The sequence below is a fragment of the Ascaphus truei genome, chromosome 5 (assembly GCF_040206685.1).
Source record: "Ascaphus truei isolate aAscTru1 chromosome 5, aAscTru1.hap1, whole genome shotgun sequence".
NCBI lineage: Eukaryota > Metazoa > Chordata > Amphibia > Anura > Ascaphidae > Ascaphus > Ascaphus truei.
In genome coordinates this window covers 156,375,610-156,511,622 of record NC_134487.1, presented here as the reverse complement: position 1 = coordinate 156,511,622, position 136,013 = coordinate 156,375,610, and the positions used below count along the sequence as shown (strand labels likewise).

At 42.8% G+C, this 136,013-nt stretch overlaps 1 protein-coding gene across 3 annotated transcripts; it reads left to right on the top strand.

The window, feature by feature from the left end:
* The first annotated feature begins 25,231 nt into the window (after nt 1-25,231).
* On the top strand, nt 25,232-102,985 carry P4HA2 (prolyl 4-hydroxylase subunit alpha 2). 3 transcript variants are annotated; one of them, XM_075601114.1, is made up of 17 exons: nt 25,232-25,419; nt 28,896-28,993; nt 47,437-47,547; nt 50,552-50,648; nt 52,435-52,586; nt 64,906-65,043; nt 66,048-66,287; nt 71,802-72,001; nt 74,729-74,905; nt 78,854-78,924; nt 79,338-79,437; nt 82,072-82,125; nt 86,429-86,488; nt 86,555-86,620; nt 97,711-97,779; nt 99,842-99,938; nt 101,809-102,985. In XM_075601114.1, the coding sequence occupies exons 3-17, from the start codon at nt 47,466-47,468 to the stop codon at nt 101,877-101,879; spliced, it is 1,674 nt and encodes a 557-aa protein (XP_075457229.1). In that variant the 5' UTR covers nt 25,232-25,419; nt 28,896-28,993; nt 47,437-47,465; the 3' UTR covers nt 101,880-102,985. The 3 variants fall into 3 exon arrangements, with proteins under 3 accessions (XP_075457229.1, XP_075457227.1, XP_075457228.1); XM_075601112.1 differs by lacking the exon at nt 86,429-86,488 and having other exon boundaries at nt 25,233-25,419; XM_075601113.1 differs by lacking the exon at nt 86,555-86,620 and having other exon boundaries at nt 25,233-25,419.
* Nucleotides 102,986-136,013: the final 33,028 nt, after the last annotated feature.

Below are 136,013 nucleotides of genomic sequence, written 5' to 3'. Positions count from 1 at the left end.
GCAAGCCGTCTGCTTGCCGATCCCCAATGGTCACCCTCTGCAGATGTTTCTGCTGGGCATCACTGGGCTGCATCCCGACTGATGCAATCTGATGCTCCTCTGTCCCCGCTGCTGGTTCCTGGGGGTCAAGTGCAGATCTCTCTGTGGACATCCCCCTGTGGGTTGATTCCACGGCTGGACTTGACTCTTCTGTGTGTGCCAGTCGCACACGGGCGACCGGCCTCGCAGCTGGTGAGCGTTGCCCCAGATGGGGTTCAGTGTACCTGGCACGGTCCGGACAGTCAGGTCTGATGTGACCGACTTTGTTACAAAGATAGCACATTCTCTCATGCCTGAATTCTGCAGGCTTAGAACTGATGTGTGCTGCTGCAGGCTGCTGTACCCACTGAGGAGTTTGCTTGGGCCCCCTGGGTGGCATAGCCAGTCTTTTAGGAGCACCTTTCTCATCCATCAGGGCACAACTGCATAAATACTCATCAGCCACCCTGGCAGCTTCCACATGGGTCTTAGGTTGACGGTCCAAGACCCATGCCCTCACGTCCGAGGGGCACTGCTGCAGTAACTGTTCCTGAAACATTAAGTCCAGTAACATATGGTACTTTGTAGCACCACAACCCTCCACCCACTGAGTACCCTGGTGTGCCATGCGGGCACCATAGTTCACAAAGGACTCCCGAGGATGGCGTTCCTCTGTCCTGAACTTTCCTCTGTACGCTTCTGGGGTGAGGGCATACCACAACAGCAGTAAAGCTTTCACATGCTCAAAATCATCCCAGTTATCTTGTGGGTTGGACTGCAGGGTTTCCTTGGCTTTGTCCGACAACAGAGGATGCAGTCACGGCACCAAGTCACTTTGTGGTACTCGGAAAATAAACAATCCTGTTCCCGGACCGTTGTATTGTGCTTAGCTGTGCTGCCTCACTTGCCCACAGCAGCCATCTTGGAGAGAGAAGATAGGGGGCACTCTGGGTGGCCCTGCGTCCTCCCCAACAGCAGGTCGCAGTTCACACAGGCTGGGAAGGCTGTCGCTGTATCTCTCTTACCCCGCATGAGCTCCGGTCCAACGGCCGAGGTGCAGGGGTGAAAAACGGGCCGATGGCGCTGCAGTGGAGCAAGGTGGCTGCCCCCCCATGCTGCTTCACAGGCCAGTGACCGCCAACCCTCCACAGTACTTGGTCTGGGCCTTCGTCAGGCAAATCTTTACTGCTCCAGGCTGTCCCGTGGTCTCCCTTCCAAACCTACAGATCGCCAAGGTAGACTCAGTGTTCAAAGTTTAACACTTGCTGTAGCTTCAGCAAGGAAGTGACACGGACGGAGACCGAGTAACACAGAGAGACGTTGGTGATTCCTGAGCGGAACAGAGGAGAAATCTCGCGATATTGGAGTGACACGGAGGGGTGCGACTGAGCGCTGAGAGTGGAGGAGATCAGAAGGTATACCGAATGAGAGTTCGCCAACGTGGGAGTGTGCAGGTGCACATTGGGAGCGGAGGCTCAGATTGAACAACGGGTATGCTGACCACGCTGCCCAGGAGTCCTATGAATAGGATCTTAACATCGGATACAACCTCCCTGTAACAGGGGACTTGTCCTTGTTCACAAATGTGCCTCTAATCCAGCAGTGTGGTGGTTAACTGCTGGTAGGCAATTAACTAAGACCACCTGGCTGATTACAGGTCTTAGAAAAAGCCTGCCTCTGAGACAGGAAGGGAGATTCTTCCTGAGCTCACACGTGAGTTGAGCTGACCTAGGAAGCAGAAAGAGCAGAGATATCCTGAGTCTCACTTGTGGGACTGACCATAGGAACGGGTGTCTTGAGCAGCTGAGAGACTCCTTAGCACACCTGTGAGCTGAACAAGGAGACAGACGTCTTGAGCCTGCATGCTGCCAGCAAGACACAGGGGAAAGTACATCTAAACCTGGATCCTGACATTGCCTTATCGCCAAAGGTGTGGACACCAGAAGAACAAAGAAGCCTTCCCCTACAAGAAACAGATTCGTTTCTAAGACTTTTTGTATATCTGCACATATCAAGATATATGTTTGGGGCTGGGAGACATGCTAATCTTAAGGGAGTTGTTGACTGCAAAGGTTTAACTAGAAATACTCCCAAGTGGAGCAGAAGCTTTGTTTGACCCCTTATTTTCATATGTTTGGATGATTTTCTTGTGTTAAAAAAATGGGCGCAATAAAAGCCTTATTTTATTTCACCTTAAAACAGTCTCCATTATATACCTCTGCACATGTCCTCCTACATGTGGTGCCAGAAGTGGGATGAGAGGTGGCCCTTGAAGTTAAAAGGGGCCCCGGAGATTGCCTGAGAATTTTTTTGGTGCTTTTTGCCTGCATCCAGTTTTACAAACAGCCTGAGCAACAAAGCAAAGAATCACATGCAGCAGAGACCAGAATTAAAAGGATACACATCCAGGCAGGAAATCTACACTGCACTGAAGAAAGCCACAAAACCACAGATGGACTTTTTTCCCCAATCCCAAGAGGAGAGAGAGAAAGACTGCTGAAGCAGGTAAACCTTGCTTGCCTATCACAATAATGTGTAATATGGTTGTTGAAAAGGGGTTTTGCCTTCCAGCCGTAGTCAGGGTTCAAGAAGTGAGTTAGCTCTCCAAAGATAGGAGCCAGGCTTTATTTATTGTTTTCTAAATAAATAAATAAAATTTTGTGCTGAAGCAGTGAATACAGATGGTGACCCACGAGCGGTACTGATTCTGCAAGTAAAGGCTGCCACACCGCATAGGACTACCAGCTGTGAATTGAGTATATGCAGAAAAGTGTGAAAATTGATGCAAGACTGTGCTGTAGCAGGGGAATTTTCAGCAAACAAGTGCTGAGTGTAAAATTGCCCTACCGGTAAAAGAAAAAAAGGGATTGCTGAACTGTGTAAAAGGTAACTGTAACAGGGGAGTAATCCCTGTTCAAGTAATGTGCCTTTAATCTAGCAGTGTGGTGGTTAACTGCTGGTAGTCAATTAATAAACACCACCTGCCTGATTTAGATTGCTTACAAAAGCCTGTCTGTTGAGACAGGAAGTGTCTCCTTAGCTCATACCTGAGCTGAACTTGGGAGAGAGAGCAGAGATTGTCTTTGACTCTCACAACAGTCTTGAGCCCTGCCAGAAGAAACAGCAGAGCTGCTTACAAGACACAGGGAAAACTTCTAAACCTGAATGCTGACACACCCTGAGGGAAGGGAGCTGAACCAGAGAAGATTTTCCCTCCAAAGAACAGATAAGACTTTCATTCTTAAGAGACTTCTTATATCTGCTTATTTCATGCTATATGTTTTGGGGTTGGGAGACATGCTTATCTAAGGGAGTTGTGAATTAATTGCATAGTATTTCACTAGAAATACTCCCAAGTGAATAGAAGCTTTGTTCTCCCCCCTGTGTTTGGAAGGTTTCCTGATGAAAAGGAAAAGGCACAATAAAGCCTTGTTATAATTTCACCTTACAAAAGTCTCCAATTGTGTACCTCTGTGAACGTCCGACTACAGTAACCCAAAGCCAATTGCTGAGTGTTGAGTCACCCTGCCGGGAGTGAAAGAAATATTCCACTACAAAGAATATAATTTTTTCTGCAAGTAAAGTCTGTCTATGTATCTTGGGAGTAAAACAGACACCCAAAGTGTGAAGAGTGAATGCCATAATACCCAAAGATGAGACTTGAAATTACTGAACTCAAGCAGAAAACCACATTATTATGCTGAAGCGGAGGAAATGCACCTAGCAAGTAAATGGTGTAAAGCAAATATAAGTTTTTACTTAGCAACTGCACATCGAGTATACCTAATGAGAGAATACGTGCACAGTACTGCTGATGTTTTAAAACTTACTAAAGGAAAGAAAAAGTCCACGGAGATGCCTGTGAGAGCTACAACCTCTACAAGCAAAATATGCCCACCGGTAGTACTATCACAAGCTGGGGTTCTAGAAAATGCACTGGCAAAAGCTGCAATAGCGCCTCCAGAAGTCAGGAAGCAAAATACACCTGATAGCCCCAAAATGGAGGACAAGATGCAGCGTTCCTGTAATGAACCCTACCCCACGGAAGAGTGGCTCTTCCAATCCGATGCGGAGGAAGACATCTTTTACGGGGAATCCAAACCGAGTAAAACCCACAAAACACCCCAAGAATGGTGGAGGTGCCTGAACTCGGTACGAACCGAAAAAAAACGCTCCCTATGATGACAAATATGATCGGCAGGAGAGAGCGGGAGCAGTGGATCACCAAATATTTCTGTCAGCTAATACAGTTGCAAGAAAAGCATGGTGGATCCAGTGAAGCTGCTAAAATTTCAAATGAAGATGGAGACCCCAGTATCCCTGAGGGGACGGAGTCATCCAAAACAAAAAGGCGAAAAAAGAAAAGCGGTTCTTCACGTACCGTGGAAGGAACAGACACGTCCGCAGATCCCGCGGAGAAAAAGGGGGACCGAGATGCCCTGCAGCCTAGAGAAAATGGAGGATTTGTCATGCGGATGACCGAAAATCCAGAGGGCCCAAGGCAGAAATCGGGTAACCCAAAGAAGTGTCTGTCCGGTGCCAACAGTAAGGAACCCTCAATCAACCATCCCAGGGAAGCGGAGCCGGAACCAGTGAGTGACGATCCCTTGACCAGCCCTGAAGATGCCCTGAAAATTGCAAGGTGTGACTGTGATCTGCTCCGGGAACAATTGAAACTGAAGAAAGATGGTTATGCAGAGCTACTGAAAAATAACGTGGAGCTACAGAAGAATGTGCTCACGATGTACTCCTTGGCCAGGACAGAATTAGACGATCTCAAGACTGAGCTAGATACTGCAAACGCTACTATTACCGCCATGGATGCAAAGCTTAGCCAATCTGATAAAATGATGGCTAAGCTGAAGCGGAAGTATGAGGAGGCACTGAAGGAGATTACAGTCTTTCAGCAAGATGTTCACAATCTTCGCGCAGCACTGGATGCCTCACAGCATGAGATCAACAGCGGCCACACAAAGCTGGAAGTCTCCAGAAAGGAACTACACAGTCTCGCTGAGGAGCTGGACAATTCTAAAGAAACTATTGTCAATCTTAATACAGATCTCAAAGTCTCTCAGAAGGAGCTTCAGACCCTCAACCTAGAGAAGGAAATCTCACACCAGGAGACTGTCATTCTCAAAGCAGATGTGCGTAAATGGAAGGAGGACTACATGGAGGCCCTGAAAATTACAGAGACTGCAAAAAGAGAAAATTTAAGACTGAAAGAAGAGAATTCTCATTTGACAGACCACGTCAAGGAAAAAAATGAAAAGCTGCACGAGCTTAAAGAAATAAATAAACATTTGGAAGAGGAAAAGTTTGAAGCAGAGCACCGACTGCAGAACCAACTGCAAGGTCTGCGTACGCACCTCCAGAATGTTGAGTAGAAGCAGCAAACTCTGCAGGAAGACAATCTGCAGGCTGAAAAAGAAATAAAAGTGCTGCAGGAACGTCTGATTACCAAGTATGTCCCCGCAAAGCAGCATGAGAAACTGAAGGCTACCCTGAGCATCACCAAAGCATCGCTAGAGGCAAAGCTTAGAGTCCAGGTGACTCGGCACAAGAGGGAGCACAAGAAACTGAGACAAGTAACTGTGGCCCGAGCAATGAAATTCACAGTGCTTCACAATACTATGAAAATGTGGAAGCAAGCTCAGAGAAAGCAAAGTGCGCATATAAATTCCCTGGGAGAGACTTGCAAGACGCACTCAAAAAACAGGGATCTCTCGCGGATGAGATTACAGTACTACAGTGGCGGCCGATCTGAGTCTAAGTCAGCTAGATCCGCGGCTCTCAGATTATCCCGGTTAGGTGCGTTTTTTTGTCGTTTTCGTCCGGAGTGAACTGCGTTATTTTCGCGCTCGTGATATTAGCATTTTATTATCGCTGTCTGCAATACTGCAATGCCGTGTAAAAACTCAGGGGGGCGTTTGCGAGCTGTTGTCTTGGAAGTCTAATACCTTCGCGGTTCAACCTACGTCAGTACACAGTCTGTGTGTGCGCGCTCAGTAATTGTAAATTTGCATATTTAAAGTACATGCATTTGCAGTGCTGTGCTGCTGTACAGTATGTCTCATTTGAAAATTGTTGAAACGCATAGGCGTGTACAGTACTGTAACAGTGTCACATTTCTACATATACAGCGCTCTCCCCTCGCTCAGGGTAATTAACTGCACTGCAGGGTATTTCAACTTCTTATCTTCTGTGCAATGCAATACATCTCTCCCACATCATTCCTTTGAATGTGTGTCTGGTTTCAATCACATTCGTGCTTGACAGCAGGAATTTACTGCGCATGCGCCTGTAACATCACCCACCACTGCTTGCTTGCCTGAGTGACCAAAAAAAAATTTTAATTTTTTTTTATTGTAATTTTTTTTTCTCCACAAGCCTGCAAAAACCATCTTACTGTATTACGATATTCAATCTGTGCTGTAGCTTTTGACTGCGACCCTGTGCATTTGACTGCACATGGTTGATTACGTACTGTATTTGGGGGTGTATTATTATGATGAACTGCCTTTTGAAATTAAAGTATGTCTTTAGCTTTGAACTTCATGCAGCTGCACCTGTAGCCCCCTCCCCCACGTACGCTAGCTCAAGGATTTGAAATTCCACGGAGTCGTTAATTTTCTGAATCTTGCCATTGTGTTCTTAATCCGTCCATAGCCGAGCTACAAAGCCTCAGTGCGCCTGCGTGTAATCCTTTTTGAGATGGGAGCTTGTTACTGCGCATGAGTCACCCAACCCCCCCTCTCCACAGAGTCGTTAATTTACTGAATCTTGCCATTGTGTTGTTAATCCGTCCATAGCCGAGCTACAAAGCCAAAGTGCGCCTGCGTGTAATCCTTTTTGAGATGGGAGCTGCTTACTGCGCATGAGTCACCCAACCCCCCCCTCTCCACAGTCATTAATTTACTGAATCTTGCCATTGTGTTCTGAATCCGTCCATAGCCGAACTACAAAGCCTCACTGCGCTTGCGTGTAATTCTCTTTGAGATGGGAATTTTGAGGCTTTGTTTACGGCAACGCTTTGGAAAATCCCTTCTCGAATTTGATTTGCACAGAGCATCACCTCTCTATGCGCCTGTGTGTAATCCTCTTTCGGATGGGAGCTAGTTTATTCCTGCTCATGCGCCTGTAACTTTACCCACAACTGCTTGCTTGAGTGCCCCCCCAAAAAAATTTAATTATAATTTCTATATGTTATTTTATCCACAAGCCTGCAAAAACAATCTTGATATTACGATATTTATTTATTTATTTATAAAATATTTTACCAGGAAGTAATACATTGAGAGTTACCTCTCGTTTTCAAGTATGTCCTGGGCACAGAGTAAAACAAAATAATACATGGTTACAAATACAGTTACATAAATGAACAAGGTATACATTATATACAAGACATTGCATGCACAGTTAAAGAAAATATATATTATGAGCGTATGAAACAGTTACAGACCAGATTAATGTTTGAGACAGCCTTAGATTTGAAAGAACTTAAGCTGGTGGTGGATATGAGAGTCTCTGGTAGGTTGTTTCAGTTTTGGGGTGCACGGAAGGAGAAGGAGGAACGTCCGGATACTTTGTTGAGTCTTGGGACCATGAATAGTCTTTTGGAGTCTGATCTCAGGTGATAGGTACTGCATGTGGTAGGGGTGAGGAGCTTGTTCAGGTAGCTGGGTAGCTTGCCCAGAAAGTATTTGAGGGTGAGACAGGAAAGGTGAACTTTGCGCCTAGACTCTAGTGATGACCAATCTAGTTCTTTGAGCATTTCGCAGTGATGTGTGTTGTAGTTGCATTGGAGAACAAAACGACAAATTGAATTGTAGAGGGTGTCAAGTTTGCTAAGGTGGGTTTGAGGAGCCGAGCCATATACTATGTCTCCATAGTCAATAATTGGCATTAGCATCTGCTGTGCAATACGCTTTCTGACCAGGAGACTTAGGGAGGATTTGTTCCTGTAACGTACCCCTAGTTTGGCATAGGTCTTGGTTGTCAGGGTATCAATGTGCATCCCGAATGTTAAGTGGGAGTCAAACCATAAGCCCAGGTATTTAAAACTAGTGACAGGTGTTAGGGTGCTGTTAGCGTTGGTTCTAATCAGTAGCTCAGTCACTGGAAGCTTTACAAATTTAGTCTTGGTCCCAAATACCATTGTTACCGTCTTGTCAGTGTTTAAAAACAGTTTGTTTTGGGAAATCCAGTTTTCGAGTCTCAAAAAGTCAGACTGAAGTATGTGTTGAAGGTCAGAGAGGCTATGGCTGTGTGCATACAGGATTGTGTCATCTGCATACATGTGTATTGAGGCTTCCTTACAAGCTGTGGGAAGATCATTAATGAACACTGAGAAGAGTAGGGGCCCCAGAACAGAGCCTTGCGGTACACCACAGGTGATATCCAGGGGGTTGGAGTTAGAGCCTGAGATGGACACATGTTGGGATCTTCCTGATAGGTAGGACTGAAACCAGTTTAAAGCATGTTTCCCTATTCCAGAGCTCTGGAGTTTGTTAAGCAGGATAACATGATCAACTGTGTCAAAAGCCTTTGCAAAATCTAGGAATACTGCACCAGTGAGTTGTCCCCGTTCCATTCCACACTGGATTTCATTGCAAACTTTTAGCAGGGTAGTTACGGTGGAGTGTTTGGGACGAAACCCAGACTGGAATTGGCTAGGGAAATTTGTCTTGGTGTAGAAATCGCTTAATTGGGAGTGGACACATTTTTCCATAACTTTGGATAGAATTGGGAGAAGTGAGATTGGCCTGTAGTTTGAGACAGTGTTTTTGTCCCCACTTTTGAAGATTGGGACAACTCTGGCAGTTTTCCAGGTCTTAGGGATATGGCCTGCAGACAGGATAGAGTTGACTATGGACGCAATTGGTTTGGCAATGGCTGGGGCACCAAGTCGTAGGAACCTAGATTGTAGTAAGTCGGGTCCACATTGGCTGCTTAGTTTTAGTTTGAGGAGCGCTTAAATCTTAAATGAATCATAAATATTAAATCTGTGCGTTTGCCTGCACATGGTTGATTTGTGTGCTTTTTATGTACTGTATTTGGGGTGTGTAGGGATCAAATTACAGTATTATGATGAACTGCATTTTGAAAATACTGTACTCTACAGTACAGTATGTTATTTCTTTGAACTGCTGCACGACTAATCCTTCATCCCTCCCCCACGCACACACAAACTCTTATCGACACACACCTCCTCAGAGTCATTCATTTTCTGAAGTTAGTTAGCCATTGTGTTTTTAATCCGTCCTTAGCCGAGCGTCAATCGCCTCATTGCGCCTGCGTGTACTCTAATCCTTTTAGAGATGGGAGCTTGCTGCTTACTGCGCATGAGTCACCCAACCCCCTCTCTCCACTGAGTCGTTAATTTTCTGAATATTGCCATTGTGTTCTTAATCCGTCCATAGCCGAGCTACAAAGCCTCAGTGCGCCTGCGTGTAATCACCCCACCCCCCCAACCCTTTGAGGCGTTGTTACGGTAACGCTTTGGAAAATCCCTTCTCGATTTTGAAATGTAAATCCAATTTGCACAGCACTGTGCGAATTGAGAGTTAAAAAAACCATTAACTGATTCATGTTGTTTTGTCATTCATTCTTATTCATTGGTGTACTGTAGGGGTGGGGGTTTTGTGGTTGTTGTCAATGATTATGATTAGCAGGAATGTGAATAAATATTTATTTTATTTTATCAGGAACCAAAAAATACAAATATAAAAATAATCATGAATAATACATAATGCAGTCTTTATTAAGTTCTTTTGGCAGATTGAAATTGGATAAACATTTAGAAAACATTTGTAAAACATGGGGAAACATGAATAATGCACATTTATAAGAATATTATTTAATAATATATACTGTAATGTATAATATATATATATATATATATATATATATATATATAGTAATATTATTTTTTCCGTCTTTATCTTGTTCCTAATTCTGTGTACAGTACAGTAGTTCATCGAGGAGAGGTTTTGTGTACATCATTACTGCTGTTTATATACTGTACATTTGACTGTACAAACAGATTAGACTGGACACAACACCCCACCTCCCCCAGGCCACTCTTTTTTCCTGAAATGACAAGAAAACAAAAAAAAAGTGCAGTTATGTGCGTACTGTATTATGGCATTGTGTGATGTGTAGTACTTCTGTACATGGCTGGTGCTGCTTTCTCTGGAAAGAAAAAGATTGAGCAGTTAGTAGGCAGTTACTCTAGTACTGTCAAACTAGTCTATACTGGAACTACTGTATGCTCTGACTACTGTTAAATACTATGTACTGTAACCTGATGGCTGGTGCTGCTCTCTCTGTAAAGAAAAAAGTGTAACTACTGTATACTCTGACTATTGGGAACGAAAAACTCTGTGTCATACTTACCTGTATCATACTGTACTTACAATAATACAGCACAGTACTACTTTCCTGATGCTTGCCCATTACGCGCGATGACAATGGGCAACACAGTGGCAATATCGTCTATATATTTATTGCAGCGTTCCACGGTGAGTACATCGTTCCAAAAACTCATTATGCCTTTCAACAACTCGTCCTTTTTGGAGGGTTTCGCCACTTTCGCCACTTTCCGGATATGGTCCTTCAGCTGATGCCAGACCATTTCGATCGGATTGAAGTCTGGCGATCTGTCATTGGAAAAAAAGGACAATTAGTTTAAGAGATACAGTACACAGTAAAAACTGTGGGAAACAAATGAGACACGGTTACCGCACTTACTCCGCTGGCGTCTTCACTCAGTTGATACCGCGCTCAAGGATATGTGCTGTTGACGCAGTGTGCTTCGGATCGTTGTCCTGGTAGAAGCAGTGACCATTCGGGAACTCGCGTGTGATGTATTGCACTATCTCAGGGACAATGTTGTCTTGGAAGAAAGCTTTATTCATGATTCCTATAGCAAGAAAAGAAAAGTGCTCAAAAAACTGCACAATAGTACAGTACAGTGCATACAGTAAGGCTACACTAGTAAAATACAGTGCATAAGGCTACATTATATCTCATATATTTTACCTTCAAAGATGACAATGCATCCTGGTCCACGCCCAGAGATGGCACCCCACACATGCAGCATCACGGGGTGTTTTGGCCGCGGCTTCAAAGATATGCCTTTTTGTGGAATGCAAAGCTTGCAAATCTCTCCAACGACACAGTAGACTCATCAGTGAAGATACAATCCTGCAAGTAGAGAGATGTTGATGTAAAGCACAGCCACGAATTCCAAATCAGCATGGGACCGGAACAAATGATACAGGTGAACACTCCAATCTTGCAACAGGTCAGGTTTATTGCATGGTGGTGCAGCAAAAATAGGACTACACGAACGCACCTACGCGTTTCATGCACAAGGCACTTTAATCCAGCAGTGTGGTGGGTAACTGCTGGTAGGCAATTAACTAACACCACCTGGCTGATTACAGATCTTAGAAAAAGCCTGCCTCTGAGACAGGAAGGGAGATTCTTCCTGAGCTCGCACGTGAGTTGAGCTGACCTAGGAAGCAGAAAGAGCAGAGATATCCTGAGTCTCACAAATTGTGGGACTGACCATAGGAACAGGTGTCTTGAGCTGCAGAGAGACTCCTTAGCACACCTGTGAGCTGAACAAGGAGACAGACGTCTTGAGTCTGCACGCTGCCAGCAAGACACAGGAGAAAGTACTTCTAAACCTGGATCCTGACATTGCCTTATCGCCCAAATGTGTAGACACCAGAAGAACAAAGAAGCCTTCCCCTACAAGAAACAGATAAGACTTTCCTTTCTAAGACTTTTTGTATATCTGCACATATCAAGATATATGTTTGGGGCTGGGAGACATGCTAATCTAAAGGGAGTTGTTGACTGCATAGGTTTAACTAGAAATACTCCCAAGTGGAGCAGAAGCTTTGTTTGACCCATTATTTTCATACGTTTGGATGATTTTCTTGTGTTAAAGAAACAGTCGCAATCAAAGCCTTATTTTATTTCACCTTAAAACAGTCTCCATTGTATACCTCTGCACTTGTCCTCCTACACTCCCCCATCACCGTGCGTAACTACCCTCAGAGAAAGACTAAATTGGTGAGATAAAACCAGCTCCATTTTATGGGATTTTTTCACATCTTTACGAACTATGCTATATGAGGCTCGCTGATAGTATGTGAGGCTCTGAGTGAGACACCTAAATGGGTTAGGTTTGTCAATACACTGTTAAGAGACTTTTGAACACTGTCCAAATTCAATGTGTGCGATATAAGACTGTTATTCAAGGTTCTATTTGGTGTGTTATACCTTGCTTGCTCCGTTTGTTACTCTCGCTATAAGTGAGTTTTTACTATACCTATTAATAGGTGTTTTCTTATAATAAATAATACTTTACTATCCATCCTTGTTTATCAATCTAATTGGAAGACCTAGTAAGACTGGGAAGTTTTGAAGTTCCAGCACTTTAAGGATCCAGATTAACCAGTGGGAGATTCAGGAGCAGGAGATTGGGCCTATAAAGACCCCGAAGAGTAACATTCTACAAAGTGTTCCTAATCCTAAATATTGGATAAATGCTCTAATATCCTCATCTATGTGTAAGTGCAATCTATAGCACCTTATTTTCAATTGCACAGACATAGTACTCTGTGTGTTCCCCCTCCCCCTTTTTCTATTTTCTTGTGCACCTAGGTACACACACACATACACACACACACGCACGCACACGCACACACACACACACTGTAGTTCAAGCAATACCCTACATGAGTGTTTTTTTTAATAAATCAGTTCTGTACTATGAGAAAATACTTGTGGCATTTAAAAAAAAAATGTTAAGACTTTTTAACGTATTATAATGTAACAACCATTTTTGTTTCTACAGCAACTATTTATCTTTTCTCTTCTGTTCACGGCACAGATGTTGAAAAATACAATTTATAGCATGTGTGAGCCTCTGGGTTCATGAATTCAAGTGAATTTTCTTCAAAATATTATTGGAATCAGATGGGGGTGAGAGAGAAGTACATGCTGCCGTGCACATGTCTTTACTTACTTCCCTCTGGAAGAATTCAGTACTAAATATCTATATGATTTATTCTACCCTTGTTCTTGTACTGTAACAGGCGCGTATATAGAGTACTACTTGACCAAACAATCTTAGTAGCTCTAGAAAAGGGACTGGTTTTCAAGGTCGGGAGGGACATGGAACTGGGATTTCAGAGTATTCCCCAATGTATATGTAAATAAGTAAACACTAATAGTGCAACGCTGTAAAAATCAATCAATGTAGAGTGGGAAAATATAATCGTACCACTCACATTCTGGTAGGTTAAATCAAGCAATTTAATTTGGTTAGGAACCATTCAGATTCTTCTGTGCAAGTATCTGTTCTTCCACGATAGTTGCACTATATTCTGTCTTTTGTTTTAACTTATATACTGATTAGATGTTATATAAAATCCTCCATTAAAACCAATAGTAGAAGGTTTGAATGTAGTATCTGCAGTTTCGAATATATCAAACTCTATGTAGACCATGAATACTGAGTGTGTGAATCTATTACGCCTAAATTCAAGTACTGTAAACTCTAATACTGTAGTATTTTACATAGTTCATTCAAGCCCCCTTCAAAATGCTATCCTGCTAACTCAAAGGGTAATTTTATAGTAACATTTTTTCATATGGTTAATAAGGATTTTACCGACTTGATAATAAAGAATAATCAAATAAAATGTAATCTTACAAAACAGGAAAATTAGGCACTTAAATCTTTACAAACAAATAGGGAAATTATAATAAGGGAAGCTGACAAGGCTGGGGGAGTCGTGAAACTGGAGTATCATTTTTTATTTTAATCTAATCCCAGGATACCAATCCTATACCATTTATCCAAAATACATAAAACACTTTTGGACCCACCAGAACGTCCTATCATATCTGGTATTGGTTTCCTTACAAACAACACCTACCAATATGTTGATTACTTTTTGCAGAAATATGTTAATTTACTGCCTTCCTATATAAGGGATTCTGCATCCTTTTTGAATATCTTTAAGGATTTCAAATGGGAACCAGAATATAGATGAGTAACATGCGACATTCAGTCGCTATATACAGCATACCCCACACCAATGGGACAGAATCAATTGAACAGTTTCTTATACAAGACTCTACTCTTCACTCCTTGAATTCCAAATTTATTATAGATTGTATTAAATTTATATTATCACATAACTATTTTCTTTTTTTAGGACCTGTTTTATTTACAGATTTGTGGTACAGCGATGGGCACACGCTTTGCCCCAGCTACGCCAATTTGTACATGGGGGCATGGGAACATCGCTGTATCTGCACAATAATCAATTTTCAGATCAAATTATTATTTGGAAGTGCTTCATTGATGATGTGCTCTTGGTGTGGAGGGGCGACGAGGAATCCCTTCAATCATTTCTCAAATACATTAAAAATAATGATAGAAATGTAGTCTTTACATCTAGTCTTTTACATCATACTGTAGAAATTGATTTTCTCAATATTAATCTTGAGGCCTTAAGGAATGGTTCAGTCATTTCCACTACACACTTTAAGAAAGTTGATGCCATTAGTTTTCTATTGGCCACAAGTAATCACAATAAACAATGGATCAAGAATATACCTCTGGGACAGTTTATTAGACTACACCCAAACTGTAGCAGAGATATAGAAAAACAAGCTAGTGAACTTTGTAAAAAATTTCTAGCAAGAGGCTATCAAGGAGATTTAATCAATACGGCCTGTCATCGTGCCGGAACTATGGATAGTGATCAATTATTGAAACCAAAAGTTCAGTCTATTACTAAAGAACAAGATGCAAATACTGTATAATAACTGTTCCATTTGTTACTACATATAATTGTAAAAGTTCCGCTATTCAACAAATTATCCAGAGACATTGGAAAATCCATGGTAATGGTCCCATTGTGGGTCCTAGACTTTCAGATAGGCCGTGTGTATTATTTAGAAAATCTATGAATTTAAAGAACTTGCTCCAAGTGATATAGGGAAAAAGATTCGCAAAAATGTAAATCCAACATGGTACCCCCTAAACCTTTGGGCAATTTGTGGGAAATGTCTAGCATGCAAATATATTCATAAAAATTGTAAAACTTTTTTTTGGGTTCAAATTCAAGTAAACCATATGAAATTAAAGAATGTATAACATGCCCCCCCTCAGCCAGCAAAGGTAACCCTACAACTGCTCCCCGGCATGCGGGAACCATAGCCTGCTGCAAAGCGCATTCCAGGGTTACCCACCCCTCCCCCACTAGCACCTCTGGAAAGATCAATAGCCCCTCCCCCTACACTAACCCACCAAACGTGCTCATCCATACCAAAGGGGCTCCCAAGAGACTCACAACTAGTGATGTACAGAGTACCCGGAAATTACCCAGTACCCAGCGCTTTTTCAGCTACCGTAACTTACTCACACCTGGCAGCAGGGGGATGGGTCAGGCACTGTGTCGGAATCGGCGCCAGATAATTTTAGGGCAGCTGAAAAAGACTTCAATGCTTACCTGCAGTGGAGGGTGAGGACCACGGCGTCATCGTTGGAGCAGCAGCAGACGTCCTGGTGGCGGTGACAGCAGCAGAAGTCCTTCAGACGGCGGGAGCAGCAGAACACAGCATACAGCTGATGCTGGTAGGAGCCGAGGAACAATGTAACCGGAGCAGGAGCGTTCCAATTGGACAGCCAGCTCCTCCCCGGCTGTCCAATAGGAACACTCCTGCTCCGGTCACAAGGTTCGCCGGTTCCCACCAGCATCAGCTGTGTGCTGTGTTCTGCTGCTCCTGCCAGCTGAACAAGGACTTCTGCTGCTGTCACCGCCACCAGGATGTCTGCTGCTGCTCCAAAGATGTTGCCGCGGTCCTCCTCACCCTTTGCGCTGTCTTACTCACCCTCCTCCGCCGGCTGCAGGTAAGCCAATGCTACCCGGTATCCGGACTGAAATTGGCCCATATACACGGTACCCGGCAATCCTCAGGACTCAGTATAACACTACTCACCACCTCTCTCAACCATGGGGGGTTATCTAAAAGGGGAAGGGGAGATAACAAGAAGGCAGCAGATGGCCCAATGTCCAGGGCCCACCTCTTACCCCCCTCAAGATCTTGCCACTGAACTGCTCCTCTTCCCACCATGACCAGCCAATGCTGCAGGTTCGCACTGCTCCTGCTCCCCAAAAACTGGTCCAGGGGAGAGATCAAACGGCACCTCACTTTCACGGCCGCTGACTCCGTACCACTCAGAAATCCAAGAAGCTGCCGCTGCAGCCAAGCATCACCCCTAGAACTGGCTTCTGACTGCAGATCATGATTGAGCTCCTGGACTCAAGGAATCGACATCTTCAACCTCAGTGAGGGGAGTAGCATAATTTCGCACCCCCAGGAAGAGCCTTCATCACCTCCCCCTCGAGCCTTCATCACCTCCCCAGGCGCATCAGAGGAGAAAGAGGGGAAGGCGAGCCTAGGTCCGTCGCTTAAGACCTTGATTATACCTAAAATCGCCTGGCGGCTGAAAAACAAAGCGCACAAATCCAATGTAACCAAACATACCTATCACGATGGGTGCGCAGCGCCGAACTGCAGGGCGGCAGACTGAAGAGGAGACAGAGAAATGTGTGCATGGTGGGCAACGGCCGCGTCACATGAGCGGTTCAGCCAATGAGGGCGAACCGCTCATGGCCACGCCTCCACCACGCCTCCTTGTCTCCTCCAGCTGCCTCATGCCTGCAGTACAACTTGCCGCTTAGCCGGATCGCAGTGGTGACATCACCGCATCGCGCCGCCGCCGCCCAGCAGCTCCTGTGTAATCGTAGTAGGCTCAGAGCTACTGCGTCAAATGTAAGAGAGAGTTTCATACACGTGACAAAAATTGTTACTCAGAGACATCTAGGAAACCTTTGACCTGCTGTTTTTTTGCTGCTGTTTTTTCATTCAAATACAGGTGTAACGGTGTTTCTGGCCCGGCCTGACCCACCCAATCTCACATTGGCCCCTGTGGTCTAACCGGACCCCATTACAGTGTGAATATGCCTGATGGTGCACCTGCTGGCTACAGGACTCCTGAGTCTCCCGCATGATGGTGTGTGGGGAGAACCCGTCAGACAGGCAGCTGAGGTAGTGTGCTGAGTCTCACCTAGTTCCAGTGCAGCGCCTCCACCTCACCAGGGTCCCTGCGTCCGCAAAGGGATGATCCTGGCGAGGAACTCCTCCGTGGTGCTCCTCTCTGTACACTCATTCCAGATAGATACACGAGAGGGTTTCTGGCTGAACTCATCTTTATTGACAAGGCAGGGCAACTGCCCTCCACAAGGAGTATCTTCAGCCGCTCATCTCGCCAGTGCTCCCTTTAGTTAGGTATGTCACCCAGATCAGGGATTCACTTATTCCCGCAGGAATCACTGTCCTGTGCCAGGTCCCTGGACACAGCCTCCCATGGAGTTACTATAACATAACTGACACTCTAATAGAACTTTAACTCCTTCCTCAGCTCTGACAAGAGCTGGAACTCCTTTCTCTGCAGAACAACTAACTAGACAGCAACTCCACAGCAACTAACTTTGCAACACAGTGCTGTGCCTTATGTAAGCTTCTGAGGCTGACACATCTCTGACATCACTAACCATGGAGTCAGAGCATGTGACCAGTCCCAGCCATACACAGAGCACCCCACCAGGGTGTGAGGGGAAACCTCCATAATTACTGCTGGCATGCCCACACTTACCAGGCCTTACTGCCAACAGGAGAGATGACTGTAGGCATTTTACATGACCGCTACATTCTCCCCCTGGTGAATCCCATCGTCCTCGCTGGACCTAAATTTGTATACCTCTTTCCAGGAAGCACTGTAACGGAAAACATAATTAACATCGCACAAATTTCCTCATAATACAGTACACATGAATACAGTCATCCGCCAAGCCCGCCCCGACCAGCAGCCACGAACCCGCGTAATGTCTCAGTACCCCCTTAGTAATAGTGATCTGGGTCAGGTTTCCTCACTTCCCGGTTACCCATATCCAGGACCGTAACATAATAATGCCTAGGTGATCCTCTCTCTGGCACATAGGTCACCCTATGTTTGTGAACATTTCTCCCTATGCTCCACACTCGCATCAGGGTGTCTATCCTTTCTTCCGCCTTCTTACCTACAATGTCGCTCCCCCTATTGGCTAAATACAGCTCGATAGTTTCTTGGAGCCACGTTTCCCTATTGTCCTCAATTTCATCCATCAGGGGCTCCGGAACATAGGGATACTCCAACCCATGGGATTTTTTATATCTGGCTATTATAGCCCTCTCTGCCCTACTGACCCTGGTCAGATCAGCATTACCTGCCCTCCCAGGTAACACCCATGATAGGGGCTCATCAGAATCTACTGGATCTGACAGTGTGTCGGGACCCATGGGCGCTATGTCTCTACGCTCCAGCTGGAACCACCTCTTCTGTAGTTCCCTGTCCCTCTGCTCGGGTGTAAACTCCCCCTCTCTCCACCAGAAATCTACCACGTCCTCCCGCCGGATGAGGAACCGAGTACGGTCCATCCACGCGGAGTACCCCTCAAATAGTGGAGCCCACCACCGGGTCTCCTTAAAGGGATTAGGCCCTGGTTCCCGGTCGTCATCAAATGAAAATACCCCTGACGACCTTGTAGATCGCGAGTTGAACCACCTCGAGGACCCCGGAGCCTTTACTGCCGGTTGGGGTGCTGTATCCGCCACCCTCAATTCTCCCCCTCCCCGTGAATCACCTTCCGTAGCTCCACTGAGCTGCCTCTCTCCAGTCCGTTTTTCCTCCCCCCCCAAAGGTATGTCCACAAGTTCCAAGCTGGGCGGTGAACCCGGTGACCGTGTGATAGGGGTAGGGGCATTAGCTAGGGCATGGGGTTGGGTATAGGGGCATGGGGCGGGACCCCACGGGGTTACGACCCGCTCCTGGCTGTCCGTAGACTGGTCCAAGGATGATGTCTCACCCTCCTCAGTCCTGACACCGTCTCTCCATTTTCTGGGCAATACGAGCGGTCGGGGGCCTTCCCCCAATCGCCGAAGCGTCGCTGCTTCCCCTTCCTGGGTTCCGCCGTCGCCACCGGAAGTGACGTCCTCCCCGGAACCGGAAGCGTCGCCATCTCGCGTTGGACCCCCATGCGGGATCTCTTCTCCCACGACATCCGGTTGCTCCGCCGTCGCCACCGGAAGTGATGCCGTCCCTCCACGTGCGCGTTGGGCCTGGCGCGGCCCTTCCAGCGCTTCGCCGTCTGTTGTGACCAGGTAAGAGATAGGGCTTTTTGGCTTACCCATCCGCAGGGGTGTAGGCGTCTCTCTCCCATCTCCGGCAGGTCCGGGGATGGCGGGACTCCGTCGGTCGGATCGCCGATCTGCGGGGGACGTCCGGTCACTCACCCCACGGGGCGTCGTTCTCCCCGTCTGTCTTTTCCGCTCCGTTCTTGCTACCGCCAGCTCACGAAGGTCCTCATCAGAGTAGTCCCCTCGCCCCGACCTAGGGGTCGCGGGGCGGGGTGAAAGTCTCTTTGCCCCTGTCGCGGGGTTTAATCCAGCCGCCTCAATGGCCAGTGACCCAGCCGACTTGACCGGCTCCAGTCCCCTGTCTCCGGGACTCGCGCGGTTCATCCACAGCGCGCCCGGGGACTCAGCAGAGCGCCGTGTCACATCCACCGGGGGGTCAGCAGGCTGTATTGGGACGAATGTGGGCATAGGCCACAGATACAAAGTCCCGCAATGAGGGCAACGTGCCATCGTATTCACTGTACCTCCGGGCAGCCCGCATTGTAGGCAGAGCCCGACTACCGTCTCTGTATTGGCCACCCTCACCACCAGCACCCCGCCGGGCACTGAGTAGGGCTGGGTGGAGACCATAGTGCCCACAGTGGAGGAGCAGGCCATTCTTGGTACAGGAGTCACTTCCTGTACAGGTCTCTCCTTCTCTGTGGTTCCTCGCAACTGACTGGTGGAAGTTGCTGGATCCGCCACTCCCGGCTTCGGCTCCTCCCTTCTCTGACAGAGTTGGAACCCGCCCCCAGGGGTTGCAATAATGGGCGGGTCCCACAGGGGAATATCATGCCCCTTAATTAAGGCCGCACCTCTCTCAGTCCTGGTGGGCGCGGTCTGCGTTTTTGCGCCAATTTCCTCCCCAGAGCTGGAGTCCTTTCCCGCGGCTAGTTCCCGCCTTCTCCTTGCAGCAGCTTTTTGCACAAGGTACCTTTGCTTGCAAATCACCTCCACGGCCGGAACTACTTTTTGTAGTGGCGCCGTCTGGATGTCAGTCCCTGGGCCCAGTGGGTGCATCCCCACAGGCCATAATTGAAAGTCACTCCCCCTGGTAGAAATCAGGGGAGGGTCCCATAAACTCAACGGTTGACTCAGCACAGGGGCTGAATTAGTCACTGTCCATTCCGGCGCAGCCATAGCTTTCGCGCCATGCCCCCCTTCAGGGCGGGGCTCTGCTGTTCGCGCCATTCCCGGCCAGCTCTGTGCAAGTCCTGCAGCAGCCATTTTTTCTGTAACTGTCCCATGCGGTTTCCCTAGCAAGCGGGAACCGCCATTTTGGTTGGCTTTTAAGCCCAAAAAGTCAGTCTGTTTGCTCTCCTCACGGGGTTCTCCCCCAATTATGACAATTTCCTCACACTCTTCAAGGGTGGCCCCTCGCTGTCCCATACAGGATAAAAACGGGGCAGCCATAGCCTTCGCTCCGCTCCAGAGCAGCCTGGTCAATGACAACTCGGCGACAGTCTGCTCTTCAGTGGGTTGCACGCCACGGGTGCCCTCCCCATCAGCCTCTGTCCGCCATTTTACGTTCTCCGCGCCACGCGGATCCTCCACTCTCTCATAACAGTTGTCGTACATGAGGCTCCACTCTGCGGGGCAGCCACCACACCGGTACAATAAAGATTAGCTCAGATGCACCACCACATGTGTACCTTATCTAGGTGTGACCCAGTGTTGCACTACCTCAGGCTAGGCTCACTCTCTCAGTGTCTGCTGTGACTCCTTCCTCCCAGTCTGTGCTCCCTACGGTGAGTGTCTGGAATGGCTAGGTACTCTGGCTGGCTCTGCCATGCAGTACTTGGGGCGTCTACCTGTCTTGGTCAGCCTAGCGCAGACCCTCTCCAGGACTCCTGACCAAGTTAACAGGCTGTCCCTTCTGGCATCCTACCAACTAGCACTGCCTCAAGGTGACTCGGTCAGCTATAGCCCGCTCCAGACCCCTCACTCCCTTCAGGCCCCTAGGTTGTCCCTGCGAACTGACAATATCCCGTCAGCCCCCTGACCACCCCTAGGTCCGTCCCTACGCAGCACAAAGTGGCAGCAGACACTCTCCCTGTTTCCAAGTGACCTAGCTAAAAGCCTGTCCTGTTGACGGATCTGATCTCAGCAGCTCGCCTCCAAATGTAACGGTGTTTCTGGCCCGGCCTGACCCACCCAATCTCACATTGGCCCCTGTGGTCTAACCGGACCCCATTACAGTGTGAATATGCCTGATGGTGCACCTGCTGGCTACAGGACTCCTGAGTCTCCCGCATGATGGTGTGTGGGGAGAACCCGTCAGACAGGCAGCTGAGGTAGTGTGCTGAGTCTCACCTAGTTCCAGTGCAGCGCCTCCACCTCACCAGGGTCCCTGCGTCCGCAAAGGGATGATCCTGGCGAGGAACTCCTCCGTGGTGCTCCTCTCTGTACACTCATTCCAGATAGATACACGAGAGGGTTTCTGGCTGAACTCATCTTTATTGACACGGCAGGGCAACTGCCCTCCACAAGGAGTATCTTCAGCCGCTCATCTCGCCAGTGCTCCCTTTAGTTAGGTATGTCACCCAGATCAGGGATTCACTTATTCCCGCAGGAATCACTGTCCTGTGCCAGGTCCCTGGACACAGCCTCCCATGGAGTTACTATAACATAACTGACACTCTAATAGAACTTTAACTCCTTCCTCAGCTCTGACAAGAGCTGGAACTCCTTTCTCTGCAGAACAACTAACTAGACAGCAACTCCACAGCAACTAACTTTGCAACACAGTGCTGTGCCTTATGTAAGCTTCTGAGGCTGACACATCTCTGACATCACTAACCATGGAGTCAGAGCATGTGACCAGTCCCAGCCATACACAGAGCACCCCACCAGGGTGTGAGGGGAAACCTCCATAATTACTGCTGGCATGCCCACACTTACCAGGCCTTACTGCCAACAGGAGAGATGACTGTAGGCATTTTACATGACCGCTACATTGGATAAAAAAAAAGTAATTTACAGGGAAGCAGAATTTGATGCATCTCATTATATCCGTGTCATGTAACTCCTCCTTAAATCCTTTCTATTGATACCCCACAATTTGCAAGCTGACTCACATGGTTGCCAAAAACTCTCCAAGGTACAAGATATAGCAAAGAACCTCACTTTGTAACCATATTGTTTCTGGTTTGCACTTTAAGAGGTCTATAAGTATTTGACAAATATTTTTCTGGAACAAACGTCTTCTGGCGCATACTACAATTAAGTATACTGTATGTGTACACAGAAAAGACAAAGTAGAAGTGAGTTGTAAATATATATCTTTAAATATATATATAGCCTCTACACTACATGTGCTACGTGTTTCTGATAAAGAATTTTCCATTGCAATGTGATGTAAATCGTTTCAGCTGCAAAGTCTGGAACACACTCACTAAGTTAAGTATGGAAGACGTTTATCTCCGTGGCAAGTGATTATTACTGCAAGGCATGTTCCTGTAACATACTTTAAAAAGGGAAGCCGCAGCAAACTGTAAGAAGAGATGTAAGTTGGCTCAAGTTCATAGCATTGCATGTTTCTGCAGGAATGATCATGACCTCATGCTAGGAAACTGGTCTTCCTTAGACTGTAAAGTAAACCTAAGCACTGCATTTCACTAGCTGTTCTAGACTTTACTTTTGCGTTACACTGCATTTATACTGTGTGTTTAAGCATGATACAATCAAGTACAGTATCACTATATTTTTTCATTTTCAAACCCAGAGTTTTACATTCATGTAATTTAAGGTTCTTTAAAAGAATTCCCCTTTCTTAAGGCAATAATATTTAGAAAAATGTGTACTTTTCAGGAATACGCTCTCCTGCATTTAAACACAGTGCTTTTTTTCAAACTCTTCCATCATGCTTGTATGGGAAAAAAATGAATATACATACTGTACATGCTCAAAGAAACGTATTGTTTTCTGTAAATTGCGGTCGCTGATTGTGGCCAAAATGCCATTAATGTGATAAGAGATAGTACGTACTCGTATTTGTACTACCCCTGCAAGTCTCTTGACATATTGTACCACTTAGCTCTCTGTTGCAAGTATTAATTTATGCCATTGACTCTTTACATTTGATGATATTGTTCCTGCACTGCATAAATTTCCTTGCATATTTTAACCCCAGAAGGCCCGCTAGTAGGGTTGCTTCTCCAAAAATACTGTACACAATGGTGAAAGATGGGGAGGTATGTCATTTATAAATGATCAGACCCGTATGTAATTTTTCCCTAAATTTCACTAAAAGTACGCACCAATTTGCACCATTTCATATTCTATTTCGTTAAAAAAATTCTGGGGCAGGGTTTGGAACTTGAGCGCTCTCCCAGCATTTTTTACGACATACAGTAGAATATGAAATGGTGCAATTTGGTGCAAAATACACCGCCCAATAAATATGAAAATACATCCACCCCAATACATATAAAAATACACCCACCCCCCAATAAATATAAAAAATACACCCCCACAATACATATAATAATACACCCCCTACCAATACATATAAAAATACACTCCCCCCTCCCAATAAATATATAATACACCCCCCCTCTCAATACATATAAAAATACCCCCCATCCCCCCACATATAAAGTACAGACTTACCTTGGGGATGGTCTCAGGCCAGTGCTGTGCTCCACTGTGCCCCCTCGTGTGTCCACCCCCATCCACCGGCTCCTGGTCCTGTAGTTACCGCTGGGCCACGGCTCTCTCCAGCCTCCTCACTCTGTCCCACGCCGATCTGCTGGCGCGCACCGGTCCTCCCTCATGTCAGCGCGTGCCGGAAGCTGGGCCCAGCTTACTTCTGATGTGCGCTGACGTCAGAGAGGCCCAGCACACGCCAGCATCAGAAGCTCGGTGTGGGACAGTGAGGGAGGCCCCGCAGCTGGGGAAGAGCCGGGACCCGGCGGCAACTACTTCTTCTGGCCGCCGGGCCCGGGACACCTGGCCTTGCTCGTGCTGCCCCCCACACTTTCCGAGAGGTAATCCCGGACACATACAGGGGCAAAATACCGGTCTAACGGTTCAAAACCGGACACCTGGCAACACAACCCACTAGTTCAATGGACGAAATGCTTAAATGTGATTGATACTGTACCAGATGTCAAATGCTAAAACTATTAAACATTGGGCAATGTCTATTCTGGCTCAATTTTAGAAATATTTGTACAATATTTATTATCGAAAAGAGTAAAGGAGAAGGGCCTTTTTGAAAGAATCATTGTTTCTCTAGAAATAAAATAGAAGTGGGTTTGATAAGAGTGGTACCACAGGTTTGTAAATAAAACTATTGGAACCCATGGGGCACACTCTTCAGCCCTCAGGACCATCACACTTTGACCACTCAATGAGATGCAGACTCCCCTGTCAGTAAATGGGTTCATAGCTATTATGATTGGCTCTGTGTAAATAATACAGCCATGTACATAAATACACGTCTGCCTGATTTCTCTGTTTAAGGGAATGAGGATCTGGAGGGATCACTATATATACTGTATTATGCCATTTCTAAAGGCATATGTTTCTGATTGGCTCTATATATAAATAAATATGTATGTACATACACATCTGTCTGATGTTTTTTTTTTAACAAGGGGATGCAGATCAATTTCTTTATTCACATGTCCAGGATTTTCTCTGATCTGTCTCCGACTAGTGCAGGAGGGGGGCGTGTCAGTGTGGACTTAATTATAGGATGGCAGAACATAGTAACAAGACCCTGGGGTGGACACATCTGCACCTCCTACCAAAGCAACCCGCCCCCCCCCCCCCCTACTACATCTGCACCCATTCTGCAGAACAAAAAGCAAATGTGACACGTCTTAAAAGTTCATCAACAGCGTGAGCCTGTACACGACCCGCAGGAGGGGCAGGCTGGGCCGGATAGGACGTCAGTGGGGGGGTTGTGCTGTCTGGGTGGGAGGGATGTACAGCCCAGGCTGCAGTGCCTTACAGAGCGCCTACTATGTCATGTAACCATTCCTGTGCACAGATAGGGTCTCCACACAGCACAAGTTGATACCGGGAAGAGCAAGCACTGTACAACCACAACATCCTCATCCATACACAGCAGTCAGGGGCGAGGTAAGTACAATACTTGGCAACATTTGAAAGCTCCTTTCATGGCGTTCTGGGATGTAAATTTGGAAAACTTCCGTTGACTGGCATTGGGGTGAGGGGTTTATTTTCAGGGACACAGCAGAATAATCATTATACGTTTTTCAGCTGCAGTACAGTCAGTGTCCCTCATACATTGGGAGAGTTGGATATAGTCTGTTAAGTGGCACTGAGCTCACCCTTGAGCTTGCAGTGTGGAACAGGACACAGTAATAAAGAACAAATCCAAATCGGATTGCCAAAGAACAAGTTTCTGGCAATGCAGGTCCCTTTTCAATGTAAAATCAAGTTACTGTAACACAAATGCATGTTTGTAACAGCATAAGAGAAGCTTATCATATACATTTACTGCATATGTGAACATACAGCTTGGGCAGAGGAATCTGAAAAGAGTATAAAGTGAGAACATGTTTTTACAGTAAGCTGGGTTTAGTATATTACACTGACTACATTACTGTATACATAATAACGTATTTAGAGATGGGATCCCAAGGAAGAACTGGAAATATTTTTTTTATATGACATCTATCTGTAGGTAAGTTCATCATTTGGACCAGATACAATGTTTGATATGTCTGAGCAAATTAATTTTTTCATGGAAGATTATTTTTAAATGTAAACAGCATCCTGAATTCACTAGTACATAGCCATGTTCTGACATATTAAACAAGTACAGCTCAACCCCACTATAACGCGATCCGTTACAACGCAAATCCGCTTATAACACGATGCAAGCGTGGCTTCTAATTTTCGTATTTATGAATACTTTACAACACGATTATTGATATCTTAAATACAATTGTACATTATTTCTAACACTGTGATTCATTGGACCCCAAGCACAGCGTTATAAGGGGATTGAGCTGTACTGTACATAGTAAAATAAGGGGAGTGTGTATGTGTTTTTAAACTTTTGCAAGGGGTCCCAGAGTTCACATTCAAACCTGCTGTTGATGGATATGTTTGGCCTTTCTGTTGAAGGAACCTTGGATACTCATGAGTTTGCCTTTTGTGCACCTTTTTAGCAGTTGGAGGCATTGTATTTTATTCCAGTTAGTTTAGTGCAATGACAAGCAGACTTCATTAACACGCACGGTTAACAAGCTGATTGCCAGCACTGCTCTCTGTCTGTATCCCTCTTAAGTATTTGAAATCTTTATCATTTTGAATAACTCCTATCTACCCTCTGTCCTGTCCCACACTTTAGGTTTAAAATAATTCTGCATGTGGCTCTTTACTGGAGGGAGGGGAGAGAGAGAGTAGCTAATGATGGAGAGGAGAAACAAATTGCACTACAAAATCTGCTTGTTTCTCCCTCTGCAGATGAGGTACAATAAACCGCTTTTATACCAGCTCTCTCTAGCAAGCAGTGGCTGGTTACTGGCGGTGAAGAATTTAAGTTTTAGAGGGAAAGGAATCAAAGCTGATACTGTAGGCTTTTAATACTTCTCTCCTCCAGCAGACATTAAATTAATAGTTCTTAGGCTGCGGCTCCGCTGGCGCTGACCACGCTCATGCTTGAGAGCGGTGACGTCACCAGCTCTCCAAGCATGAGCACCGGGTGTCCTGGCTATTCCAAAAGCGCGTGCGGAGGGCGATGCGGACAAATTGAGCACGCTTCAAAGTCATTTTTTTTGTTTACTCTAGCGCCAAGCTTGAGTGAGATGCGTGCACCGCGTGAGCGGGGACTTGCAGATATACATTTATGTAATTAAAAGCGGCAAGCACTGCGTGCTCAGCGCGGTCAACGCAGCCTTAAAGAGACCGCTCCTCTGCATCCACCTCTCCCTCCTCCAGATTACATAATAAACAAACAGGCCAGACATAAGCCACAGCCATAGGCCCCTAAAGGATTCAATGTGATGCACCTCCTCTACTAGTGAGCCTGTTCAGGCAAACAGTTTAACCCCTACAGTCCCAACTACATCTTGGGCTAAGGTGCTGGACTGTAGGATCCAGACTCAACAATTCCTTCTCTGAGTAGCAAGCGCATTTAGGCTTATGTCAAGTAGTGGCAGGCAGCAACATTGATTGAAAATGCATATTTTCCTCTCTGTACTCTGGCCTCTGCCACTATCCTACTATAGAGGAGCATCACTGTGAATGGGGAGGGACCTATTGAAGTGCTGGGCACATGTGTAAAACGATGCAATGTCCCCCTTGTACACACATCTATAGGCCCTGGGGGACATCAAGATTCCCAATATCACATTCACCAGAGCTAGCTACTGCTGCCAGGGGGACACAGAGTCATTGGAGGGGTCATGTGAGATCCACTATACAGAGCGATCTATGGCACAGAGGGCATGCGTTGTTTCCTATGTTGAGAGACACAGAGAGAGACACACACAAACACTCTGTTTTGTTAAAGTCCCAAGTGCTATATATACCTCCCCAAACACACCTTTAGACAACACGTGGACAGACACGTGCACAAAAACTACCGCAACTAAATGTTCTAGGCTGTCCTGTGCTGCCCCCTCTCTCTAGAATTCCCTACCATGCATCACATTCTCCCTCAGCTTACAGACATTTAAAAACTCACTGCAAGTCATACAGTAATGGCCAAAATAACTATTATCCAGATATGCCCATTATTAAATCAAACATTAGCCAGCCAGCATAAATAAAGTAAATAAACCTTTCTACTTACCCCTGCCATCATGAAGGGCGTCCTCGTCAACATACTGCAGGTCGATGTCCTCCTATGCCAGCAAGAATACATAAAAAAATACAATCTAATGGCCGCTAACCCCTTAATCACCTTAGCGCATAATAACACACCCTGGAGGCCTAACCACCCACCCAGGCCCACTATACCCACTCTGTACCCATTGATTGGCATAGTGGTATATCATACCCATATAATATGGACATGATAAGCCACTATACCAGGTCAATGGTGACCCTAATACAAAAGCATGAAGGCCAAAAATACACAATAATAAAATATATACACAAGCACCTAAACACCACAATTCAATAAATAAAAACACTAGCCAACAAATTAAATAAATAAAAGCACTAGCCAACAATTAAATAAATAAATAAAAGCACTAACCAACAAAACAATTTTAACCAGTAGCCAAAAAATCAATTAAGTAATAAAACCACTAGCCAACACATCAATTAAAACCAGGAGCCAACAAAATAAATAATTAATTAAAAACGCTAAACAATCGGAAAAATAAATAAAAACAAGCCAGCAAAATTACAAACAATTTAATCCAAACAATAAACAGAAATAGAAAAAATAACTAAATAGAAAACAAGCATTTGCCAAAAAATGCATTGACTATCTCTGTATTTATCTGTACCCTAAACGAACACAGATTAATACATTATCAGTCAATGGTCAATGAAAAACATTAAAAGAAAGAAATACAGTAAAAAAAATCTGCAAAAATAAAATAACATACATTCAATATTTTTCTTACCTTTAGAAGCACTGGCCCTCCGAATCCCGGTGATTCAGGAAGCTCTCGTGCCGCGACGTCATCAAAGTAAATTCAAAGCCATCCACCTTGAAGATCCAGAACAGGTAATAAAATTATTCTCTTTTATCTTCTATCACCTTCTTCTTTCTTCTGTAATTATTTCTATATTTTCTTTAATCTTCTATCTTCATCTGTCAATCCATAGCCCCTTGGTAAATCCTCAACACAATGCTGTCTCATCTACTCCTTGAGGTAAAATGAGACTTCAAGGCCTTATATATGGCCTGTGATGTCACATTTTCAGGTCAGATGGTACAGCTCCAATCCGATTGGATGCTGTATCATGTGCCCGCCTCTTTTTTTTTTTTGGCGAAGGATGTGATGTCATCTTCATGGGAGGTACGTCACATCCTTCAAACCACTTGGCTATATCACATGGTATTACAACCAATGGTGTTGAAGACAATTCCATTGGTTGCCGTAACATCTGATAGGTTACATTAGTTCAAAAATATGTGACATCATCCCTTAAAGTGACGTCACATCCTTTTGAACTAATGTAACCCATCACATGGTACGACAACCAATGGGATTGTCTTCACCAAAAAAAAGGCGGGCACATGATACAGCCTCCAATCAGATCTGACCTGAAAATTACATCACAGGCCCTATATAAGCCTGGACGCCTCATTTAACAGGAATATGGCTCTTTCCGCACCTACATGCGGCTCTCGCAGGTTGCTGCTCACCAGCTGCTACCTCTCTCACTGTGTACTGCGGGTGGACCCAGTCGGCGCTGGTTAGGCCTCTATTTGCCGCCCGGCATCTCTCCAGCTGCTGGGCTGCCTCTTGCACTGTCCCATGCCGGGTCACTCTGGTGACGACACGGACCAGAAGTGTGCGCGATGACGTCATAAAGCAGCCCGGTGTGGGACAATGAGGAGGCATGGCAGCAGCAGGGATGATGCCGGGCAGCAAATAGAGACCTAAGCAGCCCCTGCCCGGGCCCCCACACAGCACACAGTGATCGAGAGAGAGGCAGCTGTAGAGCGCCCCCCCTCCCCCCCCTCCCACTCACAGCTACCTGCAAAACATTACATTGAGGGAAAGAAGCAGGGGAGAGCCAGGCCCAAAGTAAGTAAGTGTGTGTATATGTGTATGTGTACATACATACATACAGTACATACATACTTTGTACAAACTCTTGAACATAAAAATAATAAAAATAAATAAATAAAGGGACATATTGTGAGATGCATTTTATTCCCCCACATACTTTATTCAGAATTAGGGAAAAATAAGTTTGTCGTATGTTAATGCTTATAATATATATTGGTGTATATAGTATATGTATGTGTTTGTGGGTGTGTAATATTCATGCATGTGTTGCGGCTCTCTGAACATTGGCTCCTCTTCCTTGAAAGGTTACAAACCCCTGTACTAGACTGTAAACTCTCACGAGCAGGGCCCTCATTACCTCTTGTGTCTTTTTGTGCATGTTTGTCCTTATTTGGTATGTAACTCTGATTATGATATATATATATATATATATACTCTGCACCTCCATTGTACTACGCTGCCGAATATGTTGGTACAGTTAAACCCCGTTATAACGCGGGTCTCAGGGTCCACCCCAAGACCACCGCGTTACTAACGGGGTCGCGGAAAAAAAAAATGGCCGCCGCGCTTTAGCGCATATTCATCCCGTGGGACAGGAGATGGGAGCGGGCATGTCCCTCCGCTCCCCGCTTCCCCCTGTCACCGCAGGACAGCCCGCGGGGCAGGAGATGGGAGCGGGGATGTCCCTCCTGTCCCCGCTTCCCCCTGTCACCGCGGGACAGGCCGCGGGGCAGGAGATGGGAGCGGGGATGTCCCTCCTGTCCCCGCTTCCCCCTGTCACCGCGTGACAGCCCGCGGGGCAGGAGATGGGAGCGGGGATGTCCCTCAGGTCGCCGCTTACCTCAGATCCCGCTGCCTGCATGGAGGTGGTAGCGGGGGGTTTCTTCTTCCCACCGCTGTCCCCGGTGCTCCCGCTGCCTGCGCGGGAGGAGGGGGGGGAGCGGGTGGTGGTGCTGGTCGCGGCCTTTCCTCTGCTCCGACCCCACCCCCCGTCTGTGTAGAGTGAGAGAGTGTGTGTGTGTGTATGTATATATGGGAGAGAACGTGTGTGTGTGTATATGGGTGTGTGTATGTGGGTGTGAGTGTGTGTAAGTGTGTGTAAGTGTGTGTGAGTGTCTGTGAGTGTCTGTAAGTGTGCGTGAGTGTGCGTAAGTGTGCGTAAGTGTGTGTGGGTGTGTGTGGGTGTGTGTGAGTGTGTGTGAGTGTGTGTGAGTGTCTGTGAGTGTCTGTGAGTGTAAGTGTGTGTGAGTGAGTGTGTGTGAGTGTGTGTGAGTGTCTGTAAGTGTGTGTGAGTGTGTGTGAGTCCAATGAGCAGTGTGTGTGCAGTGTGCAGTGTGTGTGCAGTGTGTCCAATGAGCAGTGTGTGTGCAGTGTGCAGTGTGCAGTGTGAGCAATGAGCAGTGTGTGTGCAGTGTGAGCAATGAGCAGTGTGTGTGCAGTGTGCAGTGTGTGTGCAGTGTGTCAGTGTGTGCAGTGTGAGCAATGAGCAGTGTGTGTGCAGTGTGCAGTGTGTGTGCAGTGTGTCAGTGTGTGCAGTGTGAGCAATGAGCAGTGTGTGTGCAGTGTGTCAGTGTGTGCAGTGTGAGCAATGAGCAGTGTGTGTGCAGTGTTTGTGCAGTGTGCAGTGTGTGTGCAGTGTGTGTGCAGTGTGTCAGTGTGTGCAGTGTGAGCAATGAGCAGTGTGTGTGCAGTGTGTGTGCAGTGTGCAGTGTGTGTGCAGTGTGTCAGTGTGAGCAATGAGCAGTGTGTGTGCAGTGTGCAGTGTGTGTGCAGTGTGTCAGTGTGAGCAATGAGCAGTGTGTGTGCAGTGTGTGTGCAGTGTGGCAGTGTGAGCAATGAGCAGTGTGTGTGCAGTGAGTGTGTGCAGTGTGTGCAGTGTGTGCAGTGTGTGCAGTGTGCAAAAAAAAAAATGTAAAAAAAAAAAAAAATGTAATTTTTTAAAAAATTTTTTTTTTTTTAAAAACGGGAGCCACGGGAAAACCGCGTTATAACCGAATCGCGGTATAACGAGGCGCGTTATAACGGGGTTTAGCTGTATTTACAAATAAACGATAATAATAACAACACATAATGTTAGTATCACTGAGCATATCCGACTCCTTTTTTTAGTGTTACAAATCATGATTTTCTAAATCGCTAGCTTCTGAGGTTGTCATGGTAACCTTTAGCCGTAATGAAGAAGAAAAAAAAAACTTGATTAGCGCGGACAGTCGTTTTAAAATATCCCATGCAGAATGATCTAGCTGCCACACTAAAGAGCATTAAATGCACAATGTTTGATACGATTCTGGGAATAATATCTCCAATGGCTAAATTATTTTCCTTACTGTACGTGTCGGATATTCACTAAAGGTCTATTAATGAAAAAAAATGGCGTTATTGGTATTATCGTCCTATTCACTAAAGCCATATTGCAAGCGTGAAAGCAGCTTTTTACCACGGGATGTCGGCGTTATTTTTAACAGCAGCGTACACAAAAATAGATGCAAATGAGGAACTAACTGCTAATTACTTACAGTATTCATGCGCTATTCACTGAACTCCGATACCTGCTCCTATCATCAAAAATAATGCACATTTTTATCTCCTACCTCCTATGCTGGGGTTAGGCCTATCTTGCCTATGTATATAATCGCCACTATAGATATAGTCAAGATAAGGCTAGCAAACGTACATTTAATATTAATATTGTTCCTTTACAAATCCAAGCGGCCTGCTAAAGCAGGGGTTCTCCACTCCAGTCCTCAAGATCCCCCAACAGGTCAGGTTTTCAGGATATCCCTGCTGAAGCAGGCTCTGCGACTGACCCACTGATTGAGTGACCTGTGCTGAAGCTGGGATATCCTTAAAAGCTGACCTGTTGGGGGGGGGGGGGGGGCATTGAGAACTAGAGTTCAGCCCCTGTACTAAAGGCTTAATATTTGCACATATAGATGGTCTGCTTTTTGTGTTGTATTTGTAGGGTGCTCATGTTGTACTATATGTGAACGTCTTTTTCAATGCAGTGGTAGCCTCAGGGTTATATGCTTTTCTTGGTAAAGAGAGTAGTCCAGGCACACGGTCTTATCACAAAGTAGAACATTTAATCCAGCATAAATCCAACGTTTCGGCTGCACACCGGCAGCCTTTGTCAAGGTGAGAGCGGTGAGTCAAAGGCTGCCGGTGTGCAGCCGAAACGTTGGATTTATGCTGGATTAAATGTTCTACTTTGTGATAAGACCGTGTGCCTGGACTACTCTCTTTACCCTGATACCATTTGGTGACATTTTAGTGCTTCATTGATTGTGTGCCAGATCACCTCTTTCTATTATATGATTTTTTTTGCCATAGGGTTTTGTAAGAAAAGTGTTATATCTTCTCCAACCCACACCCATCCCCCACCAACTGGCGCTGATTCGTGCAGATTTGTATGAGTCAATGCTTTTTTTTTTTTTTTACATTTAATGCTACCGTGGAGGAAACACAGTTTTCACGTATGCAAATGATTCTGAATATCGCAACAAGAATACATCATTCTTAGTGAATACGTTAAGTTTCCCCCCGGCAAATTTTAATGCAGCACTATCGCCCTGTAGGGAATCTAGTCCATAGTGAGTTATGCTATTTACTGCTTTTCATTTACACTGGTAAACCTCAGCCTTCCAGTTCACTTATGCTCCTTTGAAAGCATAACAGTTTGCATTTTCTCATTTCCCTGCCTGTAATTGGTAGCAGAGAATGATTGAGAAATCTGGCAGGGCAGTGGGTGATGCAGGCAGTGCGTGTCACGCAGATGGTAACTCTGCAGATCAACTCTCGTACGTTATCAGTCATCCAGTTTCATTCCTAAGGCCCCGTCCATAGTGCAGCAGACGGAGGGAGGGACGTCGCTCGCCCCGAAAACAAATTGTAGTCCTACTATGTGCATGTGTGTAGTGCACGAGCGCAACGGGCGACCGTTGTTTTGCGCGACAAACTTGTTTGAATTTCCGGCGCAACGGCCGGGTCACGTGATCGGTTCGCCCGATGAGGTCATAGTCACGCCCTCGCCACGCCCCTCATCGCGCAAACATGCAGGTCACGGATCTTGGCAAGTTCAGGCGCGCGACCGAAAGCGTGACGTGTACTATATGTACTATATCTGAGGCCTTAGTGTCATTTTAACCCTGTTGTGATACTTCTTGATACAACTGTATGATTTGTGTCGTATGCATGCATTTATTACACCCTACTGTAACTGAATAGTGCTTAATGCAAATGCATACACAATGTGTACAGTTACGCAGATAATGGGGCCACTTTGACATCCGCAGTCTGTGTATAGAAGCTGGATTCTTTAAGACTTGTTATTAACCATTTTGCAGCTGAAGCGGAGCAATGAGTACTGGTTACTTGGTTACTCCAGCTTTTTAGGAGGTATTACTGTGGGTTATTGAGTGAAGAAACTGCCTTGACCCCTTCCTAATGTTGCTTGCACTTTCGGTTAAACAGCCTAAGTTTTGTTAACAAAAGTGAGGTTAAAAGTTCCTTTGAAGGTGAACATCAATAAGGAATATAGAAAATGGATGGAACTGAATCATACCACCTACTCAGTATGGTGTGCAGGTCTCTTTCCAATACTGGAGAAGAGTTCAGTTCAAATCAAATGGTTATAATCCCCAGCACGGGGGAAGGTGTTTTCCCAGCATATTTTCAAACTCCGAAAAATCTTACATACAGAAAAAAGTTCCAGCACTCTAACAAAAATATTTAAAACCATATGCTTATATATATGTTGGGGTTATTTTGGGGGTTCAATAGGTTCAATAGGTGTCCAGTATACTCTAACAAAAATATACAGAAACCAATCTTAGAAAAAGTATTAAATAAAAAAATCATAATGACAAAAAATAGCACGAGCTTGGTGTCTGGGGAAAAAAGAATCCGCAGAAAAAACACACACACACACACCCATAAAACAGAACAGGATAAGAGGAGAAACATGGGCAGCAGCCTACAGTACCCTAATATGAATGAGGACTGGTGCCACGGGTCACCACCGACTCTTCACTTGGTCCATATTAGGGTACTGTAGGCTGCTGCCCACGTTTCTCCTGTCATCCTGTTCTGTTTTATGGGTAAGTGTGTGTGTGTGTGTGTGTGTTTTTTTTCTGCGGATTCTTTTTTCCCCCCCAGACACCAACCTCGTGCTATTTCTTGTTTTTGTGTTTTTCATCTAGTATGTTTTTGATACTTTTTTTTAAGATGTGTTATCTGTATATTTTTTGTTAGAGTCCTGGAACTTTTTTTGTATACTTGTCTTATTCAGCCGTTATAATGGCCACAATGGTAATGGCCATGGTTATAATGGTTCCTTTATTGCTTTTGAATTATTTCTCAGTGCAGTTTCCTTTCTTTTTCTACATTACATACAGAGATACTGTATATCTTTTTTTTTTTTTTTTTTTTTTTTTTTTTTAAATGATCCGGTCCCAACAGTTTTTATGATGGTCCTCAGATCTCTTTAGCACAGGTTACTCTTACTTTTTCAAAAGCTGGCGTCACATCCCCTCAGGGTCTTGCCCCCTGAGCTTGTCCTCACCAAAAATGTGATGAAAATCATGATTTTTTTCATCTCTAGATACTGAAGTTAGCATGGTAACTTTTTCCGCGCACTGGCCTCTGGGGAAAGCTCCATTTTAACCTCCCAGAGACTTCATATTTCAAACGGAACAGACCATCAGATTTAAAATATAAAAACAGTGTTGGAAAAGGCAAGAAGAGATCCTTTGAAAAATAATAATAATAATTGTCAGTGGGAATTACTGCTCTTAGGCCAGGTCCCCAGTGCACGCTGTCAGGGAAGACAAAAATGTTGTTTTCCTGTGCTGCGACGCGATCACGTGGTCGGCGCGCACAAATGGAAGGGCAGATTTGCCCCTTCATGGACGCCCCGCCCCCGCGCTCCCATAGAGCTCAACCACAGATCGCCACTTTAGGGCTCGTTCAGGGAGGCAGCTGAGGGCTCGGAGGGGGGGCGTGCGGGAGGCAGTGCTGGGAGTTTGCTGGCGACATGTGATTTTCCCCCAGCTGCCTTTTCAGCGTTGGGGAGGGGGCGGGGCTACAGGCTGCAGGGTTAAAGTATCCAAGCTGCAGCCATGAAATCATTCTGAAGAATGATTTCATTGGCTGCCTTGGTCCCTGTGACGCGGCTTCAGCTCCAAGAAATGAAATTTTCGTTTACTGAGCTGTCGTCAGCGGCAACGCCTGGCTTCGGAGGCAGGGCAGTAGCTACCTTGAAAACAAGTATTCAAATTGAATACTTTGTTTCTCACTGCAGCAAGCACGTCAGCACGCCCTCCCTCCGAAGCCAGCACCCTGAACGAGGCCTTAAACTGTGCACACACCGCCAAGTCGGCAGGCGCGCGTGCTGCAGGTAGGACTGGGGCCGTAGCCTAAAGAGATCGCCATAGAAACTTGAACAAAGCAAGACAAAAACTAGATAGTAAATTGTACTCTCAAAAATAATTGACAAGTTTCATAATTGTATTGTTGTTATCAGCGGTAGTGTGATAACTGGTTGTTCTGCTGGTTTCCAATATACCACACTCCGCATTGTTACTGCAATTTGTTGCAACAGCCTCTAAAAGCAAAATGGTGAAACTTGCAGCCTGGATGAAGCAGTGTTATGCTGAATTTGTACATTTCTTCAGTCTGGCCCTGCTTTTTCTTTTTGATTTCTGTGTATCTGCAGCATCACACTTGTGACATTTTAAAGTTCTCTTGTTTGTATATGGGACCTGTTTAAATCTGTACTGCCAACTATGTGAAGAACAGTAAACGAATGGATGTGTGAACTGAAATTCATTAGGAAAGCTTTGTAGTGCGCATATTCTGGTCAGCCAATTAAAATGCATTACAGCTATGCATCTCTCTCAGTTGTGCCCTCAACCACATAAACTATTATTCACATTTATAAATATGGCCATGCCTATATCCTTGCTGGACCGTTAAATTAATCCGCTCCTAACAACTATATAAACAGGATTCTTTCGGGTTGTGTTTAAGTGCCTGCTACGTGTCTGTTCCTTATCCTCGCGGCCACATCTGCTTGCTTAAACCCACTGATAAGCCTTTAATTATTTGGGGATGTGCTGTTTGAGCTGAACCTTTCTACTGTGAGCAGATGCAGTAGTTGCTGAAAGGGTAAAAGAAGGTTGAAATAAAAACAGAACTGATGGGACAGGAATATTTTAATATTCTTTTCAATGAATTGGAATACAATTTGTGAGGGGGAAAGAAAATTAAATGTACACCAATTAGAGCTCTTTACACAGGAATTTCAGACTTCTATTTTTTAGAATTTGACCAAGATTGTGTGTAGTTGTTAACATAAGCTTTTACATAACATTTAAATTAACTGGCTTTTCTTAATCTCAATCTTTTTGCCGCGAAAGATGACCAATTATAGGTTTTAAACTGGTTTTAGAGCTAATCTTTCTGGACATCTAAACGATTAGAAATGAAACGGTTACTTTTTTCAGTTTGATTTTGTCAGTTACTATTTCATTGGCATGTACAGTAATAAGGAGAGAAGCAGCGACTCAGTGGCTCTGTAAACCATGACAATGAGTTTGAATCAGGGGAACCTGTTTAAATTCCTGCTGACAGGTCATTCTGACCTTGGGCGAGTCACTTTATCTCCCTGTGCCTCAGGCACCAAAAACATACACTGTAAGCTCATCTGGGCAGGGACTGTGTCTGTAAAAAATCCTATGTGCTGCATACCGTGCACTATACTGTAATTGTGAGTCCCATTGGGAGAAAGTGCTCTATGAAATAAAGTTATTAATGTTTCTCATTTTTATAGTAAGTTTCATAGAAGTCTGATGCATGAGTTATTTACTAACATATTTGCTGCTGAAAGAACCCGCAGCGCATGGTTAGCAGAAGAAAATAATTACATTATCAGAAAAGTAAACTATATAGAAAAATATATTTTTAAGAAGCAATGACTGAGTTCCCCTCGTTACATTGTGCGTGCTTATTATATACTTACGTAGTTTACCTTGTTCACATTTAGAGAAGCTTAGAAATCCAGAGCATTGCATTGGAATCCTCCCAGGTTCAAACAAGGAAACTTCCTAGATTTGTTATAACACTGTGGTTATACCATCAGGGGGCCTGGTTACACTCATTTCTCAGTGCATGAAGTAATCATGTGCACAGTACATGCTAACACATCTAAGGGCCGTTCTATACTGTGTGCGCCCGTGCGCGCGCACACACGTACGAACGCGCGTGCACGTGCCACATGCTTTTCATGTGTATGCTGTGAGTAAAGGTAGTGTGTGTGTGTGTGTGTGTGTGAGAGTGTGTGTGTGTGTGTGTGTGTGTGTGTGTGTGTGTGTGTGTGTGTGTATATATGTGTATGTGTAGAGATTGTGAGTTTTATGTATTAAATAATATTTTTAAAATAAAAAAGTTGTAATAAAAATAATTTTTATTTATTTAACTTTGACACATCCACACACATACATACATTAAAGCGCCGGTAGCGGCGCGAAAGCATTAATTTTCTCATCTTCTCCCTCGTCGGTCCGCTCCAAGCTCCCTGCCGTGCGCGCGGGTGGCCCTATTATAAAATGTCTGGCTATTCTCAGCCAACTGAAACTGCCGCGCGGGGTAGCGTGCACCCACACTATAGAACCAGGCTAAGTGACATATCTGCGCTTTTATGTAACAATACCTAGTTCTTTACACCATCATTTTTTAACCAGGATGATTATTTGGCACATACAGCCTTTGATGTTATCTTTGTATTTATACAACGAATGTTTGGGTTTCGGGCTCTGCAAATACTTACGTATTGGCTGATTTGGAATTTCGCCCCAATGCCCTCTATATAAGCATTTCCTGCTAAAGAGACCAGCAAAATAGTACAGCAAGGAAGGGGGCTTTCCTTGTGGGGGTTTTGTTACTGTCCAAACAAAAGCTCAGTGAAAGGATTGTCACAGCTTTGCAGTTTGTGGGAAGCTGTCATGGGATGTAAGGAGGCTGTAGGGCATCTAGCACTGCTAATGGTTTTTGGAGTTGTAACAGCTGTGCAAAAGATTATGGTAAATCAGTGAAATGCCATTGCCAGGTGGCTTCCTTTTTCTTGACAAGTAAAAAGCACTCCAAATATGTTACTGTAAGCATCCACATCATCAGATCTTTCTGCATTTGGAATGTCCTGCAACGCATTATAAAGCAGTCTTGAAAAGTCATGTATGAGGATCAGGGTTGGCCGGAGACTACGGGTTTCGGTCACGTATCTCCAGGCTACGGGTTTATGTATGAAATCTCAGACGGAGCATCGGCTCTTACCGTCGCAGGCTGCGGCATCACCTCCTGCATGGTCCCCTCAACAAGGCTCTGCAGCATCAAATGGCATTGCGTTGCCTTGACAACGGGACGTTACAGTGCATGCGGCGCCGTGACGTCCTGTTGTCATGGCAATGCGGCTCCATTTGACGTCGTGGAGCCATGTTTATGGGACCTTGCAGGGGGAGATGCTGCCGCCATTGCCGCTGGTGCATGTACAGTATGAGTTAAATATATTAATCAAATGCATTAAAAAAATTAGATTGAATTGGAAAAAGTCTCCTGGTTAGTCTTCAACGGAAGGTGGCAGATGAGGATACCTATATTATTCTCATGTTGGTAAAGTAAAACGGATATAAGCTGAAAAGAATGTTTTACAAAGCAATCAATGAGTGTTATTAATCTATTTTCAAATGTATTCGATGTAGTATGCAAGCTAATAGTGATGTCAAATCATGTCACTTTGGGAGAAAATAATGTAAAAAATTTCAAGTACTGTAAAAGACAGTAGTACTAAAATACTTGGTGGCTAGATATATTTTGTTTCCCAATCATCCTTATTACTATTTTAGCTTGTTTTCCTTTGTGAAATGACATGTTTATGTCTCACACAAGCCCACAACCCTGTCTTTCCCTATTATCACTCAGCATGCAATGTTTTCACTGTAACATAACATTATGGAAAGAACTCAAAGTAAGCAGGTCATTGGTTTCTAAGGCCTGGGACATAGTAAATGGAAGCTCGCTGAGGCGTGCTCCTGATCTGCCTCGCCTGCTGAAAATGGTGCTTTTTTCTGTCCTTGCAGGCGAGGCAGTGAGCGCGCTCTGGGGGCGGGGTGGAGGCAGAGCAGAGGCGGAGCGGAGGTGTCAGGAGGCGGGGCTAGTCCCCCGCTCCCATTGGATGGGAGCCGTCACGTGACCACTCCTCCGCTTCCCCGAGCGGCAAATTTGAAACTTGCCTGTCTCTGCAAAGTTTCTGAGCCTCCGCACGCATCAGCACGCATGCGGAGGGGGAAACTGTAGCCACGCTGATGACAGATGCAGGGGCTTTGTGCATCTGCTCAGCGTGGCTCAGCCCGCCTCAGCCCGCCTCAGCGAACTTGAACTTACTATGCCCCAGGCCTAAATCTGGACTTTTTCAAACTTTGCACAAACGTTTGTAAGTTTTTTTTTTGTTTGTGGATTAAAATGTAAAAAAAGTGAAAAATGATTCCAAGGATGGGCTTTTCTTTGGTTTTGCCTCGAATTGCACTCAAAGTTTGGAATTTGAACCAGTAAAACTGCTCGTCCTTAAAAGAAAGTTACATGATTAAGTGCTTTCACTTTTTTTGCAGCACCAGTATAGGTTGCTTAGTATGATGAAATCTGTGTTGTAGTGACTATTTCAGAGCAATTTGTGTTTCTGTCATTTTGCACTGAAGAGTTACAATCACTGCCCACTCAAAACGTTACACGCCCACATGGTTTTACATGTGAAACACTGCTCCCTTTTTCTTGACTGGCCCCTCTTCCTGGCAGAGAGAGGAGGGACAGCACTTTTTGCTGAAACATTCCTCTGTGTTCTAGATGAACTGTGAAGGATTTAACGTCCAGAGGAGTTAAATAAACTTCCCATCAGTAGAGATAAATAAACCATGCAGATAAACCACCAGTAAAAGGACGCCATTCCTTCTACATGTAACCGTGAGCACCAAGTCTACTTCGTATAGATACACACACATACTTTTTTTGAAGTACTGATGATAGCATCAGTACTTCAAAAAAGTATGTGTGTATCGATAAGAAGTAGACTTGGGGCTCACGGTTGCATGTAGAAGGAATGGCGTCCTTTTACTGGTGCACACAGGCTGGATGGGAATCCTAACACTTCTTTATCCATAGGACGTGAAAAGTAGTCTGTTGCACTCAGTGTAAAAGTTACTTTTGTAGCCGTAATATCTTCAGATTCGACTTCCGATTGGCCCACGTGACCCCATTTGGAGGTGAGTATCTCGGGAATCAGGGGGTCTCCGTAGCGGAAATTAATGGGGTCCCGCTCCAGAAACCCCCTGCTTCAATCCTATGTTAAAAAAATAATAAATAAAAAAAAAAGGGCATGTATTGCTCATTTTAAAGATATCATCCCACTCACTTCACCCACTTTTTTTTTTGCACAGAATGGTAACCGAGGCTGAACCAAGTTATTTTCAGCTCCGGAGACACCCCAGTTTCTGAGATACTTATCAGGGAAATTGCTGGGTTTTAATCTCCTTCTAGGGTAAGGTTGCCAGACGACCCATATATATGGGATTGTCGCTTATTTCATTGACTTGTCCCGGAAAGGTCTGTCGGTGTTACGCCGGTGCTGCCCACAGACCAGACCCGTCCCCTGAGCTGAAGGGGGCAGTGGTAATACACGCACCCGCAGCAAAGGGAGCGTGTCCGGAGTGTGGTATTAAGCGTTGCCAGGCCAGATGTAGTAAGGTAGACAATACTTGCCGGTACCGGGTGTAGAAGTAGAATCGTGATTGTCACGCCGAGGTCAGGGAGCGGAGAGTGGAGGAAGGTCGAAGTCCAAGCCGTGTTCGAGGGGAGCCAGAGAGTGCGTAATCCGAGGAGTGCCGAGGTCGGGAGCCAAAGGGGGTAGTTGTATGAGCCGTGTCAGAACCTGTGAATTCACCAAGAGTAGACAGAGTAACATCCATGCAGAGACTATGTCGAGCGAAGACTGAGAGTACAGAGAAGCTAGATAAAGCAGGGAGGTCCAATCAGGAACAGGGGCAGGTCAGGAGGAACTGCAGGGAGACTCTCCGGGTTGGTGCAGCGATTACAAGCCAGGTGGATCTTAGTACTGCAGTGAGTATGCCCGTGCGGCATGCGGGGGCGGAGCCTGAAGTCCGGAGGTCAGGAAGAAGACTGTGCGCGCTCCGTTAGGCGCGTGTTTGTCGCGACCCGCGCCGGAGGAAACAACGCGTGTGTGGGGAGAAGGGAACGCGCCCAGCGCTGAGGAGAGGGAATAGCGGCGGAATCGCAGAGGGGGGTGAATCCGCGACGGCGGCAGGGATGTAGAGCCGCGGAGGCCGGTAAGGCAGGGTTGCGCCGTGCTTCCAGGGTCTCCCTGAAAGTAGAGCGTGTTCTGTGTGGGGAACGCAGGGGACGCTGATTCCTAACAGTCGGGACGCCACATTGTCCCGTATTTTAGTGCCTTTACGTGAAATGTCTGGACTTAAAATTACTGTAATGAAATCAGTCCTAAAAACGTAATTAGTGCCTACGTGAGTGTAATAGTTACCTCTTCCGATAGATGTCGCCTTACTAAATCATTAACATTATAAAGTTAGGGTACTGCCTGGTTATCACATAATTCCCTGACACCCACCCCATAGGCGTTACTTTTTCTCCCGCCGCTACTCAATACTTCAGTGCGCGTCTTTCCCCGCCCGGCCAAATGCAGAGATGATAAAAACCAGAGAATACAGCGGTCAAGCAGGAGATACCATTCAGCTCGAAGCATTTGCAAATCATTCATCCCTCATTATGACATCAGGGCTGTTATATACAGCATGCGGCCACACGTGCCTATGCGAACGCGCGTGCACGTGCCGCATGCTTTTCGTGAGTATACTGTGTTTGTGTGTGTGTCTGTGTCTGTGTGTATATGTATATGTATGTGTGTCTATGTGTTTATGTGTAATTTATTATTTATTAAAAAAAAAAACATTAGTAAAAAGAAAACATTTATTAGACTTGTGCAGACACACAAATACATACACACACACATATACATACATACACACACACATATACATACATACACACACACGTACACACATTTGAGCGCAGGCAGCGGCGCGAAAAGATGATTTTCCTCATCTTCGTCGCTTCCTGTCGGCTCCCCTCTCCCTGCCGTGCGCGCGCGGCCCTTGTATAGAAAGGCTGACTCACGTCAGCCAACTAAAAATCCGCGCGGGCGCATGGCGTAGCACGCGCCTGTAACTATAGAACGTGCCTTACATACTGGATTTTGGCGTCCCGTATTATAAAAACGTCAATGTGGCAGCCCTATTCCAGGGGGGAAACAAAATGGCCACCAAATCGCGTGTCGCAATGTCATAGTTTGCTGCTCCCTATTTAATGGCCATTTATACCCACTTTTAAAACCAGAAAGTAATACTGGTAACTTCACCAGTAAGTATTTCTGGAACTGGTGGGTCCCCTGAGCTGAAAAAAAAAACCTGGTTCAGCTCTGAAGCTCTCCCCCCCTCCCCCCCTGTTCAGTTAAAATCCTGTAAAAAATAATGTTTTAATTACTTGGGGCGAGGATTTTTGCTTTAAAATTTTTAAAAGAGAAGGCCTGAACATGAATTACTTGCACTGACTTTCTCTTGGTTATTTGCTATGCATGACTCATTTCTTCTGACAAGTTTTTGTGAAGCCTGGTTGATAAATGGTAATGTGGCTCCCTCTGGGAAAGGCTGTTCCATGATCTTTCTTAAACATGTCCCTTGTATGTGACTGGAGAAACTGTATCAGAGACCTTTTTTTAATTATTTGCGTTCAGTCCACTTGAAAGTCCTCTGATAGGAGATTAGCCTATGTTAAAAAACTCAGGAAATAGTTACATAGGCATTCTGCAGGAATGGGAATAGAAATTCATTCATAATCAGTTTTGATTTAGATTGCAGCTTGTTCATTTCTACACGGATATTCCAAACACACTTGAATATGTAAATGTGAATAACTATTCTAGGCTATACATTTTAAGATTTTGGTTTGGGGAAATGTTTTTTAATTGAATGAAACAACAATTATGTTCGCAGTGGAAATATTTTTTTTGTACTGTACATATACATTTATATGAGTTGTTGATTCATATTTCTAATGTTCTGTGTTGTTGTTTCTATTAGTAGATTCAGGCATATTGAAATAATAAAACATTTTGTAAATAGCTTTGCTTTCTTAATGTGAAAATGACCTCATGGGAAGCCACTTAGACGAAACACACTGAATGTATCGTAATAACTTTCCCTCTAAGTTTAATGTTTACATTTGTAACACTTATAACACATTATAACACAGACCCAGTAGCCTTCATCAGATAATTGTGTATTCTTCTACTGCAGGGCTCTTCAACTGTTTTTTCCAAAGTGGTCTGATCAGAAAACAATTCGTAATAGAAGGCACACAAGCTTATTTTACATTTTCATGCATTGAAAGACTTAGAATATTTTTTATTTCAATATTTTGGAAGCAGTTAAACATCTTCTGTAATCTTCACTTTCTGCATATCTGCAATGATGGAGTATCTGGTGAAGAGTAGAATAGAAACTGTATCTGGTGAAGAATAGAAACGGTATCTGGTGAGGAATAGAAACGGTATCTGGTGAGGAATAGAAACGTTATCTGGTGAGGAATAGAATAGAAACGGTATCTGGTGAAGAATAGAATATAAACGGTATCTGGTGAAGAATAGAATAGAAACGGTATCTGGTGAAGAATAGAATAGAAACGGGATCTGGTGAAGAATAGAATAGAAACGGTATTTGGTGAAGAATAGAATAGAAACGGTATCTGGTGAAGAGTAGAATGTTACATAAAGAAATGCAGTTTTTAACATGAGCCATTATAATGCTTGGATAGTCACCTTGCAGGTCATACAGTTCTATTTACTAAAGAGGATGATTGCTTGTGTCCAATCACAATTCAGTAATCCTTTGTTTTTTCCCCCAGTGATAAGGTGCACAGAGCAATAGCAACTGCTGTCATCAGTCGCTATTTCATAGCCATACTCCGTATACAATGAACCAGTGGGCACTCTCTTACATAAAACATGCTAATGTTACTCATTCATTTACTGTACATAGAATGTACATATAGTTAGATAAATCCTAATAATGATTTTATATATATATATATATATATATATAATCAAAAAATAAATAGATGATACCGTTCTGTGGCTAACGAAATGCTTTTATTTGTGCGAGCTTTCGAGATACACTGATCTCTTCTTCCGGCGATGTTACAATGAATGACCGAAACGTTGGTTATGATGTCTTAATAATACAAAGCTTTTTTGACCATCTATTGGAGTGCTGCCTCTTGATATTCGTCTCAAACACGGTATCGTATTGCCTATTTATTCTCTACAGGATTTGCACCTATCATCTTGAATTACCCGACGGAGTGCCTATTGTTCTTGTTTATTTTCCACACACACACACACACACACACACACACACACACACACACACACACACACACACACACACACACACACACACACACACACACACAAGAAAAACAGGCGCACTCCTAGTGTATTAAAGTGTAAAACAATTTTATGGGACTATAACATATAAAAAGCGCACTCACAAACAGAGTATAAAATCAAGCATGTATGAGATATACTCAATTGCCATATGACTGCAAGGGTCCACGCCAAACACTCCTATGGTGCCTTCTCTGCTGCCACTGGTAGCTCAGCCGGATGTGTGGATTCTCCAGGAACCAGATGATGTCACAACTCAACGTCCCATACAGAGATATCCTCCGGTATCAGTACCTTCAACTGGCACTATTTGCTGCATAAAACCACAATCCAGGGAAACTCGGCAGCCCAAAAGCAGTCCTCAATCAGGTCATCAGTGACAAAACGCTTAGGGCGTTTTCTAAAGGTGCGAGCATAGCAGCTGTTTATACTACTCACAAGCAGAGTGTATTTTTATGCCGATTGAGGACTGCCGAGTTTCCCTGGTTTGAGATATAGATATATATATATATACATACATACATACATACATATATATATATACATACATACATACATACATACATACATACATACATACGAGAGAATCAAGTCTTTAAGCTTGCCAAATATAAACATAGAATTTAAACATTATAGGAGGGAGGGGGGGGGGATTTTCCCATTAATAGACAAAGTGAGTGTCAGCACAGTGGAGTGGTTAGGGAAAAAGACCACTGGATTGTATGATTTAACCCTTACATTACACGTGTTTTAGTAACAGACAGTATATAGTATGGTGGAACCCTATAAATGGTTGTAACACAGCGACAGATGTCTATGAAATTGTGTAATTACGTTGATGTAATAAAAAGGTCTTGACATGTATTTTGGGACACAGGATTCTGACAATCCAGTGAAAATACATCGCCAACATAATTTGTCTCAAACAGGTCGCACAGTCCACTTGATCTAATTACCAACCTCCATCATGCACTTGTTTTAATTCTTTAAATCAATATACATTTCTCTTAATATACATGTCTATTAAGCCCACAATTACAGAACTGCTTGATATGAATTTTTCCAGACAAATTACGATGATCTAATACATGTTGATAAGTGATTTAGACACATCACTATATTGTAAATACATACCTTGAATGTATATTACACTATGTTTAAGGAACGAAATCCATTAACATAATACATGTGTGTGTTACTATATTTAGAGCGCATGTGTAGAACTCTGGTTAAATGGTCATGTGCGTTGAAAGATGTGAAAGCGTAGAGTTGATAACACTCCTTAAAGTTTGACAAATGCGCATGTGCAGTGTATGTTGTAACGTGTCTCACCGTTACGATAATCCCTGTGCATCCAGGTAACGTTTCGATGCTCGATTTTGGAATGGACGTTATTTTTGTATATCTTTAGTGTTGAGGATCCCCGTTAATTATGAGAAAAATAACGTCCGTTGCCTATTTGGGGAGCGTTGCATTATTAGGTCCAAATTAACGGAGCTCTGTGGATATACCCCCATGATTGTTTCCACCATTCTGTGGAATTTCAGAAATCTGCTGAAATTTGCCAATATTTTTTCACGAAAATAGAAAACGTTGTTAAAAAAAACAGAAACATGCATTAGTTGATGTGCTTTGCAAATCCCAACACAGAAGCAAATGGCATCAGGTCTCATGGTCCTTTACATGTTGCCATTGTCACAAAACTCCGGCGTTAGTCATGACATTTTGAGTAATTTGGTGAAAATTTAGCATTTACTGTAAACCACACAACTCGAGTTAACTCATTGCAGCCAGTAGACCTAAATAAAATATTTAAAGTAATTCTAAGAGAATACATTTCTGCTTTTTTTTCAGATTGACTTGACCGTGTGTTCTTGGTAAAGATGGAGCCCTGGGGTCCCTCATTGCTGTTCATCAGTCTTTGCTGTACGTGGCATGTTCAGGCAGAGTTTTTCACATCAATAGGTATGTATTAATTTCTCCAAGCTTACAACCTTGTATGGTGCAGTGAAGTTTGGAAAGTAATAATGTGAGCAGTTCTCTGATACGAGTACAAAGCAATGCCATGGCACTTGGACTATAGACATGCAGGAATCTTATTACCTCTGTTCGTGCTACATTTTCCTTGCCTTTTACTATCCTATGCACCTTTTTTTATGTGAAGCCCCCCAGACATGATTTATTGTACAGTAACTACTTCTTTTAGAAACAGAAAATGATATACAGTAAAATTGTTAGGATTCGATAAAGATTGATATCATTTTGAACTTTAACTGCATTATAGGCATACCATGGTTTAAGTACACTCACTTTAAGTACACTCGCGAGTAAGGACATATCAACCAATAGGCAAACGGCAGCTAACGCATGTGCCTGTCAGCACGTCTTGAACATCAATACCGGCTCCCTACCTGTACCAAAGCTGTGCGCAAGCAGAGACTATAGAGCCTGTTACAAATGCGTTATTTACATCGGTTGTGCACGTATATGATGATTGCAGTACAGTACATGCATCGATAAATGGGGAAAAGGTAGTGCTTCACGTTAAGTACATTTTCGCTTTACATACATGCTCTGGACACATTGCATACGTTAATGCGGGGTATGACTGTATAACGTTTCCCTAATCATTTAGCCCCCAAAATACCATATACATAAAGCAAATTGCCAACTTAATAAATCGAGTAATACGCAAATGTTTTTATTTTTATTTTTTATTGCAATGTTGGGAGGGCCAACTCTCTAGCATTTAAATACCACTTTGAGTTAGTCAGACAAATACCACTTTGAGTTAGTCAGACAAATGCGAAGAAGTTTACTTTGGTAAACGAAACGCGTCGCGACTATTGTGGCTGGTGGTTTCACTACCCACCACCAGTACACATTCAAGTGTATCGTTTCTGCCCGTTCCCGATAGTTTCTACGGTATCAAAAACGGACAGGCATCCTAAGGACACCTATAGAGAGCTCCGGTTCCTGCGCATGCGTGCTACACTCCTCACCACGCTACCACACGTGGAGGATAGGAGACAGAACAGAGACAGCCCCAGCGCGCGGGTCTGATCTCCCAGAACTGAGATTGCCCATCTATTTCCTATGTGATGCCCTACTCCTGTGATAGACGTCAGAATCGGGGATTATTAAAGAAATTTTATATGTAAGTTACTATTATTTTTATTATTGCTAATACCATATACAGGCATACCCCGCATTAACGTACGCAATGGGACCGGAGCATGTATGTAAAGCGAAAATGTACTTAAAGTGAAGCACTGCCTTTTTCCCACTTATCGATGCATGTACTGTACTGCAATCGTCATATACGTGCATAACTGATGTAAATAAGGCATTTGTAACAGGCTCTATAGTCTCCCCACTTGCGCACACCTTTGGTACAGGTAGGGAGCCGGTATTGCTGTTCAGGACGTGCAGACAGGCGCATGCGTGAGCTGCCGTTTGCCTATTGAGCGAGATGTACTTACTCGCGAGTGTACTTAAAGTGAGTGTACTTAAACCGGGGTATGCCTGTACATCTCTCATCTTGGTGCGCTTTTGTGTTTTTTCTTTTTTGTTGCATACCAGTTAAAAAATAACTGGCTGTGTGTAAGGGCAGGTATTTCTGTTTACTTGCCCTTATTTCTCTTGCTTCCCTAAAACTATTTGCTGAACTTCTTCTAAACTGTCTATTAACTTCTTGGATCTGAAAATAGAAGTCTGTTAGACTTGGCCTTCCCATGTACCGTCATAACTTGCACAAGAATGTTAAACATGAATTTGGAAATCATGCTGACAGACCTGGGCAAATATTTACTAAACAGTACACCTTAAGTCCCATTTATTTTGAATTTTTTTTTTAAACCAATAACTCACATGTACTGTATGACAACTACTGTATATGCTGAAGCTCAAGGCTAAGACTGAAAAGGGTCTTACTAATTGTTGTGCTAAGAACCAAAATGAGACTTATTAATGGATGTTGTACAGAGGCTAATGAGAAACCACAAGTGCCTTTGTAAATGTACTTCACTTAAAGTAATGAAATACTAAGCAGTTTTCACATTATTTAACCGACTGTTTTTTTTTTAATATACAAAACAAAGAATTTGAATAAATCCAGTTTGTTTTTAGAGGACATGGTAACTAACCATTGTGTACAATCCTGAAAAACTACAACTACAATCTGACATCTGCAGAGTGCTAGGTAGAAATGGATGTAGTAACAGTAGAAATGTGACATATTGAGCATATTAAAGAGGTTAATTTCAACTCTGTTGCTGCTTAAAACATAAAAACACTGAAACGTTTGTTTTTCATATTTTATTTACATTATTTGACCCACCACTTCCATACCATTGGTAGCCCCCTGAATTAGGAGGTATGTATGATGTACAGTATAGGCATTTTAAATTACAAAATGGCAGCCAGCAGGAAGCTCACAGCTGGCAAATCAGTAACAGGTGGCCTATGATGGACTATCTTACAACAAGTTACCCAGCAGCCACATTGGGAGAAAGTAAATTCAGAAATATGTGCTGTTCTAGTTGTTGTTTATGTACTGCAGTTATCAATTTTTATGGGGCCAGCTAGGCTCAACCTCTATTTTAATTTCCCACTCCCACCAGTTTCAAAGTTATGAAGCCTTTGATCCCCAGAACATGATGTTGCAACTTTCTATTGGAATCTAGAATCAGGAGCTCTTCGGAACTGAAAGTATTGCAGTTCAGCTCTGAATTAAACTTGGGTTCAGATACGGGGAGACAAATTATTATGATAATTGAACAATTGCAGTACTACACTAAGAGGCTGCATGTTTCAGAACTCCCTTCGAGAAGTAGAAAATTGAGGGGTAGATTGCCGCTAAAGCAGGAAACTGCACATTGTATTTTGTGGTCGGCTTCTCCCAGAGGTTAGAGAGAACCGGATCAGTCTTGGCGTTGTAACAATATTCATGGCTAGTTTATTTTTTCAGGTCAGATGACAGATCTAATTTACAAGGAGAGAGATCTAGTCCACTCCTTGAAAGAATACATTCGTGAAGAAGAGGCACGACTCTCTGAAATCAAAAGGTAAATGGACCCATTCTTGGAGTTTACAATAAAACACTGTCACAAATGTGAAATTGTGATTTATGGCACAGAGTCTGCCACACTCAACCTTCCGAACTCTTTAACATATGATTGGGTGTATCCGCTCTGGCGCCATTGACTTGTCCACTTTCAGTTTTGAACGTTCCAGTAGGACTTGTGTCCACCTCCTTTCCATTTATATTCCTGTTTTATAACTGTCTGTGAGTAGGTTTTCTGGCTGTGCACTTCTTTTAACCCAGGTTGTGCTGAAAAGCTGTGTAATACGGCTGGCATAAGTTTTTATAGGGGTTATCCATGTTAAAATTAATTAAACAGTAAAGAGTGACACACTGTGCTCATTTGCATGTCATTACCCAGAATCCTTGGCTGCATTGTTTGCTAAGCGATAATGAGGAAAGACAGGGTTGCAGACCTGTCTGAAACATTCAAATGTCACATTTGACATTCACCGCCACAGCTGATACTTTCTCCCTATTTGTAAATATAAAGCCTAGTATTGCTTCCTTGTGAGGAATCCAGACTGTGACTGCATCTGTCTGATCCTGCAACACATGGGGTGACCATATTTTTCCCGGGACAAATGTCACACATACGTGAATGGCAAGTGCTGGCCGAAAACTGGGGCATTTGAATACATTTCGGGACAGAGGACAAAAAAACGGGGCTATCACGGCTTAACCGGGACATCTGGTCACCCGTAGTTGCCATCTTAGTGATGTCCTCAATTAAAACCCTGTTGAATTCCTCGGTCTCCTGCAGGTCTGTGGGTCACTCCAGTACTCAGAACAACCTTGTCATTTGTTTCTATAGCTACCCAAAATGTCTCAGTATTTTCATCTCAACAGTTATGAGGGGACTTTTATTGTTTATGATAACAATAACTATGCAATCAACAAATAAAGAACTTACTTTTGTTTGAATTTGACAACCCCCCAAATTGGTACTGCCTAGGGCATCTTTGTGGCAGTAGAGTTTGCATGTGTTTACATTTTCTTTTTTTTGTTGTTGAAATAGATGCAGTTTTAAGGAAATGTAATTACCTTAGCTGCCGAGCAATGCATTCTCCCATGATCGGTCGGCAAAGATCCTGCTTTCCCGGGCTCACAATATGGCTACCTACTTCAAAAGAGGAAGTGCTGTGCTTTTGTAAATAGTTGCTATAGCAACCTAAGGACACTTAGTTCATTAAAACTCATTAAATAAGGGCACAACGAGTGGTGTATTAAACACATAGGATCTTTAATGTATTGCTGCTCAAGACATAAGCACCAACACAGCATATAGGACTGTGTCTGTCTGTCATGTCTTCCCTGGTTAGACTCCTCAATATGCTATGAAGACACTCCCCTGTGCTGGAGCCTTCTCCAAAAGAATGGGCCTACAATCTTCTCCAGTACTGTGAAGTAGCTTCACAGCATGTTGCATAACAGCCTTACAGTAAAATGGTTGCTAAACTATGCTATATCATGTGGAAAATGTGAGTTAGAAGAGATTGTGTAGCAATTGTGAACTGTGACAAGAAAAGCATTCTAAGGGAAGAGAACAATTTGAACAAGACACAGAAAGAATGGAGAGGAACAGCATACTGAGCATATTGGGAAAGGGCATTGCAGTGTAAATAACAAACACTATATGCATAGTGGGATAAAATAAGTCATACCATCACTGTGCTGTAGGTAATAACCGTATGATGATTTTGAGGAAAGAGTCCCAAATAATTTTTGTGCAGTAATCTAAAGGATGTTTAATTTCCTTGTAATTTAAGATGGGCAGCTGAAGTAGATGAACTAACTAGCAAGTCGACCATGGATCCAGAAGGGTATCTTGCCCACCCTGTGAATGCATACAAGCTGGTGAAGAGGCTCAACACGGATTGGGTATCACTGGAGACCCTAGTGCTGCAGGATTCAACAAAAGGTAAGGCAAGTTGTTATAATTAAGAACATATTGGCAAGGACTCTTTTTTTTGTTTTGTTTCCATAGCATATTAACAAAAGGGACCATCAACGTTAAACGTTTAGAGCAGTGTTTGCCAACTCAACGTTTAGAGCAGTGTTTGCCAACTCCAGTCCTCAGGGAACCCCAACAGGTCAGGTCTTAAGGATATCCCTGCTCCAGCACAGGTGGGTCAGTCAAAATGACTGTGCCGCTGATTGACCCACCTGTGCTGGAGCAGAGATAGCCTTAAGACCTGACCTGTTGGGGTTCCCTGAGGACTGGAGTTGGGAAACACTGGTTTAGAGAAAACAAATATACAAATGTACAATAAAAGCAGGTGTAATGCTGCTTTGCTTGTATATTAATGAATAGCTAAAAAAGGCTTTAGTGTCACCCAGAAATGTGCAATGAATATTAAAATAGCAAGATTATGCTGAACATGCGCCTTATCTTGAACTCCCCATTGCTGCCAGCATTGCAGTAGCTTTTTAAGACTGTAGCCTCAACTGATCGGTTATATATAATCGATATATATACTGTATATATTATAAACAAACCATGTTCTTATAAGCCAAATTACCATACATTTTGCTTTCAAAGAGCCTGCCTTCTATTTCCATCTTGAAAGCTGATACCAACATGGAAGATCTATACATGACATAGGCCAGGAAAGATCTGCAACCATTCAAGGAAAAAGAGCCATTTAAAAAAAAAAAAAAAATATTCCCGAGAGCCGCAACACATACATGAATATTACACCTCCACAAACACATATATACTCTATACCGTAAACACACTATAGGTATATACTACACAATAGGTATATACTGTATAAGCATTAACATACAACAAACTTACTTTAATCATAATTAAGGGAAGGAAAAAATATGTGGGGGAATAAAATGCATCTCACAATAATAAGTCCCTTTATTTAGTTTTTTCATTGTTTTTTCATGCAAAACAGTTTGCCATTTTCAAATACATACATACATACATACATACACTACCACCCCCCCAAAATACAGACTATCCCCCAAATATATACACACACACTACAATACACACACACACTCTACCCCCCCCCCCATCAATCTTATAAGCACATAGCCCTAACCTCTCTGACCTTGAACACATACTTCAATCTGACTTTGAGAATTGAAAATTGGATTTCCCAAAACAAACTGTTTCTAAACACTGACAAGACTAACAATGGTATTTGGGACCAAGGCTACATTTCTAAAACTTCCATTGAAGGAGTTACTGTACAGATCAGAACCAACTCTAATACTACCCTAGACCCTGTTACTAGTTTTAAATACGTGGGCATATGGTTTGACTCCCGTTTAACATTTGTGTTGCACATTGATACTCTGACATCCAAAACCTATGCCAAACTAGGTGTACTATATAGGAACAAATCCTCCCTAAATCTGCTGGTCAGAAAGCGCATTGCACAGCAGATGCTGATGCCAATTATAGATTATGGGGATATAGTATATGGCACAACACCCCAAACTCAACTCAGCAAATTTTACACCCTCTTCAACTCAATATTCCACGTTGTCCTCCAATGCAATTACAACACACATCACTGCGAAATGCTCAAAGAACTACTGTAGATTAGTCATCACTTGAGTCTAGGTGCAAAGTTCATCTCTGTCTTGCCGTCAAATACTTTCTCAGCATGCTTCCCGCCTATCTGAACAAGCTCCTCACCCCTACCACATGCCGCACTTATCATCTGAGACCAGGCTCCAAAAGACTGTTCATGGTCCCAAGGTTCTGCAAACTATCCGTCTGCTTCTTCTTCTCTTACCGTGCACCCCAAAACTGGAACAGTCTACCGGAGACTCTCACAGCCACCACCGGTTTAAATTCTTTCAAAACCAAAGCTGTCTCACAGTTTAATCTGGTCTGTAACTGTTACATACTGTACTCCTATAATATATATTATCTTTAACTGTGCATACAATGTCTTGTATATAATGTATAACCCTTTTCACTCATTGTAAGTATGTATTTGTAACCATGTATTTGTCATTATAACTCTATGCCCAGTACATACTTGAAAACGAGAGGTAACTCAATGTATTACTTCCTGGTAAAACATTTTATAAATACACACACACACACACACATCGAGAAAACTCCCCCTCGTCAATAAAGATGTTGTAAATAGAAATCATGTAAAGTGCCCCAAAGAGAACAAAAAAAACCGTCCCCTCATGGATTGTACCCGGGTAGACAAAGCGCAACAAAAGCTACATACTCAATGTAGGTGACAAAATATTGAATCAAAAGTAAGGCATAGATGATAAATAAGCCATCAGATTCAAGCAGAGCATTGCATGGTCACCCGAAAGGAGAATGTCACCAAAGATCAATATGTCATGTGAATAAGCTAAATTAAGTAGCTGAACACACTGAGGATAGTAGAGACTGCCTGAAAGTAATGGCATATACAATGTATCTAGCAGAACAGTTGTGATGGTATACTGTATATTAGTGGTTTCCAACCTTTTTTTGTTAAGGAACCCCAAGTGAAATTCTGAGGAACCCCTAACCATCTCAAATAGCAACTCTGTGATCAGATGCATTGTAAATTCTTCTGTATTTGATACAATTTTCAAATGCCCAGAAAATGACAGGGAACCCTTTTGGGATGTCCAGGGAACCCAAGGGTTCCTAGGAACCCTGGTTGAAAAACACTAGTATATATGGTAATTCCTAAGGAATTTAAACGACACGCTGAAAAAGTTTTCCAGTCCCTCAGTGTAGCAAAAGAGATGATCGCTGCAACAATGTAACAGAGCAGTATGTATGTTGCAAGTCAAACGGATGCTGTTAAAATCATAGTCAAATAGTAGCAGTTCCACAAAGTAGTATCCCTTGAAAGTGAACATAGGGAAATGGTAAGCCCCCCCCCTCCCTCTCCCGTGACCCATCTTCAAATGACGCCGAGGTTCACGTGACATCATGTCAGCGTCATTTGACGCGCGTTACCATGACCCCCATGATTTGTCATGGCAACAAAAGTAAGGGACAGAACATATCAGCATCTAATGGTTAGTTAGTATAGGGCGCTTCATTGGTCTAAAGGGAGGGGAGCAGAATTGGTCACACTAAACACATTCCAGAGTATTGCCTCATTAGTTATACACTGCAGTAACATCCCCCCTGCTGGAAGACAGGGCTGTAAATTAGGCGTGCTGTGTGGTCCACTTGCTATGAACTCTGAGAGCAGCATAGTGAGGAGAGCCACACCTCCACATGCAGGTTGCAGACCCCTGACATAGGCTGTGCCTATGTTATGATGGAGAATAAGGGATTACGTGATAGTACAAAACCATTCACCTATAATTGACCATTTCTCAAATTTGCTTCCCAGATTACTGCCCCTGCTGTTATTTTGCTGTCAGTTTTAATGTTGAATGTTTGTCAGTGATTTTGATAATATATTAACCCCTTTGTTGTCAGAAGGCCCTACAACGGCCCTTCTTACAGTGAAAGGTTTAAAACACTGAAAATCATGTTTATTTTCCAAATTCATTTTTTCGTAAGTAACACATACTTTTCTTTTTCAAACAAGAAAACAGTGCATGTTTCTGTTCCTCTTGGCCTGCTCTGCTTGTGAGAATCCTGCCTTTTCGTAGTGAGTCAGTAATTGCTTTCACATAAGCTCGGTGCATGTTCTCTCTTATGCCTCAATATGTTTTAGCTCTTTCCCTATTAGAGCATTGTAAAATGCCAAGAGTTGGATCGTGACATGTAGAGAATTGGCTGTGAATTTTCTCTCCCTGCCATCCCATACCACAAGAATAATTCCTGACCTTCACAGCACACATCCGAGTTTCATTTTTGCTGTTCGTGTAATGGAAAACTGTTTTCTAAATTTGGACTCCGCCAAAGGTCTAAAACATTTGACATGAACACATTTGTGCTATCCTAACCTTATTTTAATCCTTAGATGAATCGTAATGTTTTGATAACGGAGCTGCACCTGACTCCTAATCACCTTGAAATTAGCACACGTTGGTCCTTGCAGAGAATGATTTTTAACATGGGGAAGGTTTCATGGATACTGTACTGTACCTTCATCCAATTCCAAACATGGATTTCGTAGGGTGATCAGGACTAAGAGGGCAACTGTAATATTCACTGTAAAAGTCCTAAGCCCTTTAACAATGGTGGGATAAAAATACATAATCTCTTACAAAAAGAATGATCTTGTTGTTAAAGCACTGGTCTGTAATGTGGTGACTCAATACCTATTCCATGTTAAGATGGAAAAGGGACTTTATTGACCTGGGTACCAGGATATTAGGGGACAGAGTTACTAAGTGGTACCAGGAGGTATATTCCGGTGCTGGAAGGTGTCTCATAGAGTAGCATAAAATGGTAAATATGTGCCCAGATCTTTTGGGGTTGGTTTAATTTAGCTTGTATTACTCTAATATATATTGCACAGCTTTCTATTAGGAGGGAGGGGGGGGGGAATGGTAGACAGATTGTTGGAGGGGCTGGGACTGACCCGGCGGTCTTGGTACATGTTGGCACCAATGGCAAAGTTAGAGAGAAATGGAGAGTCCTAAAGAATGATTTCAGGGATCTAGGCCAAAAGCTTAAAGCTAGGACTTCCAAGGTAGTATTTTCTGAAATACTACCAGTGCCATGCTCGATCCCAAGGGAGACAGTTGGAGAATGGGAAAGTTACTGCATAGCTAAGAAAGTGGTGTAGGAAGGGGGGTTTGGGTTTTTTAGAGCACTGGGACTCCTTGTCTGAGAGGGGCAATATTTATGCTAGGGACGGATTGCACCTCAATGAAGAGGGATTTTTTGTGCTAGGGGGGAGAATGCTAAAAGGGTTGGAGGAGAGTTTTAAGTAGGATGGAGGGGGGGTGGGTACAAGAAACAGAGTGAACTAAATAGAATAGATGAGGAAATAGCAAGCTGTCATGGAGGTAGAATGGGGGCAAGTGAGCATTTGGGAAGCAGTGTATTTACCCATTGTAAATACAGATAATAATAGAAAACTTCTAAAGACAAAACCCAATTGGCGCAGAAAGGAAGGAGCAGATAAGATAATAGTGCAGACTGAAAAAAACTTAAATGCATGCTTGCTAATGCAAGAAGCCTGACAGATAAAATGGGGGAGCTTGAATTAATAGCTACAAGGGAGCAGTATTATATAATAGGCATTACTGAAACATGGTGGATGAAACTCATGACTGGGCAGTTAATTTGAGGGTTATTCCCTTTTGAAGTGAAACTTCTTTAGTGGCACCTAGTCCAGATGGGACAAAACTGGAGAGATGGGAGACGAAATGTGAAACGGTAGTGACGTCACGTAATGGACGCCGCTCCCCCCACACGTCCCCTGTCACACGTCGCCGCCGCTCCTAATGGCCGCCGCACCCCCCACACGGCCACTGACATATGCGATTACCGCCGCTGCCGCTCCTAACGGCCGCCGTTCCACGCCTGCTGCCATGCCGCGCATGCGCAGTTGCCATGGCGCCACTGACTCCAATCACCGCGGGAGGAGTGGGGAGGGGGTGGCGCGCAGCCGCTATCTGCCCCCGGCGGGTGCAGGCCCAGCAGCACACTGACCTGGATCTCCTGGTAGTGCTCCTGCAGGTCTTCCCACTCCCGCAGCGCCGGCAAGCTCATGGCGGCTGTGATATCCGAGGCCTCCGCTTTGCCCTCTAGCACCAGGCAGACACGGGCACTTCCTGGTTACATGCGCGGACAATGGGAGTTCTCCCCCCGGTCATGTGGTGCGCAGAATTTGTGGAGGGGGGGGTGGTGACCCGGCCGGTCGGTAGTGGCAATGAGTATCTCCCCCTATCACCACCAGACGGGGCAGGAGGAGGAAGGAAAAGCTCCTGCTCCGGTCCGGTGAGGGAGGGTTGTTAACTTGTCACCTGGGGGCTGGCTGCAGCAGGACACACACACACACACACAGACACTGACACACGCACACACTGACCCACACTGAATGACATACACACACTGACTGACACACACACACACTGACCCACACTGACTGACACACATACACACTGACTGACACACACACATACATACACACACACACTGACTGACACACACACAAACACACACACACACACAGACTGACACATACACACACACACACACACACAGACTGACACATACACACACACAGACTGACACATACACACACACAGACTGACACATACACACACACACTGACACACACACACACTGACTGACGCACATACACACACACACTGACACACACACACACACAGACTGACACATACACACACACACACACACACACACACAGACTGACACATACACACACACAGACTGACACATACACACACACAGACTGACACACACACACACACACACTGACTGTCAAAAACACACACACTGACTGACTCACATATACACACACACACACACACTGACTCACATACACACACACACTGACTGACACACACACAAACACACACACACACTGACTGACGCACATACACACACACACTGACACACACACACACACTGACTCACATACATACACACACAGACTGACACATACACACACACACACACACAGACTGACACACACACAGACTGACACATACACACACACAGACTGACACATACATACTCACACACACACACACACACACTGACTGACTCACATATACACACACACACACACACACACACACACACACACACACACACACACACACTGTCTCACATACACATACACACTGACTGTCACACACACACACACACACTGACTGACACACACACACACACACACACACACACTGACTGACTGACTGACACACATACACACAAGGAATTCACACTTAGTGCAAATAGCTAATACAGGGGATGTGTGCCGAGCACGCGCGTTATAAGTCAAATTTATTTGCGTTTTGTCAATGAAATTGTATTTTGATTTTTAATTAAAACATCACCAATACAAATACAATTTCTGTGACAAAAGTTAAAGAAGTTTCACTTACTATGCGTGTGCACAGCACACACAGCTTTTTTTTTTTCAGAAGGATCGAGAAAATAGAAGAGGAGATAGAGCAGCAGTGCGCAAACTGGGGGGTTACTTACCCGGCTTCAGTCCATGCATCTCCATGGCAATGCAGCGTCATTTTACGGCTGTTGCCATGGAGACGTGGCGTCAAATGACGGGGCATGGAACACAGACAGAGCTCAGTGCACATCCAGTGAAACTTATACACGGTACAGTGCCTAAATATATATGTATAGATATCTATTAAATAAAAATGGTCTTTTAGTTTTCAGCTGGTCTTAGCTGATTGGAGGGTGGCAACCTCCTACCTAATTTAAGCTCACCCCCTCCCACATTTAAATGAATAAAAGCTCACTCCATACCATCTCCCACTCTCAGGGGAACTTGCTTGCTTGCAGTATGATTGTGACAAATCTAATACAGAGTGCTTTTCTTGGTAATGTACAGGTTAATAAAAGCTTCAATCAGACGTAGAACTTTGCAACTAATTTTGACAGATTTATTATAAATCATTCTGCCTGGTAATGCACAGGTTATTAAGAATTTATATTAGTGTTGGGGACCCTTGAGATGTGGTCTGCCGTGTAGTGGCTCAGGGGCTTACAACAATTTGGCCAAAATGTTAAACTAAAAGACCATTTTTATTTAATAGATATCTATACATATATATTTAGGCACTGTACCGTGTATAAGTTTCGCTGGATGTGCACTGAGCTCTGTCTGTGTTTCATGTTCTGTCTCTGATTTTAAATACATATTGCCATGCTCAGTAGCACTCCTCTGTGACACTTATATGCTTATATATATGTTGTGGTTATTTTGGGGGTTCAATATGAGCTTGTAGGTGTCCTGTATGTCATAAAACAGATTACTTGGGTTCAACAAAGACCTTAAACTTTAGAAAGACAGATTTTAAATAAACTGTGAACGAATCTACAATGAATACATTGGGATGATTTCTTTGCAGGGAAAAATGTAGAAGATAAATGGGCTGTCTTTAAAACCCTGTTAGAAAAGTACACTTATCAGTGTATACCCTTTGGTAATAAGTATAAAAAAAATAAGTCATAACCAATGTAGCTAAATAAACAGGTAGGGGAGGAAATGGACAAGAAGAGGCACGTGTATAGATTCTTGAAGTCAGAAGGGACGGAGGCATCATATCAGAATTATAAGGAATGTAACAAAAATTGCAAAAGGGCAATTAAATTAGCAAAAATGGATAATGATAAAAAGGATTGCAATAGAAAGTAAGATCAACCCTAAAAAGTTCTTTAAGTACCTTAAGAATAAAAAAAAAAAGGAGAAAATAAAATATAGGACCCTTTCAGTGTGAGATGGGCAGGCAGATTACTGGAGATAAGGAAAAAACAGAAGTATTAAACAAATTCTTTGCCTCTGTTTACCAGGGAAGAATCCATTTCAATAGTAGTGCTGCAGGAGGAAGCCACAACCTCTATATTAACGAACAATTGGTTAAGTGTGGAAGAAGTTCATAGGTGGCTTGATAAAATTAAAGTAAATAAGGCACCTGGCCACAATGGCATACATCCAAGAGTTCTCAATGAGTTAAGGTCAGTAATAGCCAAACCATTATATTTAATATTTAAGGACTCAATTTCCACAGGCTCAGTACCACAAGATTGGTGTAAAGCAGATGTGGTGCCTATATTTAAAAAGGGAGCTAGATCACAACCGGGGAATTACAGACCTGTAAGCCTGAATTCAATAGTGGGGAAACTACTTGAAGAGTTATTTGAACAAGAATAAACAGGTGACTTGCAAATTAATTGGGGATAAATTAGGGGAATCCTTGATGGAGAAGGATTTAGGAGTGCTTGTAGACAGCAGACTTGGCAATAATGCCCAAAGTCATGCAGTAGCTGCAAAGGCAAACAAAATCTTATCTTGCATTAACGGGCAATGATGAAAGGGAAGAAAACATAATGATGCCCCTTTGTAAAGCATTAGTAAGACCATCCCTTGAATACGGAGAACAATTTTTGGGCACCACTCCTTCGAAAATACATTATGGAACTTGAGAGAATGCAGAGAAGAGCCACCAAATTAATAAAGGGGACGGACAATCTAATTTATGAGGAGGCACTAGCTAAATTATATTTACATTAGAAAAGAGGCGTTTGAGGGGATATGATAACTATATACAAATATATTTGGGGACAGTACAAAGAGCTTTCAAGAGAACTATTCATCCCAAGGGCAGTACAAAGGACTCAGTCATCCCTTGGTGGAAGGAAAGGAGATTTCACCTGCAACAAAGGAAAGGTCTCTTTACAGTAAGGGCAGTTAAAATGTAGAATTCATTACCCATGGAGACTGATGGCAGATACAATGGATATCTTCAAAAAAATGTTGGACATCTTTTAGAAGGAAAGGTGTATACATGAATATACCAAATAAGTATACATGGGATGGATGTTGATCCAGGGAGTAATCTGATTGACAATTCTTGGAGTCAAGATGGAATTTATTTTTCCCCTTATGAGATATCATTGAATGATATGTCACTGGGTTTTTTTGTTTGCTTTCCTCTGGATCAATATACTGTAAGAACAGATATAGGATAAAGTATCTGTCGTCTAAATTTAGCATACGTTGAACTTGATGGACACGTCTTTTTTCAACCTCATCTACTATGTAACTAATACAAACTCATTAGATATTTATTGGAGCAGGTTTTCGGTGATGTACAGTATGCTTGCAAATAAAGCAGCACTAGCCTGTATGTGTAACAGGGGACTTATCCCTGTTCAGTAATGTGCCTTTAATCTAGCAGTGTGGTGGTTAACTTCTGGTAGTTAATTACTAAACACCACCTGCCTGATTGAGATGGCTTACAAAAGCCTGTCTGTTCAAACAGGAAGTGAGAACTCATTAGCTGACACCTGAGCTGAACTTGGAGACACACTTGTTTTGAGCTCTGCCAAAGTTAGCAGAGCTGCTTTCAAGACACAAGGCCCAAATAAGACTTCTAAACCTGGATGCTGATTTTCTGTGCACGCTCAGTGCGGTTCCAGGAGAGCAGAGAAGCTTACTCTACAGCTGATAAACAGATAAGACTTTCATTATTAAGAGACTGCTTATACTGTATCTTCTTATTTTCATGCTATGTTTGGGGCTGGGGAGAAATGCTTGACTAGGGAGATGTGAATTGGTTGCATAGTGTTTTCACTAGAATTACTCCCAAGTGAATGAAGCTTTGTTCCCCCCCCCTGTGTTTGGATAATTTTCCTGATGAAAAGGAACAGGCACAATAAAGCCTATTATAATTTCACGTTATAAAGCCTCCTAATTGCGTACCTCTGTGAACGTCCGTCCACAGTATGCCTGTCAAGGTCCAAGGTCTAGATGAGCAAACTGCATTTAAAGCAGCAGTCCAAGATGCCATTCGCCCCCCTCCCCTTTAATATGTAGATCAATACAATCCACACATTGATAAGTGATTAGCTAAGTTGCCGATCAATACGTTCTCCTGTGATCGGCGAAGATTCAGCTCGGAAGTTCACTAAATGGCTGTCAGTGCAGCAGAAGAGGACCAAAGATGCAAAGTTCTGTGGGGAAGATCATGTGACCAGGCAGTCACTAGATACAATGGGTGCACTGCTAGAGAGAGTGCAGGGCTCAAACAGGGGTGTGCCAGAGCCTGTTTCAGAAGAGGATGGGGGATGTGACTTTGCAAATGGTTGCTATAGAAACAAAAAATGCTTGTTACATTATAATACATTAAAAATGTAATTCAGAGTAAAAAAAATGCTACAAGTATTTTCTGATAGTACAGAACTGATTTTAAAATAAAACACATGTAGGATATTGTTTGTTCTGCAGCTTTAATAGATATGCATATATGAAACCATGCAAGTGCAAGCAACACCGTTAACAATGTCAGGTGGTATTTATCTTGCTTCCACATATACTGCATATTGTGCAAAATGAGGATTGATATGGCAGTTGAAGACTAACTGGGGAGGTGGCAGAGGGAACTATGTTCTGGGTAAATGTGGTAATTTGTTTGCATTCAACGTATACCCCTTTAGACATGACCAGACATTGTCACGCATTGACTTAATTCCACGAGTCTTATTTTTGTCACATGTAAAAAGTGGCAGATGAAACTTTTTTATTTTAAGTATCATTTCTTCACCTAGAAATGTGTAAATAGAAGTGTTGTAGATTTTTCTCTCCAGAATTGATGGAATTAAAGTTGACATCTTAATGCTTCATAAGATCATTAACTTCTCTTTTGGCAGAGGTTGCAAGGAAATATTTCTGACATTCCTTCATAGCTGAAGGGTGTAACACACTCACCTGTGTCCCTGGGCAATCACTGCTATGAGAATGTTTTGAATTGTGGCCGTGCATTATTTCGGGGAAATTTGTTTTGCTGAAACTGAATATGAACTGTGTTATTTGCCTTGCTTGAAGTAATTTACTTTTCAAGCTTATAGTGGAGTGAAATCGGTCATGTAATATGCTGCACTTTGTTGTTGTACCATGCTACACCATGAAAGGCAATGGGTCTATTCATCCCTAAGATTCTCGTCACACTAAGTGGTCACATCTGCATTTAAGGGATCAATCCCACCTAGAGTGCGTTAATGACAGGCGCGCGCGCGCGTGCGTGATTTGCACCACTTAAAATGTGAAATACAGATGTCATTCAGGTCACACAGAGTTTGAATCATTGCTACAAAACAAATTGTATTGATTTTTAAACAAAACATAAACAGCTAGACATCATTTTATGGGTGATAAATCGCAGTCGTACTGTAGTAGCCTGGAAGCACCCTACAATGAAAGTCTAGAACTGTCCTGTAGATACAGTTATACCACAATCAAAAGAATGATTAGTAGTCATTGAGGGATAACATAATAACTAGCACAGCTATGTGGTGGAAAATAACCAAGTTTAATGTATAGAGTTAACAGAGAGCATATCTCATGTGCATTGTTGTAGGACCTTCTTCAGGAAGCTCCAAGCGTGCCCATATTTATAAACAAAGTAATGAAAGAAGTTGCAAGGCGAATGCCCTGTGGTCCTGGCAAATGATGTAATGATGGTGATGAAATAAACAGTGTATACATAAGTTTAGCATATGTTTATTTATTTAGCCATGTATGTGTAGTTCTCTTTAAGTGCAGAACTGTTTAATGCATTCGGTAAATAAAGGTCCTATTGGTAAACATGACTGACGCTCAGCTCAATGTGTTCTTTTTTTTCCCTAGAATTTATTGCAAACCTCACAGTTCAGAGACAATTCTTTCCAGGTGATGAGGATGAAACTGGAGCAGCCAAGGCTTTAATGCGTCTGCAAGACACATACAGACTTGATCCAGAAACTATAGCAAAAGGAAAACTGCCAGGTTACTATTCAAACCACACTTGTTACTTGTTGGAACTTAATATAACTTCAGCCCCCCACAAATAAACTTCTGTTTTATTTAATAGTTACAAGTGGTTGCTGAACATTTGCTAATTAGATGGGTGCAAATAAATGTCCCACCTTTCAATATATATAAAATAGTCCACGGTCCGGTTCTTTTCTCAATGTAGTCAGAGACAAATAGAACACATCTTTTACAGCATCATTTCAATCAGCTACATCAGGTTTTCAGGCATATACAATTTAGTTATAGAGTGGAGAATCCTTAGCTTAGTTGTTCTTACAGTAGCTTGGTGGGGTTAAATTATTCGGAATTCTATCAATCCAAATACAATCTTTATGCCTTTTCCTTAACCTAGCAATCGCCCATTTTTCTCACTGCAGCCCAAATGTTCTTAGATAATCAATATTAGAACTGTTTCTTCATTTAGCAATATTTACTTTGATTTACAAAACCCACTTTGTTCTGTCACTAAGTAACTATAGGATTAACTTTGATCCTAATCTTTTAAGACCGATCTCTATTGTATTGTCTTACTAACTATTTAACTAATCTTTGATTCCAAACTCATGATCCTATAGTATTCAACTCAGCAAACATTAAACATAGCAAGTTTCATACAAAATGGAAATTACTAAAACAATATAGATTCTTAAGTTACAGCACATAATACATTTCTACACCTGCCTGTCTTCAGACTGATTTATTTTATTATATTTGCAGAGACAGCTAATAATTTTCCAACATAATTTCTAATTTAGCACTATATTACTTATTTAAACTAGTTACATGCTGAAAATATATGTATGTAGACAGTATAACATTTTAATTATTCAGATTTGAAATTGTCCTTTCTTCACTTACCACTTAATTAGATTAAAATCAGCAGATACCGCACCTTCATCATTTTTGTTGCATTTAAATGTAGGCACATTTTTCAGCTGTGTGTGAACATTGGTTGAGTATCGCTTTATATTTTTCAGGAACTAAATACATTTCGTCCTTGTCAGCGGATGACTGCTTTGGTATGGGCAAAATCGCTTACAATGATGGGGATTACTACCATACTGTGCTATGGATGCAGCAGGCCATGAAACAGCTGGATGAAGGAGAGGAAGCCACCAACACTAAGGCTGCGATTCTAGACTACCTCAGTTATGCTGTTTTCCAACTCGGCGATATCCACAGGGCCGTGGAGCTCACGAGACGACTTATAGCTCTGGGTGAGGCCGGTTTTATTGGAACAGTTAATTTGTTATTCGCGTTGAATGAGTTTTATTATGGCTGAACTTTTATGCGGCTTCAGTCCTCAAGACGTCCCCCAACAGGTCAGGTTTTAAGGATAGTCCTGCTTCAACACAGGGGGCTCAATCAGTGGCTCAGTCAAAGACTGATCCATTGATTGAGCCCCCTGTGCTGAAGCAGTGATATCCTTAAAACCTGACCTGTTGGGGGATCTTGAGGACTGTAGTCGAGAGCCCTGGGCCCAAGTAATCATCAATAAATTCCTACGTAATAAACAGAATATTAGATGGAGTGTCATTTGTATGCAAATTGTTTTGTGTATATATTCCAATTATTGAATTATGCACAATATTATGTACAATATACATGGTAGAAAAAAGTGCCTGTGCACTAATAAAAGCTGCTGCCAAATGTTTTTTTAAAGGTGCGGCCCTTTGTATCAGGGCCCCCAAAAAAGTGTAGCCGCTCTCCTGGCTTCCCATCAAATTTCAGATGACCAACAAAGTTCTCTTCCTTACATTTTTAGGCTCTCCACTCATCTGCGCCTCCCTACAAAACAGCTCTGATCTCGCACTATGCCCCTGCTTGTCTCCTGTGCTCTACCCCTTGCTGTCTCCTTTCCGCCCCTTTAACCTCTCTCATCTTAAACCCCCTTTCCCTCACTGCACCTTATCTATGGAACTCCCTCACACTCTGTATATGCCAGGCACCTTCTATCCCACCTTCAAGACAAACCTGAAAACTCACCTCTTAAATCTGAGGTGCGCAAACTGGGGGGCGCGGGAGATTTGTCTGGGGGGTGCGGGCGGTTGCAAAGGTGCAGCGCACTTCACCCAGGCATTTAAATTAAATGCCAGGGGATAGCGTGAGGCCTCTGCAACTAAGTTACCGGGATTCTGAAGAGCTGCAGGGACAAATGATGCCGCGGTGCCATGCGGAGTGACATCACATGCCCATCTCCATGGCAACGTGGTCACGTGATCCCCACTGCGTTATTTGACACCGCCGAGCAAGGTGAAGGCGTCGCGAGTGCAAGGTGGAGCAGGCAGGGGGGCGCAGCTAAAAAAGTTTGCACTCCCCTGTCTTAAATGAAGCATCCCAATAGCCTGGGCTATTGACCCACAGTCACTCCTACCAACCATTGTGACCAAGCACTGCCATCTACTGCACTTATTCCCTTACCTGCTGTCTCTATAAGGCTTGTTCCCTGCTGGCCATAACGGGAGCTGCGGGAACAAGAGCCACCCCTCAATGTGTCTGAGCCACGCGGTGCGTTTTTCCAGGAGACTGGAAAATTGAGATGAGACCTAGTGACGGAGCGCTAGACCACGCCCCTCGGCGATTCAGCCAATGGGGGCGAACCTGCCGGGTAATGTCATGGCCGCACCCCTGTCACGCCCTCCCTCCTGTCTTTCTCCCTGCAGCTCACTGCAGACCGGGGAACTCGGCTGCACGCGCCGCCAGCCTGGCAGACGCGCGTGCAGCGCAGGCACCAGGGCCGTAGCCTAAGTCTCCCAACATACCACTTACTGTAGATTGTAAACTCTCCGGGGCAGGGATTTCCTTTTCTATTGTCTGACTTTGTTGTGCTTTTTGTATTATATTTCCCTGTACTGTATTGTCTTTGTAAAGGACCAAGTACACTGTAGGCGCTATATAAATAAAGATATACATACTGTCCATCCATACATAATAGCTTTCTTTAAAAGATTCAATTAAGTTTAAAGTATGCATTTATTTGTGATAAAATAATACATGTTTCTTTTCTTTGGGTCCTCTAAATTCATGATTATCAGCTACTTATGATGACATTCTAATGATTGTTTGCTTGGGTAAACTAAAGAAATAAACAATTTGCAAGTCTTTTGAGGACTAATACACCTTCCCATATTCAATAGATGATGCTAAGCTTTAGTATTTGAATGGGAGTTACGGTGTGCTTAAGTTTAGCACCATTTAGTAAATCTGTGACATGTGGGTCTTATCACCAAGCGAAAATAGGTAAAGATTGCAATTTTTTTTCAAAAGATTGTGTTTCCCATGAAAAATTTTAACAATTCAAAATGATTTAAATATACGTATTTTGATGCCCACACTACGTTGCAGTCTCTTTTGGTCCCAAAGTAAGGCAGGAAACACTGTAATTCTTTATATGGGGTTTATTTACAGGGATTAAATCATACTAACAGGCCCACTGACCCTTTAAGTCCAAACAAAACATAAAAATATCACCTATTCCCTTTAGGGAAAATAACTCAACTTGCCCTTTCTAACCACAGATGGCCAACTATACTGGTTCCCAGCTTAAAACATGCCCTGGCGTAGGCAACAATATATACAGTCTTTGCACACAATAATAAAGGGTTTTGCTTATCTACAAGTCCAGGTTTTGAGCAGACGTCCTGCTTCAGCGCAACAATGCGTCCTTTCTTCCTAGGGGAACTCGACCCCACGTGAGCCCAGAGAAACACTCCTCTTTATGTCCACGGTCAAGGTAAGGAGATCCCCACTTCAGCAAGGTCTGTCGTCCTTTCCTTCTTGCCACTGGGATTGAAACCGAGGCAGTTCCAGTAGGCTCTGCAACCAGAGTCCTGCGAGCCTGGGGGGTCTGTGCCAGCTTCACTTGTTGGGGAGCACTTCTCTGTCCACCTCTCTGGGACAGCAATCTCTCACTCTGACTCTCAGCATGGCAGCTCTCTGTGTTTGCCTTAAATACTTCCTTGTTCACTCAAGGAGTCCATTCTGATTAATTAGGCAGCAGCTGCATTAGCTATTCTCTCTAGGGATTAACTCTCTGTGAGCTGGAAAGTACACTTACTGCACTGTGCCAGCACCTAGAGGTACCTAACAGTATCACAATATGCTTATCTGTTTTTTTGTCAACCTTACATATACATATAAGCTATTGAACACTCCACTGCCATTAGTTCCCTTTGGCCCTAGGAGGGATTACCTCATTATGATACCACCACTTACAAACCACTGATGGTGGTGTTCCACAGCAATTCCACCAACTGTTAGGATTACCTCAATAGTTTTGATTGTGGGAACTATGAGGTGATAAACATTTCATATTTTTTACATTTTAATTTCTTGTCAGCAGTGTGATTAAAAATGTTCACTTTACATTTTCATACCAGTTGCTGGTATGACACAAAGTTCAGACTTTTAATCAGCTCCAAGGGAATATTGTTGCATGCGTCCTGTCAGAGAAATGACTGTAAACGATAACATTTATCATGTATATTTCTAAGCACCCTACGGCATGTTTTTCCTTGAAATCTCTTTTTAAACAGCTGTGTTCCAACTTGCCATTCTAAAAATGGCCATGCGGTAATCACATAGGCCTAGATCAACACAGCTCTGTTAAATCAGAGCTCATAACTTTCCATTGCTTGAAACCGTTATGGACAGTTTTTTTTCCCTGAGGTTACGACATATAATAAAGCTCATGATATGCAAAAATAACAGCCATTGTAAATCCCAAAAGCATAGGCTTAGTGTCACATTATTGTAACAAAATGTTGCATTAGCTTCCAATAACGTGATGTTGAGTATCTTCACATTACTGCCGTTTCTAATACCGTAAAGTTAAGTCATTGCATGGACAGGTACTGTTTGGCAGGACATCTCTTTTGCATGTCATTAACATTAACGGATGTTATTTTTAATGCAATGCTCTTTCCAGGGGAAACGACTGTAATGTTATGTTATTTGCCTTAAGGTAAGGCTTAACATGACGTTAACTTAGATTGGGTCCATTGTATACTAAGCATAATTTGATTTTTTTTTTGTCCCACTACTGTACTGTATATCTGCGGTGAGAAACGGCTCTCTAACGTGTGCTGCCGTCTGTCCGGACTCGTTATGACGCGGTCTTTAAACAAAGAGAACACGAAGCACAATATTGTAACATTCAGGCTTCTGCCTGCTTTATTCCGTCCCAGCGGGAGACTGCAACTTTAACTGAAATACATTTGAGTTACTCAGGTGTCTGCTTGTTAGATTTCGTCCCAGCAAGGAACTGTAATCCTTTATTTATTTATAAAAATGTTTTACCAGGAAGTAATACATTGAGAGTTACCTCTCATTTTCAAGTATGTCCTGGGCATAGTTAATATGACAAATAATACATGGTTACAAATACAGTTACATAAATGAACAGGGCATACATTATATACAATACATTGCATGCACAGTTAGAGAAGATGTATATTATATGCTTATGTAACAGTTACAGACCAGATTAAAATGTGAGACAGCCTTAGTTTTGAAAGAACTTAAACTGGTGGAGGATGTGAGAGTCTCCGGCAGGTTGTTCCAGTTTTGGGGGGCACGGTACGAAAAGGAGGAGCGGCCGGATACTTGCATAGAAATACACCAAAAAAGAAACCCTGCTCAATCGGAGCGCTTACTTTGAGATTTCCCTCTCTAGGGTTGGGCAGCTTATCCACTTTCCAACTGTACGAAATACAGAACATTTATAATCGGTTACAGAATTCATAAGAAGACGGATATTTCTTACCTTTTAAGGGGGTCCTCCCCTGACTCTATGCAGGGGGCAGCGGTTCCCCAGCCTCCAGGCTCTAGGAGAGAGAGTCAGACAGCAAACCTAACTGCAATAAGTACCTGTTCCCTAATTATCAGAGCAGGTGAAAGAAATGAGAACGATTGTGAACACTGGTCTAGATTCCCATCCACCAGCCTCAGTAATTGTGACGCTGTGGGATGGATCACATTTACATTGTGCTGCACTTCCTGATCTAAATTGGACAGAAAGCTGCCTAATATCCTGGGACTGTCACAATGCGTATATTTAATTCAGTGGTTATGATGTTCTCAGGGAAAATACTTGGTTTACCAGACAACATTCTCTTTACCCATATTTAATGTAGCTAATGTGGATCTTGGTTTAATAATTAGAAACAGATCCTCTGGTAATTTTGCATGTAAATGAGTTGCCATTACTTTCTGTGAATCTAGAATGGAATACATTCATGTGTAAAGGTAATTAGACATTATTAATTAAAGTGCGGCTGATAAATTAAATAGTAAAAGCTATCATGAATTTAGTGTAGAACAGCTTCCTGGGGGGAAAAAACATTGCTTTATGGCTTGCAGCAAAAACAAACAAAAAATGATGTATTGCATCTGTCAAAAAGTCTGATGAATTTACTACAACAAAAAAACAACATAATTTACATACAAATTACACTCCATCTGATATTCAGTTTATTATGTAGGAATTTATTGAGGATTACTTAGGACAGGGGTTCTCCAGTACTCAAGACACCCCCAACAGATCAGGTTTTAAGGATATCCTTGCTTCAGAACAGGTTGAGCCACCTGTGCTTAAGCAGGGATAGCCTTAAAACCTGAGTGTTGGGTGGGGGCGAGGGGGGTTCTTGAGTACTGGAGTTGAGACCCCCACACCGTAGGTTATTCAGTGGCAATGTTTTGCTTCAAATAACATTTTTTTGGTGCCTGCACAGACTCAAGGCATGAACGAGCTGGAAGCAACCTGCGATATTTTGAGAAAATGTTGGAAAAAGAGATGGCAGAACAGGACCTAAATAAGACATCGGTCACCGAATCTCCCACAACACAGTCCGGCATCTATGCCAGGCCCTTGGACTACCTGCCAGAGCGTGACACCTATGAAGCACTGTGTCGCGGAGAAGGGGAGAAAATGGTACGTTCAACTCCTGAGCTGCAAAAGGGATTCAAAAACATTAACTACTTCCTAATCATAAATAATATATGTATTTGATTTGTTAAGGTGCTTGCAGGTTAAAAGACATATTATTTATCACTAATTAACCAGTTTGCAGGTCCCTTTGACACTAAAGGAGAAATCTTTGCTACAGTATGTAAGACTAGGAGGAGATGTTGTCACATTTGATTCTAGGTGTCCACAAAAGGAAAGAGGCGGCTTCTCTAGATCGGAGGGGGAGGGGGCGTCCTCCGGAGCTGATCTGCATTATGTTTTTGAGCCAGGGAACTCCTGGTTCCTCTGATACCAGTTTTGTTGCTGTGGTCTTCTGTAAGGCTAAGGTCCCGCTGGAGGCTGCTGCACGCGCGCCTGGTGTTCTGGCGGCGTGTGCACAGCTGAAAAACGTGATCTGTGGTCTGTAAGGCGCGATCGGTTGCGCGGGGGGGCTTGGCATAAACGGCGGGCAGAGTCCAGGGCAAGCGGAGACAAAATAAAAGAAGCATCAAGGAATGCCAAATGAAAACCATCTAGCACATAAAACGGCCGTTTTGAAACGCGTACGGTTTGGATCTGCAGATTGTACAACACCCCTGCGATTGTCGGCCCAGTTTAGAGGAGCAAAACAATAACCGATCCCACGTACCAGAAATGAAATTAGAAATAGAAAAAATGTTCCACGGCAGGAAGTTAATAGAGGTGCAGATCAGGCAAAAAAAAAAGAAGAGAAATACAGCCCCATAATATGGAGTTTTCATATCCATGACCATGAGTAGGTCTTCTACTTCCTATAAATAAACAGAGATGTATTTATTTTTTCCTTGTGCCGGGATTTTCTCTCCAGCAGGCATGTGACACAGGAGTAGACAGTAGTGCCGGTAAACTGCTCAGGGAGAGGTGTTCCCGGGAGAAACTGGAGCTTTTGCAAGGCTACAAAAAAACACCACTCTTTGTATTGAGGGAAAAAAAAGTTACTGTGCCCCTTTCCTCTCCACTCTCTCCTCAATTTCCAAACAGCAATCAAAATTAAAGAAAGATATTACGCTCATATTCACTTTAGTAAACGTGGGGGGGTGGTTGGTACACATTATTTCCCTCTCATTGTTCTGAAATTGTTAGTCTGCCATTGGCCTATAGTTGCTGCACTCCCATTGGCTCAGTCCCCTCTTGATTGGCTCACAGCGCACCATCTGACCACGTTGCCGCACGGAAACACAATCTTATTGTATCCCCTGCTGGCTGACGTGCCACAGCGCCTTGTGAGCCTAAACAGAAGGAGACACCGGGGCCTGCAGCAACAGAGGTTAGTGACCGGTGTGTGGCGGGCACGCCGCTGCACGCACCTCCATCACCTGACCTAAAAATGGTTGGCGCAGTCATTAAATAGGAAGCTGCGACATCATCCCTCCGATGACGTGGCGGCTTTCTATTGGCCCATGGGACCAGTGAGATTTGGCAGCCATTTTGATTTCCCTTAGGGGAGAGAACAGCGGCTACTAAACCAGTAAGAATCTAGGGAATCAGGGCGTCCATAGAGCTAAACATTCTGTGGAAAAAATAATAATGAGAATAAAAAAGACTAGTGGGAGCAATGCTTTATAGAGCTTAGGAGAGAGGTACAATAGAAACATTCAGATATACTATTCTTAGCAGTGCAGTTGGATTGTGGTGGTATTTACAGTAAGAGGGCAGTATGCCATGCACTGAAGCTGTAGTGCAATTAGCTTTGTGGAATGTGAAGACGTATTTTTTCACTGAAATATGGCAACAAAGGAAAGGAGTTAAAACGTGTGTATGTATGTGGTGCAAACATAACTTTTCTTGCAATTTTGTTTGCTCAAATAATCAATGATGCTATTATCCAATAACAATTGAGTAAGATTGAGGCACATTCTGCCTATAATTTCCAAGAATAGATAGCACATCTTGCCAAATTGCAGTTTATAGAGGTTGTTGGCTGAACTTATTTCCTTTAATTGTTATAAACCATAATTGTCAACAGATAGGAACCACTTGTGACACCCAGTCTACTCATTCTCCTACCTGTCTCAGTCCCACTTGGAACACCCACTCTACTCCTTCTCCTACCTGTCTCAGTCCCACTTGGGACACCCTGTCTACTCATTTTCCTGTCTCTGGTCCCACTTGATCCCTTTTTTAGTTTTCCTCCATATTTAGAATAGCCTTGTGCCAGATAGTTTAAAATGATTTAACTATATGAATGCTTATATCATGTACCTTGTTGATAACCTTAATTTCAGGACCCACAGAGAGAGAAAAGAGTGCCCCAGGCCTGGAGGTGGAGTGGGCCCAGCCAGTGGAACATAATTTTTTTTTTTAGCACCTCACCCTACTCCCCCACTCCACACATGTCCCTGAGAAGCTGGCCCCTCGCTTCTGCTCAATAAACAGCCCTGAGCCCATGTCATGGTCAGAGTTCTGGGCCCCATTGATCCTGTCTGCAGACCTGCTGAATGTATTTGGAAGTTTATATTATTAACCCACATACTTCTCCTTTCTTCCAAGCTGCACAGGTTATGGTTGTTTTTCCTGAAAAGTTTATTCCTGTAGACTTTTCTTCAACTTTAAAAAAAAATTACCTTTTTCATGGTTACCACTTCCAGTTGCCTTTTAATTCATTAGTGGATTTACACATTTTAAGGAGTTTCCTATGAAGTTCTCCTATACAGTACTTCTTTTTGTTTGCAGACACCACGGAGGCAGAAGAGACTCTTCTGTAGATATCATGATGGGAATAAGAGCCCCTACCTGCTCTTGGGTCCTGTCAAGGAGGAAGATGAATGGGACAGTCCTCGTATTGTCCGATATATCAATGTCTTATCCGATGAAGAAATAGACAAAATAAAGGAGCTGGCCAAACCAAAAGTAAGATACTTCACCATGAGCACTATTTATGTATTTATTTTATTTATCAAATGCTATACCCGGAAGTAATGTTTTCAAGTATGTCCTGGGCACAGAGTTGTAGTGACAATACATGGTTACATTAAATGAACAAGGGTTATACATTAAATTTACAGACATTTCATGGACAGACAATATATGTAGGCGGCTGGGCGAAAACAGTTTATACACACAAACACATACACTGTCTGTGTGTGTTTCTGTGTCTGTCTTTGTGTCTCTATCTCTTGGTTTTTGTGTCTCAACCTCTCGGTTTGACCTTCCTGCCATGAGCAACATGGCTGCTTCGGGCCCTCAAGGTGGTGCTTCCTTCATTTTACCCTCCTACCTCATACATCCGACTGCTGATTGGCCTACAAAGTGAGCGGGCCCACTTATAAGGCAAGTGTGTACTTTTCAATGTAACTTTATTTAAACAAAACATTGCCGTATAATCGGGCAAAACAAGTATTACGTTTCTAAATAGTGAGTCCTTCTAACCCTGCTGACCCCCAATGATGTGGCATTTAATATGAAATGACTAGCATGGTGCACATTGTTGATCAAAAATTACTATAAGTCAGTGCTGCTGCTATAATGGCCCGGCACAATTCACAGAAATTATTTTGCCGTGGGAAGATGTATCATTTTAAACCCACCTTTTATTGTTACTAGTAGGAAAATGAAAAGACATTATTACATGCGGACGGCTGTTTTGAAAATGAATATTCATTTTTGTTTACTGGGTCTGTGCAGAAGTAAAGAACACATAAAGGGAATGTTTGTAAATATAACGTACAACAATGTATTGTCACTATAACTCTGCGCCCAGGACATACTGGGAGACGAGAGGTTAACTCTCAATGTATTCCTGATAAAACCTTTTATAAATAAATGAATAAACACAAATGCCATATGAAGGTCTGTTTAACTAAAGAACTGTTTTAATTAGTCCCATGTTTGTCGCAGTTACTGGCTCCCGTAACTAAAGTGTTCGAGAGTTAGAGCAGTCGTGTGATGTGGAAGGAATAGTTGGAAGACAGAGGGAGGGCGTAACTAAGAATGAAAGCATTTTATCTGGGGGGGGGGGGGGTTGTTGACCTTTTCTACAGCACCAAATTATACATTTGCCAAATAAAAACGTAGTTCAATATTTGTTTATTCAACAGAACAACGGGTGATCATGATAAAAAGCTGTGGAGAATATAACACAGGCCATCTGATGGTTTGGCAAAATCAACTACGTCCTTAAAATCAATTTATAACTGCCAAAATTTGAAATAATTTCATTGTGACTTTTATTAGCAATCTTAATTATGGTGAAAACGCTGCAGTGATCCAGACTTTTTTTTTTTAATGCTGTAGTTTACAATAAGAAGCATCTAGAGTGAATCCCATCTCCAACATAAGATGTGAGATAACTGTGTCAGTGCAGTTGAATAGAAGTTAATGCGTCATTAGCACTGCGGGGCCCCACTTCACATTACATTGATTAGGGTCTGTTTAGAGATGATGTGTTTGTGAAACAGCAATTATGATAAAAACTAAAATGACAATGAATGGACATTTTTAACTCTTGCAGCAGAGTAAGCAATGTCTCAGTGACGTTTACATCTCTCACAGCAATCAATTAAACAAATGATAGCTATATTTTGATAGCTATATTTTGAAAATGTTCTTGGCCACACAAGTGGAAACTACCTTAACCACATTGAAATAAACAAATTATCATTGTAATCGGCTTCCTTTGGAACAGTCAGTCCAGTTCAGTTACAATTTTTTGTTATTTTCTAAATTATTTTTAATTTTTTATAGAAAGTTTGAACCAGCTACATTTAACCTATTAAACATTAACTGTCCTTGGTTCACTTTCATCCTAGACAGACCATTTAGGATACATTGGGTCCCTTTGTTCTTTTCAAAACTATTACATCAGGCCCTACCCAAACCCTTCCATCTCTCTCCCCTGATCCCTTCTGTCTCTCTCCCCCGATCCCTTCTGTCTCTCTCCCCCGAGCCCTTCTGTCTCTCTCCCCCGAGCCCTTCTGGCTTTCTCCCCCGAGCCCTTCTGTCTCTCTCCCCCGAGCCCTTCTGTCTCTCTCCCCCGAGCCCTTCTGTCTCTCTCCCCCGAGCCCTTCTGTCTCTCTCTCCCCATCCCTTCTCTCTATCTTTCTCTGTCCCATCTCTTCTCTCTCTTCCCCATTCCTTCTCTTTCACGGCGCGCTTTCTCATCCCTTTTCTCCTTCTCCTCCAATCCCTTCTCTCTTTCCCTCCCCAATACTGCGCTCTCTTTCTCCCCAATCCCTTCTCTCACTCCCATTCCCTCTCGCTCTCTCTCCAATCCCTTCTCTCTCCCCCCAATCCCTTCACAGTATTCATATGTTCCACAATTCTTTTGACACTTGAATTTTCCTTGGGTTGAATCTGTAGAATTATTAGGGACACCGAACAAGCAACCAGACTTTTGAGTTTAGACTCTGGAAAGAACAAGATTAAAAGAAATGAAACTTTGGGAATTGGAATGAAATTATGGAAATTGAAAAGCTGAGAATGTGTGGCTAGGCTTCCAGTCTCATTTAGAAGGAATTTAATGTCATGCTTTACAGGAAAAGATCTCCCTGAGCCTTTTCATGCTGTTCCCTGCTGTAACACTTTGGCATCATACGTTCAAAGCGTTTTTTTCTTGTTTGCCTAGTAAGTATGAGTAACATGGACAGCTGTGTGAGCGCCTTATCCTGTGCTGCTCCACACTTTGCCCTTGTATCTCACAGAGTAGAAAGAATGAGAGCAGCAGTCCTGTCCTGCAAAATGTACATGAAAAGCGCAATAGGCCGCTTTGTTTTCTGTATGGCATTGGGCATTGTTACAAATCTACTGAAAAGGGGCAATCCCGTCAACAAATGGTGTAGAATTTAGCAATCTAATTGGCTTCTTTAATCAAACCTAAATGTGCTAAAGTAATGACTTCCCTGCTATTGTTTCTTGACACATTAATTCCAAATTCCATTTCTTAGGGGCCTCTGAATGGGGGAGTGTTAGTCAATCAAGTACTTTCTTTACCTTTAGCCAACCCTGTTGTTATGAGAGAGCCCATAAAGATAATTGGAGGGGGAGAGATGGTGGTTTTGCATGTGCAAACTCTTGTTGAACACACAGTGTCATTAGACACAGGTCTGTATAGCTAAAGAACTGATGAATTAGTCCCGTGCTTATGCTGCAGTTACTGGCTCACTTAGCTGCAGTGTTGGAGAGCAGTCATGTGACGTGGGAGGAGTAGTTGGAAGACAGAGGGAGGGCGAAACTAAGAATGAAACACAGAATTATACATTTGCCAAACAAAAACAGTTCAACATTTGTTTATTTAACCAGAGCAACTGGCAATCAGAATTAAAACCATATGGAGAGCTGTGGACAATATAATACAGGCCATATAAACGTTTGGAAAGATACTTAAAATCAATTGATCACTGCCAAAATGTGAAAATAATTTTAGTGCAACTTATCTTTTAGCGATTTTAATCATGGTAAAAACACTGCAGTGAGATATATATATATATATATATATATATATATATATATATATATATATATATATATATATATATATATATATATTAATGCTATAGTTTACAATAAGAAGCACTTGGAGAAATAACCCCATCTTAAATGCAATAAGGTATGCGGGTAGACACTTATCAATGCAGTTGAACTGCAGTACAACATTCCCCACTATATTGTCCAGGGGCTGTTTAGAGATGTCTGGGAGACAGCAAATGTAAAAGAAAATGGCAATCAGTGGAAAATGTTCAGCTTCTTGTAGAGTAGCAATGTGTCAGTGAAGATTTATCACAGCGTGACTACAGGACAAATTATTTGGCTAAACATTTTTCAAACCACAAGCTTTTTTTTGTACTTTGTTTCTCCACACAGTTAGCAAGAGCCACAGTGCGTGACCCAAAAACTGGTATCCTAACAGTAGCCAACTACAGGGTGTCTAAAAGGTAAGGTGCTTTGTGAAAAATCAGGTATGAAATGTGTGTAGAAATGTTTGTGTGACTTTGTTATGGTGACAGTATCATATGACCATAGCTTTCAATGTAAGTTTGTGACAACCTATGTGGTTCCTTTAAGCATCATAAAGAGTTGAGGGATGTAACCGAGTCGCCAAAGTAACCATGGAACCTTTCTTCCTTGTCTGGTGAGTGAGGAAGTGATACATAAGATTCTGATCCACATGTGACACTATTAACCTGCAAGTAGTTATATTTCCACACTGTCTGTAATAGAGAAAGTACAGTAACCTGTTAATGAATCATTTGCCAGCATATGGACTCTGGAAGATCCTTCCAACTAGATTTTTTTTTGTTGCGCTCTGAGTTGCTAAGTATTTTGGCATTCTGTATGTTTTGTGTAGTGCCTGGCTGGAAGAATATGATGACCCAGTTGTTGCTCGCGTGAATCTTCGTATGCAGGCGATTACAGGATTAACAGTTGACACAGCTGAATTCCTTCAGGTAAAATATATCTGTATATATGTATCTGGGTGATATACAGTATCTATGAGTGAGAGAGCCAACTCCTGAGGGTTGCAGACTTGTCTAAGACATGCAAATGAGCACACAGTAATATTTCCATTTGCTATATGCTTTACAGTGGAGTTTTTTTTGTCACTTTTTTTACCCACCATAACTTAACTAATGTGTGGTGGATGCCTATCCAAGCTTCAAATTGCAAAGCCAGTATAACCAGCCTCATACTGATGAGACCCAAAAGGTCAAAACAGCTGCCTGTGTGTGGTTTTACTGGCTATGCATGTTAACCCAGGCTGTGCTGAAAAGCTGTGCAATGCAGCAAGCATAAACTTATAGGGGTCCATGTCAAAATGGATTTGAAGCAAAAGGGGACGCTGTGTGCTAATTTGCATGTCATTTCCCAGAATCCCTTGCTGCAGTGGAAGCACTGTATGCTGGGGGATAATTGTGAAAGGCAGGGTTGCAGACCTGTCTAAGACATGCAATTGAGCACACAGCAATATTTAAATTTGAGATATATATATATATATATATATATACAGCTGAACCCTGTTATAACGAGGTCCTTGGGAGCCACAGAATGAGACTGCGTTATAACTGGGATCGTGTTAAAATTTCACTGCACAATACCGGTATCTCGATCTCTCTCCTCTTTGCAGCTGTCAGCTCTCTCATCACTTCATAGGGCTGCCGTCACAGAGGAGGGTCACATGACACAACACACATCCCCGTACACTTTTTTTTTTTTTTAAACATTCAAATCAATGCTTTATTGCTAACGGACACATACACAAACGCACATACCAACACCATGTGGGAATTGAACATTAATACATTTTATATAATACAGGTGCGCCGTCGAGTATTCTAAAACTTGCCTTAGAAAATCTGAGGCTATCATCAACAAGACCCAGGTACATGCTGCAACATTTCAGTGACATTTCAGTAGAAAGACTAATGGCCCATCGGATTAACACAGCAAGGGTCCCTGGCAGTCCCATTCAGTTTGGGGCTGCCAGGGACCCCCGCTGTGTTAATCCGGTGGGCCATTGGTCTTTCTGCATAAATGTCACTGAAATGTTGCAGAATGTACCCAGCATGTACCCAGCATGTACACTGGCGACACACTTTATTCGAGCTCGGCTAGTCCCATGAATTCGGGTATACCCGGGTGTATTGAGGTTTGTGACTGTTTTCTGCCCGAGTGCATTGGGTTATTTTCTAGGCAGGGATTGAAGCATTTTATTCCCGCTGGCTGCAATATTGCACAGTATATATATATACTGCATTACAATTCATGAATTTATGCCATCTGGTAGACACGCGAAGCATTGCAGCCTATTAAATCCTAATCATTATCATTTAACAGATCAGCCGCCCGTCAGCCAGGCATGAACCCAGGCTGGGAAGGCAAGTGCAACGGGGCTTGTCAGAGGTGAGGAGCGGCGCATTCCAGGTATCTGCCAGGTACATACTGGGTATTTGCTCGAATAAAGTGTGTCGGCGCAGTATCTGGGTCTTGTTGGTGATAGCCCCAGATTTTCCAAGGCAAGTCTTAGAATACTCGTCTGCGCACCTGTAAACATGCAGGGATCAAACTCAGGACCTTCCATATACTGGTACCAATACCTTACCTCTACACCATAGGCTTGGTGTTACAAGACTGACCCTATAAATATATTTATCCTCTACATGCCACAGTGCACAGTGTAAATTTTTGGTTTGTTTCTAGAGTCTGTGACATCACACAGTTCCTGTGGTGTAGAGGTAGAGAATGGTACCAGAATATGAAAGGTCCTGGGTTCAATCCCTGCATGTATATTATATAAAATGTATTAATGTTCAATTCCCATATGGTGTATGTGTAGGTGTGTGTGTTTGTGTCCATTAGCAATAAAGCATTGATTTGAATGTTTAAAAAAAAAAAAAAAAAGTGTACGGGGATGTGTTGTGTCATGTGACCCTCCTCTGCGACGCCGCGCACTAGAGCTGACAACTGCAGAGATGAGAGCACATGGACACAGCCCTGTGAAGTGAGGAGAGAGCTGACAGCTGCAAGTAAGTCCTCGCACGGCAAAATGGAGGTTTTCAAATTGGAAGCCAAGCTCAGACCGCGTTATATGAGGATTCGTGTTGTAGCGGATCGCGCTATAACGGGGTTGAGCTGTATATCTCACACACCACCACACCACCACACCTACCACTGCCATTTGTTTACTTTGGTTCACAGTGGAACTTTAAAAACAGGTTTTGGTACATGGGAGAAAAAAGCAGCAATTATATATAGATCAATGTATCTGTGTAGCCTGTGTATGCGTACCAGTGGCAGTGTGTATCAGAATATCTGTAATTAATGTCAGAGCAGTGTCCCCTCTGGCAGCAAGGCGGTCAAAAGTTGGTGCTTGCAGAGTATTTGTTCTGTCGGACTCCCTCGCAAACTACAACCATGACTGATAGTTCCTGTGTTAAATGTTAGGCCAGTGCAGTGAAATAGATGCAGGATGTATGTTACCAGTTAAGTGATTCAGTTCAAGAGATAGGAAACTGACTGGATATGATATGATATGTTCAACTTGCCTCGTCTTATTTTGTGTTATTCAATTGATATATTTCCAGGTTGCAAATTATGGTATGGGAGGCCAGTATGAGCCACATTTTGATTTTTCAAGGGTAAGTACATGTATGTCCAATTTTTACACATACTAAAAAAATGACAAGTATTGCAAATTATTTATGTGTTGGTCAGCAAAATGCTGGGGAAATGCTACATTGAGGTAGTATAACAGGGCACAATATAGTTGTCTAACTGCTCTGTATGTGTGTGCCATAAAGATATTATACACTATTACTTTCTCTGTAAAATAGGAAGGCTTCCTGCAGTGCTCTGTGCACTTTACATGAGGTCCTCAAGCAAGCTGTGTGCTTGTGGAAGTCACGTCATCTTTCGATTTATCAATCTATTCAGCAGGCACTGGGAGATAGGGATTTCCCATTTATCCTATATGGCAGGGTTGCCAGGCGTCCCATACATTTGAGATGGTCCCTTATTTCATTGATTTGTCCTGTTGTCCCGGAAAGGTCTGTCGGGATGCATAATTGTCCCGTATTTTAGTGCCTTTACGTGAAATTGTGTGGGGAGGGGGGGTGGATTGGGCGCGTCTTAAACAAATGTGAATGACAGTAAGTGACAAAGTGTTATAAATATAACAACAGTGCAGAAACTTCAAATGTGAATAATGTGATTAACCCTCACCAACCCTTGGTGAAATGTGGTAATAAGAAATACAACATGAAATATTGCAGCTCAACACCCTCAAAAAGGGACTGGTCTGTGTCCCAATAGTTGGCAATTTCTTTTCTTCTGTGTGAGGAGGAGCGCTGGTGAGATCCAGTGATATATGAAATATAAAATGAAAATGATAGTGCAGATGGTAATAATTACTGATTAATTTTATGTGAAATGCCTGAACTTAAAATGACTGAAATGAAATCAGTCATAAAAACGTAATCAATTTCTACTTGAGTGTAATATGTACATTTTCTGATAGAGGTCGCCTTACTAAATTAGTAAAATAACAAAGTTAGGACAATGCCTGGTCATCTCATAATACCCTGACCCCCACCCCTATAGGCGTTACTTTTTCTCCCACCGCTACTTGTTACTTCACTGTGCGTCTTTCCCCGCCCGGCCAAACGCAGAGAGGATAAAAAACAAAGAATATTGCGGTCAAGCAGGAGATACCATTCAGCTCGAAGCATTTGCTAATCATTCATCCCGCATTATGACGTCACACTTTCATACTGGATTTCGACATCCCGTATTATAAAAACTCCACCATGGCAACCCTGCTCTATGGAGGCTTTCGTGCACACCTTAGCCCTATCATTATGCTGCCGGGAGCTTTGCACCATAGAGGTAACATACATATCTCATGAAGAAATAGTATGAAGTGATTTGTAATCCTGCAGATTATTACACTACATTACTAAGTAGTGGATGCATTGACTAGCCTCCCAGGAGAGATGCGCGGGACAAAGAACATACAAAGTAAATTATATATTATAAGCTGTATAGAGCAGCTATGTGGGGGGGGGGGGGATTGTTTTAAACAACTGTATAAATAGCAGCATATGCTCCATGCTTTTGATAAAACTGTCAATAATTACAACATCAAAGGGACAATGTACCAGTACAATTTTATTATTGTATTATAGTTTAATAATTTTTGAGATTATACTTTTTTGCTGACATTTGAGTTTTATGAATATCAATGTCATTTTTGTTATTTATTATAAGATTGTACTGTACCTTGGTATGTTCATTGAAGCATGGTACCATTTTGCTTTGCTGATTACAATAGTCCATTTTGTTTTAAATATAGCATTTATGTCACATATTTAAGACCTAAACTGATATTTGCCCCCCACAATAATTTTTTTTATAGTTTACATTCAACTTCTGCACATAATTTGTGCAGAGACCAAATTTACAAATGCTCAAATGACAACATTAAAAGGAGGCTTATATAGTATTGTGACATTGACCAATCAGAATGCTCCATACTGCAAATCTATTAGACCTTGTTGATGTGCATAATGTGTGCACCTCATATACAGAACTATCAGACAAGGGGATTTCTGATTGGCTTTAACTAACTTGTGTTCTTACTCTGCTCCCTGACACCGCAATAGTAGAGATGTGGGAAACTGTCCAAAATGTTAAGCTTTCCACCCCCCATCCCATCCGTCCCCCAAAAAATCATTTCCCTGCAAATTGTTTTGCCACGCCTTAAAGGGGCTAATAATGTAACCAAATTAGTAAGATTTCAGCAAAATGTGTGCGTGCCTTATATATAATCTCGGCATTAAGCAAATCTTGCAATTTGGAGAATTTTGCAAGAGAATCTGGCGATTTTTACAGAATATCACAAAATGAGGATGATAAATAAAATTGACCCGCTTGCGGGCTCTGACTTAACCACAGCTTTTTCCGCAACTCAAAAAAATGGTTCGTGACCTCATGTGAAAGTTTTGCATATCTCTACTACTTATGTGTTTATACCACCTTTAAAGTTAAAGTAGCAGTCATCGCTGTTCACTGGGGCCTTTTGCTTTTAAGAGATCTCTTCTTTGTCTTTTTTTAACACGGTTTTTATTTTTTCAGTCTGATGCTTGGTTTAGTCGATATACATGTTTGTAATATTAAGGGCGTAATTGTATATTCACCGAAGTGGCAGTTTGGGAAGGTTTCGGTCAAAAATCCCTGTAGACTTTATAATTTTGAGCTGGAAAACAGCCCAAACAGCCTCTTCTGTGGATATAGAATAATGCCCTCAGTGACCAGGAGGTTAAAATGAAGCCCTCCCCAGAGCCAATTGTGTTCTAAAGGTTCCTACAGAAGGTCACTTTCAGGGGGGCCAGATACTAAGGAGCACATGCATCAAGCACCGGTCCGGTTATCTCAATGGGAAATAACGCCGGAATGGGTGTGATAACCAGTACCAGCACTTAATGCAAGTGCCCCTAAGTTTCTAACATTATAGGAGCTAAACTTATAAAGGATTCTGGAGGGGTTTTGCTGCTTTAAAACTTTCCTAACTCCATTTGCATTTACCAGTAATGGTGCAAGTAGACCAGTGGTTGGCAACATGATACACCTCAAGGGCCACGAGGGCCAATCGCTCCCTATAACTCCTCTTATCGCCCTATATTTCATTCACTCGTCTCTTCCTTGTGCTGATCTTTCTCCCCCACTTTGTCTGTGCTCATCTCTCCCCCCTCTCTGTCTCCCCCCTCCTCTCTCACTGTCTCCCACACCTCTCCCTCACTCTGTCTCCCCTACCTCTCTCTCTCTCTCTCTGCCCCTCCTCCCCTACCTCTGTATTTCCCCCCCACCTCTCTCTCACACTCTGTCCCTTCCCCCACATTTCTCTCTAAGGCTGCGTCCATGGTCGGGCAGACCGTGTGGAGGCGTGCGCACGCTGACTGATCAAACTGCTCAAGGCTGTGATCGCTTCCATGCGGCGTGCGGGCGCACGCGTGCAGAAACGGGAGTGGGCACGCGTTGTGCAAGAAATCAGTTCAAACTGATTTCTTGGCGCCACAGTCCAGTCACGTGAGCGGTTCGCTCTCATTGGGCCAGCTCTGTGATGTCACTGGCAGGCCCCTAGACACGCCCACGGACGGCATGCGTACCATGGCCAGGGAAAGCACCCGCTTTCCCTCAGCCTCCGCACAGCTGAACTTACCATGGACGCAGCCTAACTCTCTGCCTCCCACCATATCTCTTTCTCCTTCGCCCTCGCCCTGACCCCACATGCTCATGAGACATACTATACAACTAATAATGGCTATAAATTTGATCATTTCTCTTTTAACAGTGTCAAGCTATTGCCTGACATATAGGGTTTTTGATTATAATTTTCAGTATGGTTATCCTTCTACTTTGAATGGCAGTGTACTGTAGTGCCGACGAGTATTCTAAAACAAATCTGGGGCAATCACAAACAAGACCCAGGTACATCCTGGTACATGCTGGGTACATGCTGCAACATTTCAGTGACATTTCTGCAGACAGAAAAATGGCCCATCGGATTAACAGCGGGGGTCCCTGGCAGTATCATTCAAACTGAATGGGACTGCCAGGGACCCCTGCTGTGTTAATCCGATGGGCCATTAGTCTTTGCAGAAATGTCACTGAAATGTTTGCAGCATGTACCCAGCATGTACCTGGATGTACCCAGCATGTACCTGGATCTTGTTGGTGATAGACCCAGATTTTCCAAGGCAAGTTTAAGAATACTCGTCGGCGCACCTGTAGAAAAGAAGCTCCTCCAGGAACTGCTGCTTTGCGATAGTTATGAGAACCCTGTCCTACTGTAAGCCCTTAAAATGAAACTTGCACTACCTGAAATGACAATACAAAACTGGGCCATCCTACATGAATCTGGGTTAAAGTTATTATCTGTTGCAGCGTCCCTTTGACAGAAATCTCAAAACGGATGGAAATAGGCTTGCAACATTTCTTAACTATGTAAGTACCTTTGTATCTGTCCATGACCCCTTGAGGTCTGCAGTTCATTCTCATTTAATTTTATAGAAAGAGGAACCTGATGCTTTCAAGCGTTTAGGGACTGGGAATCGTGTGGCCACTTTTTTAAACTACGTAAGTATGTCAGCGCCAGCGGAGTTGAAATGTTGTTGCCGGCCAGAGTGGAGCAGGTTTGTCAAATGCTTGTTAAGATGCTTCCTTTGATAGGAATCGTAAAGGTGATCAGCTGTTCTCACTGTGGTATGCAAAGGCACCTATTTAATATGCTAATTCCTCATGCTGGTGGAGACCAACTCCAATCCAATGAATGGGACTTGCATTTTTAGTACAGGGAAGCAACTTCACAGAATATTGAATACACTCTATGCAAAGCTCAAAGCTGACTCCTAAAAGCGCCTTATTCAATATGCTCTACAGCTACTTTGGAGAAGATTCTATTTAAATGAAGCTGGATTCCATCAATGTGGAGCGTATTTCCAGTATGCTACAGTAACTGAAACTATAATAAAAGTTTCCTTATTTTTTAAAATACCTACCCATGAGTGCTCACATCCTTACTCCCTTGTTTATCTTATCCAAGAGTGTGCACAGTGATTTACCACAGTATATATGTGTGTATGTATATATGTATATACAGTATGTATGTGTGTGTATATATATCCATTATGCCAGGTATATATTACAAATTCATATACACCCTCAATAGAAAAGATAGAAATTCCCTAAAGGGAACAAAATGTGAACTCTTTGCCGCTTTGCATTTTATTTTCACTTTCGCTCATTTCTGTATGGCGTTATGCAATGACTTTGTTCGGGGATGATGTCTGACTTTTCTGTGCAATTGTCAAATCTGATTTTCTTCTGAGTTTCTTAAAAAGGGCCCATGGTATCTTGTATCATCTTCAAACATTTCATGCCAAAATAGTTTATAACCATACTTAAGAATAGATTTCTATTTATCACCAAAATTATTCATGCTGACACCTGTATGGTTGAAAGTTATTAATTAAGTTCTAGTGCAGGGGTGGCCAACTCCTGTCCTCAAAGGGCCACCAAAAGGCCAGGTATTAGGGATATCCCTGCTTCAGCACAGGTAGCTCAATCAGTGGATCAGTCATTGACTGAGCCAACTGGGCTGAAGCAGGAATATCCCTTAAACTTGACCTCTTGGTAGCCCTTGAGGACTGAGTTAGCCACCCCTGTCCTAGTGCTATCCTTGATAGGCTTCGGCATTAAGTTGAGGGACGTAATAAAGACATGATGATCGCAATTATACTAATATTCCGTGTGGGTTGACTTAAAGGTGCATTTCCCCTCCTCTTTTTTGCATTGGTGGGGAACAGGGGGTACCCAAAGATGAACCGCGTTTATTTCAGCTCTGTTGACTCCCTGGTTCCCAAGGTACTTATCATGAGAGGTAGCAACCGTACTTCCATATATATAAATTGACCTCATCACACGGCCATAGGAAGTCATTCTGGCTTCCTATTGGCCCAATACTAGTTCTACTTTTACAGGTATGTATCTCGGGAACCAAGGAGTCCCCAGAGATTAAATTAATGCAGCTCACCTCGGGAACCCCCTACTTCCTATCCATGTAACAAAAAAAATGGTGGTGGTCAAAAATAAAATAAGCTGGTGGAAATGACTCTTTAAGATCACAAGAGATTTGCCTAAGGCAGTGGTCAATAACGTTTTTGAACTACGACCCCAAGAGCCTTTTCATTTCCTTTGGCACCCCATTCTGTATTCTGACTTCCTTGTATTTCCACATTAGTATGTCCCTCCTGTATCTCTGGCTACAAAGTCTGGCTATAAAGTTTCCTTCATCTGTCAAGGCAGATACAATAGATTTGTTCAAAAAAAGGTTGGACATCTTTTTAGATGGGAAAGGTATACAGGGATATACCAAATAAGTATACATGGGAAGGATGTTGATCCAGGGATTAATCCGATTGCCAATTCTTGGAGTCAGGAAGGAATTAATTTTTCCCCTTAATGGGGTTTTTTGTTTGCCTTCCTCTGGATCAATAAGTAAGTATAGATATAGAATAAAGTATCTGTTGTCTGAATTTAGCATAGGTTGAACTTGATGGACGTACGTCTTTTTTCAACCTCATCTACTATGTAACTATGTAACTATGTAAGGGTTGCCAGCCCCAAAGTGTGGAAAAATAAACACAATCATAGGTAAAGAAAACAGTTTGCTCATTTTTGTTTCTTTAGATATTAATTAAGTTCTGTAGCAATACAGTTTGCATTTTTCTTTTAAATAGATGCAGCAGTTGCTTAGCTTTAAGAAAATGTAATGACCTAATCTGCCGATCGATCGGCAAATTGCCTGCTTCCGCGGGCTCACAATATGGCTGCCTGTTTTAAAAGGAAGTGCTGTGCTTTTGTAAATAGTTGCTTTAGCACCCTAAGGACCCTTAATACATTACAACTCATTAAAAGGGGCATAACGAGTGGGGAAAATATAGGCTTTTGGATGTATTGCTGCTTTAAGAAGTTTATTTTCATTGGGGTCTGTAAATGTCAATTAAGTATTTACTCAGGTCCTGTTAGAGGTCCAATGAAGATGTGGGAGGAGAAAGGGGGTCTTATACTGTATGTGAAGACTTCTATTGAGGAGAGTTGCGAGAGGAAATCAAACCCTCCAATGTCTCAGCTCAGCATGTTTACTAGTAATTAACTTAAACTAACTTAAATTAACTAATTGCATCACTTAAATTTCAATCCTTAAACATGTCACTACCATTGATTCATTTTGGTCATAGGAGGGACTGCACCTTCAAACACTTATCTAAATAGAAGTAAATGAAAAAGAAACAAAATGCTACAATTGTTTGGAGGATATTCATGGAGTTAAGAAATCCAGTTGAAATCAAAGGATTGCAGCACTTTATTATAGGTTTTTTTTAGGTAGACACAATACTCCTTAAAGAAGCATGCAGCATTCACAATAGTTTTATACAATGCTTTTTATTTTGTACATTTCACAAAAACATACATAAATATAAGCAGACATTCTTGAATGGTTCAGCATAAAACTAAGATATATTAATTATACAATGATTGTAACAAGTTTTGCTCTCAAAGAGTTACATTCTTTGGATCCAAAAAAAGTCTGATTATAGGAACTCAAAAACTGGGGCTATTTTCAGGAGCCTAAAATGACAGAGTTGACTTCCTGCCCTGACAGAGCACACTACAGTATACTGTGTGCCACTGTGGTCATCACACTTTTGCTGAAAGCAGCTCACGTGGAACCTAGAAGTACTGTACAACTCTGAATTTGTGACATTTCTGCGTGCAGAAACACGGCATGCAGTACTAAATACCTCTTTCCAGCATATATAGCGAATGTGACTATGATAGAGCATTGATTTGTAGTTATTCCAGGGACAGCTTCTGTGCGCAGGAGTAGTTTTCTGCCCTTGGGAAAATGATAGGCTGTCACGGCACATAATGTACAGTTAGGTCATAGGAAACTTCTCCCAATTGATCTTCATCCCAAAAAGTTAAGATGGCAATTTTATTTCACTTCAATGAAGATTATGTAAAACTTTCCATTACAGAGCGTACAGCAATGAAGTCTGCTTAACCCCTCAGCTTCTTTCAGTATCCCCATTGCAAATTATAGGGGGCTGACTAGGGGGTTGTGAAAATGTGAACACATCATTAGTCTGTAGAGAAATTGGGTATATAACAATATGCAATATGCTGACATACCATAGTTGGAAAGATCTCCAAGCTGTATTTTCAATACAAAATAGTGTTTATTTTACATAAAGAAAAAAAACAAAGTTTAGGCCATAATGGCCTTCATCAGGGTAGATATATTTATTTATTACAATATGATGACACACATAAAAAAAATTTATGAACAGGTGGAGAAATTTCTTACAGACGGTGTCCAGGAAGCTTCTGGATTTTTAAGCACTAGGATGTGCAAATCTGTCTATTTGAATTGCTGTTTTTGTAACAATACAGTTAAATTACCCATTCAACCCAGACTGAGACGTAAAGCATTTTACAAAAAATCTTCATGGCAGACATTTTTAAGACTCCCCTCAAAAATAGATTTTTAAATTAATATATCTTTAAAATGAAAACGACTAAAGGTTTGCAGGCTGTGGTTCAGATACAGTATGTACAATAGGACCTTAAAAAGGACAAAAAGTGGAGTGCAGTCATGAACCACGATTAACCTTTGGCAAAATGGTGTGTCTGACTCCCACCCGTTCCCCAAATAGTATGCCTGCCTGCCATTGTTTTATAGTTGTAAATAGCAAATGCCTTGTAGTACTGTAATTTTGCTGTATACCGCTATGTACGATGTAGAAGGTGTGTGATGTTTCTCCTTCTCAATACGTCTCCTCCATAAAAAGTTCTTCTATAAGTGACAAAAGCATCAGAACAATACTAATTTGCAGCAAACAGTGTTCCCAGTATGCACGTTAAAATGAATAAATAAGATGGCAGACACTTGCATGTCAGTATAACAGAAATTGTAAACCGTGCAAATTCATTGTAAGACATGAACGGGCCACGTAGAAACAATATAATTCCTGCCAAACGAATAACATTGATAAATGCATGTTTTGTAACAGAGGTTGATATGAGAACGGAAGGTGCACTCACGCGTATTCCGGGGTATTTGTCTTGGGTGCACGCTCTGGACCAGGTCGGTGCTAGTAGTAATAGATATAGTTTATCCAAAAGTAGGACATGATGACACTCCAGAGGACTTGGGGCCTCATGCAGTAAGCCCCGATAAGGCTTTTTCGGCATTTTATAGCCGTTTTTTGCCCTCCTGATTCAGTAAGCCCCGATAAGTGGGAATTATCGGCAACTTTTCTTGCGAAAAAATTTTTTTCGCCACCCGGCTGCCGATAAGCCACTTATCGGGACTTTTTTTTCCCGCCTGAATTCAGTAAGCCCCGATCAGCTTTTTGGTGCTGATCGGCAGGCCAGATTGGAGATTTTATGGCCAATCCAGCCCGCCAACTAAAGTTGGCAACTTGCTGAAGGAGAAGCATCGGCAAGGGCGACACTTAGGAAAAATCAGCCCTTTTTCCTGCCTGTGATTGATGCCGGGGGTCTCCGGAGCTGATACCCGCACCGGAGCCCCCCGGCATGCATCCGAGGCAGGAAAAAGGCATTTAAAAGCCACTTCATTACCTTAGCGGCTAACCGCTAAGGCAATGAAGGGGTTAACCCACCGTGCCAGCGTTATTGTGGGTAGCGGGGATGGGTGAGGGGGGTATTTGGCCCTGGGTGTGAGTTTAGGACTTGCGGGGGGGTTGCGAGGGCACTTAACCCCTTCACGACCGTAGCAGTTAATACCGCTACGGTCCTGAAGGGGTTAAGGCCTCCCGCTACCCACCCGCAAGCCCTAAACTACCACCGTTGGGGCTAATACCCCTTTCACCCACCCCCACTAGCCACAATATTAAAAAAATACACACCCCAGCCCCACAATAACTACATAAATAAATAATTATATTATATATATATATATATATATATATATATATATACCCAACAACACCTATACCCCCCTAACATACTGTATAGTAATTGGTACAATGACTATTATCCACAAAAGGATAATAGTGCAGTTGTCCATTTACAATACATACACAACAATAAAGACTTTAAATACATATAGCACTCACCCATGTCCCACTGCCACGATGAAGGCCATCCTCATCTTAATCCTGCCCATGCCCCATCCGCTTCTGCAAAACAAACACAAGAATTACAACATCCAAATTAATGTCCCCTAACCCCTTAATCACCATAGCGGTTATTAACCGCTACAGTTATTAAGGGGTTAAGCCACCATCACCCACATACCCTCCCCCACAAAGCCCCCCAACCACCCTCACCCAATACCCACAGGGGAGTCCTACCAAATACCCTTGGGCCTAATACCCCCTCCCCCAGCACATACAGTACAATAATGTGCCAAATAACTATTATCCACATAGGGATAATACATTATTTGGCCATTATTAAACACATTCAATAACGTTAAAATGTAAATAAAATTGTACTAACCTCATCAATAAGAAGTCTCCGTCGCCAGCATCATCCTTGGGGTCCGTTGCCAACATTAGAAATAGCCACAACATTTCAATATCATTAACATAACACTGAACCCCTTAATCACCTTATCGGGTACTAACCTGAAAGGTAATTAAGGGGTGAAGCCATCCTGCAATGCCTACAACAGTTATGCATAACATCTTCAGTGAAATAAAAACCAATTGCCTAACCAAATTCCATTTAATCATTCAATCTGTAGGCTCACATGCCTCATAAAACATTGCATTTACAGTGTATACATGTAGCATAACATGTAAACTGCATGTACACGCTGCAAATCAATGTTAACAATACAATAATGCCACTCAAATCGCCATACATCACAAGAAGTATATTATTTAATACAATAAACTCACCATCAATGAATTACCACACAGCAATTACATCCCTAAACAATTAAAATACCATCCATACCAATTACACAATGAACTAAAGCTATCCTAACAGAGAACCACTTCAAAACATAGAAAAAAGTACACCAACAAATACAATATACTAAAGCAAGGCTTTCCATATCCTATTGTACGGCCTGGAAGCCCAAAACTTACATCTGTCTAAAAATAAAATACATTTAGCACACATCAATGCATAGCCACAATGATTAACAATACAGAATTAGAAGCTTTAACAACACTATCATTTCTTACCCTGTATATATATCTGTACACATACATACAGACATACATACAGTGGGAAGAAATGATATGCATTATAAAAAATGAAAACATGAAAAAGCAACACAAAAAACAGTTACATTAAGTACATTTCTTTATTTAACTTACCATTACTTGCCCCCACCGACTCCCGTTGATCAGCTTACTCACGAACCAATCCACGACACCATCCACGACACCATCCAGGAACAAATCCACGACACCATCCAGGAACAAATCCACGACACCATCCAGGAACAAATCCACGACACCATCCAGGAACCAATCCAAGAACAAGTGCAGGAACCAATCCAGGAAGCAAGCCACGAAGAAATCCAAGAAACAATCCACGACACGATCCAGGAACAGGAACCCATAAAAGAAAAGAAAAAAACAAATTAAACATTAAAATAATAAAACATGACAATCAAGGGTTGTACTAGTTTTATTATTAGTGAATCTGTATTACAATACCTTGTTCCGGGGTCTTCTTGACATCCGGTGCCACGCCCTGGTCTTCAATCTTCAGGAGGAGGTCCGTCCTCCTCGGCATCTGCCTTCAAAATGAGACGACATAGGCTTTTATAGGCCTATGACGTCACATTTGTCGTCATATGGTTCCCACGGCCCTGATTGGGCCGTGAAAACCATGTGTTTTGGCCGATGTAAAAAAATTGATGACGTCACTTAAAGGCAATGCCAGCACAGCCAATCAGAATGGCTTTGCTGCTATTGCCTTTAAGAAAACGTCATGAAATGACACATGGCCGGACTCACATGGTACTTGAACCAATCAGAGTAGGGATGGAGTTCCCACGCTCTGATTGGCTGGCTTACCATGTGAGTCCGGCCATGTGTCATTTCATGACGTTTTCTTAAAGGCAATAGCAGCAAAGCCATTCTGATTGGCTGTGCTGGCATTGCCTTTAAGTGACGTCATCAATTTTTTTACATCGGCCAAAACACATGGTTTTCACGGCCCAATCAGGGCCGTGGGAACCATATGACGACAAATGTGACGTCATAGGCCTATAAAAGCCTATGTCGTCTCATTTTGAAGGCAGATGCCGAGGAGGACGGACCTCCTCCTGAAGATTGAAGACCAGGGCGTGGCACCAGATGTCAAGAAGACCCCGGAACAAGGTATTGTAATACAGATTCACTAAGAATAAAACTAGTACAACCCTTGATTGTCATGTTTTATTATTTTAATGTTTAATTTGTTTTTTTCTTTTCTTTTATGGGTTCCTGTTCCTGGATCGTGTCGTGGATTGTTTCTTGGATTTCTTCGTGGCTTGCTTCCTGGATTGGTTCCTGCACTTGTTCTTGGATTTGTTCCTGGATGGTGTCGTGGATTTGTTCCTGGATGGTGTCGTGGATTTGTTCCTGGATGGTGTCGTGGATGGTGTCGTGGATTGGTTCGTGAGTAAGCTGATCAACGGGAGTCGGTGGGGGCAAGTAATGGTAAGTTAAATAAAGAAATGTACTTAATGTAACTGTTTTTTGTGTTGCTTTTTCATGTTTTCATTTTTTATAATGCATATCATTTCTTCCCACTGTATGTATGTCTGTATGTATGTGTACAGATATATATACAGGGTAAGAAATGATAGTGTTGTTAAAGCTTCTAATTCTGTATTGTTAATCATTGTGGCTATGCATTGATGTGTGCTAAATGTATTTTATTTTTAGACAGATGTAAGTTTTGGGCTTCCAGGCCGTACAATAGGATATGGAAAGCCTTGCTTTAGTATATTGTATTTGTTGGTGTACTTTTTTCTATGTTTTGAAGTGGTTCTCTGTTAGGATAGCTTTAGTTCATTGTGTAATTGGTATGGATGGTATTTTAATTGTTTAGGGATGTAATTGCTGTGTGGTAATTCATTGATGGTGAGTTTATTGTATTAAATAATATACTTCTTGTGATGTATGGCGATTTGAGTGGCATTATTGTATTGTTAACATTGATTTGCAGCGTGTACATGCAGTTTACATGTTATGCTACATGTATACACTGTAAATGCAATGTTTTATGAGGCATGTGAGCCTACAGATTGAATGATTAAATGGAATTTGGTTAGGCAATTGGTTTTTATTTCACTGAAGATGTTATGCATAACTGTTGTAGGCATTGCAGGATGGCTTCACCCCTTAATTACCTTTCAGGTTAGTACCCGATAAGGTGATTAAGGGGTTCAGTGTTATGTTAATGATATTGAAATGTTGTGGCTATTTCTAATGTTGGCAACGGACCCCAAGGATGATGCTGGCGACGGAGACTTCTTATTGATGAGGTTAGTACAATTTTATTTACATTTTAACGTTATTGAATGTGTTTAATAATGGCCAAATAATGTATTATCCCTATGTGGATAATAGTTATTTGGCACATTATTGTACTGTATGTGCTGGGGGAGGGGGTATTAGGCCCAAGGGTATTTGGTAGGACTCCCCTGTGGGTATTGGGTGAGGGTGGTTGGGGGGCTTTGTGGGGGAGGGTATGTGGGTGATGGTGGCTTAACCCCTTAATAACTGTAGCGGTTAATAACCGCTATGGTGATTAAGGGGTTAGGGGACATTAATTTGGATGTTGTAATTCTTGTGTTTGTTTTGCAGAAGCGGATGGGGCATGGGCAGGATGAAGATGAGGATGGCCTTCATCGTGGCAGTGGGACATGGGTGAGTGCTATATGTATTTAAAGTCTTTATTGTTGTGTAAGTATTGTAAATGGACAACTGCACTATTATCCTTTTGTGGATAATAGTCATTCTGCCCATTACTATACTGTATGTTGTGTATTGCTGCTATGTTTATTGGGGGCATTTGTCCCCAATAAACATGCTACTATGCGTTAACCCCTTCATTGCCTTAGCGGCTATCCGCTATCGTAATGAAGCAGCATTAATGTATTTTAATAATATTGTGCGGAAGCAGGAGGCCCCCTGAGCTGAAGCGCATTTATTTGTGGCTCAGAGACCCCCTGCCTCCCGAGTTACAGGCCCCGGTTTGGGCCATCGGTTACAGTGTGGACGCCATGTTTATTGCGGGGACGCTATAAACATGGCGGCGACACTGCCACCCGATGACACATACCGGGGCCTGTAACTCGGGAAGCAGGGGGTCCCTGGTCCACAAAGCAATGCGGTTCAGCTCAGGGGACCCCCTGCTCACTGTACAGTATAATTAAAAAGACATTCATGCTGCTTCATTACCGTTGCACATAGCCGCCAAGGTAAGGAACGAGTCTTTATTGATGTGTGTGTGTTTTATTTATACTATACATGTGCAGAGGGTCTCCGGAGCAGAACAGCGTTGGTTTGAGGTCCGGGGACCCCCTGCCCCCCCCGAGATACAGGCCCCTTTATGGGGTGCCGGTATCCCTCTGGTTTGTTTACAGGCCGCGGTCACGTGATCGGGACCTTTAAACGCCGAGGGATACCGGCACCTCATAAAGGGACCTGTATCTCGGGGGGCAGGGGGTCCCCGGACCTCAAACCAACGCGGTTCAGCTCCGAAGACCCCCTGCACATGTAGAGTATAAATAAAAGTTGTTTTTAAATACTTTTTTTGGTGCCGAAGTTTGCGCTGAGAGAGCGGCTTGTCTCTCTCAGCTGCAAACATCTATCGGCACCAAAGGCTTATCGGGAGCCTTATCGGGAGCCAGGCTGTATCGCCACAGCTCATCGGCAGCTTTGCTTTCGCAGTGCTTCAGCAGGGATCGGAAGGATTCGGCCCTTACTGAATACTGCGAGGGCAAATCGCCCAAAAAATACATTTTCGCAATTCGTGCCGAAAATTTTGTATCGGGGCTTACTGCATGAGGCCCTTGGTTATAATAAAGTGAAAAAGGTTTTATTGATAAATGGTCGACGTTTCGGTTCACAACTTGATAAGATTCAGGTTGTGAACCGAAACGTCGATCATTTATCAATAAAACCTTTTTCACTTTATTATTACCAAGACCTCATGAGTACTGTTATGTTCTAACTTTGGATGAACTATATCAGTTTTGTAACAGAGACATTTTTTCCCAGCCGTGAAATGTGCATTTATATCCATGATCATAATTGGGGGGTTTTATGAGAGCTACTGTACTCTATTATTTTTCACAAAAAGACCACTTTCTGTCACATTCATAGTCTGTACAATAAATGAGTCCAGTTTTAAACTGCGTTAGTAATAAGCAAATGGTCTTATCAGTTTGTAGTGTTCTTAAAAACTCATCCCAAAGACCCCGAAAATGTTACCAGTGGGGAAAAAAAGACTGATTCTTTCATTTAGCTGAATGTCAGGGTTTTTTTTTTTTTTTTTTTTGCTGATCATCTTGGGGTTTTTTGAGGGAGGCTTATACAGTCCTGACAGATTTTTTATATTATACTGCTACCACTGTACCTGTCCTATTAACGTTAACATAACTGTGACCTGACTTTCCCCAGATGAGTGATGTACAGGCCGGAGGTGCTACTGTTTTTCCAGATTTTGGGGCAGTAATTAGGCCCAAAAAGGTAAGGGCTTGATTTAATTTGAAAATCAGATAACACAATTTACCAGCAATGTCACTGCATGATTGTGCAATGTGTTATATTTATTTGTGTTAAGTAGTGATTATAGCTTTGTGCAGCAGTTCATACAGTAATTGCAGGGGGTGAAAAACTGTCACCTTTATAAGAGCAGAGATCATTATCCATTCAAGACTGCTTTCTGGCTCTGTTTCTCTTCAAATCCCCACTAACAGGCAAGACGACATGGGATATCCGTGTCTTACCTGCAAAACCAGTTGAGCAAAGGAATGGGATACCTTTTTGGTGTCTTGTTTTGCTTCATGTTTGTCCTAGTTTAGCACCCTGGAGACTTGTCTGCCCAAAGTTGTTTACAAAAATTGTGTAACAAATAATATTTCATACTTCGTGCTTGCCTACCATAATCTATAGTAGTGAAGGTATATAGCTGTAGCAGGCATTATGCAGCCAATGCTATAGCATGGTAGCCCCGCCACCTTTTCACGTGCGTCTCGAGGTTACACTGGCGGCAGTTCTTGCTGGCACATTGAGTGTATCTCGTCGCAACCCATAAACGGGAGCTATATACGGCTGCTACATCTGTAACTTGCTTTAATGTTTGTGGTGTAATGGCAAACAGTAGATGATCAGGTTATAGTATCATAGACCATAACAGGATAAAAAGCCAGTCAATTAGCCTGTAACTGTAGTCAATAATGTCACCCAAATGTACAATTTACAGTATACTTTGAGATTTAAATAGTGTTTAATAGTTTTTTCTCATTGCTGGGTCAGCATTTCAATGGTAATTCTATTGCCTGCTAGATGGCGCTAGAAAGTCATTTTTTTTAGGCCATAATATATTTGTTTATCAGTCTGTTTCATGTGGCTATTGCCATACACAAACATTAATTTGTTCTCTAATGGTTATATATATTGCGATAAATTTGTTCAAATAAAATGTTCTAGTACTGTAAATGTAAGTAAAATGTGTTCTCAAAATATATATTTTTTATATATTTACTAGAACAGAGACCTTCATTCCCAAACCCTTTTCATATCTGTGCTTTTTCTCACCTACACTGCTCCATCGACCTAGCATCCCCCTCATTCATCCACCCCTCATGCCATCACTCTCTCCCGAGATACTTCCTCCATTTAATAACACTTTTCTTGTATTAAATGTAAAAAAAATATATCAAACAGATTTTTTTACAATCAAGAATTGTCGAAAAAAAATCTGTTTTTAATTAAGTTTTAACTTTTTCATAAAGGGTGAGAGTGATGGAAGCAGTGTAGGTGAGAAAGGGTGAAGTGAAAACATGGAAGGGCGAGGGTTAAGGGTCCCAGGAGGGGAAGAGAGGAAGGGGTTAAGGGTCCCATGAGGGGAAGAGAGGAAGGGGTTAAGGGTCCCAGGAGGGGTAGAGAGGAAGGGGTTAAGAGTCCCAGGAGGTAGAGCGGAAGATGTTAAGTGCCAAGTGGGAGGGTGGGGAAGATGTTAAGTGTCCCAGGAGGAGGGGGTGCGGAGGGGTTAAAAAAAGTAAAATGTGTAGTTCCTACCTTTCACCGCTGTCTCTGCTCTCACATGCTTTCTCTCCCCATGCTGCTCGAAACTCCTCCCTCTCCCTCCGAGTTAGCATTCAGAAGCATAGCTGGAGGTGGAATCGGGGAGAGAGGCAAAAGACAGCACAGCGGCAGCTTTAAAGCCCTCACTCCATCGGCATCCCAAAATATCGTGATAACCGGTAATCTCCCATATCGGCAAACCGGGAGACTCTGTTATCGCGATATTACGGTACATCCCCCAACACCTACTCCTGCATTCAAATGTTATATCCTGAAGCAGCTTTATTTCTTCATATGTGACTGTAAGAGTACAAATGTTGTAGACATTGCTTCCGTTAATACACAACACAACACATCATCAAAAAAGGTTTCAATATTGCTTGCAAAAAAGGAAAATGACGCACACATTACCTTTGATTCAATAGAGCTGCGTTAAATTTTGTGTCGAATATCGCACCAGCGTTGGGAATGCATCTTGTTTGTAATTGTGCTGTAATTGCAGGGTACCGCAGTGTTCTGGTATAATCTCTTCAGAAGTGGAGAGGGAGATTACAGAACAAGACATGCAGCTTGTCCAGTATTAGTAGGCTGTAAATGGGGTAAGTGAAATTATTTTTTCTTAGTTCTTTAGCCTTATTTATTTTATTCCTATGTTTAAAGTGGCAATCTATGTGGGGTTTTTTTTCATTTTTTTTTCTCTTTTTTTTAAAAATACGGTTTGAAACGGGGTCTCATGAGCGAACCCAATTAATTAAATCTCCGGGACCCCCTTCTTCCAGAGATACTTTCATCTGTAGTACTGTAGGTGTTGTTGCCCACTGCTTGTGCTCACATCCAGGGTTCACATTACAGTGGATTTTCAAAGCTCCTGCAGGGTTGGAGGGCAAAATCAATAAAATAACAAACATTAACATACATTGTTACAGTAGGTAATGAGGGCTCTGCCCCAAGGCGCTTACAATCTATAAGGAAGCGTAAGTAAAAACATACAGTAAGGTTACAGATGGCTGCTTGTTAATTGAAGGAGATGGCATTGGGGAGAAGTGGGATTATACAGAGGTAAAGCTGTGACAGCAGAGTAATGTGTACAGAGGAAAAATAATTGACCCAATACCAGTAACAGAGCAGCTGTAACAGCAGTCAGTGAATGACAGCATATGGCTGATGCCCTTTGGCTGTCCTTTGGCTGACACCAAAGGCTACTGCATTTGGCATGACTTGGATGTTATGTCCTAGAGAATCTGAGGTAGTGAAGTCAGCTGCACAGCATACAACCCATCATAGCAGACATGCCAGAGGGAGGGGCTGACGAACTCCATATGGTCCTTGAAGTTGTCTCTTTTCCTCATGATAGACAGAAGCAGTGAAGGCATATTTGAGAGACCCTGTTAGGGGGATACCTTTGGCATGGCGTGGGTGTTATGTCCCAGAGAATCTGAGGCTATGTAAAATAGTATCTAGGCTTTAACTGATGAATGTCCCACTTGGACTGAAATGTCGACTATATTTCTACCAATAAATATATGTCTCTTTTGCTAAAAATAATAAATAAAAATCACCTGTGTTTTCTTTGATTCTATTTTCTATATTACGGTTTAGTGTATCTGGTTGTATACATTTTCCCCACACCCTTCTTGTTTTCTTATTCTTGAGTCCTCTTTTTGTCCTTATTTTAACTTCAGTACAGACTACTCTCTATTTATGTGATAACCATGGGCTGTTTATTAAGCTGAGATCTTGCAGATGACCCAAGCGATACCAAGTTATGAGGGCCAATTGACGTACAGTACGTACCATCAAATAGATTAATATAAAGATGTATCGGGCGTTATTGTATGTAGTTGGCGCGTTAGCCCCGGCCATTTTTCATGTTAGCCCCACCCCTTTATTCATGCGAGTACTAATGAATTTTGAATGACGGTTGGTCCCACGGGCTCGTTGTGATACCCCTCTACAACACACTCGTGGGAGCAATAACAGCTGCTACATGTGGGAAGATACAACATGTCTGGGGATACATGATCGCCTATGCAGATGTGTATAAAGAATTGAGAAAATGTCTAGAAAAGTATAAGGTTGTCGACTTCTACTGAAACGGTTATGTTTGTGACTTTTTTGCCGGCCACAAATGGCCAAACTTTGCCACAAATGTGAATGTGTTTCAGGGCGTTATCACCTCTTTAACTTGGTCAATATAGAATCTTTCAACATACGTAGATCCTTTTCTACAGGTTTTCAAAACTGGTACATTTTACACATGCATAATTAGCACACAAAAAAGTCACAAAATTGGGAAGTGTCAGCAAAAATTGCTTGTCGACATCTTTTTAAAGATTTTTTTCCTTTCCTTTCCTTTTTCCTTACATGTGCGGTATATCTATATACCAGGATACTACAAATCTACTGTAGGAAACATTGATATATCGCTTGCTATGTGTTGATAACCACTCTTTTTTTTTGTGTGTATAGTTTCAAATAAGTGGTTCCACGAAAGAGGACAAGAGTTCCTGAGACCTTGTGGGTTAACAGAAGTCGACTGATGTCTAACTTTTTGGATTTTTTTTTATTCTGTTAATTATTTCCTTAAGCACCTTTCTGTTCTCTTACATTTACTCCTGGTATCCAGTGCTGTGAAGCCAAACAATCTCGTCTAAGGCCCCAGACTTTTTCTCCACCACTGAGAGGGACTTCCAACAAAACACACTGGTGTAGCACAGCTCAACATACTTTAGGATAGAGGGCTGTTCTATATTTAAACAAAAGGAAAGAGAACTATAGTGTACACCAGTTGTTTAATGCAATTTCAGGGCATTTAGTGATACAGTATTAATTATGAATAAAAACATGCCTCTGGTTAACAACCCAATTTTGTTCTTAATCAAGTGCTAAAAGAACCTGCATCATATTGTTTTGGGCTGTAGAAGGTGACACAATTTGGTCTTTGACATGCTCTTGCCATGATGAAGTTTCAAACATCGGACTCTGATCTGTTAGACATAAGGGTCAATGCAACCTCACATTTAATTAACTACTTGGGGCAGATGAAATCTGGGATACATTGAATTTTAGTGTATTTCAAGCAATTCCTCCTCTAACTGCTCCTATAATTAGTCCTTAAATCGCATTCTAACCAACAGAGCAAGGTTCACCACATGGATGGAAAACTTTTTTTGCCAGTGTTGAAAACTTTGACACATCCCATTATTGTAGTGTGTCAAGCAACGCCTCCCTTCATTCAACTGCTCACCAAACAATTCACTAATGCAAGCAGAGAAAAGCTGACATACTGTAAATCACCTTTCTACTTTGGCACAAAGAGATGCATTGACATCAAATGAATGGTACACATTGCAGGTTTGTTTTATAGTGAATTAGATTATTTAGTTCACCCTATTCCATTCCATATGCTACTATTTAATGGTTCTTACCAATCCCTGTAAATCTATTTTTTGAAAATGCTCCACAATTAGCACAGTGTCTTCCGCCTTTCACTCCTATCTGAAATGAGTTAGGTGTTATGTTGGTGCTTTTGGTTTCACTTGGGTGCAAACAGAGGTTTTACTAATTATATTTTGTGCATAAAACTTGTACTTATTTTTTCTTTTTACGTTTGTGATAATTAAAAATAAATGGTCTTTAAAAAGAGCATTTTGTCTGTTTTTTACTTGTTTGTATCTTGTGAAAATGAATGTTTTGCATTTCTCTGGGAACACTGCATATCAGCTATTTACGTTTATCTGTTTGACTTATGATGGTATTACAATAACTTTGCAAAGAAAGAATAGAGAATTGACACAATCATATCATTAGAACATGTTAAATGTTAAAATATTAAAAATCATTTACGGTTAACTAGATTTAAGCTATTAAACTTGTCACTGTCCTTAGTTCACTGTTGTTGTCGGAGACACTGCACCTTTATACCTGCAGATGTGTACTGTAAGTACAGCATGATTATGTAAGAACACAGAAGCAGATTTACATAGAGTACTTATGGATTGCCGTACACAGGAGCTAAAACATTAACGCTAAATGTATCGTCCAAGTTTTTCTTTAACTCAAAACTATATAACTGTGTAAATCTAATCTAAGCTGCCAGTCGAAGACTAAGTAATTGTATGTATTTAGCAATAACACTAGCATCATCAGGAAAGTTAAAACGAGACGGGCACTCCAGGGGACTTGATCAATAGATTTTAATAATTTATTAATAGTCTTAAAGTGTCATTTGGAGTGGCCAATGTATCCCTGATTGTCTAGAAACATTGATTATGTACATCGTCGTTGTAGAGGTCAAATTAACTTACTACATTCTTTGAGTACTTAGGAAAAGGCTTTCCTTTTTGATAGGAAAAAATCTGTATTTAAAAAGGTAGGTGTTGTGTTATGAGAAGTTCTGAAGATTAGGTGTCTTTTTTTTTTTGTAACTTTAATTTTTATTTTCAATATGCAATGAAACAATGTGATATCAATACAATTTCATTACATTCGCTGACATCCAATGCAATATAATAATAATAGCATGTTCTTATATAGCACTGCTAGTTTTTACGTAGCACTTTACAGAGACATTTTGCAGTCACAGGTCCCTGCCTCGTGGAGCTTACAATCTATAATTTTGGTGTCTGAGGCACAGGGAGATAAAGTGACTTGCCCAAAGTCACAAGGAGCCAACACCAGGAATTGAAGAATTGAACCAGGTTCCCCTGCTTCAAACTCCCAGTGCCAGTCTGTCTTTAGTCACCGAGCCACTCCCTCTCCCTAATATATCCAATATGCATTTAATACAAGTAGTTAGACTAAAGGGAGAACACAAAGAACTTGAAGGTGTGGGGGGAGGACAGGGGGAATACCAGTATCTCCATTCCGGGTCCAATTTTTCCCTAATCTTAGAGGCGTCTGTTCTTCTGGGCATTTGTATGTTACTCTGAGTCCCTCCGGGTCCTCCTAGTTTCCGCCCTAGTATATATTGAATAGGAGCACTCAATCAACCACACCTAATAGTCACCGAACGAGAACGCACTTGGAACTATTATTGCATAATTGTGGCCATACTCAGCCCTTGTACTGTATGTCTGATTGGGCTAGCCATGGCTGCCATACTTTTGGGAATTTGGAACCTGTATTATTTACCAGGCTTGTGAGCTTCTCCATCTGACAGACAAGCCAGATTTTGTTCCTAATTTTTGCGATTACTGTAGAATCCTTTTTTCCACAAATGCTGCGATCTTGCACCTCGTTGCCGTTGCTATATGCACAATGAGCTTGTTTTCTTCTCTGGATAGCTGCTGGGCTGGCCTGTTTAACAGAAACACACATGGATCAAACAGGATCTCGAGGTCCAAAACCCTTTGTAGCCAAATATGAATTTCCTTCCAGAGGGGCTGAATCCGAGGGCAAGACCACCGTATGTGCAACAAGTCTGCTTGTTCTCTGCATTGTTTTGGAACAATGGGGAGTACCATGCAACAAATTTGGATCATTTTAACATGGTGAGATACCATCTCATCATTACTTTATATGCGTTCTCCTTTAAGTGATGTACAAATTGACATTTTGCCACGGCCACGAATATCTCATCCCAATCTTCTACTTCTAGAGTTTCTCCTAGGTCCTTCCATTGGGAAATGAATTGTAATGGCCGAGAGTACTCCCGTCCAGAACGGAATATCTTTATACATTTGGGAAGTTAGTCCACTGATGTTTGTTTTCAATAAACAGAGCTGCTTAAAGTTTGTTAATGGGCATAAGGGTGCTACTTTCCTATAACATGCTCTTATTTGGAGGTACCTAAAGAACTCTGAGTGGGGGATTTCTTTTTCTGCCTTAATTTGTTCGAACGTTTAAATGTTTTTTCGTGCCTTCAAATCATTAAGCCTAAGAATCCCCTTTTGTTTCCAAATTGCTAAGTCTCTATTGTTCAGATCCGGAGCAAAGTTCGCGTTATATCCCTTTTGAAACCAAACCGCATCTCTTGCAGCAAGGGTCTTAAAAATGCAATACCTAGGATTATAGTGTGCCAATGTCAGTGATGTGTAAGGGGTTACTTACAGATGTACCCAGAACCTGCTTTTGGCACTGGTGCAAACTGTGGTTACGCGACCACAGTGGTTTCAGAACCGGAAGATTCCCGCAGCATGACCACAGCAGATACTGTCTCTGGCGCCATGGACTTTTGCTTTTTGGGCAGCGGCTCCAGAGACAGTAAGTCTCGCTACATTTATATGGGCCATTCATGTCCTTTTTTCCCCAAAATCGTGCTCAAGTATTTTTTAAATCCCTCTTTAACCTTTTACTGTGTCAGAGGGTCGGGTGGCAGCAGACCTCTGCACTTTGCGTTATGTGATCGCTACTAGAAGTGGAACTGACACTGAAGTGGAAGGAGCTCCACTTTTATTTTTGCGCTGGCTGCTCCATCAGTGTGGTCATCCTGCCCGAGGAGTGAATATGATTTTTTTCCAAACATGAGATCCATATGATTTTTCTGAGTACGACGAATAACAAATTCCTCACATTAAATTTGCACTTAATAATGGTGTTTCCCTGAAACCACATTGCGGCATATTTGTTTTACATTGAAGGTCAGCATCCATTGTAAGGGAATCATACTTATTACAAGTCAAGAAACTCAAGTTAGAATAAATGCCTGGGGTCTACATGCATTATTGAAAAAAATTATGTTCAAACATTCTGCTAAATGGGACTGCTCCCTTAACAGATTTCTTGCTAGAGGGATTTTGTGATAGCACTACAGTATATTGTGTCACTCACAAAAACTAACTAAAAGCTTTAACATGCCTTAACCCCATGCATGTGAATGGGGGTTACAGTAAGGCATGCTACATCTTAGTACCTTTTAGTGAATCTTGGCCTTAATGATGATGATAGCACTTCTGTTAGCTAGTAGTAAAAGGGTAACACGCCTCTTACACATTCAAAAGTATATATCAGTTGAAAAAATCTCACCTCAGTGAATTTGACATTTCTGTATGAATGTTGTCTAAGGCGGCGATTATAGTGGCGGCGTGCGCACGCGCGATGGAGTGCGGGATGTCACGCGCGCCTGCCGCTCGCACGAAACCTGCACTGAGGTACTAGGCGACAGGGAGGTGTGGTGTGGCCGTGACGTCACGTGAGCGGTTCGCCCTCATTGGCTGAACCGGCCGTCATGCGGCAAAGACAAAATTATTTGTCTGGCTGAGAATCGCGTGCACAGTCGCACGCTCTATGGCCTGCCTCAGAGGTACGACGTCTTGTTCGCGGCGGGCACGGCCACTTTAATCGCGGCCTAAGCGGTCATTATCTCCCCTAATCTCCCCATGGCTTCAAACAGTCTCAGCCAACCCCTTATGTAAAATGTAATCGTGCTGGTGGTAAAATCTAGGGGGTCTTTTTTATGAATGTTTCCCTAATAATTGGGAACTGACCACCCCCAAATATATTTGCAGGGTTATTGTTTATATTAAATTCAAAAATGAATATTTGCATTGTAACAGGGGACTTATCCCTGTTCAGTAATGTGCCTTTAATCTAGCAGTGTGGTGGTTAACTTCTGGTAGTTAATTACTAAACACCACCTGCCTGATTGAGATGGCTTACAAAAGCCTGTCTGTTCAAACAGGAAGTGAGAACTCTTTAGCTGACACCTGAGCTGAACTTGGAGACACACTTGTTTTGAGCCCTGCCAAAGTTAGCAGAGCTGCTTTCAAGACACAAGGCCCAAATAAGACTTCTAAACCTGGATGCTGATTTTCTGTGCACGCTCAGTGCGGTTCCAGGAGAGCAGAGAAGCTTACTCTACAGCTGATAAACAGATAAGACTTTCATTATTAAGAGACTGCTTATACTGTATCTGCTTATTTTCATGCTATGTTTGGGGCTGGTGAGAAATGCTTGGTTAGGGAGATGTGAATTGGTTGCATAGTGTTTTCACTAGAATTACTCCCAAGTGAATGGAAGCTTTGTTCCCCCCCCTCTGTGTTTGGATAATTTTCCTGATGAAAAGGAACAGGCACAATAAAGCCTATTATAATTTCACGTTATAAAGCCTCCTAATTGCGTACCTCTGAACGTCCGTCCACATGCATGATAAGATTTTGATATCAAATTCCAGCGAGAGAGAGACTGTACTTGGAGTCCCAACTGCTATATGTATCCCTTCAAACACACCTTAATCCAACACGTGGAGAGACTCGTGCACAAAATGTGTGCCAGATCGAAAGTGTGAATGCTGGACACCAGCAGTATTGTATTATTATTATTATTGTAATGCATACATTCGTACAAAGGTACTGTAGACAAATTTAATTTTTTTAAATCAATTCATATATATTCACACTTGTGAATCGACACATATTCACAGCAAATTTGAATGTTGGCGAATAATTTGTCCATCTCTACCAATTGCCATGGAAATGCTGCATTAACTGTAGTTATGGGTTAAATTAATGTTTAACATCTGAACAGATATTCTCTATAGGATACAACAGCAGTACGCAAACTGGGGGGCGGGAGAATTTTTAAGGGGTGTAGGCGTTTACAGAGGTCTCGCGCTCTTCTCCACGGGGAGGCGTGACACCTTCGTAACTACTTACCTGCTCTCGGCAGGTCTTCAGCAATGCGGCGTCAAATGACGGCACGTAGTAATGTGACGTCGCCATGGCAACGTGCCTCAAATGATGCGGCGCGTCATTTGACGCCGAGTCATTGGGAAGGGGAGGCGCAAACAATGCAGCTCCCGGGCAGGGGGGGGCGCAGCTCAAGAAGTTTGCGCACCCCTGGGGTACAACAACCATATTACCAGAGGTGTGTGAACTTGCTGTTTTTCCGTTCACTTTTTTTCCACCAATTTTTCTGTAATTTCTTGCATTTTTGTGTGGGAGAGAATGAGCAAAATATTAAATTTTTCCCCTAAATTAGAATATTTAAAAAATTAATATTTAATTAATATATATTTTTTAAATCAGGTCACAGGATCAATGTGATGTGAGCCCTTGCAAAATAAAATTGGACAAACTTTGCTGTTTTTTCACGAATAATTTTGATAAAAAAAACTGCAAATTTACATCTCTACAAATGACAATGACAAACCGAGTACAGTATGTACTTGAACCTGCAACAAGTAGTATCGCAAAGCCTACATCTAGTAATTATTCACTACCATGTACTGTACAGTATGTGTACTCTGACATTATTTGTCTTCTCAAAATATGTACAAACCAACTGGTGGGGTTAGTGGTTGCTTTTAACAAAAGAAGTTAACAGAAGATCAATTCTCTCTAACAAATATAAATACACATTTTTATTCAAATGTAGGATCTACCTCGAAGGCCCAGCAAACGGCGCCAAACTACTGGTATCATAAGCGCTCTTTTCATTTTTACATGAAACCTTGACTCCCACTATAGGGTGTACCGTTGAGTCCATTTTACTTTGGACAAATGCAGCTGAACTTGGTTTTATTGTTTGTTCTCTTTCACTACTGAGCACATTGCAGTAACTCTTTTGGATGAAATGGCGGAAAGCTCTCTGGTAACCTGCACCCTGATCACATTATGGGATGAAACATGGCCCTGAACACTGATTGATACAGTAGTACTGTACATTCTGCATCACTATCTCATTAACCTCTAGGCTTCCATTATCTCTATTTTAATCTTGCCCAAGGCACATCTGTAGTTACTTTTGATTTCATTTGTCACATATCCCATCTTTTTACTTGATTCAACTGACAAACATTGATTCACTGGTCAGGAAAACATCCAGTAGGAAATGATAAACATGAAACGCAGCTGATTTCAAAAGACACAAGAAGCAGAAAAAATAGACAACTGCACAATTTGCATTGGATCAATTGCAGTTCCCAGCCTCTTGGTTCTCAAACCTGCACCTTTCCTATCAACAACTCTAAAACTGATTCTACAGAAGAATGTTTTCAGATGAATGAAAGAGGCTTGTTCATGGTCTGCAACTTGCAACCCCATGTAAAGAAGATACAAAGAGCTGCCTTTGTAATTCAAGGTATATTACATAATTACAGAGTAGATGAGGTTGACAAAAGACGCCTGTCAATCGAGTTCAACATATGCTAAATTTAGACAACAGATTTAGACAAATATATATTTGCATTTACAGAATTTTGATCCAGTGGAAGGTAAGCAGGACCCCCCCAGTGGTTATTTTGTTTGGTAAAATGATAAACTATAAAAAGCCAATATAATACATTTATGACAAAATGCTCAAGTTGCATGTTTGTGTACGTCTGAACCTTTCTATTTAACATAAACAAAATGATAAACATTTATACATACAGATGTAGCAAGACTTAACGTCTTCGGTGCCGCGGCCACGCAATGGTCTTAGCACTGAAGGATTAACTGAAGGGTCCCGCTGAGAAGCATGGATCCTTCCCAGCAAGATCGCTACAGCCACGTTCCCCAGCGCCACAGACCTTTGCTTGTTCCTCCGCTGGGGACAGTAAGTCTTACTAAATCTCTATGTGTACTATTGACAGGCTTCCTCTATTGGACGCATTATTATCTTATTTTCGAGATATGTTCCATGTGACGTTTAACAGCATGGCCCACTGTATTTTGTATATGTTATCGATATCACAATTTCATTTTATAAATGAAGGATACAAAATACAGGCTGTCCTCGGTTATCCAACGGAATCCGTTCTGGAAGTAGCGTTGGATAGTGAAACCGTTGTAAAGTGCGTCCCATGTTAATCAGTGGCGGTGAGCGTCGGATAACATTAAAAAAAATAGCCCATAGGGGTGCATTGTAAAGCGTTGGATATGCCATTCGTTGTAAAGTGAAACGTTGGATAACGAGGACTACCTGTAATAGTGCAATTTGCCTAAAATAAACACTATGAAGACAATTTCAGCAAATTAAGTAATTCAAGGGAGAATGTTTTAACATCTGCACAATGCCCACTGCTTAGAAGAAGTGTTTTTAAAGAAGTTACATTGTTTGGATTCCCATTTTTTAAATGTCCTTTTTTCTTGTAGGACACACCTATATGCAATATGCATTTTAAATCAAATGTCTGCACTTTGTAAGTCTCCACAACTGCAACTACACATGCCTTTTTGACTGGCCCTTAAACTTAGGTGAAAAGTGAAGACCACTCTATTGCTGAATATATATTCTGCAATAGAGGTATATATATATTCAGCAATAAATTTCTCACATTTAAGATATTACTTTCCTTCCTTATGCTATAGCACAGAATTGACTAAGCTAATTTCTTATTTGTTAATGGATCAGATAGGACCACTCGTTGATGAAATCTGCTGATTGCAGTGCTTTTCGGTTGCAAGTCTGGTCTGCATTATAATTAAATATTGTTGCCTTCAGGAAGTTTCGCGTGGCACGTTGCTGCATTTATAGTGTGATTTCTCACACTGCTCAGCACTAGTAAATTATGTTATTGATAAATTTCTAGTCCCCTAAGCTAATTTGAGACACCCATGAAGGACTGTTTTATCACAGTGCCCAGCCTCTTGTAATACACATGTGCCAGCTAACTCCAGGTTAGCATCATAATGAGCACTGTTTATTACAATGTCCGTTGTTATTGATACACATACATTTTACTTTGTTGTTTTAATAAACGTTTAAACCCCTTTAATCAATGTCCCTCTAGTGAAGTTGGGTATATTCTGTTATATAGCACAAGAGATGAATAACTAATAATTGACTATATTATTTTAACAAGATACAATTTATTTTCAGTGAGTATTTAAGTTAGGTGGCATTTCCATCACGTATCACACACCTTCCCACGGACATGTGTCATTTACAGTGGAACAAACCTAAAAATAAAACTAAACTGCAGGAAATTAAGTAATAATGAGATCAAATGGGGTATGGCACAAATATACCACCAAATGGCAATCTTCAGAGAAATAAAAGACCCCTGTTGAGGGGTGGTCTCATATACCTTACAACTCATTACACTATACTATAATAATGGGTATACCTAGTCTGCAGAACTCCAGATGAAATCTTGAGTACAGTACAGTATGTCAAATAGCCAAAGTCCCAGTCCCTGATGAACCTGTATAAGAACTGTACAGTCAATATATGTGTAAAGAGAGTATCTCACAAAATTTGCGGCAGTAGAAAGGATTAATCAAAGCTGAAAACACTGGTATTGGACAACAATGGTATCTTTATCTGAATTACAACAATTTATCACATATAATCATCCTAGCAAATAGAATATAACTAAACTCTTATGAATTTACATTTAAAAAAAGCATATACTTATCTTCTTATTTTATGCCATTATGAGATTCCTTACTTTCCCCACCTTTAGTCCAAGTTTTTTCATTGTAATTTCAGTTAATTTTATGGCAGCTGGAGACTTGGACAAACAAATTCCTCAAAATGCAGGTCTCCTCTAGGACAGAGAGATGTAGGTAACCGGTGCATCAAAAGTTGATAAGTCCCATAAGTTTTCATTTCTCTGCTAGGACCACTCCAATGAAAACTGTATATATTTGCAGCATCCCTGAACAGGGATAGGGGACTAGTACCTAGTGCTCACTGGCACACATACACAGTACATAGATTGTCCCATACAGTGCTGAGTAAAGAATATAAACCCACAGAAGTGACTCACTGTTTACTTCCAAGAGCCTCAATGTGGTCCTATTGCAGTGATTCCTTCAAGATGGCGTGCAATCCACCAGGCAGGATAAGCAAAAGACAGGTAGATGAAGGCAGAGCACTACCTAAAAAAGCAGGAGGAGGCTCACGAGTGCATAAAAAACGTTTTATTCCATAAGTGAATCAGACATGACCCCTAGCAGCAGCAGGAAACACACCTATGCGTTTCAGGCCGTGTGCCCTTTATCAAGGTGTAAATTTACTGAACAAAACAGCTGATATATAGTTACAAACACCGATCGCGCCTATGAATGACGTCCCAACCCATTGTCCAACCCGTATCCCGCTCCTTCGTGCGGATGCTCTGATAGGACAGCATGTGAGTTTCAATTTGAACAAGCTTTATTAAGACCCTACAACCTATACACAAACATCACAAGATGTGTATAGATTTAGCCACAAGTATTCTCATTGGTTAGTCCCAACATCAACAGAAGCAGCTTTATAGACATTCACAGACACACAGTCGGATATAGTATGGATCGTGACGTCAGTCATTCGGCTACTAATATCTAAAGGGTATTAGCATTAACCCCACATGGAGGTACAGTGCAAACAACCTAAACAGAAGAACAGTCTATAAAGTAAGGGGAGTGAACCCCATAGTGTTCGGTGCTCTTAAAAGTGTGTGTAACTAGATATGGGTTAATAAACACACTTGGATGTTATCATGAAGTAGATGAGAAGCGATCCCACTGCAATTGAAGTTTTAAGCGTTCATTAGCGTGATTCCGGTATTCCACCATCTCCCAAAGATCCATAAATCGCTGGTGGACCCTCCTGGTCGACCCATTATTGCGAGCATTGGATCTTTGGGAGATGGGTTATCGCGGTATGTGGACAGGTTCTTACAACCCCTGGTGTTCAAACTAACATCCTTTATCAGGGATACCACAGACTTCCTCGTCAGTATACAGGAGTTACCATGGTCACACGAATACAGGTGGGTCACCATGGATGTGACCTCCCTGTATTCTATTATCGAACACAAACACGGCTTAGAAGCCATTGAGCACTTTCTTGATCAATCCACTTTATCTATTTCACATTGCACTTTTCTGTTACAATCAATATCCTTTTTATTAACACACAATTATTTTTTATTTGATTCACTTTTTTATTTACAAAATTTGGGTACCGCAATGGGCACAAGCTTCGCACCATCGTATGCTATTTTATTTATGGGTTTATGGGAGTCACGTTTTATTTATCACAGCAACAATTCATATCGTCATAATATCGTCTATTACCGGCGATATATTGACGATTTGATTTTCATTTGGAGGGGAGATGAAAATTCACTTTTTTCTTTCTTTAATTATCTTAACAATAACACGTACAATATTAAATTCACTTTTGAGCACCACATTAATCATATTCACTTTTTGGATTTACTCCTGTATATTGACGGAAATAGAACTATACAAACTGACATCTACAGGAAGCAGAATTCTAGGAACACACTGTTATGTGCTCAAAGTTCCCACCCACGGTCTTTGATCAGGAATATCCCAGGGGCTCAATTCATTAGATTAAAAAAACTATGCTCAGATAATGAGGTGTTTCTGTCTCGTGCAAGGGAGATGTCTGATAGGTTTTTAGAACGAGGATACTCAGCTAAGGATATAGCAACAGCTTTCGCTAAAGCAGATCATACTGAGAGGAGTGAACTTGTGTGTAAAAAAACTAGGAATTACATCCCTAAAAGAGATAGAGAAACATTGTCAAGATCGGACAATACAAAAAGTCCTTTCTTTACTAGTACATACAGTTCACAGTCTCAAGATATTTGCAGAATAATATCTAAACATTGGCATACATTATTATTAGACAAAGACATCCGCCCAATACTAGAACAAGGACCAAGATTTTCATATCGGAAAGCCAAAACTTTGGCATCACACCTGTCACCCAGTATGTTTAATTCTAAGTCCAATTTAACACACATTACAAGCATTCCAAAAGGCTTTTATAGATGCGGGAGTTGCTCCATGTGCCAGTATGCATCCCAAAGCAAATACATTTCATATAAAACCAATCTTAAGAAATACTACATAAAAAAAATTCTCAATTGTAACATCTCATTTGTTATCTATATTCTTTTCTGTGGCTGCGGGCACAAGTATGTGGGCCGCACTATAAGACCACTCAGAATAAGAATAGCTGAACATGTACGTTTAATTAAGAAAAGGGACTTAAACCATCCAGTTCCCAGACACTTTACACAATGTCCTCATGGTGGCATTCAAAATTTTTCTTTTTCTGCAATAGAACACATACCCTGCCATCCTAGAGGTGGCAATAGGGAAAATACTTTAAACAAACAAGAGATGTATTGGATATACACTCTCAACACTCTCCACCCACATGGCATTAACCATGAGTGGGAGCTTAAACACTTCTTGCATGGTTGAATGTCGGGGGGGTCTTGAGAGTGTGTCTCCATGCATCTCAATATACTTTTTCATTTATCAATTTTAGTTACTGCAAGATCATCAAAATCATGTTCAGTGATCCAATCATTCTTGAGATCATGTATATTTACATATATGTGCATAGGACATAGTTGCTATAAGTACAAATGGCCTTGATATTGTCTTAATGTGATTCATATGTCAATGTGATGCATATCTTAATCATTATTAATGTTGTGCATGTCATTATATTGACTTTTTATTATAATTTTGATATTATATTTGTATTACTTTTTTCAATGCATAACTAACATTTATTATGCTTAAACATGAAATATTTTTCCCTCATTAACTCTTATCATGAATTCTAGGTGCAATTGATTATAACATATATTTTTTTATATCCAGGTTGCTGCACATTACTCGAATTTGTTTTTAATATTATATTATTAAGTATTTGTTAATTGTCTTTTGTCACCACTTGTTTGTGTGTTTTTGTGCATTCACAATATACCTTTTTGCAGACAAGGCTCTTCTCCACATAAGGCTTTAATTACAATCAGTGATTCATTAATTGTTTTCAACTGAGTTAACTTAAGTTTTCAGCCAATGACGGAGGGGGACCTGCCTACTTAAGGTCTTTGTGAATAGATTCAATTTACTCTTTGATAAAGTTCCTAACGGAACGAAACGCGTCAGAGGATGTGAATCTTTGTGATGTCCAGCACCATGTTTGAATAAAAGCTGATTTTATCTTCATCTACGAGTTCATCTATGAGTTCCTATCCGCGCAGTGACCGCCAACATTCTATTCACTTCACTAAACAGAAGAACAACCTAAGTGCAATAGAAAAAAACTACAACCATAGGGAAATAAGAACTATAAACTAAAAATAATAATAAGAACAATCGACCTGTCTCCTCTAGGACAGAGCTACAAAGTAGAGTTATACTCAGAAGTTCACAATGCAGTTCTTTATTTATTGTAACAGCCAAAAACACAGGAGAAATAACGTTTCAGGTCCCATATGGACCTTTCATCAGGTCTACTTTGTACCTCTCTGTTCTAGAGGAGACCTGAATTTTGAGGAATTGGTTTGTCAATGTTGTGTTGGCTGCACAAGCAAGTTTCTCATCACCTGAAACTGTTTCCCGCACATTGGAACTGAGCTGGAAACATGGACAATCAAAACTGTACTAGAATCTCATAAGAATACAAAGTAGTGGCACACAAGTGGTCTTCAAACAGAAGCATTACATTTATTGTACAAAGATCGACGTTTTGGTCAACTTGCAAACCTTTATCAAGAGAAAGTGAATAAGCAAAGGCAGCATGGGCGTAAGGAGAAGGTGCCGTAAAGTAAAAAGACTAATATAAAGAAATATCAATAGAAACATACGAAAACATAATAGAGTTATGGACCATGTTAGTAATCATAAATCATATAAAAACATATGAAAAATACTCACCACAACATGTTATCATAAAAAAAAAATAATAATAATAATAAACATATATACACAAATGCTGAGGATACATACAACTTGTGTACACTTATTAGACCAATAGGTCCCACATTATGATATTGAAAATCTTAAAAGTGATAAAGTACATTTAGATACGTGTATGTCTGCATATGTAATGATGATCTATGTGGTTATTGGTATTAAACCAAGCAACCATATGTCAAAATGTTTCATAAAGAACAATGATGACGGTCAGCATAGCATTGGAAATAGATCTCATACAGACAGGAGGATAACACATAAATCAAATGGTCGCAACGATGAGATGATCAGAGCGAATAACATGCTGTCTCTGTAGAATGGGAGGACAGTGCCTTAAAGCAGCAGTCCAAGCTGCCGTTTACAGTCCCGTCCACCCCCCTCTTTAATATGTGCTAATCGGTCGGTGAAGATTCGGCCCGGGGTTCACTAAATGACTATTGACAGAATCTGTGACTTTGTAAATGGTTACTTTAGAAACAAAAAAGGCTTGTTACTGTACATTATAATCCATTAAAAATGTAATTAAGAGTTGTATTAAAAAAAATGCTACAAGTATTTCCTCATCGCACGGAACTGATTTATTATAAAACCACACACGTAGGATATTGATTGGTCTGCAGCTTTAAGTCACATATTCCAAAATCTATGCCCAATGGGTACGGACAAATAAGTGCGAATCGTATCCAATATCAACGGATAGTATAGACGAAAATCTAGAGCCCATTAGTAATAAAGTGAAATCCAGGGAGTCTTTTTGCTTGTCTACTGTATGTATCGAATATTCTCTCCAATAGTTTGCAGAGAAAATAGAAAATGGTCATAGTCAGTGTTCGACAAACCTATACATTTGCTCGCCCCGGGCGAGTGGATTTAACCCCCGGGCGAGTAAATATTGGCCCAAGCAGCACAAGTTTGGTACTAGGTGGCGAGTAGATTTTTTTGTGTGGCGAGTAGATTTTTTGGTGATTTGTCAACCACTGGTCATAGTACAATAACATTTTGTATAAAAATTTTCTTTTTCGCAGTTATTTGTCAAGTCTGAGTGCAACACCTGTCTGATTTTTGCAACCACTACCCTCGTATTAGTAAGCTTATACGGAGTACAAGATTGCACTATTTGTGTGTGTTTTTATTTTATCCCATTTGCGGTTCCTGGGAGTTGCTCTCCAACTCTTCCCTAAACTATCAATCTCACCTGTCTGAAGGAGGAGGAAAGTTGTGAGAACTGAGTGGTCAATTCCTATCATGCAGTTTAGCTTATGAATACTTCCTTTAACAAGATTTGCTAACTGATATGAAACAAATCTGTCCCACAAGCACTTATCACATGGTTTGGATTCGGAATGAATACAGAAAACTGCAAAGATGTTAATTTTGTCTGTACAGCTACAATATCGAATCTGATCATGATTTGAGCCCTGATGCTATATTGACATCTTCAGTAACAGAGGGGAACACGTGCATTTATTTTACATAAGTAGCCATGCATGAGTTGCAAATAAATGTATTGAAAACACACCACATGCATCAATAGCACAATAGAATATGTAAAAGTAGGCACAATGCTGCGTTCTGAGTAGCAGGGGGTCTGATTGAATTCCGCAAGGACCTGATCCCCAGACCACAACTTGCAGTTCCAGGATCATCAGGGGCATACACGTGTCACAGCAAGAGACGCAAGAATGTGATGATGTCAAACGTGAGATACGCTGCATGGCAAACGTAACCGTGATACCGCAACGCGTTTCTCACGCTTGACGCAGTCCATCAGCCACAGGAGTACTACTCCTCTACTCCCCAAAACACACATGCTCCCGGTCATTCGCCTATTCATGATTGGATTTCTTAAGGTGCATACTACAAAAAAACAACAATCTAATCAAAATACAGATAAAAGGAAAGCTCATATCAAACCTTTGTGTGCTGCTTTGTAGGGCTGCAGTTACATATCATAGTTGTTTAACAGTAGCTATAGTAAATCTTCATCCTGATTTTGAAAATAATTTTATAGTGTTGTATATGAAGAGAGAGACACTAAGTTCTAAAGCACTCCTCTATACAACATGTGAACATACCTGAGATACGTGGAAAATAACAAGCTAATTTGAATATGTAATACATATGTAGCCCTTTTTCTGACACTCTAAAGAGACTACTGGTCACTGCACATACCTGCACACACCTGCGGCTCCAGGAGATCTGAGCCTCTGCTAGCTGGGAGCCTGGGGTAACACTTAATTAGCGCAGAGCCTCCACTTACCCAGGATCCCCATCGTGTAAGATTCCCCTGGGCAAGAAACATACCAACACATGATTGCAACCAGTTTTACTGTAATGAACGATAACCTTAGCACTCTATAATTTGCATCAACACATGACATACACACTTATACTCTAACACAGCTAACTAGTAATGTCCTTATAACCTTAGTGGTTCCGCCACACTCCTACAGAGTATTGTCCTTGAATAGTAGTGGCTCTGCCACGCTCGCAATGAGTATGTCTCTGTCCCGTCACCGCGTGCCCCACACACGTGTCCTTGTATTTAATAGAAAGGATTGCTCCGTGTACTAGGCCTTTGGCCACTCACTAGTGTCCCCAAAGAGTTACGCCTAAGGCGGGATCAGCACCTGTTGACCGGTGTTGGTGCACTTGCTGTAAATACCTGCCAGTCACGTGACCGGTAACACTTCGAAAAGGATCAGTCGAATCCTCTGCTTGTCTTTGATGTCCGCTGTGCAGCTGTCTGGTTCCAAACAGCTCACCACTAACTTGCTCAGCACACTTGTCCCTAGCTGTTTACATAGTAAGGTGACTGATCGCTACCACTTTGGGCGTCCCTGCAGCACAGCAGCCTACTGTGACTCAGGGGTTCTCCTAAGGGCCTGTGGGGTAAAGCTAGCCTATGCAGGCGGGTCACGGACCCCCTGCACGCACACACCCTTCTCCTTTACCTGCCGGATCCCCTCTGCCTAGCGTGGCCTCTCCCCCACGCTTCCCTTTCCTCCTCCAGTAATCCTAGCCTTCTGATTGGCGCCTCACATCAGGTGACCACTCCAGAGTTCATGGGAGTTGCAGTTCCTCAACGGAGCCTTTTCCTTACAGGCCCGTCGTTCGCGCGCTTCCATTGCGCATGCGCGACCTTCCCACTCTCTCAGTGCCCTCTGCAGGGTTGCGCAACAACATGGCGGCGCCCTGTACTAACGGGCTGCCGCAGAACCTGCCACACTCCCACCGAGCACACATATAAGGTTCCTAACATATCCCTACATTCTCCCCCTTGCAGAATCCAACGTCCCCGCTTGGGTCACTTACATAACTATACACAGAACGTTATATAATAAAAATTATACAATGTAAACGTGATCTTACTTATTTCTTCTAGATCAAATTGCACATTTCATTGAACATTACAGCAACAGAATGCACTCTGCTGCGAGCCCACTGCTGAGCCTCATAATGGGGTGCCCCGAATCTATCATAAGCCATCCTCATTGGAGGTTGACCAGTTCTTTCGCTTCGGCGAAGTTGCTCTTCAGCTACCTCCTCGGGAGAGTAGTAAGTCTCATTTGGCATTTCCAATTCTGCCCTTGAGGGGCTTGATAGGTCTACAAAGTCTTTTTGGGGCACAAAGCAGGGGCTCTGCGGGTCTAGTGGCTGGCTCACGGGAGTCAGCGTATCTGTCGTTGGACCAAGGGGCTCTTTACCCGTAGCTCCTTCGGGAGATGCCCCCGTGGCCGGAAGGCCCCTTTGAGAGGTTCCCTCCATAGGTTTCTCAGAGGTGGCATTTATTACAGTCTCTGGGCCATCCTCTATACTTTCAGCTTCTCCATCAATTGAAACAGTGGGCACTTCCAATTCATTGTCCCCTACTTGAGGTATGGGGAGCAGATGATTCCGATGCCATACCTTTACCCGGCTTTCGGAGTCCCTGATGCGGTACACCGGGAGGCCAGGCATTTGTGATTCCACCTCATACACCCCATCTCTCCACAGATCAGCCAGCTTGTGCTTTCCGGGAATGCCCAAGTTACGAAGGAGAACAGCATCCCCTGGCCGGATCTCTTTATGTCGCACCTTGTGATCATAGCGTCTTTTGTTACCCGCATTTAATTGCGCTGCCGCCTTTTCAGCCAATTTATAGGCCTGCTGCAGGCTGTCTTGTAACCTTTGTACATAACGGAAATGCGTCCTATACCCCATCGGTAGATATCCGCAGTCGCACATCACGGGTAGCCGAGCTTCTCTCCCAAACATCAAGAAGTACAGAGTGTACCCTGTTGATTCGTGTCGAGTACAGTTATAGGCATGCACCAACGTCTCCACATGCTTGCTCCACTCAGTCTTCTGAGAGCCTTTTAATGTCCCCAAGCATGTCAAGTAGTGTTCGGTTGAACCATTCGGGCATAGCATCCCCTCCTGGGTGGTACGGGCTAGTCCGTGACTTAGCTATATTTAACAACTTCAGCAGTTCTCTGATGAGAGTACTCTTGAAATCCCTGCCTTGATCAGAGTGGAGTCGGTTCGGTAATTCATAATGGATGAGATATTTCTCCCACAATACTCTAGCCACTGTCACCGCCCATTGATCTGTGGTGGGGAACGCTTGGGCGTATCTGGTATAGTGGTCGGTAATCACCAGTATGTTGCCGATACCCCGGGTGTCTGGCTCGATACACAAGAAATCCATGGGGGCTGCCCGAGTGGGAAGTGTCTTCCTCTGTATGCAGCGGGTACACTGTCGGCAATGCAGTTCCACTGACTCCCTCATTTTTGGCCAATAGAACCGGTCCCAAAGTAATCCGAACGTTTTGTCAACGCCCAGATGGCCATGATCATCGTGTAGGGCCCGTAGGACCATATTTCTCAGACTTTTAGGCAAGAATAGTTGTCGCCGGTCGGGGTGATTGTGGTATGGAATGACCCAGTACCAGAGGCAATTGTCCAGTTCGAACTTTCCGAACTCATTGAACAATAGTTTCACCAGTTCTCTGGGCGCTTGCTTAAGAATAGAGGGGTTCTCTTGCTGCAGAGCTTGGCGAGCTAGTTCCACCACTGGGTCTTGGATCTGGTGTTGCACCAATTCTTTCCAGGAAATGATTTTATCTTCTGTAATGTTCATCCCTTCCCGACCTCGATAGGCCTGGGGAATGGCTCAGGATTGACACCCTAATGAGTCAGCTACTCTTAGCTCTGAGAACGCCACCTGGTCGTTGACCACTGCTGCTAGTGAACATAGGGCACGTATGCCAGGCCCCGGAATTTCCTCCCATACCTCCTCATCCATGGTGGGTTGAAGCCCCGGCCTCCGTGATAGAGCATCGGCCCCTATGTTAGTGGGCCCTGGTTTATACTTAAGGTTGAACCGATAGTTGGTCAGCGCTGCCAACCACCGGTGACCTGTCGCATCCAATTTGGCGGACGTGTTGATGTAAGTCATTGGGTTGTTATCTATCCTGACTTCAAACTGTACTCCATACAAGTAATTGTGTAGCTTATCCACTACAGCCCATTTGAGGGCTAGAAACTCCAACTTGTGGACAGGATAGTTCTGTTCGCTTGGAGTCAAGCTCCGACTCGCATACGCCACTGGACGGAGCCCTGTGTCATGTTTCTGGTGCAACACTGCCCCCAGGCCACTGAAGCTGGCATCCATGTGTAGAACGTATTCTCGGTCGGGGTCGGCATAGGCAAGCACTGGGGCCTGCGTTAGGCTGGTTTTCAATTTCAAGAACGCTTGATCACAAGCAGAGGTCCATTTCTCTCCAAATGGCGTTTGTGCTGTAGGGGTTTTCCTGCCGGTGTCCTCAGGACAGATTTTTAAGAGATTATTCAGGAGTTTAGCTTTGCTTGAGTAGCCCTCCACAAATCGCCGTAAGTAGCTGCAGAACTCCAGGAAGGATCGAAGTTCTTGGACGTTATTAGGCTGGGGCCAATTCACCACTGTCTCTATCTTCCCTGGGTCGGTGGATATCCCTTCAGCTGATACAATGTGACCCACGTATGTCATGGACGTGAGGCAGAATTTGCACTTATCTAGGGACAGTTTAAGCCCCTCCTTTTGAAGTCGATCCAACACTTTCATCAGCCGCTCTTCATGCTCCTCTAGCATCTTCCCGAACACTATAATGTCGTCCAGGTACACCAAGCATTCTTGTGGGTTCAGATCTCCCAGGGTCTTTTCCATTAGCCTCTGAAAGGTGGCAGGAGCCCCGCATATCCCTTGCGGCATGCGGGTGAACTGGTAGAACCCTAGCGGGCAGATGAAGGCCGTTCTCTCCTGATCTTCCAGATCCATGGGTACTTGATAATACCCCGACCTCAAGTCTAGTACACTGAACCATTTACTTCCCGTCAAGGCGTTCAAGAGGTCCTCGATGCGTGGGAGGGTATACTGACCAGGTACCGTACGATTGTTCAAGGTCCTATAGTCCACGCAGAGACGAACGGTCCCATTCTTTTTGCGAACCACTACGATGGGTGAGGCATAGGGACTGCGTGATCCTTGAATGATACCAGCTTCCTCCATTTCGGCTAGTAATCTCCTCACCTCTTCCATGTCTCGGGGTGCTATGCGGCGAGAACGTTCCCGGAATGGGGCATGGTCGCTCAGTCGAATGGTATGGCGGGCGCTGCGACTGCACCCTACATCCATATCACTTACGGAGAATACCCCCCTTCGTTCTTCCAGTTTGGTCTGCAGTCTTTCTCTCCAGCCCTCCGTCAAGGGCGAGTCTCCGAAGTCAAATGCCAACCTGGGGGTCACGGCAGGGGCTGTGGCTTCCGGGCGCTCACCTAAAGTATTCTCCTCTGGGGTTACTGGATAGATTCGACCCAATGGTTGCCGGCGGTCAATGCACATGGTGTAGGGACAAAGGTTCCGCACGTACACCTGGGTTCGAACTGGAATTTTTACCGACCACTTCTTTATCGAGGCCAATACTTCGTAGCCGAGCCGTTGGTCATCGCGGGTCGAGCTTTCCAAGGAGAACAAGTGATCCTCAGGACGTCTGGCGGGATAATGACAGGCGGCGACCATCATTCTTCCCTCCCCGGGCGGAATCTCAGTTAACCCTCGCTCTTGGCTATACAGCATCCCATGCTCCTCTTCGGTCACGATCTTACCGCAAACCTCTTGTAATACCGGACAAGCAGCTAGAGCCAGCAACGGTGATTCACCCGCTTCTTGCATATACATGCGGAGCACAGCTTGTACAATGTCTGTTGGTCCCCATGATTATCTGGGCACTGGGATGATCCTGGGGTTCCGGACAGACTAAGGCTTCCACCTCCATGTGATGATGCTTGCTGGTATTCAACTGGTAGAGGTAATAGGGGAGCCCCTGCTGCAGCCACAATTGAATTGGGATGTGAACGGTGCTTTGGGTGTAGATACAGTAGTAGACAATAGAGAGAGAACCCAATATAGCACTCAAGTTCACGCTCTGGTGATGAATGAATGAATTAAAACATAATCTTTATTAGTAGCAACATATATTAAAATAATGGATGTTAGAACAACGTACTGGAGGTAGGCTGATCCTAAATACTGATAGCCATATTGGCTCCGGATCAAACGTAGTTGTGTGTACCAGGTAATCCTAATAAAACACAAGTTACAAAACAACACAGAAATCCTAGTGTGGACCTGTGTAATGAGTGAATACTCCTGGGTGTGCTCGGGTAGGTACTGAGACTACAGATCACGTGGGCAATATCTGCATAAACCCTAGTGTGAGATGGTAAATGTGACCAGTAGCAACTGATAAACATACAGAGCAAATACACTATGTATATCAGTGGTTGTCTTGGTGCAATCAGCTGTGCTCCTCTGTGTTTATGATGGCATGCCTTACACAGTGTCAGAGTGACCTAAGGTAGCCTTCTTAGTTCTGTTCTGCAGGAGTGTGTTGTCCTGCAGTAACTACGTGGATGTTTTCAGAGGTAAGTAACACTGACTGTAGGTTGTAGAATTAGTGGATAGGACCCTAATCAGGGAGACACTGACACTAGGAAACATATATACAACTCATCATATATCAGAGGACTTAGCTGTTGCGATGCACAGAAAGTAAACCTTTGTGCTGCTGTGCAGAAATCCATAAACAGCAGCGCAGCTTTAGTATTGCTGCAGGCAACTTGAACTCAGTACTTCTATAAATACGGAGCACTTTCCCTGTAAACACTCCTCGTAGATGCTTAAAGTGACCGTCGGGGCACTTTTACCCTGTATAATACTGCACGGGCAGACTACCGCATCAACTCGCTGTTTAGAACATAATGCGGAGGCAGTGACTGATCTGCGCGTGCACGTGGGAGGTTGGAGCCGACGCGCGCGTTTCGCGAGAGGCTTTCTCAAGGCGAATGGTAAGTATCACTGAGGATACCCTGCAGGTAGGCAGGTATATATAGGGCCTCCAGAGAGATGATGTCACAGGTTAACCCCTGGTGCGCTGTGGTATGCTTGGTTCTGTTAAAGGGACACAGTAAGTATACCAATGTATGTAACTGCATATCCAGCACACTGATGTAATAAAGATCTGACTTTGGTTGTGTATAATTATTACTCAGTTGTCAGATGCAGGCATAGTAGAGCGGAGATACGCTCATTCTGTGCTTCAAGGGTAGTGAAAAGGTGATGCCTAATAAGCAATCATGTTATTGGATAAATGATGGTGTTAGGGTTCAGAGATACCCTAATTGAGATAATATCACCACTGTTAGGTGTGGTAGTATGTATACAGGATTGGGGAACTACCTGATGTAATCATGGCAACACAAAATGATGAATGAATAATAAACAGATAAATAAATATGGGGCAGTGAATGACGGATAGATTCATAAGTGGAGATATGATCTAAATAAGGCTTGGCTAAGAAGATTGTGACGGCTATCACAGAAATGGAGTATACAGAAACCCCTCATTGGTGATAATGTCCCAAGTGTGTAAATCCATTTAGCTTCTATTTGGAGGAGGACTTTGTCCCAGTCTCCCCTCCTTTGTCCTCGAGTGGGATGGTCAATCCCACAGAAAGTGACAGCCCTAAGGTCCCCGCCATGACACAGATTGACGTGTCTTGACAGGGGTTTGTCAGCCTTGTTCCTAACATTGCCTATGTGTTCGAGCACCCTCTGTTTAAGACACCTGCTAGTTTTCCCCACATAGACTTTCCCACATACGCATTTGCCTTGGTATATGACACCTGTGCTGAGGCAGTTAATGAAACTGCGTATTGGGTACATCTTTGTGTCATTCCAGTTCCCAAATTGTTTGGTGATGTTCATGTACTGGCACGCCTTGCATCGCTGGCAAGTGTATGATCCCGTGGGTTTGGGTGGGAGCCATGTTCTCGGTGTCTCGTCCACAAAATGGCTATGGACCAGTAGATCTCGCAAATTCTTTGCTCGTCTACTGGTCATGGATGGGTGGTCATTAGTTACTCCTTTCAAAAGGTCATCCGCTCTTAAGATATGCCAGTGTTTTTTCAGGATAGCTTTTGCCTTGGGCCATTCACGGTAAAAAGTACCTATAAAGCGGATCAATTTGTCTTTCAGACTGGGTGGTTTGTCCATAATGAGGGATTTACGTGAGGTGTATTTGGCTCTCTTATAGGCCTTTTTTATACTCTTTCGGCTGTACCCCTGTCCACAAAACGTTGTGTCATGTTCTTTGACTGTCGGTCATATTCCTGATCAGTGCTACAGTTCCTTCTTAATCGGAGAAACTGGCCTGTCGGTATGCCGTTAATCTGAGCCCTTGGGTGTTGACTGCTGGCTTCTAGGAGGTTATTGGTGGCTGTAGCTTTATGATATATTGTGGTATGGAGGACGCCATCATTGCCCCTTGAAATCTGTAAGTCTAGGAAACACATTGTGTCCTTGTTGTATTCCAGTGTGAGATGGAGATTGAACATGTTGGTATTAAGTGTACTGATGAACTCTTTGAGGGCTCCCTTCGAGCCTCGCCACAGGACAAACACATCGTCGATGTAGCGGACCCAGAGGTCAATGTGCTCAGTGTATGCCTCCAAATCTTCTATAAATACTACCTGGGATTCCCACCATCCCAGGTAGAGGTTGGCATAAGTAGGGGCACATTTGGTGCCCATTGCCGTGCCCCTTAGTTGGTGATATATTTTCCGGTCAAAGAGAAAATAGTTTTGTGTCAGTACAAACCTGAGCAGTTCCAGAGTGAAGGTGTTATGTTTTGTGTACCAGCCGCCCCTAGGCTTCAGAAAGTGGGATACTGCCTTGAGACCATACTCATGGTCGATGCTGCTATACAGTCCCTCTACGTCTAGGCTGACCAGAATCGTGTCTTCGCTAATGCAAACTATACAGCATCCCATGCTCCTCTTCGGTCGCGATCTTACCGCAAACCTCTTGTAATACCGGACAAGCAGCTAGAGCCAGCAACGGTTATTCACCCGCTTCTTGCATATAAATGCGGAGCGTAGCTTGTACAATGTCTGTGATTGTCTGGGCACTCGGATGATCCTGGGGTTCCGGACAGACTAAGGCTTCCACCTCCATGGGATGATGCTTGCTGGTATTCAACTGGGGAATGTCCAGGTGTACCTTCACCACCCCGTCAATAGGGTAGTCTTCATGGCTCAACCCTCTCAATTGCAAGGAGTCAGCAGATAGTAGTGGCAGCCGGTGCAAGTGTTGATCGTAGAAGGGCCGATACACGATGGTCACCTGGGACCCAGTATCCATCAGCGCCGAGGCGTAGATGCCTTCAATCACCACCTTGATGATGGCCACTGCTTCGCCGGCCTGCGGGGTACACAGCATAGACTTGGCTGGTCGGGACACCGTTTTCCGTAGGGAGGGGCAGCACGCTCGAATGTGCCCCATTTTACCGCAAGCATAGCACTGGAGATGACTGCGGTAGGCGTTGTCTCGGAAGGTCGGCGATGCTCGCCCCGATGCGGAGCGCTCCCTAGTGGCCGCAGACGCTTCAAGGTCCTGTTTTTCCGGGTTTGCGTCCCCGGGCACCTCAGCTTTAGCTTCCAACATCTTGGCGTCTTTAGCCACAACCACCGTCTTCTTTCCCGGGGTCAGGTCACACCCCAGTAGTACAGTTTCATGTGCCTGGACCCGATCTATCAGGTCATTGAACGCCAGTGCTTGCCCCGGCGTGAGACAGCCACTGACGTGTACGGACACCGGGTGTAATGGAAGGAGCCCCCTCAGTAGCTGTGTGGTGCGTAGTCTGTCGGCCTCCACCTTTGGCACCACTCCCTTTCTTACCAAGGTCCACAGATCCAGATGCAACCGTCGAAGGAAGTCAGACACCATCTCTCCTTCTTTCTGGGCCAGAGCATGGAACCTGGCCATTAGCGCAAAGGCATCCACAGGAACCCCATACACTTTGGTTAAGGAGTAGATGACGCCAGCCGCATCAGCATCCGGGTGGTCGTCCCGATAGCATTGCACCATGTGGGATGCTGGGGGATGCAGACACTCAATTATGCGCTGCTTCCGGACGGCATCTGTGCATGACCATTCAGGAAGTACCTGTTCCGTGTGGTCCAGCCATTCCTCGAATCCAACTTCTCCCAGGGGAGTGGGTTTGTCCCCAGAAAACGCCTTCAGCTTTCGGTATTGGAGGGACTGCGTAGTGTGGTGAATGGCTTCTGCATGCACAGGGATGGAGGTGTTATCCAGCAGGCCACCCCCAGCAGGGGAATAGGCATCTAGTCTTGACAGGCTGGTTTTTCTCAGCGCGGGCCTAATAGCTGAGGGGGTAAATGAAGTGCCTAGGCCCATTGCAGCGGGCCATCGGGGGGTCAAGCCGCTTGCAGGGGTACAGACAGGACTGGTCGTGACGGTACTTGACGGACCAGGGTGGCCCCTCTGTGGGGTGGACGCAGCTAGGTTTTCGGTGGAGTCCACCAGTACTATCGGACATTGAATGCCGGGGGCGTCGGGCAGTAGTACTGGGGGCAGTGTGTTTGGGCATATATCCCGGTCTGTAACAAACAGTATTTTACGCCAGGCACATTCCCCGTCATAATAATGGTCTTGCACTCGGGCAGTTTCTAGGAGCGGAAGTTTCCTGACTTGATCTGTCACTGTACCCAGGGAGAGGGTGGTGTGTACGTGTCCCACGGCAAGGGCACGTGTCAGGGGGATTTCCTGCCGCTGGGTCCACTTGCGCACCTCGGACTGCGAGGGCACAAACATGACGGAACGAGCAAAAAAAAAAGATGATCACAATGGGAGGGGAAAAAAATCTTGGGCACCCCAGGTCTGAGATCTCAGCAGCGCCTCCAAATGTAGCCCTTTTTCTGACACTCTAAAGAGACTACTGGTCACTGCACACACCTGCGGCTCCAGGAGATCTAAGCCTCCGCTAGCTGGGAGCCTGGGGGAACACTTAATTAGCACAGCGCCTCCACTTACCCAGGATCCCCATCGTGTAAGATTCCCCTGGGCAAGAAACATACCATCACATGATTGCAACCAGTTTTACTGTAATGAACGATAACCTTAGCACTCTATAATTTGCATCAACACATGACATACACACTTATACTCTAACACAGCTAACTAGTAATGTCCTTATAACCTTAGTGGTTCCGCCACACTCCTACAGAGTATTGTCCTTGAATATTAGTGGCTCTGCCACGCTCGCAACGAGTATGTCTCTGTCCCATCACCGCGTGCCCCACACACCGTGTCCTTGTATTTAATAGAAAGGATTGCTCGTGTACTAGGCCTTTGGCCACTCACTAGTGTCCCCAAAGAGTTACGCCTAAGGCGGGATCAGCACCTGTTGACCGGTGTTGGTGCACTTGCTGTAAATACCTGCCGGTCACGGCGGTGACCGCTAACACTTCGAAAAGGATCAGTCGAATCCTCTGCTTGTCTTTGATATCCACTGTGCAGCTGTCTGGTCCCAAACAGCTCACCACCAACTTGCTCAGCACACTTGTCCCTAGCTGTCTACACAGTAAGGTGACTGATCGCTACACTATGGGCGTCCCTGCAGCACAGCAGCCTACTGTGACTCCTAAGGGCCTGCGGGGTAAAGCTAACCTATGCAGGCGGGTCACGGACCCCCTGCATGCACACACCCTTCTCCTTTACCTTCCGGATCCCCTCTGCCTAGCGTGGTCTCTCCCCCATGCTTCCCTTTCCTCCTCCTGTAATCCTTGCCTTCTGATTGTGTCCTCACATCAGGTGACCACTCCAGAGCTCATGGGAGTTGTAGTTCCTCAACGGAGCCTTTCCCTTACAGGCCCGTCGTTCGCGCGCTTCCATTGCGCATGCACGACATTCCCACTCTCTCAGTGCCCTCTGCAGGATTGCGCAACAACATGGCGGCGCCCTGTACTAGCGGGCCGCCGCGGAACCTGCCACACTCCCACCGAGCACACATATGAGGTTCCTAACACATCCCTACACATATTTAAATACTTCTCTCTTCCCCTCTACCTCTCACCCTTTCTCCCTCTTTCTCTCTCTCTCTTCCAACCTCCCCCTCTATCACTTTCCCTCTGGGGCAACTACAAGCTTCACCCACCCCGCTGTACCAACAACAAAGCAGTGCCTGCTATTTAACCCTCTTAATTACCTTAGCAATTAGCCGTTAAGGTAATGAAACTGGCTATAGTTTCATTTTTACTGCATAGGATTGAATCTGGGGTCACCGGAACTGAAATAAATATGCGGGTCAGCTCCAGAAGACCCTGAGAGCCCCCGGAGACCCGCGGGGACACCCTGAGACTCCGGTATCAATTCTATGCAGCTAAAAATCTGTTTTAGTGCGATATTGCCCTGTTATAGGAGCTTTGTGAATAGCTACACATGCAATATCGCACTAAAAGGGCATTTATAGGGTATTAATGCACTTATAAAAGTTTAATGAATAAACCCCAGAGGCTAATGGCTTTCTCCAACTAAAGATGTCTGTCTCACCTAGAAAACTTCTGCAGACTTAGGCTGCGTCCAGGGTTGCAACAGCCGGGCGGAGGCGCGCTGAGGCTGAGGGAAAGCTGGTGCTTTCCCTGGCCTTAGACCGTGCGTTGTCCAGGGGTGTGTCGGGGGGGGAGCCTGTGACATCACGGAGCTGGTTCGCCCTCATTGGGCGAACCGCTCACGTGACCGGCCCTGCGCTCCCATGAGCGCGAAAATCTAAATTTTTTCTAAGACGCACGCTTCCGCACAATTGCGGAAGCATGCGCGAGCCCTTGCTAAAGCCGCTCTCATTGCGGCTGCAGGGGCTCATGGCCGAGGCACTGCCGTGCCTCAGCACAGATCAGCGCCTAAGCGCTGACCATGCCCGAGGCCTAACTGGTGATCTCATATTTCCATGCCAACAGATAGAGTAGCTTTGTTGCCAATGCATCTTGTTTCACCTGGTGGGGGTGTTTATCTGCATGAGACAGATAACCCTTTCATTACAATTTAATCTGAAACTGGATGTCCATACACAATATGTCTTGCAGTTATGTCTGGTGGTAAACAGACACTAACAGGAAAGTAAGGGGACCCCTTTACACACATACAATGGCGAGAAAAGGTTTGTGAACCCCTTAGGATTTTCACATATTCCAAACCTAAAATGTTATTAGATCTTAATTTAAGTCCTAATAATAGATAAAGATAATTTGATCAAACAAATGACACAAAAACATAATACTTCTTCAACATTTATTTATCCATAAATGCACGTGCATTGGCTTTAATAAATTAGATTAACTAATATCTGAATGTGCCTTGTATTGCTTCTCTCTACTATAACATTTGGATTCATACATGATGGCACCCCCTTGGGTTAAGCATTTCCTATTACTGCTGGTCAATCTCTCACATTAGTTTTGAGGCATATGGCCCATTCCTCCTTACAGAACTGCTCCTTCCACCACATATTGGGTTTAGTTCTGGACTTTGACTAAGTCATTCTAAAAAGCGCAATTTCTTCTTCTGCAGCAATTCTTTTGTAGATCTGCTTGTATATTTAGCATCATTGTCTTGCTGCATGCCCCACTTTCATTTCAGCTTCAGCTCATGGACCGATGACCTGACTTTCTCCTCTACAATCTTCTGCTACAATGCAGAATTCATGGTTGTGTCAATGATGGCAAGCTGTTCAGGTCATGAGGCAGAAATTTTCTTTTCTTGGAGTTGAGGAGGAGCGCAGGATATGCTCGTGATATGCAAAAAATAAAGATATATATATATAGTGCAAATGGTAGATCACTGCTAAAAAGATAATAAATATTAGGAGTTGAACTCACAAAAATCGTATTATGTTACTGCATGTCAGAGATCCATCTCTCTCTGACTGGAGCCCTTTGTGTAGCTGGGGTCAGGATACCTCTCAGTGAAGTGGTTGATATGCAAATAAAAGAAACCACAAATAGTGCATACTGTATGAACTATAAATATGTATTAGTCACAAATGATAAAGGAAACTCACATTTTCCATAAATAAGATGGGTGGTGGAGAGAACCGCCGATAGAAGGGTGGTGAGGTGTGGAGCTGCTACCCGGTGCTTCACTTGCGCCTCACAGTGTATTTCCGCATCAGTCTCTGCCGTCGCGTCACTTCCGGTTTTGCGTCACGGGTGAGGGCGGGAAGCCAAAATGGGTCTGGTGTCAGCAGTAGATTGCCAGTCCTTCGGTGCGCAAATTCTCTCCAATAACTCTAACTCTACGCGTTTCGCACACTGCTTCGTCATGAGGCAGAAAAGCAGCACCAAACTATCACACTCCCTCCACCATGCTTGACATTTGGGGTGATGTTCTTCTGTTTGAAAGCTATTTTTGGTTTCCACCAAACATAACGTTTCTCATTGAGGCCAAAAAGGTCTACCGTAGACTCGTCTGTCCAGAGAACATTGTTCCACAAGTCTCGTGGTTCATCTATAGTATGTGCTCTTTGGGAAACTTCAGATGGGCAGCAATGTTCGTTTTAGAGAGCAGTTGTTTCCCCCTTGCTATCCTTCCATGAACACCATTCTTGTTCAGTCTTTTTCTGATAGTTGAGTCATTAACACTCACATTAGCCAAGGCAATAGTGACCTGCAGATCCTTGGATGTTACTCTGGGATTCTTTGTGACTTCGTGGATGATTTGCCAGTTCGTTCTTGGAGAGATTTTAGTAGGATTACGGCTCCTGGGTAGAGTGGCTGCGGTCTTGAGCTTTCTCCATTTATAGACTGACAGTGGATTGGTGGTGCCCCAAATCCGTAAAAATTGTTTTGTAACACATTCAAGACTGATGAGCATCAATAACTGCTTTTCTGAGGCCCTCAGAGATTTCTTTTGATCATGCCATGTCATGTTTCCACACCTTTATGATGAAGAGCAAAATCACAAAGATTATGATCTTTATATAGGGTGGGACCTCCCAAACTCACCTCTGAAAATGTTCTACCTAATTATTTAAACACATGATTCTAATTATCCCCTTTAATTTAGCTGATAAAATCAGGATTTCACTTACTTGTGCACATACCCTGACTCTTAATTACTCATTGTTTGTCTAATTTGTCTAATTCATACCTTATATTGTTTAAAAATACATAGAACTATGTTATAGCACAGATTTTACTTCCCTGATATCTTACTTCAGATGAATCAGACAGAATGTTTAAACCAATCACTGAGGAAAGCTTCTCAGTACATGGTTGTAGGGTAATGCAAGCCTTATTTGCATTATAATTTAATATTGTTACTTTAAGGAAAGTCTGTGTGACTGAAATTGTAGTTTGAAACCGTGGAAGAAGTGTAATGGGAGGAAGTGGTATGATAGAATCATTTAGAAGCAAACATTTATTGTTTTCATTGAATGTTAAATCTATCCATTTTTTTCGTTTTATAGCAGATGTATAACACAGCTATTTTAAATTAATACCTGAGTTGTTACTATGAATACAAAGTTTACATGAATCATGTATTTATGATTGTTTATAATTGTCAACAATGCCTTACTAACCGTTATAGTAGGTAAGGGGTTAACTTCTACCACCAGCCACCCAAGGACACCTACCCCCATCACCCCCCTACCCTGACCTTTCCAGAAGACCCACCTAGACTTCCTCTATAAGAATGGCTAACAGGTCTATTAACCTCTTTGGTAGGCAAGGATGGTAGTTAATGTAGTGGGAGGTCTATAATAACCCAGTTGCAGCCTTAAGTGGTCAGCTAATCACGGGTTGCCCATGGTTAGCTGGCCACTTTGGCTACTAAGGGCTTAATACAGTACAAAGTAGATAAAAACTAATTTAATTTATTTTTACTATTTAACATAACTTTATTCAGTCCCGTTAATTTTAGCAGAGTTGAGGGGATAGGGTATACCCATGATAACAGCTAATTAGCATATCATTTGCATATTGTTTTACTGTACTAACAATTGTTAATATTAACTCTATGGATGTAACGTGAACCTAAGTTAATGTTATGTTACTTACTTTTGTGGATACCCCGTTAGCATTAACAAGATGCTAACAGAGTTTAACATGGCCTAACGAAGCTTTGAGCATCTGTGCCTACTTACTTTTTTTTGTCATTTTCTATATTGACCTTGCACAAGCGTTCATACTTTTTTCGGGGCCCTAACGGTGTTCCCTGGACATCCCTCAGCATAATGAAGACCCTTCTGACGTTCAATGAACATCTTGGCTTTTTTTCTTGTATCCTATCCCAACTGCATCTTGTTGAGAGCCACAGACAAAATTAGAATAGAAGAGCAGTGCTTTTGTCCCTGTCCAGTTCCTGATATCAGGGGATGCCTGGTAACCGTATGATCCCAGAATCAGAGGTCACGGTTCTGGCATGTCTGTTGCAGCAGGCAGTACAGCACTGAAAGATGACACTTTTCTATGATGTTTGCTTGTACCCCCATTTCTCTTTTGTTTGCCCAAAGGGAAGAGGCATACTTAATTTATATTAATGTCATCATGAGTGTAGCGGCAAAAAGGCTAAGGTTAAATGAAACAATTTTAAGTGCCTCACTGAACAGAAAATAATCATCATTTTGAAAGAAAATGAAAAAAAAACTGGAAATATGAGCCACTTACTTCAGTAAATGACAGTATTTACTAAATATGTTTCTAGTGGGCTAAATCAAAGTGTTACTTTAATGCAATTGCTTTAGTATGCATAGTAGGTCTATCTGGTTCTTAATGTATCAAAAACATGAAAAGTTAGGAATGTAATGTAAAGGAAAGAAATAGGTTTGCAAAGAAATTCACACGCACTGAAATGTGCAGCATTTGGCACTTAAGGGTTTCAAATTATAGTATTGAGCTACTAGTCCCCCCTTTTACTTCATTACTGTACCTGCCATTAGGGCCTTTTGGCAGCCTCCTCTGCATTATAATTCTATATTGTTACCTTAAGGAATTTTCTGAAGCCAGGGTCACGTTTAGTGTGTGAATGGCTCCCGATAGCATTAACACAGTTCCCTTTTAAATCACTCCAAGCCCTGTAATATTTCCTCCACTTTATTGGGAAAAGCAGCAGGATACAAATACGTGTGTATGGTATGTAGTGGTATGTATGTATGTATGTCTTTATTTGTATAGCGCCATAAATGTACATAGCGCTTCACAGTAGTAATACATGTCATATAAATAACAAATATAAATAACAGATCATGGGAATAAGTGCTTCAGACATACTGTAAAAGTAACATTAAGGAAGGAGTCCCTGCTCCGAGGAGCTTACAATCTAATTGGTAGGTAGGGAGAACGTACAGAGACAGTAGGAGGGAATACTAGTAAGTGCGTCTGCAGGGGGCCAAGCTTTGTGTCATGTGTCCATGATTATCCAGTGCTACTCATATGCTTCTTTAAGCAGATGTGTCTTAAGGTGGGTCTTAAAGGTGGATAGCGAGGGGGCTAGTCGGGTATTGAGGGGAAGGGCATTCCAGAGGTGTGGGAAGTGAGAAAGGTTTAAGGCGGGAGAGAGCATTAGATACAAAGGGGGTAGAAAGAAGACATCCTTGAGAAGAACGCAAGAGTCGTGATGGTGCATAGCGAGAAATTAGGGCTGAGATGTAATGAGGGGCAGAAGAATGTAAAGCTTTAAAAGTGAGCAGTAGAATTGAGTGTGAGATACGGGATTTAATCGGAAGCCAGGAGAGGGATTTCAGGAGGGGAGATGCGGAGACAGATTTAGGAAAGAGTAGAGTGATTCTGGCAGCAGTGTTTAGGATAGATTGTAGGGGAGACAGGTGAGAGGTAGGAAGGCCGGACAGCAGGAGGTTGCAGTAATCGAGACGTGAGAGAATGAGGGCCTGAGTCAGAGTTTTAGCAGTTGAGTAACAGAGGAAAGGGCGTATCTTTGTGATATTGCGGAGGAAAAAGCGACAAGTTTTAGAAACGTTTTGAATATGAGAGGAGAATGAGAGAGAGGAATCAAGTGTGACCCCTAGGCAGCGTGCTTGGGCTACTGGGTGAATGATCGTATTTCCAATAGCAATGTGGAAGTAGTAGGGCCAGGTTTGGGAGGTAGTATAAGGAGCTCTGTTTTTGCCATGTTAAGTTTCAGTCGGCGGATGGCCATCCAGGATGATATTCCAGAGAGGCATTCAGAAACTTTGGTCTGTATAGCAGGTGTAAGGTCAGGGGTTGAAAGGTAAATTTGTGTGTCGTCAGCATAGAGGTGATATTTAAAGCCAAAAGATGTGATTAGGTCACCTAGAGAGAGTGTGTAGAGAGAAAAGAGAAGGGGTCCCAGGACAGAGCCCTGGGGTACCCCCACAGAGAGATCAATAGAGGAGGAGGAGGTGTTAGCAAAAGAGACACTGAAGGTACGATGGGAGAGGTAAGAGGAGATCCAGGAAAAAGCTTTGTTCCGAATACCAAGAGTATGGAGAATGTGAAGGAGAAGAGGGTGGTCCACGGTGTCGAATGCTGCAGAGAGGTCGAGTAATATGAGCAGAGTGTAATGACCTCTGTCTTTGGCAGCGTGGAGGTCGTCAGTTATTTTAGTGAGGGCTGTTTCAGTAGAGTGAGCAGTGCGGAAGCCAAATTGTAGAGGGTCTAGTACAGAATAGGTGTTGAGAAAGTGTAGCAATCGAGAGAATACAAGACGTTCAAGGA

Coding starts and splice junctions, on each gene's coding strand:
- P4HA2 (XM_075601114.1), top strand. CDS start 47,466: ATGGAGCCCTGGGGTCCCTCATTGCTGTTCATCAGTCTTTGCTGTACG. Junction 47,548..50,551: donor AGAGTTTTTCACATCAATAG/GTATGTATTAAT, acceptor TTATTTTTTCAG/GTCAGATGACAGATCTAATT. Junction 86,621..97,710: donor TGGCCACTTTTTTAAACTAC/GTAAGTATGTCA, acceptor GACTTTCCCCAG/ATGAGTGATGTACAGGCCGG.